General features: G+C 39.6%; 2 protein-coding genes, 1 long non-coding RNA gene and 1 pseudogene across 10 annotated transcripts; 2 read left to right on the top strand and 2 right to left on the bottom strand.

The window, feature by feature from the left end:
- Nucleotides 1-3,591: 3,591 nt before the first annotated feature.
- On the bottom strand, nucleotides 3,592-4,310 carry LOC133664716 (transcriptional activator protein Pur-alpha-like; annotated as a pseudogene).
- Nucleotides 4,311-17,978: 13,668 nt separating this feature from the next.
- Nucleotides 17,979-111,847, bottom strand: LOC133640136 (liprin-alpha-1-like). Of its 8 annotated transcripts, none has more exons than XM_062033700.1 (31): nucleotides 110,868-111,846; nucleotides 104,856-105,125; nucleotides 70,483-70,584; nucleotides 69,974-70,138; nucleotides 65,153-65,227; nucleotides 64,441-64,542; nucleotides 61,335-61,568; nucleotides 58,594-58,740; nucleotides 58,089-58,223; nucleotides 55,527-55,610; nucleotides 55,306-55,437; nucleotides 46,638-46,700; nucleotides 46,452-46,531; nucleotides 45,867-46,017; nucleotides 44,131-44,354; nucleotides 43,814-44,045; nucleotides 38,035-38,064; nucleotides 36,212-36,336; nucleotides 35,923-36,095; nucleotides 33,699-33,792; nucleotides 32,435-32,516; nucleotides 32,137-32,337; nucleotides 31,853-31,915; nucleotides 31,440-31,466; nucleotides 29,436-29,611; nucleotides 29,217-29,314; nucleotides 28,920-29,095; nucleotides 25,351-25,419; nucleotides 19,808-19,976; nucleotides 19,549-19,622; nucleotides 17,979-19,327 (listed from the first exon to the last, which is right to left on the bottom strand). In XM_062033700.1, exons 2-30 carry the CDS (start codon nucleotides 105,123-105,125, stop codon nucleotides 19,567-19,569), a joined length of 3,735 nt encoding a protein of 1,244 aa, XP_061889684.1. In that variant the 5' UTR covers nucleotides 110,868-111,846; the 3' UTR covers nucleotides 17,979-19,327; nucleotides 19,549-19,566. The 8 variants fall into 8 exon arrangements, with proteins under 8 accessions (XP_061889684.1, XP_061889685.1, XP_061889683.1 ...); XM_062033701.1 differs by having other exon boundaries at nucleotides 17,979-19,305; XM_062033699.1 differs by lacking the exon at nucleotides 19,549-19,622 and having other exon boundaries at nucleotides 17,979-19,305; nucleotides 110,868-111,847.
- LOC133664710 (uncharacterized) lies at nucleotides 50,019-51,767 on the top strand. The gene is made up of 3 exons (XR_009828610.1): nucleotides 50,019-50,303; nucleotides 51,526-51,603; nucleotides 51,693-51,767. It is a non-coding gene; the product is annotated as an uncharacterized LOC133664710 (long non-coding RNA).
- Nucleotides 51,833-54,390, top strand: LOC133664704 (uncharacterized). Its single transcript, XM_062069547.1, has 9 exons — nucleotides 51,833-51,899; nucleotides 52,010-52,200; nucleotides 52,403-52,520; nucleotides 52,674-52,765; nucleotides 52,871-52,948; nucleotides 53,038-53,112; nucleotides 53,211-53,351; nucleotides 53,555-53,625; nucleotides 54,299-54,390. Exons 2-9 carry the CDS (start codon nucleotides 52,038-52,040, stop codon nucleotides 54,305-54,307), a joined length of 747 nt encoding a protein of 248 aa, XP_061925531.1. The 5' UTR covers nucleotides 51,833-51,899; nucleotides 52,010-52,037; the 3' UTR covers nucleotides 54,308-54,390.
- Nucleotides 111,848-136,344: the final 24,497 nt, after the last annotated feature.

Below are 136,344 nucleotides of genomic sequence, written 5' to 3'. Positions count from 1 at the left end.
CCAGCAGCAAGACCGCCGGGAACGCCTCCGTAACCAGCCGGCTCACATCCGCAGCACACACCTCCAAGCTCTCCACCGGAGCACGCACATGCGCCGATAGGCTGGCCCAGAAGCGGTCCATCAATTGTCTCTGTCCAGCTGAGAAATTCTGGCACCGTCGCCGGGGAAGAGAGCTGTTAAGTCCATTTTTGACATTCATGCCGTGTGAGTGTCTGTCAAACAGCGTCTTGCCGAGCTTAAAAGTGTCGTCGTCACCACACCACGTGTCCGCAAAACAGCCAGGAAGCTTAGCAGCTAACTATACACGTGCAGCTAACTGAAAACTCACGAGTCCTGTGTAACACTTTCTTCTTTTCTTTTTTTTTTCAACACAGCAGTTAAAATCCCACCGCTGCCACCAATGTAGCCGAGTATTCTGGGTTCGCATATTATGTGTACTAATATAATATAATAATAAAATAATAAATGGGAGTCATAAGAGCAGGTCCGGTCTCCACCACTTCTTTAATGTTCACTCTCCTTTTTCTCTCTCTCCACACCTTCTTCCACAACCACCTTTATAGACCTCTTACGTCACAGCCCTACGGCAACTCTGGATGAACAAAACTCCTCCTTACCTAACATTCTCTTCTAACTTGGGACATCCTGAAAAGTTTGTTACAATACTAAAGTTATTTTCCATTTAACTTCACCAGTTTTAGATTATTTGTATTTTCACATTTGCCGTTCAAATACTGAGAAGAGACGGTGCGGTGATCAGCAGCCAGTTGAGGCACGTCACTGATTTGTGCCTCAACATGGAATGTGCTCAATGACTCGGCTAACTGCTGAGCTGCTGTGCAGTGAGACTGTATTGCTATATGAATTATATTATACATTTCCATAGTTTAGTTAGCTGAGGTATATAATGTACAGTGTATTTTGTCAACAACTGTATGTGTGTAACGTATTTTTTCAGCTGAGCATTCATAAAACTGCTGCCAAAGACGTACTGTCTGAGGCTCGCAGTAATCCGGCCTCCTGGTGGTAGAGGGCGGTAGTGATCCCAGAGATCATTCCTTAGGGCCACAGAAGAAAAAAAAAAAGTTAGCAATAATAAGTGGCAGTGCAGCGTTTTTTTTATTTCCTCTCGCCTGAACTTTTATTAAAAAGATGGAGGATTACATATGTAAAATAAAACAGTTTTCTAAACTGGACTTTCAGTCGAAGCAGGAGGTAATAATTAAAGGTAGACCAACGCCGGAGCTAAAAGGTTTGCTTTTGACTTCGGGACAGAAGACTCGTTCTTTTCAAACGGCGTGGTACACACGCAAAGGCTGGATGTCCAGAAAGAAAGGTAAGACCATAATGTTTTTTTTTTTAAATGTGCTTTTTTGTGTGCTAGTTTGTATGTGTAAAGAATGCTGGTATGAGCTTTTAAACATAACCCGTTAACTGCTGCCAATCACATGGTGAATAAGATACTATTTAGGGTTCATATGTTTGTAAATCTGACTGTGATGATGCAGTGCCTCACCAGACATTAACCTCACGCCACTGATATATATATATATATATATATATATATATATATATATATATATATATATATATATATATATATATATATATATATATATATATATATATATATATATATGCATATATATATGCATATATATATAACACATAAGATCAAGATAGGCTGCCTGAGGAAACCCGTGGTGCAACGCACAGGGCCAGTACCTTGTACGGCCCTGATGAGACGGAGGAGGACCCAGGCCCGGACATTCCCCACAGTGCCTGGAACCTCCAAGCACCACCGGCACAACCCCGGGGCAGACCGTCGGAGGGGGGACGCGTGGCGTGGAGCGCTACCTGGACACTAGTCGAGGGACTGATCACCCTCGGCTGGGTCGCCCGGGGGAGGGTGTTTGATTAAGACCCGAAACACCCTATGACCCCGGGAGAATCACTGATGATGTGTCCAGGTTGCACCGTAAGGTGTATTATGAAACCTATGCATATATATATATATATATATATATATATATATATATATATATATATATATATATATATATATATATATATATATATATATATATATATATATATATATATATATATATATATATATATATATATATATATATATATATACTGTATATATATATACACATACACACGTGTATTTGGACCACATATATACATATATACACACATATATATACACGTATATATACGCATATACATATATACACACATATATACATGTATATATACGCATATACATATATACACATATATATACATTTATATACACACATATACTGTATATATACATATATATATACCAGTGGCGTGCAGTCACTAGAGGCAGGGGAGGCACATATATACATATATACACACATATATATACACGTATATATACGCATATACATATATACACACATATATACATGTATATATACGCATATACATATATACACATATATATACATTTATATACACACATATACTGTATATATACATATATATATACCAGTGGCGTGCAGTCACTAGAGGCAGGGGAGGCGGGGCCTCACCTGCCATCATGGAAAGAAAAAAAAAAGAAAAAAAAATTAATTAAATTGTTATATGTATCCAGTGATTATACTAAAGTTATTTTACATTTAACTTCACCAGTTTTAGATTATTTTTATTTTTATTATCACATCATGTCTATAATTTTCACTGGGTCGAACTCGTTTCGCAAAATATTTAGCATATGGCTAGAACTTCCACCGGGTCAAATTCGTTACGTCACGAGTGACGCATCTGTCCTCATTTTCAAAATGGAGGAAGCTGCTTTCAGTAGTTTATAATCGCACAAAGGAAAAAAGATAAAGAGCTATTCAGTAGGATTTGAGGTCCAAGCTATTGAATACCGGTACAGTATGCTAAAGAGAACAGTAAGCAGCTATGTTTTATTAATATACCGTAGCTGCGTGTGTGAAATACTGTATAAGTCATTAAATGACTCCCGCCTCCTGGTGGTAGAGGGCGCTGCCGCGCTAGTGATCCTTCTTGCGACTTCCGGTACTGCAGAAGAAGTGAACACACGCAGCAAGATATTTTTTTTTCTTCCTTTTAACAAGGAGGATTACATACCGGTATCTAAAATAAAACAGTTTTCTAAACTGGACTTTCAATCGAAGCAGGAGGTAATAATTAAAGGAATATCTCCATCGATACAGAGACTTTTAAAACGGAAAAAAGAAAATAATGAAGACTTCAATGGGTGAGGGCGGACCTACGTCACTTCCGCCTACCAATCCCCTAGCAACCGGGAATTTGTTGAAAACAAACCAGCTCACAGCGAACACAGCATTGACAGAAAAAGCATTTAACGAGCGTTGTGGCTTGGAAGTCGGCGTTAAATCCTTCATTTACGCATTTTTACTTATTCGCATATCGTGTGAAAAAACGAAAATGTATTATTTGCGTCAGACTCGTCTCAGTGAACTTTAAAGCTTCTCAGGCTTAGCTTAGCTTGCTAGTTAGCTTAGCCTGCGCGCTACTAAGAAAGAGACGCGGAAGTTATCAACAACTTTGTGTGAACGCGCCGTACTTGTTGGAGCCCACGTCGAAGAAGAAGCGCTTGTTGTCCACAGTCATCGACGAGCCCTTCGGCAGCTCCGCGGGATCCTTGTCCACGCCGTAATCGTCAATAAGTTTAGCCAAAGCGTCGCGGAACTCGCTAAGTCCCTGCGCCGGGAGCGCGATGGTCTGACCCCAAGCCGGGCCCCCTGTTCACGGTCTGCCGGATCCTCAAGAACCGTCCCCGCTGGTTCTTTTTCAGGTCCATGTAGTACTTCCGATTCTCCCGCACTAGGAACTCGCTTTTCAGGGCCCGCCGCGGCTCATCCTGCACCATGCCCGGGTTGCTGGGACCCAACTGGGCGTAGTGTTCAATGAAGTCCCCCAAGTAGTCGCGGAACTCGACCGCCACCGACATAGACAGCGTGAGGTGGCTCTTGTTGCCACCGGCCCCGACTTCGGCTATCTTCAAGAAGCGGGCTTTGGCGTTCTGCTTGACGTCCAAGTACAAGCGTTTGTTTTGGATGTCAACTCGCTTGGACGCCAGCTCCTGCGTCTCATGCTGGAGGCCGGAAGCCGAGCCCGTCCCTCCCGCTGTAGCGTGCATGGAACCGAAGCCTGGGCCCGTGGCTGCTCCTCCCTGCTCACTTCCACTGTCTCTGTCCGCCATGATGCTGCCTGCCTGCCGACTTTGGGGGACTCCAGTGAGAACCGTCCTCGTTTTCCCGGTGTAAAGCTGCGAGCCATTTGTCTCGTCTCTGTGGGCTTTTATCACGCGTTGGCAGAACAAAATACAACCTTTGTTTTCCCTGTTTCCAGTTGTGGTTAGCACAACCAAAAACAACACAGTTTTTCGGCATTTTGGAGGCAGAATGACGGGTAGCCAGCGTAGGTCGACAGGTTAAAGAGTAATGGCAACGGTTTGTTTTCAACGCCAGTCTGGTTGCTATGGCTCGAAGAACCCGTATGTAGCTCAGTTGCCCGGATGTCGGCCCTCACCCATAAACAAGTTATCGATGCTTTTGGTCAGAAGGAGCTGCAAATGGACTCCATTTATAAGTACAGGTAAGACCATAATAACGTTTTTTTAAATTAAATGTGCTTTTCATGATGGTATGCTTACATCACACTCAAAGCGCACGCCTAAATTTGATGGATTCCTTTTGGTAAACGCCGGAGTGAGAAGAGGTTTTAAAATAATTACCGCATGCACGGCCATCCCGCCCGTTTCCGGTAAACGCAGGAGTGACAGGAGGTTTTAAATTAATTAACGCCCCTGCGGCTATTCAAGGAAATACGGTATATGAATTATATTATACATTTCCATAGTTTAGTTAGCTGAGGTATATAATGTACAGTGTATTTTGTCAACAACTGTATGTGTGTAACATATTTTTAGTGCTGAGCGATCATAAATCTGCTGCGGAGACACACTGTGTGAGGCTCGTCTCATAACCCCGCCTCCGCAGAATGCACTGCCCGACGGGAGCACCGCGGCCACACCAACCAAAGCCCACACCCAAACCCTCCACGTGCAAGACCGAATCCACCCAAAAAAAGTCACTTAACAAGAAGCCAAAAAGTCCAAAAACAACAATGCTCGCGCTGCAGGAGCCGCGAACGACCGCAGGGACACAACATTAGGTACACCTGCACTGCAGGTTCATATGTTTTTAAATTTGACTGTGATGATGCAGTCGTGCCTCACCAGACATTAACCTCACCGCACGCCACTGATACATACACATATGTACATACATAAATATGTACACATATATACATATTTATATATATTACATATAGATGTAAATATATAAAAATATGTATACACTGATACATACACATATGTACATACATAAATATGTACACATATATACATATTTATATATATTACATATAGATGTACATATATATGTAAATATACCAGTGACGTGCAGTCAGTAGAGGCTGGAAAGAAAAAAAATGTAAAAAGAAAAAAAAAATATTAAATTGTTATATGTATCCAGTGATTATACTAAAGTTATTTTCCATTTAACTTTACCAGTTTTAGATTATTTTTATTTTTATTTTCACATTTGCCGTTCAAATACTGAGAAGAGACGGTGCGGTGATCAGCAGCCAGTTGAGGCACGTCACTCAGTTGTGCCTCAACATGGATTGTGCACAATGACTCGGCTAACTGCTGGCCTGCTGTGCAGTGAGACTGTATTTCTATATGAATTATATCAGCTAACTAAACTATGGCATAGTTTAGTTAGCTGAGGTATATAATGTACAGTGTATTTTGTCAACAACTGTATGTGTGTAACATATTTTTTGTGCTGAGCATTCATAAAACTGCTGCAAAAGACGTACTGGCTGAGGCTCGCAGTAATCCGGCCTCCTGGTGGTAGAGGGCGGTAGTGATCCCAGAGATCATTCCTCGGCCGCAGAAGAAAAAAAAAAAAAAAAAAAAGTTAGCAAGTCTAGTGCAGCGATTGTTTATTTCCTCTTGCCTGAACTTTTATTAAAAACATGGAGGATTACATATGTAAAATAAAACAGTTTTCTAAACTGGACTTTCAATCGAAGCAGGAGGTAATAATTTAAGGTAGACCAACGCCGGAGCTAAAAGGTTTGCTTTTGACTTCGGGACAGAAGACCCGTTCTTTTCAAACGGCGTGGTACACACGCAAAGGCTGGCTGTCTGGATGTCCAGCAAGAAAGGTAAAACCATAATAATGTTTTTTTTATTTAAATGTGCTTTTTTTGTGTGCTACAGTTTGTATGTGTAAAGAATGCTGGTATGAGCTTTTAAACATAACCCGTTAACTGCTGCCAATCAAATGGTGAATAAGATACTCTTTAGGGTTCATATGTTTGTAAATCTGACTGTGATGAAGTCAGTGCCTCACCAGCCATGAACCTCACCACACGTCACTGGTATATACATATATCCATATATATATGTATATGTAAATATATATGCACATGTGTATATATATGTATATGTGTATATACATATATATATATTATATACATATATATATGGATATACACATACCGGTATATACAGTATGTATATACATATATATATATATATATATATACATATATGTACATATATTTATATGTACATATATATGTATATGTACATACAGTATATATGTATATGTTTGTATATATGTATATTTCAGTTACGTGCGGTGAGGTTCATGGCTGGTGAGGCACTGACTTCATCACAGTCAGATGTACAAACATATGAACCCTAAAGAGTATCTTATTCACCATTTGATTGGCAGCAGTTAACGGGTTATGTTTAAAAGCTCATACCAGCATTCTTCCCTGCTTGGCACTCAGCATCAAGGGTTGGAATTGGGGGTTAAATCACCAAAAATGATTCCCGGGCGCGGCGCCGCTACTGCCCACTGCTCCCCTCACCTCCCAGGGGGTGAGCAAGGGGATGGGTCAAATGCAGAGGACAAATTTCACCACACCTAGTGTGTGTGACAATCATTGGTATTTTAACTTAACTTTAACTTTACACATACAAACTGTAGCACACAAAAAAGCACATTAATAAAAAAAACTTTATTATGGTCTTACCTTTACTTATAAATGAAGTCCATGCGCCGCTCCTTTTGAACAAAAGCATCGATAACTTGTTTATAGAAGTCTTCCTTATCTTTCTTCAGTTTTAAAAGTCTCTGTCTCGATGGAGATCTTCCTTTAATTATTACCTCCTGCTTCGATTGAAAGTCCAGTTTAGAAAACTGTTTTATTTTAGATAGGTAATCCTCCATGTTAAAAGTTCAGGCGAGAGGAAAATAATAAACGATCGCTGCTAACTGTTGCTGCTTGTTGTCACTTCTTCTGCAGCCGAGTAGTCGCAAGAATGATCTCTGGGATCACTACCGCCCTCTACCACTAGGAGGCGGGATTACTGCGTGATTCACCCAGTGCGTCTTCGCAGCCGTTTTATGATTGCTCAGCACAAGAAATACGTTACACACAAACAGTTGTTGACAAAATACACTGTACATTATATACTTCAGCTAACTAAACTATAGAAATGTATAATATAATTCATATAGCAATACGGTCTGCACAGCAGGCCAGCAGTTAGCCGAGTCATTGCGCAATCCATGGTGAAGCTCAACTGGCTGGTGACTCACCGCAAGTCTCTACTCAGTATTTGAACGGCAAATGTGAAAATTCAGCAATTTTGAATAAAAATAATTTAAAACTGGTGAAGTTAAATGGAAAATAACTTTATAGTATAATCACTGGATATACATGACAATTTAATTTTTTTTCTCTTTAAATTTTTTTTCTTTCCATGATGGCACGTGAGGCCCCGCCTCACCTGCCTCCCCTGACTGCACGTCCATGGTATATACATATATATGTATATACATACTATATATATGTATATACATATATACATACATATATGTATATACATATATACATGTAAATGTATATATATAAATATGTATATGTATGTACATATATGTTTGTATATATATGTATTTGTATATGTATATATGTATATTCCAGTGACGTGCGGTGAGGTTCATGGCTGGTGAGGCACTGACTTCATCACAGTCATATTTACAAACATATGAACCCTAAGGAGTATCTTATTCACCATTTGATTGGCAGCAGATAACGGGTTATGTTTAAAAGCTCATACCAGCATTCTTCCCTGCTTGGCACTCAGCATCAAGGGTTGGAATTGGGGGTTAAAACACCAAAAATGATTCCCGGGCGCGGCGCCGCTGCTGCCCAATGCTCTCCTTACCTCCCAGGGGGTGAGCAAGGGGATGGGTCAAATGCAGAGGACAAATTTCACCACACCTAGTGTGTGTGACAATCATTGGTACTTCAACTTAACTTTAACTTTACACATACAAACTGTAACACACAAAAAAGCACATTCAATTAAAAAAACTTTATTATGGTCTTACCTTTTACTTATAAATGAAGTTCATGCGCCGCTCCTTTTGAACAAAAGCATCGATAACTTGTTTATAGAAGTCTTCCTTATATTTCTTCAGTTTTAAAAGTCTCTCTGTCTCGATGGAGATCTTCCTTTAATTATTACCTCCTGCTTCTATTGAAAGTCCAGTTTAGAAAACTGTTTTATTTTAGATATGTAATCCTCCATGTTAAAAGTTCAGGCGAGAGGAAAAAAATAAACGATCGCTGCTAACTGTTGCTGCTTGTTGTCACTTCTTCTGCAGCCGAGTAGTCGCAAGAATGATCTCTAGGATCACTACCGCCCTCTACCACCAGGAGGCGGGATTACTGCGAGCCTCACCCAGTGCGTCTTCGCAGCCGTTTTATGATTGCTCAGCACAAGAAATACGTTACACACATACAGTTGTTGACAAAATACACTGTACATTATATACCTCAGCTAACTAAACTATGGAAATGTATAATATAATTCATATAGCAATACGGTCTCCCTGCACAGCAGGTCAGCAGTTAGCCGAGTCATTGCGCAATCCATGGTGAGGCTCAACTGGCTGGTGACTCACCGCAAGTCTCTTCTCAGTATTTGAACGGCAAATGTGAAAATTCAGCGATTTTGAATAAAAATAATCTAAAACTGGTGAAGTTAAATGGAAAATAACTTTATAGTATAATCACTGGATATACATAACAATTTAATTAATGTGTTTTCTTTTTACATTTTTTTTCTTTCCATGATGGCACGTGAGGCCCCGCCTCCCCTGCCTCCCCTGACTGCACGTCACTGGTATATACATATATATATATATATATGTATATCTTTATATACATATATATACATGTATACATGTATATACATATATACACATATATATGTACAGTATATACATATATATATATGTATATACATATATACACATATATATGTATATACATATATATATTTATATAAATATATATGTATATAAATACACAAATATATATACATACATATATATGTACATACATACATATATATGTAGATACATATACATAAATATATACACATACCTATATATATATATATACACATACCTATATATATATATACACATACATATATATATATATATATATATATATATATATATATATATATATATATATATATATATATATACACATATACACATACCTATATATATATATATATACACATACCTATATATATATATATATATACACATACCTATATATATATATATATATATATATATATATATATATATATATATATATATATATATATATATATATACACATACCTATATATATATATATATATATATATATATATATATATATATATATATATATATATACACATACCTATATATATATATATATATATACATATATATATATATATATATACATACATATATATATATATATGTATATATATATATACACACATCCATCCATCTTCTTCCGCTTATCCGAGTTCGGGTCGCTGGGGCAGCAGCCTAAACAGGGAAGCCCAGACTTCCCTCTCCCCAGCCACTTTGTCCAGCTCCTCCCGGGGGATCCCGAGGCGTTCCCAAGCCAGCCGGGAGACATAGTCTTCCCAACGTGTCCTGGGGCTTCCCCGTGGCCTCCTACCGGTCGGACATGCCCAAAACACCTCCCTAGGGAGTCGTTTGGGTGGCATCCTGACCACATGCCCGAACCATCTCATCTGGCTCCTCTCGATGTGGAGGAGCATCGGCTTTACTTTGAGCTCCCCCCAGATGACAGAGCTTCTCACCCTCTCTCCGAGGGAGAGCCCTGCCACCCAGCGGAGGAAGCTCATTTCGGCCGCTTGTACCTGTAATCTTGTCCTTTCGGTCATAACCCAAAGCTGATGACGATAGGTGAGGATGGGAACGTAGACCGACCGGTAAATTGAGAGCTTTGTCTTCCGGCTCAGCTCCTTCTTCACCACAACGGATCGATACAGCGTCCGCATTACTGAAGACGCCGCACCGATCCGCCTGTCGATCTCACGATCCACACTTCCCTCACTCGTGAACAAGACTCCGAGGTACTCGAACTCCTCCACTTAGTGCACGATCTCCTCCCCAACCCGGAGATGGTACTCCATCCTTTTGCGGGTGAGAACCATGGACTCGGACTTGGAGGTGCTGATTCCCATCCCAGTCGCTTCACACTTGGCTGTGAACCGATCCAGTGAGAGCTGAAGATCTTGGCCAGATGAAGCCATCGGGACCACATCATCTGCAAAAAGCAGAGACCTCATCCTGCAGCCACCAAACCAGATACCCTCACGCCCTGACTGCGCCTATAATTATATCCACAAAAGTTATGAACAGAATCGGTGACAAAGGGCAGCCTTGGTGGAGTCCAACCCAGATTGGAAACGGGTCCAACTTACTGCCGGCAATGCGGACCAAGCTCTGACACTGATCATACAGCGAGCGGACCATTACCCCATGCTCTCCGAGCACTCCCCACAGGACTTCCTGTTCCATGTACATGGTCGAATGCCTTCTCCAAGTCCACAAAGCACATGTAGACCGGTTGGGCAAACTCCCATGCGCCCTCAAGGACCCTGCCGAGAGTATAGAGCTGGTCCACAGTTCCACGACCAGGACGAAAACCACACTGTTCCTCCTGAATCCGAGGTTCGACTATCCTAGCCTCCTCTCCAGTACACCTAAATATACCTTACCGGGAAGGCTGAGGAGTGTGATCCCACGATAGTTAGAACACACCCTCCGGTTCCCCTTCTTAAAGAGAGGAACCAACACCCCGGTCTGCCAATCCAGAGGCACCGCCCCCGATGTCCATGCGATGTTGCAGAGTCTTGTCAACCAAGACAGCCCCACAGCATCCAGAGCCTTAAGGAACTCCGGGCGGATCTCATCCACCCCCGGGGCCTTGCCACCGAGGAGCTTTTTAACTACCTCGGGAACCTCAGCCCCAGAAATAGGAGAGCCAACCACAGATTCCCCAGGAACTGCTTCCTCATAGGAAGACCTGTTGGTAGGATTGAGGAGGTCTTCGAAGTATTCCCTCCACCGATCCACAACATCCGCAGTCAAGGTCAGTAGAACACCATCCCCACCATACACGGTGTTGACACTGCACTGCTTCCCCTTCCTGAGGCGGTGGATGGTGGTCCAAAATCGCTTCGAAGCCGTTTGGAAGTCCTTTTCAATGGCTTCCCCAAACTCCTCCCAGGTCCCAGTTTTTGCCTTCGCGACCGCTGAAGCCGCACACCGCTTGGCCTGTCGATACCTGTCTGCTGCCTCCGGAGTCCTATGAGCCAAAAGAGCCCGATAGGACTCTTTCTTCAGCTTGACGGTATCCCTCACCGCTGCCAGCGGTGAGGGATGCTGTCAAGCGGGTTCTAGGATTACCGCCACGACAGGCACCAACCACCTTGCGGCCACAGCCTCAATCGGCCGCCCCGACAATAGGAGGTACGGAACTTCGTGCACTCGGACTCAATGTCTAGCGCCTCCCTCGTGACATGTTCAAAGTTCTTCCGGAGGCGGGAATTGAAACTCTCTCTGACAGGAGACTCTGTTAGGTGTTCCCAGCAAACCCTCACAATGCGTTTGGGCCAGCCAGGTCTGTCCGGCATCTTCCCCCACGATCACCACCTGGTGATCGGTAGAAAGCTCCGCCCCTCTCTTCACCCGAGTGTACAAAACATGAGACCGCAAATCCGATGACACAACTACAAAGTGGATCATGGAACTGTGGCCCAAGTGCACATATGGACACCCTTATGTTTGAACATGGTGTTTGTTATGGACAATCTGTGACGAGCACAAAAGTCCAATAAGAAAACACAACTCGGGTTCAGATCCGGGCGGTCATTCTTCCCAATCACGCCTCTCCAGGTTTCACTGTCGTTGCCAATATGAGCGTTGAAGTCCCCCAGTAGAATGAGGGAATCACCCGGTTGGAGCACTCTCCAATACTCCCTCGAGTGAATCCAAGAAGGGTGGGTACTCTGAGCTGCCGCTTGGCGCGTAAGCACAAACAACAGTCAGGACATGTCCCCCTACCTGAAGACGGAGGGAAACTAACCTCTCGTCCACCGGGTTGAACTCCAACGTGCAGGCTTTGAGCCGGGGGGCAACAAGAATTGCCACCCCAGCGACGGGCTGGGGTGGAGGTCCATTGCTGGGGTCCACTGCCGGCAACGCCAGAGTGGAAGAGAGTCCAGCCCCTCTCGAGAGAACTGGTTCCAGATCCCTTGCTGTGCGTCGAAGTGAGTCCGACTATATCTGGCCGGAACTTCTCCACCTTGCGCACTAGCTCAAACTCCTTCTCCCCCAGCGAGGTGACGTTCCACGTCCCAAGAGCTAGCTTATGTAGCCGAGGATCGGACCTTCAAGTGCCTTGCCTACGGCTGCCACCCAGCTGACATTGCACCCTTTATGGCCCCCGTTATGAGCCCATTGGAGGAGGGACCCATGTTGCCTCTTCAGGGGCTCGCCATCGTGCCCCACCTCTGGGCCTGGCTCCAGAGGGGGGCCACGGTGACCCGCGTCCGGGCGAGGGAAATCTGGGTCCTTCGTTTGTATTTTATTTTATATACACATATATTATATATACATATATATATATATATATATATACTGTAATGATTTGCAAATCCTTTTCAACCCATATTCAATTGAATGCACTACAAAGACAAGATATTTGATGTTCAAACTCATAAGCTTATTTTTTTTTGCAAATAATAATTAACTTAGAATTTCATGGCTGCAACACGTCCCAAAGTAGTTGGAAAAGAGCATGTTCACCACTGTGTTACATGACTTTTCCTTTTAACAACACTCAGTAAACGTTTGGGAACTGAGGAGACACATTTTTTAAGCTTCTGAAGTGGAATTATTTCCCATTCTTGCTGATGTACAGCTTAAGTTATTCAACAGTCCGGGGGTCACCGTTGTGGTATTTTAGGCTTCATAACGCGCCACACATTTTCAATGGGAGACAGGTCTGGACTACAGGCAGGCCAGTCTAGTACCCGCACTCTTTTACTATGAAGCCACGTTGATGTAACACGTGGCTTGGCATTGTCTTGCTGAAATAAGCAGGGGCGTCCATGGTAACGTTGCTTGGATGGCAACATATGTTGCTCCAAAACCTGTATGTACCTTTCAGCATTAATGGCGCCTTCACTGATGTGTAAGTTACCCATGTCTTGGGCACTAATACACCCCCATACCATCACAGATGCTGGCTTTTCAACTTTGCGCCTATTAACAATCCGGATGGTTCTTTTCATCTTTGGTCCGGAGGACACAAAGTTCACAGTTTCCAAAAACAATTGGAAATGTGGACTCGTCAGGCCACAGAACACTTTTCCACTTTGTATCAGTCCATCTTAGATGAGCTCAGGCCCAGCGAAGCTGACGGCGTTTCTGGGTGTTGTTGATAAACGGTTTTCGCCTTGCATAGGAGTTTTAACTTGCACTTACAGATGTAGCGACCAACTGTAGTTACTGACAGTCGGTTTCTGAAGTGTTCCTGAGCCCATGTGGTGATATCCTTTAAAAACTGATGTCGCTTGTTGATGCAGTACAGCCACAGAAACAAAGCCCTTTTGTGCAACACTTAAAACTGTTGTTAAAGTCCGAACTGCAAAAATTAGAATAGTTACGTAGATTAAGCCATTACCATTATGTAAACTACTCACTATATAAGCGATGGTAAAGCACATTCTCATTAAATCTCCTGATGAGTGGGTAACCACAAAACAGGCTTGAGATGAACCTGTAGTCTATTTGTCTCTTTCTTACACTCCTATAAATACAGCACGCACGCACGCACACACTTTCTTACACTTCTATAAATACAGCACGCGCATGCACGCACACACTTTCTTACACTACTATAAATCTCTTCTCTCTTTGGTTGTCCATCGATTATGATGATGACGTTGCTCCAGTAATGGGTTATTGAGGGGGGTTTCGTATATGCCATTGCATGTGGCTGTGCAGGCCAATGCGCGACCCGCATGGTTTGCCACATGTGGGGCAGATGCAGTCCATGCTTGAGAGGGGGGCCCCTGCAGCGCGATGATGTCGCTGTAAACATTGTTGTTTTCTCCTCTCAGTGGTCTGCTCCTAGAGATGAGCAATGCCGGCGTGACTGCAGTTGCGCCAGGTGTGGCGATCAGCAGCCAAGACTTCCAGTGCGGAAGGCTGGATAGCACAGCGCTTCAGGAGGTTTTTTATGTGGTCCTTGTAGCGTTTCCGCTGACCCCCAGGAGACCTACAGCCTTCCTGGAGTTGGCCGTAGAGGATCTGTCGGGGGAGCCTCTGGGCGGGCATGCGGATTACATGCCCCACCCAGCGCAGATGTCTTTGCGCAAGGAACACTTGGATGCTAGGTGTTTGGGTCTGGTCATAAATATCCACATGTGGGACTCTGTCCTCCCAGGTCAGACCCAGGATCCGTTGCAGGCAGTGGATGTGGTATCTCTCCAGGATTCTGACGTGCCTTTGGTAAGGGGTCCAGGCTTCCGAGCCGTATAGCAGTGTGGACAGACAAACTGCTTTGTAAACAGCTGCTTTGGTGGAAACTATCAGGTTTCTGTTCAGGAAGACCCTGGTTTTGAGCCTACCGAAGGCAGCAGATGCTAAACCAACACGGACCTGGATGTCATTATCGATGTTACAGGTGGGGGACAGGACACTTCCGAGGTAGGTGAAATGTGGAACGATGGTGAGCTGCTGACCATCAATGTTGAAGACAGGCACTTCTGACTGGTGGGTAGAGTGTTGCGCAAATGATCTGTGTTTTTGAAATGTTGACCTTGAGTCCTAGGGCACTGTATGTGGATGAGACCACGTTAAGTGCACGTTGTAGAGATTCTGGCGTGTGGGCAAGGAGAGCACAATCGTCAGCATACTGAAGTTCTAGGATCTGTTGTTTTGTAATTTTAGTGTAGGCCTGGAGGCGCCGGATGTTGAAGAGACTGCCGTCCAGCCGGAACTGTATGTGGATGCCATCTGTGGTTCCCAGAGCTTTGTGTGTGAGGAGGGTGACTGCTGAGAGAAAGAGGTTGAATATGACAGGGGCTAGGACACATCCCTGCCTGACCCCGACTTTCACATTAAAAGAGGGGGATTGCTGGCCTCCAATGCGGACACAGGCTCGCATTCCATCGTGTAGTTGTCTCAGGATGTTGAGGAACTTTGGCGGAATCCCCAGCCTTCCCAGTAAGTCCCAGAGGAGATTCCGGTTTACAGTGTCAAATGCCTTGGACAGGTCGATGAAGGCGATGTACAGATCCTGGTGGTGTTCCCGGCACTTTTCTTGTACCTGCCTGGCTACAAAGATCATGTCAGTAGTACTGCGATCTCTTCTGAATCCACACTGTGATTCAGGCAGGATGTTCTCAGAGATGTGAGTAACTAAACGAGAGAGCATGACCCGGGCAAGAACTTTCCCAGCAACCGAGAGCAGGGAAATTCCTCTGCTGTTTCAACAGTCGGCTTTGTCACCTTTCCTCTTAAAGATGGTTATTATAACAGCATCTTTCCATTCCTGGGGGATGGCTTCAGAGGACCAGATGGAATCAATCAATTGGTGAAGCCGGCAGGTGAGGAGATAGCCACCAAACTTCAGCACCTCAGCTGGGATACCGTCAGGGCCTGGGCTTTTGTTGTTTTTTAGGCCCTTGATGGCTTTTAGGACCTCAGCAAAGGTAGGCGGGGAGTCCAGGTGGTCGACAGGGGGAGTGGTTGGGAAATTGGTGAAAATGTCCTGGTCAGAGGGATTTTCGGAGTTAAGGAGAGTGTTGAAATGTTCAGCCCATCTATTTAGGATCTGGGGTGTGTCCTTATAGAGGGTGACTCCGTCTGCCGATCTGACTGGGGTTATGTTTTTTCTCTGCGGACCATATATGGATTTAACGGCATCATAAAATCCACGGGAATTGTTTGTGTCAGCATAAAGTTGGATCTCGCTGGCTTTCTTGATCCACCAGTCATTTTCCATGGCTCTGAGGGTACGCTGGACTTCGGCTCTTATGGAGGAGAGTCGAGTCTTTAGTGTGATGGATTGTGGGTTGGCCAGGTAAGCAGGATGGGCTTTGTGTTTTGCCTGGAGAAGTTTATGGATATCCGGTGCACTGTTGTCAAACCAGTCCTGATGTTTACGCCTGGTGTACCCAAGGGACTCCTCTGCTGCCTGATGGATGGCAGTTCTTAGGGAGTTCCAAGAGGTGTTGATGTCAGGGTCCAGGTGGGTATCAGGGATTGCAGACAAATGTTCTGCAAGCTGTGCTCTGAGCTGGTCTACAGAGTGCTTGGATTTGAGTGCTTCACAGTTGAGTCTCTTGTTTCGTAATGTTTTCTTCAGTTGGGGGCGGACTTCCATCTGAAATTTGGCTCTGATCATTCGATGGTCAGTCCAGCAGTCCGCTCCACGCATCGCTCTGGAGATTAGGACCTCCTTCCTGTCTCTACGACGGGTGATAATATAGTCGAGGAGGTGCCAATGTTTGGAGCGAGGATGTTGCCAGGAGGTCTTGAATTTATCCTTGAGCTGGAACAGGGTGTACTACTATAAATACAACACACACACACACACAATAAATAGATCCCCAGCTTCCGCCATCCTAGTTACGACCGTGGTGTCCTTGAGCAAGACACACTTCACCCTTGCTCCTGATTGGTCACGGATGTGAATGAGTGAATGTGGATATAGTCCATCCATCCATCCATTTCCTACCGCTTGTCCCGCTCGGGTCGCCTGGGGGGGCCTATAGTGTCAAAGCATTTTGAGTACCGTAATTTCCGGACTATAAGCCGCTACTTTTTCCCCTTGTTCTGGTCCCTGCGGCTTATACAAGGGTGCGGCTTATTTACGGCCTGTTCTTCTCCGACACCGACGAAGAGGATTTCGGTGGTTTTAGTACGCAGGAGGAAGACGATGACACAATGATTAAAGACTGACTTTTCATATACCGGTAGGCTGGTTATTTTGATAACGTACAGGCGAGCACTTTGTATTACTTTGCACCGTTGTATTATTTGTACTCTGCACGAATGCTGTTCGCCATGTCAAAGATGTGAAAGTTTGATTGAATGATTGAAAGATTTATTGTTAATAAATGGGACGCTTTGCGTTCCCAAACAGTCATCTCTGTCCCGACAATCCTCTCCGTGGTAGCAGGAACCCCTATATACTACGGTAATTACACATCAAAACCCTGCGGCTTATAGTCGGGTGCGGCTTATATATGGAGCAATCTGTATTTTCCCCTAAATTTAGCTGGTGCGGCTTATAGTCCGGAAATTACGGTACCTTGAAGGTAGAAAAGTGGCATACAAGTATAACCAATTTTCCATGTTTTACTGTTGGGATATAGGGACTGGCGGACGTCTGTGCTTTCTGTAAAAGCTAATACCAAGACCATACACAATTTGAAAAGACAAAGCTTTAGTCTTCATCTGTAAAAGAAATTAAGTTTCATGATTTTATTCAACATAGGCAATAAATACTGTGATAAAAATAGTTTATAAGTACTCAGACTGTACATCATTGTTACAAGATGAAATAATTCAAAGAACAGGAAACAAAATAGCAACATGACTTGCACTGTGCATAAGGACAAAATTACATACATGATGACATCATTTCTATCTAGCATTTGACTACAGACGGGTTAAAGAAAACGCTTCGGTTCCTTAATCCTTAAATTGGAACCTGTGTTGTAAGAGCAGACAAGACCGACAGGGAGAAAATATAGAGCTATTATATTAAGATATGATGGTGAGGAGACAACATAAACATGTAATAAATAAGAACACAAGAGAGTATGGGGTTAAGAAACAAAGGCGTATTATAAAGTTTAAAAAAAGTTTTTTGGGTGAACCGAACCTCTTTGAGAGTAGTTGCAGTAACTGAAGTGAAATTGGTCCATCAAAACAAATAGTGTATACCTGTGTTGTAGAGCCTTGCTCCATGCATGGTCAGCAAGGGAGAACCTGGACTTTTGCTTTCATTTGAAAGTAGTGTTTTTCTGCTACAGATATATGGCTTTAGTTCTTAAATTCTAGACTTTACATTTGGTATCACATATACACACATATATGTGGAAAATATACTGTGTTTCACAAGATATCTGTCAACATCCCCTGGCTTGCCAAAAGTTATTTTAATGGTGATGCGCACTCACAGTTTTGAGCAGGTTGTGAAACAGTCTACAGTAATTTATCTGATATTCACACATCCACTGACCTATATTTAGAGCTATATTTACATGAAGATCGCCAGTAATAAGCTACAAAAATACAAGTTAAAAACGCGTAACGATATAAAATTAAATTATATCACAAGTCACTTACTCATTAATTATATTTCAAATCAACGTAGGAAAAACACATACATCTGGTCAGTCAAGATTATAAAAAAAGATTAGAAAATGTCTGTTGGTAGAAATATACAAACTCCAGAAATATTCTGTTACATACATTTGAGAGCACAGTGGGGAAATGTAATTTTAAAAAGCGTGTTGATTAAAGGGATAGAGAAAAAAAAAAAATCACATAGTATTATGGTAATCATTTTAAAAGTCTCACTGGTATACATAGTCTACATATAAGAAATGTGGAAAAATCTACTCAGTGTCCTCTAGGGATACTGAGATTGTTGAGTATGAACATTATCTGTGATGAATTTTTTTTTAGTGTCCTTAAAAATCAGTTTAGTTCATCATCCTGGTCTTGAAAACAGGGAACTCCCCTTCATCCTCAGACCAGCGGTTACCTATAGAAATAATGAGGATAAACTGAGATGGGGAAAAAGGGAAAAGTACAGACATGAGAGGGGAAGCAGAACAGAGGCCGGGGATAGATGGGTAGAAAGGAAAAGAGAGAGAAGATGCGTGAAACGTGCGTTATTAAAGCTAAACAGTTCAAGGAAGCTGTTTTCTGCTGTGCTGCTAAAGTAGGAGTTGAGAGGTAAAAAATATATTGTAACCATCAATTGTACATCTGCATGGGATCTTACCGTTGTGTGAGGTTTATGTTAACAAGAGTAGGTCCTGACTGTTGCAGTATCCAGCCTCTGTATAGACTGACTCCCTGTGTTGGCATGTTGGCAAAAAAAATCACATGCAAATTGCATGCAGTTAATCACAGCATCATGAACCGCAAAGCCATTCAAAATGGAAAGCAAAAGCAAAACAAGAAAAAATAAATTCTCACTTCAAGTAGCAGCAATAACAGCCCATTGCAAGCACAGATATGCACGCACAAGTCTTACTTACCATCTATTGGGCTCCTCTTTGGCTGTGTGGAGGGAGATGAAGCATTGCTGCTGGTCACCCTGAAGTTGGCAGGCAGGGTATCCGACGCACCCAAAGACATCCCCCTCATGTCCTTGGGCCGGAATTTTTTTCTCCATGAGGGAGCACGTCGAAAATTCTTGTCATCATCCTGGTACAAATACAAGGGGAAGAAAAAAAAAGATGGTGCATTAATATCTATTATGCATTATCTACAAAACCCAAAACCAGTGAAGTTGGCATGTTGTGTAAATCGTAAATTAAAAAAGAATACAATGATTTTCTAAATCTTTTCAACTCAATTGAATACACTGCAAAAACAAGATATTTTTGTTCTAACTGAGAAACTTATTTTTTTGTGCAAATAATCAGTACCGTATTTTTCGGACTATAAGTCGCAGTTTTTTTCATAGTTTGGCTGGGGTGCGACTATACTCAGGAGCGACTTGTGTGTGAAATTATTAACACATTACCGTAAAATATCAAATAATATTATTTAGTTCATTCACGTAAGAGACTAGACGTATAAGATTTCATCGGATTTAGCGATTAGGAGTGACAGATTGTTTGGTAAACGTATAGCATGTTCTATATGTTATAGTTATTTGAATGATTCTTACCATGTTACGTTAAAATACCAGGCACAAATGTTCCCTCTAATTGTTCATGTGTGTGAGCAAACGCAAAAACTCCCTGAGCATTCAGTGGAGCCCATGTGAGCAACATCAGACGTGCACACTGTGGCTACACCAGCAGCACACCTGTCCCAAACCTGAGTAAATAAGTTCAATCTCCATCCATCCATCCATTTTCTACCGCTTGTCCTTTTTTCTACCGCTTGTCCTTTTCGGGGTCGCGGGGGGTGCTGGAGCCTATCTCAGCTGCATTCGGGCGGAAGGCGGGGTACACCCTAGACAAGTCCCCACCTCATCGCAGGGCCAACACAGATAAACAGACAACATTCTCTTATTATTATAATCAAATGACAGCAGTCATTTCCATGAGATGATTTTCTAATATAAGTGTTTAGGCCCACTTCCAATGACAATAACAACAAATATTGTTTTTCATGAACTGTGTACTTGTATTGTTTGTCTGGGTGGAGGTCCTGCTTTGGAAATAATTTGTACCCCTTTCAGACATTGCATTTAGTTCCCATTAAAACATTCACATGTTGCACAATGAGATGTAAGCAGGGGATCATGTGTACATTCCTGCAACTTCCTGTTTGTAAAAAATATTTTTTTATTAGTATTTATTTAATATACTAACAGCATTTCATGATTCATATTTATAAATTAAGATTCCTAATAAATGACACTAGAATAAGCACACATTTGATTGGTAAATCATAGTGTAACGACCTGGAATAACACTTTATGGGTGGTGTTGGAGTTGTCCGACTTTTTGTGTGGCTGTAAACGCATCACTGGCTAAGTGCCATGTGTGCATGTGTTGGCGCAAGTGAGAAAGAGCGAGCGGCTGCTGTTGATATAACAAAGTTGCTTTTGGTCTGGTTTGCAGAAAATTACCAGTTTTGCTAGATATATTTTTTTTACTAATGTTTTGGTGATGTGTTTATGGCCGACAATAAAAAGTTTTGCTCAGTAAAGTGATGGATGGAATTCTGTCCTCAAAGCGTCTTGACAGACGTTACAATATTTGAACAATGATGACGAAAACTGTTTTTATGCGCTTATTTTTTTATTTGATTTTGTGCGTGGCATAGATTTGCCGTGCGCAGAGGACGCTTGAGCAGTGCGCAATTGCACAGGCGCGCACCTTAGAGGGAACGTTGCCAGGCACGTTCTCAGTTGGTTATTTATGCGTCATATAACGTACACTTATTCAGCCTGTTGTTCACTATTCTTTATTTTAAATTGCCTTTCAAATGTATATTCTTGGTGTTGGATTTTATCAAATAAATTTCCCCCAAAAATGCGACTTATACTCCAGTGCGACTTATATATGTTTTTTTCCTTCTTTATCATGCATTTTCGGCCGGTGCGATTTATACTCCGGATCGACTTATAGTCCGAAAAATACGGTAACTTAGAATTTAATGGCAGCAACACATTGCAAAAAAGTTGGCACAGGGGCATTTTTTCCACTGTGTTACATGGCCTTTCCTTTTAACAACACTCTAGTAAACGTTTGGGAACTGAGGAGACCAATTTTTTAAGATTTTCAGGTGGAATTATTTCCCATTCTTGCTTGATGTACAGCTTAAGTTGTTCAACAGTAATGCGCCACACATTTTCAATGGGAAACAGGTCTGGACTACAGGCAGGCCAGTCTAGTACCCGCACTCTTTTACTATGAAGCCACGCTGTTGTAACACTTGCAGAATGTGGCTTGGCATTGTCTTGCTGAAATAAGCAGGGGTGTCCATGAAAAATATGTCGTTTGGATGGCAACATATGTTGCTCTAAAACCTGTATGTACCTTTCAGCATTAATGGTGCCTTCACAGATGTGTAAGTTACCCATGCCTTGGGCACTAATACACCCCCATACAGATGATGGTTTTTGAACTTTGTGCCTATAACAGTTCTATAACAGTGGTTCTTTTCCTCTTTGGTCCGGAGGACACAACGTCCACAGTTTCCAAAAACTATTTGAAATGTGGACTCGTCAGACCACAGAACACTTTTCCACTGTGCATCAGTCCATCTTAGATGAAGCTGGCGGCGTTTCTGGGTGTTGTTGATAAATGGGTTTCGCTTTGTATAGTAGAGTTTTGACTTGCACTTATATATGTAGCAACCAACTGTAGTTACTGACAGTGGTTTTCTGAAGTGTTCCTGAGCCCATGTGGTGACATCCTTTACACACTGATGTCGCTTTTTGATACAGTACCACCTGAGGAATCGAAAATCACGGGCATTGCCGCTTACGTGCAGTCATTTCTCCGGATTCTCTGAACCTTTTGATGATATTACGGACCGTAGATGGTGAAATCCCCAAATTACTTGCAATAGCTCGTTGAGAAAGGTTTTTCTTAAACTGTTGGACAGTTTTCTCACGCATTTGTTGACAAAATGGTGACCCTCGCCCCATCCTCGTTTGTGAATGACTGAGCATTTCATGGAAGCTGCTTTTATACCCAATCATGGCACTCACCTATTCCCAATTAACCTGTTAACATGTAGGAGGTGCAAATAAGTGTTTGATGAGCATTCCTCAAATTCCTCAGTCTTTTTTGCCACTTGTGCCAGCTTTTTCAAAACATGTTGCAGTTATCAAATTCCAAATGAGCTAATATTTGCAAAAAATAAGAAAGTTTACCAGTTTGAACGTGAAGTATCTTGTCTTTGCAGTGTTTTTAATTGAATATAGGTTGAAAAGGATTTGCAAATCAATGTATTCTGATTTTATTTACGATTTGCACAACGTGCCAATTTCACTGGTTTTGGGTTTTGTATATACCGTATTTTTCGGACTATAAGTCGCTCCGGAGTATACGTCGCACCGGCCGAAAATGCACAATAAAGAAGGAAAAAAACATATATACGTCGCACTGGAGTATAAGTCGCATTTTTGGGAGAAATTTATCTGATAAAATCCAACACCAAGAATAGACATTTGAAAGGCAATTTAAAACAAATAAAGAATAGTGAAAAACAGGCTGAATAAGTGTACGCCATATGACGCACAAATAACCAACTGAGAACGTGCCTGGTATGTTAACGCAACACATCATGGCAAGAGTCATTCAAATAACTATAACATATAGAACATGCTATACGTTTACCAAACAATCTGTCACTCCCGATCGCTAAATCCGATGAAATCTTCCTCCCCGGTGTCGCCTCTGGTATGTCCTTTCTTTCTGCTGCTCGATCGCCGTTCTCTGCTGCATATTTCACTACGTCCAGCTTGTAATCTGCAGTATATGATTTCCTTTTCGGTGCCATTTTAGTTCAGCCCTTCTCAGTTTTTATAAGTTACCGCCAATGTTGACGTGGTCGATTTTAATAGCTACGGCAGTAGCATTAAGCACATAGCAGTTAGCATCCCATGACCCACAATGCACTTCTGCCATGACCCTCCCCCGCCGAATTCTTATTGGTTGACGTGTGAGTGATGATTGCTGACGTGTGTGTGACGATTGCTGCCATTTGCTTCGTCTCTTACGAGACTGAGATAAATAATATTATTTGATATTTAACGGTAATGTGTTAATAATTTCACACATAAGTCGCTCCGGAGTATATGTCGCACCCACGGCCAAACTATGAAAAAAACTGCGATTTATAATCCGAAAAATACGGTACTGTATATTAGGTTTGTCAAGTGACTAATTTAGAAAATCAGATTATTCACACTCTTGAACTGTGATTAATCATGATTAATAACAGGGTATTATTTACTCGCATTAATAACATTTACTTAAGAAAATACCCCAATATTTAGATACAAATGCAATTTGGTAGTCAGAATGTCATACAGCAAAGTTTTTTTTTTAAGTTTTACTTAACCGCAAGTCATTGATTTGCTTAAAACCTGGTAACATTAAGTATAGTAAGAATTAAGTGCACATTTTAAAAGTCTCTGCGATAATATAGCAAACTAGGTACATATGTAAAGTATATTAATAGATAATGTAATAAAGACACCCATAAACAACTTTACATAGTGCACATCTGCATTTACTCTTCCTTAGTTTAACCAGTTGTTTTAACAAATGTAAGCCATTTTTTATTTGTTGGCGCAGTTAGACCGGATGTGACGTGTCACCCTATTATTGTGACGCCTTCAAGCATGTTTGTGTGTGTTTGTGTGTGTGTGTGAAAGAAGGTGCCTTGACGAAAAGCCAGTGTGTTGACGAGAGACGTGACATTTGTCAAGAAAGAACGTGCCTCTCGATTCCTTTGTTATGGTCTGTCTTTTCTACTGGGCTTCATCTAATTACAAAACTTCAGGTACACAAACAAGCTTATTTACTTTTTCGGATGACAGCGCTGATTTTTTTTTGTACAAACTACCGTTTGTACAACGTTAGTTGGTGACATGAACAACATCTAGCAGCACTTGGTCTTTACAGATGTTAATGTTCTGCATGCGGTGGCTGTCCATTTTGAAAATACTTTGTTTAACTTATCCATGGTAAGAGCAGATAAACTCAGCCAGCATAGTTTGCTGTCCATGTAGCATTCATGCTAGCAACGCCATTCTCACATTAATGTTTCGCTTTAAGAGGCTATTTTAAACTTGATGTGTGCCGATAAGAAAGGTTGTCGCTGCAATACCAACTAATTACCTCAGTTTTATCAAAAGTTACGTTGGAGTTTGTTTTGAAAGGCGCAGAGCACAACACCTTATGATCACAACACCTCTTATGATCACACTGGCGTGGGACGTGATCACTGCCTGTGCAATGGCTGCCTTCTGGCAGTCAGAACAAACATTGTGTTTAATCTTCATTCATTCATGAGAATAATGATTTTTTTTTTTTTTATTAATCACATGCCTTAACGAGTTAACGTTGACAGCCCTGCTGTATAAAAATATTTTGTTCATTACCTCTTCCATCCTTCTGTCTGTGCCGATGGCCAGCAGACTGTTGTATTCCCGCTCAAGGGTTGCTCTGGCCTAAAAGACAGACAAGAAGGAGACATCTATTATTGAAGTGTGTGTGTTGCAAATGGAATACTTCCATCAGTACACTGTGCACTTATTTTCTGAAAAAGCAAATTTTGACAAAGCTGTGCTGTTTCAAATAGATTACAAGGTATATCTACATATAAATATAAATATAAAATATATTCATATATATATACATTTTAAATATATATATATATATATATATATATATATATATATATATATATATATATATATATATATATATATATATATATATATATATATATATATATATATATACATACATACACACACACATACACTACCGTTCAAAAGTTTGGGGTCACCCAAACAATTTTGTGGAATAGCCTTAATTTCTAAGAACAAGAATAGACTGTCGAGTTTCAGATGAAAGTTCTCTTTTTCTGGCCATTTTGAGCGTTTAATTGACCCCACAAATGTGATGCTCCAGAAACTCAATCTGCTCAAAGGAAGGTCAGTTTTGTAGCTTCTGTAACGAGCTAAACTGTTTTCAGATGTGTGAACATGATTGCACAAGGGTTTTCTAATCATCAATTAGCCTTCTGAGCCAATGAGCAAACACATTGTACCATTAGAACACTGAACACTGGAGTGATAGTTGCTGGAAATCGGCCTCTATACACCTATGTAGATATTGCACCAAAAACCAGACATTTGCAGCTAGAATAGTCATTTACCACATTAGCAATGTATAGAGTGTATTTCTTTAAAGTTAAGACTAGTTTAAAGTTATCTTCATTGAAAAGTACAGTGCTTTTCCTTCAAAAATAAGGACATTTCAATGTGACCCCAAACTTTTGAACGGTAGTGTATATATTATATACATATACATTATGTATATATATTATATACAAATATGTATATATATATACTGTATATACAGTCGCGATCAAAAGTTTACATACACTTGTAAAGAACATAATGTCATGGCTGTCTTTGAGTTTCCAATAATTTCTACAACTCTTATTTCTTTGTGATAGAGTGATTGGAGCACATACTTGTTGGTCACAAAAAACATTCATGGAGTTTGGTTCTTTTATGAATTTATTATGAGTCTACTGAAAATGTGACCAAATCTGCTGGGTCAAAAGTATACATACAGCAATGTTAATATTTGGTAACATGTCCCTTGGCAAGTTACACTGCAATAAGGCGCTTTTGGTAGCCATCCACAAGCTTCTGTTTGAATTTTTGACCACTCCTCTTGACAAAATTGGTGCAGTTCAGCTAAATTTGTTGGTTTTCTGACATGGACTTGTTTCCCCAGCATTGTCCACATGTTTAAGTCAGGACTTTGGGAAGGCCATTCTAAAACCATAATTGTAGCCTGATTTAGCCATTCCTTTACCACTTTTTATGTGTGTTTGGGGTCATTGTCCTGTTGGAACACCCAACTGCGCCCAAGACCCAACCTCCGGGCTGATGATTTTAGGTTGTCCTGAAGAATTTGGAGGTAATCCTCCTTTTTCATTGTCCCATTTAAAGCACCAGTTCCATTGGCAGCAAAACAGGCCCAGAGCATGATACTACCACCACTATGCTTGACGGTAGGCATGGTGTTCCAGGGATTAAAGGCCTCACCTTTTCTCCTCCAAACATATTGCTGGGTATTGTGGCCAAACAGCTAAAACATTTTTTATCTGACATCACATGGACAAAGATAAGACCTTCTGGAGGAAAGTTCTGTGGTCAGATGAAACAAAAATTTAGCTGTTTGGCCACAATACCCAGCAATATGTTTGGAGGAGAAAAGCTGAGGCCTTTAATCCCAGGATTTGTTTGATTTATGCAAATTAGTCATTCATTGAACATTATTCATATATTTTTTTCTAAACATATTAACACAAAATGGACAGAAACACTCTTTAACTGACAATAAAATTATCTGCAGTGGGCTGGTGTCATACCAGATTTTGAATCCTGTGCTGCTAGAGCGCTTGCATTTAGAGGAGCGCAGCTACACCTGCGCATTTAGATGCAAGTTTAGCGTATAAATAACATGGATTGTTACGATCCAGCTTTGATTGTCAAAGAGGTTTGGTAATCTAACCTGTGATATTTCTACCAAATAAATGCTTCTAATATTCTGTACATTACGTGTTGCATCAACTTTTGGCACTCATTGTACTGCATGGAATGGTATGTCCTAAGCTTCTAACCAAACCTTCCTAAGGAATTGTATTAATACTTAGCGATCAGCTTGCTAAACACTTTGTAATTGAGGACTATCAACCAAAACATGTTACAGGGGAATATTAAATTTTTTTTCACCTGCCAGAACATGTGTTGCCCCTCTATATTTCTCAATTGATATACTATCAGTTAATCATCAATCAAAGTTGGTTTATATAGCCCTTAATCATAAGTGCCTCGAAGGGATGCACAAACCACAATGACATGCCCTGATACTAGCATTTATTTCGGTAGAAATATCACAGTTCCATCAGTTCCAAACATTTAACAATTAAAGCATGATCATAATGCAATTGTGTGTTATTGTGCTAAATTGGTATCTAAACACGCAAGTGAAGCTCCACACTTGTGAATGCAAGCGCTCCAGCAGCAGTTGATACAAATGCTATTGGGGAATAAAAAAAATGCAGCATGATGGTCAGCCTTCGTCAAGATGTAGGGGTTCTCTTTGAATCAGCGGGCAGCTGGCATTTGCTCAGGTGAAGCAACTGGAATGGAAATGGCTTTGGTCTTGTCGAGAGAGCAACATGCTGGCTTTGGAGCTGGGCTTGCCATTCAATTCTATTCTATTTCTTCTTGTCTTTGTAAATTTCTGCTCGCTATTTCTTCTCGCTTGTGGCAATACATCAACTGGAACTCAGCTGTATTTTCCCATGCTACGGGAAGGGCCGAGGGTCACACAGATTCCGCACACAATCACGCATCAAAAAAAGTAGCGGCACTAAAAAATGTTTTTACTTGGTTAACCCTAGTTTTTTAACTTTACAGCCTATTTCTTTCGCACATGTTTAATCCTTCAGCATTCATGTAACTGCAGCATCTTTAATACATCCATCCATCCATCCATTTTCTACCGCTTATTCCCTTCGGGGTCGCGGGGGGCGCTGGAGCCTATCTCAGCTACAAATAATAAATATCTCCATTGCAGTTGTTTTCTGGTGTTTGTGTGATTTATGTTTTGGATCATTTTGTGTTTGGGACGTTAGGACGTTGCTGCATGTTTTGCCCCTGCCACCCACCGTCGATAAAGCATGTGATTATGTCCACATCAAATGAGATAATCACAGCCAGTTTGTATTTATTTCCGATGTGTATGGTTGATAAATTAGCTTAAACTACAAAAAATGTTTGTGCATTGACAAAGGGAAAACCTTTTGAAACAGTTCCCAAAAAAATATTTTATTTTTCTTTGCAAACAAATGTAGGAATGTTTTTTTGTCACATATTTGCAGTAATGCTGGCATGGCTAATATTTGGTGTATTGTGTGTACCTGAGTGTTCTGTGTAGGAATTTGCAGCAGAAGTGCCAGGGAGTTGTGATCAAAGGTGTCATCTAGGGACAGCAGTGCGCCATGGACGCCACTTTCATACAGGTTTGCACTATACTCTTTCAACCCGATTGCTTGAACCCAATTTATCACGTGCTCATTGCTCCACACCAGCACATCTGAAAAGCAGAGACAGGACATTTACTATTCAATTTAATATTGCATAATAATGCATAATTTAAAAACAAAAGTAAAAATGGCCAAAATAAGGTATAGTTAGACTACAAATACTTTTGTTACCATTAAACTCTTGCTGAGAGTCTTCCCTTCTTCTTTCCAGCTCCTTTCTGTCATAGTTGAGTCTCCTTAAACACATCACTCCACACTGAAAACTGTTCCTATTAATCAGACAGAGAGAGTAGTCTATTAGTTATTTCAAGCCTGACAAATACCTTTGTATCAAATATGTCACAGATTGGAGCTTATTTAACACACATTTTTATAATGTGTGGTTTTTACCTGTGGAAGCTGTCAACCATTTTCAGCTGTCCTCGGAGGTCTTTCTTTGTAAGATGATCCAGCATGCGGGCGTCCACCAGGGACTCCATGAAATATGAGCGATACTGTGGTAAACCCAAGCTGGGCAGCCATTCATTGCCAATCCATTCATGATTCATGTCTCCGTACGCCAATGTCTTAAATAAAAACAACAAATAATTAAGACGACTTTACAACCTAGGTTAAAAACTTTAATTAAATAAAACAAACAAAAGACATAAAACGTTTGTTTTATTTAATTACGTAAATTACTAGTTTATAGGATATTGTCAACACATTTTAACTTCCTCAATATAATCAAATGCAAAGTAAGACTTGTTTCATAACTTTTGTGTCATAAGATAACCAGTGAATATTAGTAATACGATTTAGTATAATACATTATTTTTTTTTAGATGTTACTATCAAATTGAAGTTGTAGCTTTTATGCTTCTTTTGATTTTCAAGTGTGCACAATAATCTTTGCTTGTAAACATTTGCAAGGCTGCATGCAAAGGTGGCTGATTTGATGAAAAAAGCCTTTTCCCGTATTGGTTGCTTGATGCAATCGTATGTGCGCAATATGTATTATTCATTGCTAATATTTTGTTTATTCGTTGTTATTCTTTAAGCTTTATGTAAAAATTGTCCTGCTGAAGTGCCAGCTCTGTACTCTTTTAATGTCCTTTGTGTTCTTTGATGTCTCCCTAATAGCTTTCATGTGTTTTTACTTTTTTGTGGACTTGCTGTATCTGCACTGCAGCCATCCCCGTTGTGGGATGAATAAACTAGTCTATACTATCCTATCCTATTATCACTCTTAATTTAATTTACGCAAAGTAGGAATTCTTAATTCTAAATTTAAACATTTTCATAGTTCGAACACAATAAAAAACATTTTTACAACCTCCTTAATACTTAGAGCCTTTTAGAAATGAAATAACATTCCTAGAATCACCTGAACACTTGTTTTACCAAATATAGTAGACAAAAGAAAATAAGACATATACTTCTACAGTAATACGTAAGAACTTAAGACATATATAAGCCAATGTAAATAGTATGTACAACTTGTTCAATAATGATGATGATCTGCTATGCAATACAACAAAGTACCTTAAGGTTTGTTCATTGAAAATACTTAATTTAGGCTAAAAATACGCAAAGTATGCTAAAATATGCACATTATTTACCAATAGGCCACAGTCAAAACGCAAAACAGTGATGATCCGCAATATTATTTTCTATTACCGGTAAATATATTTTGAAAAAAAGCGATGAATGTGAAGCACTAAGTTGCGAGGGATGACTGTAGGACATTATGAAATAGTAAATACTAACACAATTAAGCATAAAACAGCCAAATAAATAGAGTCTATAACAGTCATTGACTACAATATTTCACTGTGTTTATTAAGCAATTATTATTACTTCCCATATTTAATAAATCATATCATATTTTGTCTGCAGTCAGAGACTCAAATGTCTTGTTTAAGTAACCAAGTGGTCTAAATATTTTCCAAGGAGGACAAAATATAGAAAAATGTAGGGGTGTGGGGGCCACTTTGATATTTGTACATTCAAGATGCTAAATACAATGTGAGAGCTAAAGCTATCTGAGCAAACAACATATTTCCTTTGTGTTATAGCTGACAAAGTAAACTGTTATCCATCCATTCATTTTCTACCGCTTGTCCTGGTATCTAATAATCATTCATTATTAATGAATAATTAATTAGTTACATATGCTGATGGCAAATAAAAAAAGGACATCATTAAAGTAACCCGTCAAAGGCTTTCTTTCTTCTAAAATCTCACAGCAGTTTCTCCTGAAAGCTTCGCATTGAACATTTATACTTTACATTCAACACTAAGCAAAGCTATGTTAGGAAACCATTGTGTTACACATTTGCACAGTAAAGGTTTGCTCAACATGATTGAACCAAAAGGGCGATAATAATAAACAGGAGTGATATGTATTCAAACCTGGGCCCAGATATTTTCGTCTTCCTCCTGGTGTTAGCATGGTTAGTGAACATGGTGACGAAAAAAGAAAGGCTGGGTTAGTGAGACTGTATTGCTGGGTTAGAACAGCAGGATGTAAAATGTTCAAGTGTAAAAATCCACAACAATTCATTGTGGGAGCAGACACACACACTACACTATCCACTCAACTCATGCCACAAATAAATTCTAGGGAAACACTACTGGAGAAAACTGAATAAGATCTCTTTCCAAGTTGCTCAAAAATATCAGCAACAGTGTGAGGTTTTCAGTTAATGTGAGTTGAAGCCTGATCATAAATAATTGTACATTTACTGTTATATAGCAGTCTTTGGGCTGACTTGGAATGAGCCGGGAGAAACACACCATTGCCAAGCCAATCAGCAAAGACTAACCGTAGAAGGTGTTGCTGCCAAACTTTCCATTTCTTCATGTGTGACCCAAACGTTTGCTGTGGTCTGATCATGTGACACCCCCCATCACAAGTGAGTGAAGTGTGCAGAGAAGGGACAGGGACGCAATACAGAAAAGAGAAGATAAGCAAGAATTTTCTGCTAGAAAAAGGTAAATGCTTAAAATGTTAATCCCTGGCAGTAGCATGCTCAGTGAGATTAAGACATTTTAGACAGGCAATATATTAGACTTCATGAAACATACTGGAGCATTATGAGACACATACCGTTCTTGAGGTGGGAGGGGCAGAGGGACTGGTGAGGGACATAATTTCCTGAATAGCAAGACGAAGTTTCAGACGATGTAACGGGTTACTGATGCCTATCTCCCTCTGTATTTCGGTGTCAGATAGCGCTGACATAATGGCTCCACTCTTCACATTAGCACGGCAGGCAGCTACATACCAAGCTGGCATGCCCACCCACAGCTGGCCAAGGGACATGAGAGAAAAAACAGAACCACAAAATTCACAACAATAAAGTCTTAAACAAAAGTTGATTGATTGAACGGTTTTAGTGCTGTACCTCAAGCCAAACGACAACAGTTGGTCCATCCCATTGGGCAAATGGCAGGCCCTGCCTGCGTGCCTCATCTAACAGTTCATGCCTGATACAAACAAATAATTATTTAAAACAATGTCTGTAACTCTAACATAACCACACAATTATATCCCCACAAACACAATATTCACATCTGAAAAAAACTAACTCCAACAGTAAAAAAGACAGAGTGCAAGTGCAAGAAAAAAGGCAGTTCAGGCGAAAACTAGAATAAATTCATTGACAAAAGACCTATGTCACAGAAGAACAGAAGTATGTCAAAACTCCTTGATGAAGGTTCAAACAGATGCGTCAGGTCGCTAAGAGCTAAATGATGGGCACTGTGTATTTTGGAGTGTTTTTCCTCTGTACCAGGTTTTTAGCTTTCAATCAAGTGTAAAATACATTCCCCATAAATAGAAGACATACCATGCAGAATTTATGACAGGGAGAACTCATTTGAAAAATCGTTTGCATTCAATCCATGCACAGTCTTCGTTAATTATGAAGCAGCAATGCCACTAATGGAGAATCCCAGTATATCGTTTTGAAAAGGTGTGCTGGGTAGGACACCCCATTCAAATTGATGTTAAACATGTACTTAGCCACCAGATGGCACATTGACAGTTAAAAATTCCCCCCAAAACAACCTGATCATAGACTTGGTGCTTGTTCATGAAGAAAAAAATGTGTATAATACTTTTCATAACAATTTTTTGTTTGTGCAAAACCATGCGGCAGGTCAGTCAAAATTAGCATGTTAGTTAGGAGCAATATGGAGAAACAATCTGACATTCAGAGGAACAACAATTTAAGCTTGTCAGAGTTGGTCAGGTCAATGAGGAGCCCAAGTGAGAAGAAAAAGCAAAAGCAATTATGAATCAACAACTTACCCTGTATTTGAGCTACGTAGGGGATGAGGAGAGGATGATAAAAAAAAGAGGGAGATTGGCAAAACAAATAAAAAGTGAATTGGTAACTATTTAAAAGTACTCTGATAAAAAAAAAATTGGACATAAAATGGTGATGGCTGAGACTGGGTGTGCAATCAAAGGAATATGAACTGATGATGGAAGTGAGCATGAGCGAGATGGGCAGGCAGTGTTTTAGTGGCAGGATTGTAATACTGCATAAACATTAAGGGACTTTTTAAGTTAACATTCCTAAAACCACACTGCACTTTAAAAGGTAGCGGGTAAGATAGAGCCTATCAGAAGAGTAACAAAGAACATATTTAAATCAGACCTACTTCTTCTGCAGTTTTCTGTTTTTTTCTGCAGGACTTCCCAGGGTCCCCATTCCTAAGCCATCTTTGGGTGAGCTCTCTGCCTCAGGAGTGCCAGCTAAGAACAAAAATAAAAGCCAAGAGACATTATTAACCTTTCCTTAAGTGCCAGTACAACGGAAAAACAAATCAAGTTTGCAAATAAACAGGTGTGATCAAAACAATATATTGTAAATCTCACGGAGATTCCAAAGTATAATGAGTATGGGCAGTCAGTGAGCCGTGACGTAGAAGTGGGGACACAGTTCACACTACAACTCAGGCATATTTGGAGAGAGCCAATAATAATTACTCTGGGACAAATGATGCTCCAGAAAATTATATTTGTTAGCTTGATTTAAGGAGGATGAGCAACAAGTTTTAGAAGCTGTGCACAAACACATGCAGCTTTAGTGAAACACTAAAGCATCATGTAGAGCAGGGATGTCAAACGTACGGCCCGAGGGCCGGATCAGGCCCGCGAACAGGTTTTATCCGGCCCGCAGGATGAGTTTGCTAAGTATAAAAATTAACCTGAAATTTTCGAATGGAAGAAACAGCTGTTCTAAATGTGTCCATTAGATGTCGCAATAGCAATTCTTTGTATCTTTGTAGATGATGCTACATATGTAAAAAGTAAACCACATGATGTGAGTACATCAGTCGAGGAAAATGATCAAACTACATAAATAACATCCTGTAATTTGATTTCGATATATTATTTTTTTTATCTTGATAGATTGAAAATTAACACCAATGAGTTGACTGATGAACTATCACATAATTTATTCAGAAAATATAAATAACAACCAAAAAAGTATATATACTATTAACCGCAACAGGTAATTGTAAAAAAAACAACAACATTATGATTTGTACAATTTCAGAATGTGCTTGTTCTATTTTTAAACAAAGAATCTGAAGTTTTTTTAATTTTTAAGTTATCATGCCTTGATTGTACCAGTCCGGCCCACTTGGGAGTAGATTTGTCTTCATGTGGCCCCCGATCTAAAATGAGTTTGACACCCCTGATGTAGAGGGTATTGCTAAGTGCTGAACAATATACAAACTAAGAACATAATAAAACCTGAAAGGCAATGTGCACGAGAAAATAGTTAGTCTGTGTTAGCGCTTTTTATAACAATATCGCAAATACTTGGTCAATTTTCAAGTCACAAGACATACATGGAGTTTTGTTGGCGGTTTTTGGTTGGTTATTTAGGGTGATTAATGGGCTCAATAGAGTATAGCCCCAGTTGACCTCATTGTTAGCTGACTTTTTCATTTCCGATTTAGAATGCATAAAAAAACCAAAAAAACATACGTGTTCTTGTTTTACATAGAGATTGTGAATGATAAACAGCATATCGCTTTCCAATTTTTGCCTATTTCTAGTCTAACTGGTCTGCTGTCTATGGGCAGAGAGCAGAGGAGCTACCACCATGACGACATCAGACCCCGAAAGTACGGAAATTGCTGAAATCTTTTGGAGCGGAATATCCAAAATGGCAGTTAGAATTTGTGGCGTTTTGTGGATGTTTAGACAATATTTTCAAATATTTTGCGGAAACAATTCAGCATATAAAGCCAAAATATTTTTTCCATTATAATGGCACTTTAAATCATGTACTCTTATGGGCTGTGGACCGGCACCAAGAAACCTTTCAGGAAGCCGGGGAAAATGAGTACAGGTATATTTCATTGTGTTTCATTATTTAAAGACATTGTTTCTTATGAATTTATATCAACTTAGAAACTAAACACAAAATTAGCTAACCTCACAATGTGTTTGTTTACAAACAAAAAACATCACCTCTGGGTCAAAGATTATCTTCTGTCAATATAGATAACACAATAAGTGTAACATAACTTTTTCTGTGCTGTGATAAAGAAACAAAACATACAAAGGTGGGTGAATACGATAGGTACATTGTATAGCCCTGGTTTTTCATCATCACCATAAAACACATTGAATACAGTTCTTGTGGTAATTTTGTTTCTTGTTTTAGTTGGCTTCATTTTTACAGGGACTACTAAATAGATTGTCATTCTAATGTATCCAAAGTGTACAACTAAAGATTGGCCAATGGGCAAAGAAAGTCAGTTCAGATGACTCTTGATTTCAGCGTAAATCTCTCAATAATAAAATAAACTTTGATATAAACCAAATAATCCATTTTGGAGAAATGTCCACACTACACCAGCTCACCTTGGCTGGGAGAGTCCTTTCCAGGAATGCTAGGCCGGCCCTTCTCCTTCTTCCCAAATAGGCGTCCAATAGAAGACTTAATGCTCTTCTTCTTGGCTGCTTTGTTGAGAGAGTCCTGACTGCTGTTGCTGCTGCTGGGGTTACTACCTTGGCCATCTTGCAAGCCAATCAAACTATGAACAAAGTAAAAAAGGAGTAATGAAAAAAAAAAACACCAAACATTCAGCAATTTAGTTCCAAATCATTCATATATCTAGCTTTTAAAACAATAATCTTCAGTAACGCCTACCCTCTGATGTCTCTTATGTCCTCATTGCTGGCAGCATGCCCTGCTTCCCTATTAAGTCGCATGGAGCGTGGAGTGGTAGGGGGTGAAGTCTCACATTGGATAGTGGCTTTGTCATCCTGGGCAGACTACATACAAGAGAATAAATTAATTAGATCCAGGAGTCATAAGTCACTGCTAAGACCACAGATGAAAGAAATACATTTGCATAGAGGTCGTTAAAAAGACTGTTTAGTAATTAACAATAACTATAACCTATATTAATCTCTCTAACCCTAGTCATTTAATTTTTCCAAGAATGTATGGGTCCTTGTATACCTAGTAAATAATATTATATAATAGTATATAAAAAAAAAGAAGTGTCAAAATGGGTGGTATTAACTTCTCTGCTATTTTCGCGCCATTCACAGCTGCAAACTCAAGGCAGATAATTACAAGAACATATAACCTTCAAGGGGACCTATTATACATTTCCTCTTTTTTGACCTATACAGTAATTCCTGTTACAAAGTCAGATACTCGTGTTAAACGATGCCAAAGCATCAAATACTAAGGTTACTCCGTTTGCAAGTGAGACTTTGCAAGCAGTTTTGGATCTCTCGCAGGCTGTCTTACAATTTTTTTTTATATGGTAGGTTGCATTGTCGTCAATGCATGACGGAGCTAATTATAAGAGCATGCCCATGTAAATGCTCCTTGCCTGCCTCTTTGACTACTCTGCTTTAGTTACATTACTCTGCGCTGCATTGTCTCTGCTCTCAGCAATAACAGTGTTAGCACCTTGAGCAATGGCTCCAGGCGACATTTAAAACAGTTGTTGTTTACAGGGCACAGCATTTTTTCAAAAGTGGAGCCCTCCATGTCACTTGCTGCACAGTACATTAGTAGTCATTTCAGCATGTGCCTGTTCTGTATTTTTTCACCTTTTGACAGGTTTTTGTCAATTTTTCTAACTCAGTGTAAATCCCAAAAAGACAACAGACCAGCGTGGAAAGGAGGAGGGATTCACTGTGAGTTAAAAAAGAAAAGAAAAAAGGAATGCAGAAATACTGGCACTCGGGAGTATTGAAGAATTGATTAAGCAAGCTTCGTACCACAGCGAGTTTTAATTGTGATGAGACCGGATTTTATGGAAAAAGATGCCAAAGCAGACTTATATCACAGCAGGGGAGAAGACTACCTCTCTTTCACAGCAGCACCTCTTCCAAGAGCACAATCCCACACTGCCCATCGCCTCCGCCTTTCTCCCCCTCTGTCTGCTCCTTCCTTGTCAGACCTCCTTTGCCCATGTTAATATAAGTACATTTTACTCTTTTTAAAGTTTATTATTGTAGCAATATCGTTGTTGAAATGATTGATCTTTGTGATCGTTTGTGAAGACACCAAAGGGACTTGACTTCTATGTGTGTTTGTGTGTTGGCAGAGCAGCGCATAAATGACAGCAGCATTATTCATATTTACATTCTTTTTTATGGAGAAATTTGTTTCAAACTTTTCGATTTACGAACTCTGTTCGTAAATTCAACATTTAAATACAAAGATCTAAAAAAAAAACGTTCTATGTGTAACTGCTCTATAAGAGTCCAAAAATCTATTAAAGGGCCAAAAATGAGTATAATAAGTTCCCTTTGATGGAAAATTTACTTCATATGACTATTATAAAATACTATATTACCATCATCAAAATGTATTTCACATCATTGAAAAATACCAGAAACTAAAGCTGAACATTGAATGGTTTGCACAGAGGGGTCAACATTTAGGGCATTAGGGGAGGGAAGGTAATGATGGCAGGGAATAACCAGTCACGCAGGTGTCTAATTTACCTTCCTGCGGTGCTTGCGCAGGTCACTAGGCTGAAGCATGGTAAAAAAAAAAAGAAAAAAAAAGAGAGAAGAAATGCAGTTAGCGAGAAGCATGACAGTGCAGCAATGCAACCCAGCGATGCACAAACAAGAGTGGAAACAGAGTATTCACGCATGTAAGTTGTTGACGACCAAACACATGCAAAATAGAGAACCACACGTACTGATATTGCTATTAGTAAAAATTCATCATTCTTGGAGACTTCACCCACAAAGAACAAGTTAATGAAGGATAGGACACCGCAAATAACCAAGCTGGAAACTCAACAAAGTCTTCCCAATGTTGAATAGGTGCAGCCAAGCAAAAACTAATCGTTAAAATATATTTGTTTCTAGTGGTCCAACTGATACATACAAAACACCTTTTGAATAAAAGTAAATTTTATGGCAGAATCAAACTCAAAATATAAATTTAAAAAATTAAGAGTATTACCATGGACGGACATCTTTTTGTGATATTGCACACAGAAAAAGGCCTAGTAACACTTTTGAGTAGTTTGTCATATTTTCCATTGTGCGGCTTGATAGGCGGATGATTCCCTCTTCTGCATTCCGCAGAGGCCTGGCATTAGCCAAGCAAATAAACGATCAGAATACCACATTTGGTAGTTTGTTTTTTGTTTTGTAATTAAATCCTAAAGCATTCATCTTTTATCTGTCACAACTGACATTGTGAGGTCAAAGCATGGAATAAAATAGTAAATTAAGAGGAATAGATAAAGAGAAAGCAGGAAAAGAAAATTGAGTTGTGAGCAATTTAGTAATCCAATCGAACAAAGTGTAATGTCTTTTTGGATAAAGGAATTTGGGGCAACTTATTTTACTAATAACTACAGCAGATCACATTTATAGGGAAAGTACAATCGTAGGTATTTTAGCACCGAAAATGTAATTTTTTCAAAAAGCTACTTAAGTACTTAACAGTACCTCGGGAAATTATTGGTAAGGATCGTAGCTTTGGGCTGTAACACCAAGAACATTTCACATCATGGTTATGGTGAATAAAAACTTCATGGCTATTATTGTCACTTACTATATAGTTGAATTAGTTCAAAAAGTACTTATATACACACTGAAATATTTTAATAAAGTTGAATGTTTTTAAATAAATAAACAGACAATCACATAATTATTTTGGCAGAAGAAACATTTGTCTGATTTCTTAAGAGCCATTCTATTATTATTTGAGAGTTTAAATAAAATTTTAATTTGTAAAAGTTTTAGAGGGTTTCTTTATAACAATGATCTCACGCGGGTTCCCTTCCTGTTGTAGACACGTCAGACGTCTGTGTATGCCTTGTCACAGCTACCACCCTGTCTGGCCTGTAGTTTCGATGTGCAGGATTGAATAGCCTACCAGTAGTTGCTCAAACAGCAATGCGTTTGGATTGTGGTATGGTGTTTGTGATGGGAAAACCAATGTGTCTTCCCTGTCTTGTATTCATGTTAGCATTTAAGATAGCTAGCAGTTAGCGCTCTAGTGTGCTTCTACAGGAAATTAAATTATTGATGTCAATCGAGGTTTCAGGATAATTCTAATTGAAACGGTTAAACTAATCGTCAGGAGTTTACCGCAATTTATCATTAACACAGGTAATTGTAACATCCCTACTTAGTAGATAGATAAGGTGGAAGATTTCTGGATTTGGACACACTGTTTACCCGACTCATCGTGTAAATAAAAACGTCTCCCTATCGGTGTATTATGGATACCCCCGAACAATGTTCCCTCTAATTTTCCATCAGATTTGCAGGTGTGTAATTTGTTGTGAGTTTATGCAGTGTGTTGGTTTTGTTCTTTGCACAAGGTGATGTTCATGCACGGTTCATTTTGTGCACCAGTAAAAAAACATAACTTTGTCTTGAATTGGAAAAAAACACATTTTATTTTTCACTAAAGAAGGGTTCGGTGAATGCGCATATGAAACGGGTGGGGTTCGGTACCTCCAACAAGGTTAAGAACCACTGGTCTATAGCCATATTAGGCGACTGTTTATTTACATGGACCAGTGCAGATTTGGGCGTATTTTGAAAGGTATAGAGGCAAACATTGATTGATTGAAATATATAAGCGATCATGGAAAAAATATTTAAAATGGGATGGGATGCAATGGATTTTTACACTCTTAAGAAAAATTTATTTTTTAAATATTTAAACCATCTATCATCACCAAGAGTATACTGCCCACTAACACCTCACTTCATTTGACACTCGCTGTATTTAGAGAAGAAAATATTGGAGGCACATCATCTCTTCACATCTGGAGGGTTCCACAAATCAAACAATAAGTGGTGAAAGAGAAAATCGGGCTTATTTGTGCATCGCTATGTAACGTATTTGATTGACTAAACGAGTGCCGTGCTGCTGTGATCGTGACGCTAATGAGAAAAAGGATATGTTTATTTGCAATTGATTTCCTGCTACAAAAATTACTGTAGTCTGTCATCTACAATTTGTGTCTGCAGTTTGTTTTTATGGTGTGAAGTTCATATATAAGTCTCATTATTTAGCTATAAATGTCCCTGTTGTTCAGTAATGTTTGCTAGCGATATCAAGGTTTAGTAAATGCTATTGAGTCTATTTGAAATTTGTAATCATCTAATTTATTAATACTATTAAAGATATTTTCTTGATGCTAACGAATAGCACCAAAGACGCTATAATGCGGTCAACCGTGTCGAATAAAGCACTTGGCTTTCCTGCACAACAACATCATAAACTTTTAGTTTCTGTTATGAAAATCCACAATGACGATACGGTGTATTGGACCAACAATAATAATAATAATATATATTACTAGGACTTAACATGACGTTAGTTTATTTGTACAACCAGGTCTTTGTCATTATATTTAGGCATAGCAACCACAAAAGAACACAAACTAATGCGATCTCTTGTCCTTTTTTTTTACATTTAGTTCTGCTCTCAAAAACTACTAATATAGTACAGAATGAACTCGATTGCATCACAGAAAGCTTCTCAAACAAATGAAATGTTCAGACTGCAGACACAAGCGGTCCGATTGTATTCCACAAGATGATGAAAGTAATATTTTTAAAAGCCATTTCTTTCGACGCACTTTCGTTTTTTTCTTGACTTTATTAACTTTAAGAACCACTTATTTTGGGACTCTATGAAAGCTCTTTCCAATGTCTCTATTTGAATGACTGGAACACCCAAGAACAGAACAGCAATACGGCATTTTTTGATCAAACTCTACACTCACTCTCACTTGTTTTAATGCTACACTCAAGCTGCTTGTACTTCGTGTGAATTAAGCCGCAAACAAGAAAAACGGATGTGACGTCATATGCAACCCAGCTATGAACCAAAAAATGCTGTCAATATATAGACAAACATCAGTGTTCTCCTATCGAGGAGGGCCACACTTGACTATGAGTCACAATATGACTATGATGTACTCTGCATATTTACTTCCAAAGGCCTCAGATTTAGAAAATAATGTGTCGTCTTGAACCGATCGCTGTCCTTATGCACTTACTGTAAATAACATTTGCAATATCTGTAATGTTCCTTTTCACTCTTATTTTTAATTGTGAATTGCAACTACTCGAGTTAGTCCGTCCCTTTGAACTACCGTAATTTCCGGACTATAAGCCGCTACTTTTTCCCCTCGTTCTGGTCCCTGCGGCTTATACAAGGGTGCGGCTTATTTACGGCCTGTTCTTCTCCGACACCGACGAAGAGGATTTCGGTGGTTTTAGTACGCAGGAGGAAGACGACGACACAATGATTAAAGACTGACTTTTCATATACCAGTAGGCTGGTTATTTTGATAACGTACACTACCGTTCAAAAGTTTGGGGTCACATTGAAATGTTCTTATTTTTGAAGGAAAAGCACTGTACTTTTCAATGAAGATAACTTTAAACTAGTCTTAACTTTAAAGAAATACACTCTATACATTGCTAATGTGGTAAATGACTATTCTAGCTGCAAATGTCTGGTTTTTGGTGCAATATCTACATAGGTGTATAGAGGCCCATTTCCAGCAACTATCACTCCAGTGTTCTAATGGTACAATGTGTTTGCTCATTGGCTCAGAAGGCTAATTGATGATTAGAAAACCCTTGTGCAATCATGTTCACACATCTGTAAACAGTTTAGCTCGTTACAGAAGCTACAAAACTGACCTTCCTTTGAGCAGATTGAGTTTCTGGAGCATCACATTTGTGGGGTCAATTAAACGCTCAAAATGGCCAGAAAAAGAGAACTTTCATCTGAAACTCGACAGCATATTCTTGTTCTTAGAAATGAAGGCTATTCCACAAAATGTTTTGGGTGACCCCAAACTTTTGAACGGTAGTGTACATGCGAGCACTTTGTGTTACTTTGCACCGTTGTATTATTTGTACTCTACACAAATGCTGTTCGCCATGTCAAAGATGTGAAAGTTTGATTGAATGATTGAAAGATTTATTGTTAATAAATGGGACGCTTTGCGTTCCCAAACAGTCATCTCTGTCCCGACGATCCCCTCCGTGGTAGCAGGAACCCCTATATACTACGCTAATTACACATCAAAACCCTGCGGCTTATAGTCGGGTGCGGCTTATATATGGAGCAATCTGTATTTTCCCCTAAATTTAGCTGGTGCGGCTTATAGTCAGGTGCGGCTTATAGTCCGGAAATTACGGTACATAGACAAGATGGTGGTAATTGAGGGTGGTAGTCCATCGCTGCATACTCACAATTTGGACTGTGTTGAGTGCACATGTGCTATTAGCGGTGCAACCACCGGACCGATATGTTAGCTTGAAACTATCCGTATTGGTCTTAAAGAAGATGCTCATTTAAAGTAGCAATGATGTTAGGCGCACATTTACAGTGCATGCGAAAAGTTCACAGCGTGTCCACTTTTTACACATTTTGTTATGTTACAGGCTTTTTCCAAGATGGAACAAATTAATTTTTGTCCTTAAAATTCAACACACAATACCCCACAATGACAATGTGTAATCGTTTTTTTTTGCAAATTTATAAAAAATAAATAACTAAGAAATCACATGTATATTAGTATTCACAGCTTCTGCTCAATACTTTGTTGATGCACATTTTGCAGAAACCGTAGAGAGTGAACTGTTAATTCCAAAGCAACGGTTTGATGCTAATAAAGATTAAGATTAAGATTAAAGTACCAATGATTGTCACACACACACTAGATGTGGTGAAATTCGTCCTCTGCATTTGTCCCATCCCTCATTAATCAACCTAAATAAAACAAAATATATCATGTACATAAGAAAATTAACATACCATGTGTGGTCAGCTAATGATAGCAATTCAGCAAAGTTCAGCTACTAATGTTAGCTATCATTAAATGTATAGCCTCCTGTAACAACAATATGACTGCAAACTGTTAGTTGCTTCTCCTGTACTGTTTGTGTGTGTGTGGACGTGCTTCCTGTGTGTACTTATGGACCAGACAGCGGTCAGTGACAAGCCTGAGCGCCAGACAAATTATTTTGACAGACAAGCAATTTTTAATTTATATAACTAGTTATTATTACAAAAATAACGACATTTAAAAAATATATATGTTCTGTCAAACCACTAATGGTAACATAAGCTGCTAACCGGTGGTGTTCTTGGTATATTTTTTGGTTTAAAGTGTTTCACTTTGCACAAGTTGCAAACAGCCCCTTTAATACATATAGCTCTTGAATGCTGATTGCCGTGTTAAATGTTGGAAAAACATCTCAGTAGATATAGTCTTACCAGGGTCATGACACCCATCCGGTCTAATTCTCTGTTGGGGCTGCAAGGAATACGCCTTGGGGTTGAGTGGCCAGAACCTGGAGGAGAGCTGCCAATTGAAGAGCCTGCACAGAGTGAAGGTGGTATGGAGCTCATGGAGCGAAAACGTCCTCCAAGGCTCTCGTTGCTGCCCACTCTACACTCGATTTCCTCAGCTCGGATAGCTGTGTTTTCCTTCTCCTCTTGAATCATTCTGACAACATACAGGAAATAATGTGTGTGTAGATTAAAATATGAAACAAGACAAATTGTTGTTTCTGCCTTCGTAACTTTGCTACCTAATTTCATTATTGATAGCATCAAGCTGCTCCTGTAGCATTAGAGCTAGAGTCTGTGCATCGGCCTGACCACCGGGGGACAGAAGGTCAACTGAGCTGAAGATAGTCTCTCTATCCTCTTCTAGGTCAGAAGCATCCATGTCACTCTCAAATGCCTGGGCCACATTAGCAAGCACATTGGCCTGCTGCACACGCTCCCACTCCTGCTCATTAAGTGTCTGCACCTGAATCAAACACAAACACATTTGTAACAAGACTAGCTGGGGAGATTCAGAAGTTGGATACTTCAGTGTTTTCCATACAAAAAAATAAATGTTTTTGAAAAGGTATAGTAACATTTCACCTTTCAGGTGGCATATGTGAAGCCATCTCCTGGAAATTATGTTCCGCATACATTGACTACGTTATTTTTAAATCAAGAGTTTGAGGTTTGACCAACAGGCTTCTGTAGCTAGTCAGCACACACTCACAGAGTGCATCAGACTGGCCAGGTAGTATAATAAAAGTTATCGGTCAATATTCATTTTCGAATATTCGACTTTCTCTTTGCTGCTTTATGTCAATTTTGTTCTGTTAAAATTGAATTTGATAAACATTAAAATAATTGCAATGCAAATTTTTGTTAGCCTGTCAATGGGCTAACAAAATTTTTAGCCCATGCTATGTGTTAGCATTACGTTAGCAGCATAGGAACCTGCATGGTGGTTGCATTACTATTTTTCAGTTTATACCAAGCTGTATCGTTGATTAGGTACCTTAATTCCTACCTGAATGAGCACTTCATGCGGATATTAATGTACTTTCTCTTGTGTTCTGAGTTTTACAATAAAATCATTGCGGAGACTATCAGAAAACAACTTGAAGTTGGAAGTTTTTAATTTTTTTTACTTTAAAAGAACTGTTTACTTAGCTGTCAATCCAAATTCCAACATTCAGAGAGGGCAGAATAATTTATGTAAATAAACCAGGGGTGTAAAAAGTGCAGCCTGTGTTACATTGTTGTAGTAATACAATATAATGTAACAGGTAAAAGTTAATAACTAATAAGATGGGTCTTTAAATATGCGGGAAACACTACCGGTACTTAGTTAAAGGGGCTGTCAAAGTTTACCTTAATAAAACACGATTAACAATTGTGTGTCCTTGTAAAACAAGATGCTATTCAGCTGGAATGTGGTGAGATGTTTAAACAGACCCATAATTGGGATTAAAAGAGTTGCATTTTATTGACAGTAGTATTAATTGATTTATCAATAAATTACAGACAAAAAAGTTAGTTATTAATAAAACACAGACAAATAGAAGTCAGTTTGTCCTTTCATTATGGTGACTTACATGGCGCTGATATCCAAGATGGAAGCAAACAGAAAAACACAAAGACAATTTTCAAAATAACTCAATTGACTAGACCACACATAGTTAAATAATACAAAAACATGACAAAAGTTCATTAATTGATCAAATCATTAATTGGTCGTTAACCATTATCTATTACCAGTAAAAATACTCCAAAAGTGATCACAAAACTCATCTTTAAAGACTTTTCAGTTGCGGATGTTAAACATGTTTGTAAAAGTTGAACTGCTTGTGTTAACAATGTTAAGCATAAGTCACAAAAGGAGACTTTTTAGTATGAAATTAGCTAAGCTAATTAGGGTAATATTATATCACTTAGTGTGTTCATCTTTTGTTTCTGCATTTAATAGTTAGTGGAAAGCCAAAATAGGACCACTCACCTTGGATGGCTCGTCCCGAAGTGCTGCCACACGTCCTTTTTGGGGCCGCCTCAAAACAAGAGCACTACCATAGTGGTCTGAGTTGCTGTCCATCATAGAGGAAGCAGACACTGGGTACCTGAAGTCTGGGGTGCTTCCCAGCTGCGATCGTCTACAAAAGCATGCCACACAAAATTGGGCAGTAAAAATAAAAAGATTATCTTATTTAAAGGGGAACTGCACTTTTTTTGGGGGAATTTTGCCTATTGTACCCCACCTTCTGCGCTAGTGCAGCTAGTATATGGCAGTAGAAAATGGATGGATGGATGGATGGGTTCACAATCATTATGAATAACATGACAACGGATGTATTTATGTCTTTCATAATGATTGTGAACGATAGGCAACATTTTAAAAAAGTGTAGTTCCCCTTTAAATGCATTATTTCTCAAAATATATTTGGACAGCAATATAAAAAATGACGTATTGGGACGTTAGGCCAGGGGGCTTCCAGTATTAGTGTCTTCGACAAAGACAGAAAATAAGAGTAAAAATTAAAGATACAAATAGTCAGCAATAGCGATTCTTCAACACAAAGCAACTTACCCGTGTAATAAAGAGTTGCTCCTGCTCCTTCCTTGCTCATTCTCTGCCCTCATTGTTTCAATCTGAATCAAGAGTTGCTCCTACAATTTAATGGGATTTTAAGAAAAATAAACTCTGCCTAATGTATTACCAGAGATTATTCCAAATGCATGGGCAACTTGTAAGTTTAACAAGACTCATTTTCACCTTTTCATGGTGAGACTCCTCGATCAGCTTCTTGGTGTGGTCCAGTTCCCTTATGAGGCCATTCTGAGGATTAACAGAAACAGTAGTAATAGAACACAGAGTCACACAATGTGCACTTACACATCTGATGTCACCAGTCTTACCACCAAGAAGTTCATTTTTACACAGCAACATGCATGTAAGTATTATCTCCATTTATTAATTTATGTTTCATTGACAGATTATGTGTGATCATATGTGTGAAATGTGTGATCAGATTAGCCTATTTTGCTGTTAGCTAACAGTATTGTATTTAGGTAGGTAACACAGTATTGTGTTGGCTAACAGTAACTACACGCACGCACACTTTGTACCTGACCTAGCTAACTCAAAAGTAGGCTAATGTTATATGAGCTAGTTTTTTATATGATTTATAGTTTTCTGTGCATTTCAAACAATGTCCTTTATAATGTTTTTATTTTTTGATTTAAAGTAACATGGCTGCTAGGAGGCCAGCTAGGATCCCTGTGGACCTTGCACGACAAATGATCCAAGACGAATGGGATGAAGAGCCCATCGGATGCATTGCCTCAGAATCTGACATCTCAGATGTAGAGGACCCAGACTATTGTGCCCCCTCCCCCCACCCCCTCATAGAAGATTCCATAGGAACGACACTTGTGGAAGAGTGGGTAGTGATACAAAAGGCCTCATATCACAAACATGTTTTATGAGGAATACCTGGAATATGAAAAAACTCTTGTTTAATATTTTGAAAAGTAACAACCCAGTGTATTGCAAAAAGGCATTGATTTGTATTGGCATGCTGTACATTCAAGGGTTGAGAATATACACTGCCGTTCAAAAGTTTGGGGTCACCCAAACAATTTTGTGGAATAGCCTTCATTTCTAAGAACAAGAATAGACTGTCGAGTTTCAGATGAAAGTTCTCTTTTTCTGGCCATTTTGAGTGTTTAATTGACCCCACAAATGTGATGCTCCAGAAACTCAATCTGCTCAAAGGAAGGTCAGTTTTGTAGCTTCTGTAACGAGCTAAACTGTTTTCAGATGTGTGAACATGATTGCACAAGGGTTTTCTAATCATCAATTAGCCTTCTGAGCCAATGAGCAAACACATTGTACCATTAGAACACTGGAGTGATAGTTGCTGGAAATGGGCCTCTATACACCTATGTAGATATTGCACCAAAAACCAGACATTTGCAGCTAGAATAGTCATTTACCACATTAGCAATGTATAGAGTGTATTTCTTTAAAGTTAAGACTAGTTTAAAGTTATCTTCATTGAAAAGTACAGTGCTTTTCCTTCAAAAATAAGGACATTTCAATGTGACCGCAAACTTTTGAACGGTAGTGTATATACATTTATTTTTTTTGCAAACCATTTTTATTCTCGCTGATGTGTTCTCAATCACTTAATTCAGGGAACCAGAAACCTTTTTGACTCGGTGGCCACATTGAGTTAAAAGAATTTGGCAGGGTGCCGGGCTATTTAGTTGTGTGCGTGTGTGTGTATAGGACGTCCCGGGGGCCTGCTTGTGGATCCGGCCCACGAACCGTAGTATGGGGACCCCTTCCTTAATTGTTCATTTGTGCATGTTTTTTTCAATTACTTTGTAGTTACAAAATAATACAAATATTTAAAGAATAACATGATTTCAGTGTGGAATAAGGGACAAGCGGTAGAAAATGGACAGATAGATAATCAGGCATTAGCCGAATTCAAAGATGAAGGTTCCATTAATTGTAGGTTCGATTTTTGCCCTTGCCCTATCTAGAAGGCTTAAAAATAAACAAAATTGTGGTTTGACTCGGTGGCCACATTGAGTTAAAAGAATTTGGCAGGGTGCCGGGCTATTTAGTTGTGTGCGTGTGTGTGTGTGTGTGTGTATAGGACGTCCCGGGGACCTGCTTGTGGATCCGGCCCACGAACCGTAGTATGGGGACCCCTTCCTTAATTGTTCATTTGTGCATGTTTTTTTCAATTACTTTGTAGTTACAAAATAATACAAATATTTAAAGAATAACATGATTTCAGTGTGGAATAAGGGACAAGCGGTAGAAAATGGACAGATAGATAATCAGGCATTAGCCGAATTCAAAGATGAAGGTTCCATTAATTGTAGGTTCGATTTTTGCCCTTGCCCTATCTAGAAGGCTTAAAAATAAACAAAATTGTGGTTGGCACTAGCCATGCAACTATAGGTGGGGAAAATAAGCGATTTTTATATGCATCGCAATTTCGGACATGAACAATTATAAAATCGATTAGTAAATGTTAATAATCAATATTCGATTCATTTATTGTAAATAAAGTAATGCAGACAGTTCTAAAATGTGGCTGACTGCAGCAAGCCACCTGACCGAGAGATCCGACTAGCTCCTTTATTTTAGGGCACTTATGGTCCATTTCCATTAATTTAGTAAATGTGTGAAATAATTGAACTGTTTCTTATTACAAATGCACTGTTTTTTTTAAGTTGCAAGTGATAAACGCTTATTTGGGGAAACGAAAAGAAATGTAAAACTGCATCAATATACCGGTATATAAATTATAGATCCATCAATAATCGATTTTTAATCGAACCGTAGCTCCTGAATCGTAATCAAATCGCAAGGTGCCCAAAGATTCCCACATGTAAGTGTGTGTATATATCAACCTACCCACACAGCAGAAGACTGCTATACGGATCCGCCTTCAAGTCGCCCAACCCGCGTTACTGTCACATTCGTTTTGGCTCCGCCTAGAGGATACAGCTCTGCCTCTGAAAATTGTACGGTCAGACAGCTGATCCTGAGCGGACTCGTGTCTGATTCGCATACGCGGACGCGACAAACTAAACCGGCGCGCGCCGCCTAGAGTTATAGGCTCCGCCTACGCGCGCTGAGCCGACCAATGTCTGCACCCGCAGACATGGACGCGCCTACTAGCGTGTACGCGCATGAGCCAAGATCTCTGGACTTTCTTTGCTAGAACACGAACGCAAGTATAGATTTATTGATGTATTGCTACATTCGCAGTAAAGATCGGCCTTTGTGTTTCCATCATCATTTATGTATGATTGTAATGACGTTGTTTGATATTAGGACTAGCAGTAAAACTTTATATTCTGTAAAAAAAAAAGGCTTTTATTTCCAGCGCCGACTCCCAGAATGCTTTGCATGGGGACGTGCGTCTGACGTCACGTATTCAGAAAATTCGAAATGGCTGCACGCGGGAGGTGAGGCCCGAGCGAAGAAAAGTGGAAAAGAGTGTTATTCGTCAAAACACCCACACAACGACGGTCATTTTTTCGCCGTGCTATTGTAAAATTGTCTTTTATCTGTGTTTTGTGAAGCCGGTGAGTAACGTTCAATACAGTTAACTTAGGCTATCTTTTGTTAGACGCTGTGAATGTGTGTAGGTTACATGCTACGATATTCCACATATTTCCAACTGGTTGAAACGAAAGCGTATTACTTTATTGTCAGTGTTGTTTAGACCCAGGTCGCTATTACTTCGTTATAACAACGTAACGTTAACAGAGTGGAAACAGCCGTTCTTTGCTATTAATATGAGTGTGTATTATTTCTTTCTTTGTTCTTTAGTGGAGCTCGAGATCCTGTTTACTGTGGACTAGCTGTGTGTGACGCCATGTTGTTTTTGTTTCCATTACAAAAAAAAAGGTATGTCTATGTGTTTTTTGGCATAGTTAATTGTAGAAAAAAATATAAAATGAGGTGATGTGAGTGGGAAAAATTGCTGCACATATTAAGGATCCTTTTTCTTGATCTATATTTTTGTTATTTGCTGATGTATATATTTTATATGCTGTTTTTTATTTAATTAATTTATTAGAGACTATTTTATGCTTTATTTACCTTTTTTTATTATTATTTTATTTACTATTATTATTTCCACATGTAAGCATAAATAATTGATCATATTAGTACATTGTTTGATTGCTTTGCTTAATGCATTCCATAGTTTAATTCCACATACTGATATACTGAAGGTCTTAAGTGTTGTACGTGCGTACAAATGTTTTAAATTACATTTCTCTCTAAGATGATTTTTCTCCTCTTTTTTTTGAGAAGAATTGCTATATATTCTTGGGTAGCAGGTTATAGTTTGCTTTGTTTATAATTTTAGCTGTTTGCAAATTCACTATGTTGTGGAATTTCAGTATCTTTGATTCAATAAATAAAGGATTTGTGTGTTCTCTATATCCAACATTATATATTATTCTAACTGATCTTTTTTGTAACACCGTTAATGAATGAAGTGTACTTTTGTAATTATTTCCCCATATTTCTACACAATAACTCAGATATGTAACACTAGTGAACAGTAGAGAATATGAAGTGATTTTTTGTCTAGAACATGTTTTGCTTTATTCATTATTGACGTGTTTCTTGCTACTTTATGTTGTATATTTTTTACTTGAGATTTCCAGTTCAATTTATCATCAATCATTATACCTAGAAATTTGGTTTCATTTACTTTCAATTTCTATTCCGTCTATTTGTATTTGTGTTTGACTTTCTCTTCTACTGTTACCAAATAGCATTATTTTAGTTTTACTGAGATTCAAAGATAGTCTGTTTTTGTCAAACCATCTTTTTAATTTGTTAATTTCTTCTGTTATTATTTGTATTATCTTCTGTGTGTTCTCTCCTGAACAAAACGCTGTTGTATCATCCGCAAATAATACTAACTTTAAATATTTTGTAACTTTACAAATGTCATTTATCTAGACATTGAATAATTTAGGTCCTATATTGATCCCTGAGGTACACCACAGGATATATTTAGCGTTGTAGACGAAACCACCACATTAATATTAAAGATATGGTTAACATTCTTAGTGCTAAAGATATTCCCCTCTCCTTGTATCCCTTCTCCCAGCTCCACCGTCTCGCCGAGTGCCAGCAAGAGTCATGAGTACTTGTCAACTCGACTCCTCAACTGGAGATAACTTTCTAGGTAAAGACTGATCTCCAAAATAATATCTCAGCATCCAGTAACCATGGTTAACAGATCACAACCATTTAATACCAATTTATCTCCCTTAGCACCTCACCATGGGGAAGGATGTATTCATATGCCTTCACCAGCACCTGCATTAAACATGCAGAGAGTTACACAAGGTAGGGACTGATCTCTGTATACACTACACCCATAATTTCAAACCCTACTTTACGAATGAGCTGAAGTTCTGACTATTATGACCTGTACTTTTACCTTTCTTATAGTTCTTACCACCTTGGGCCACCATTCAGGTAAAATCTCAGCTCATCTTATTTGTATACACTAACACCTGTGCATGCTTTTGACCACGTTGTTCCTTTGACGATGAATAAATACCCCTTTTCTTTCTTTCTACATTAAGGGTGCCTTTTCATCTGATTAAATTTATAATGAACAGGGACATTGCGGTTGTCCCAAGTGGATGGTATGATGATAGGATGATTTTCTGGCCCAGCTATAAAAACACCGACAGAATTGAAAGGGCAGCTTTAAATGAGGAGCAGCATGAGCCAAACTGGCCAAGATTTGACGTTTCTGTTGTCCGAACTTGTGGTATGCAAATTCATAATCTTCTTGTTTAAAAATAACGTCATAGTTGCTTCTCTTTATGCTTGGAATAACCTATTGTGTCTATGTTCTGACCAGGTCTCTTGTAAGAGAGAGACCTGATTTATCATCATCAATAATAATAATATTCTGTTCAGCTCTACAGCTAATTTGAAACTCATGTTCATTTTAACATATTCAATTTTAGACAACTACAAAGACGCATTAAAAATAATGCAACAATATGGAAAGGGCTGCGACACCTCAGACCTGCAATCTGAGGCAGAGAACGAGGAGCTGTCAGAAAAAAGGAACAGGAAGCCAGTGTAAGTGTGTTCCGTCTTGTTTTTGTCATGTTTCTATAGTAATAGGAAGGTTATTTCCGGTAGCATTCAAAAATAGACCAGAGATGCTTGTACTATATGTATATTTGGCAATTTTGGTATTGCAATAATCCTAATGATATGGTTACCCAACAGCCATCGTCTCGGGGACTCAGATGATAGCGAAGAAGACCCGGGAAATAGTGACCTCACATCTCAGGGGTTGGCAAGCCAATTGCACAGGCAGAGTAAGGAATAATCTCTTAACATCCAAAACAACAAAACCACCAAAAGATATGGTTAACATTCTTAGTGCTAAAGATATTCCCCTCTCCTTGTATCCCTTCTCCCAGCTCCACCGTCTCGCCGAGTGCCAGCAAGAGTCATGAGTACTTGTCAACTCGACTCCTCAACTGGAGATAACTTTATAGGTAAAGATTGATCTCTGAAATAATATCTCAGCATCCAGTAACCATGGTTAACAGATCACAACCATTTAATACCAATTTATCTCCCTTAGCACCTCACCATGGGGAAGGACGCATTCATATGCCTTCACCAGCACCTGCATTAAACATGCAGAGAGTTACACAAGGTAGGGACTGATCTCTGAAATATTAGTGTATAGATAGGTTCTTGGGTATTACCAGTCATGGTTAACTGATGGCTCTCTCACAATGCCCACCTCACTAGGAACGGCAGTCCCTCCTCGACTCCCTCCACCCCCCTCACCAGCAGCCCTCAACATGTGGCAGACAGAGGAGCCTGGATCCAGCCTGGCCTACAGGCCAACATGGCGAGGGGGAAGAATGGCCGACAACATTTCCTGCTCTGGTGAGCAATAACTGACAAATACCGGATGGTCATTCTGTGCCACAAATTTTGGAAAAAATTCAAATTCACAAGCAATCACATATTTTCTTCAAACTTTGTCAATAACTTTTGTCATTAACTAAGGTCAATAGCTAATGTCAGGATTATGAGTAATGAGGATAAACACTGAAACATGTTAATTTTATACTGCTGTTTGTCAACAGCGCCTGAGGTAATCCACATCCTTAGCCTGCTGGAAACTATTAAGCACAACCAAGACCAGCTGATTGCGAAGGTAAACTTCTTAAGCGAATAGGTCAATATTTCATAATGACATTGATTTTGATTCATTATTATTTTTTAAAGAAAGAAACAGCCTACATGGCAGCTTTGTGTGATTAGAGTAAACATTGCTACATTTTCTTGTTACATTTCACCTGTTTGCTCTTTAAATACCACTTTTAATGTTTTTTATTTATTTCGATCCTATTTTTTAAAAATGTGCCCTGGGGCCGTTAAAAAATGACCTGCAGGCCGCAAATGGCCCCCGGGCCGCACTTTGGACACCCCTGGCCTACACGAATACAAACATAGAATGATAGTACAAATATAATAAGAAAACAATGTCAACCTCCCAAAGTTGGGTTATGGATATTTATTTATGCCCCCAAACCCCAACCCCCCGCCGCCGTCATCCAACAGAGCCAAACAAGTACTCTGATCAAGGAACCAAATAACGATACTGTTTAAACATTTTGGATGTCTTGCACACCTATACCCTGATCACAAATTCATAGTTTACGCACCTTATTTTAACCACCTCCAGTAACTTTAAGTCATGTTTTTTTTTTCAAATGTAATCTCCTTAATACCTATCACATATTTTGTATTGTGTAAGCATACTTGGCTTTGGATGCTTCCTACCATAAACATAAACGTATCTGTCTTGTAATCTTGTTTGATTACAGGTGCTGTGAGTAAAAATGTGTTGACAAGGTCAGCCACGGACGCTGAGGTCACCAAACACGCCATCTGGTGGTTCAACTTGGCGGGGGATCGGGCAACGAGGAGACGAGTCCCGCTTCCACCTCCTCAGGAGGAATAAAGATGTATATGTATAAATAAACAACCTTTTATTGGACTTCTTGTCATTCACCAGTTATTCATTTTCTGATATGTTAGCTGTGCATGGAGCAGCGTTTCCTTGAAGTTGTAGCCTAATAGATTAAATACGTATATTTACTTTTTAAATATATATTATATATATTTACTTTATAGAGTGAATTGACCATTTTCTGTTTCTGCCTATTGACAATATTGTTAGTTTAAAAATACAAGGCAATGCATATGTAAGCCTATATTGCTGTAGTAGGGCTTAGTGAATTTTTTAGTTTCCTATTTTATCCTACAGCAAGAACAGAAGGGATTTTGAAAATAAGATAAAGGTGTCCAAAACAGCCAGATGAGCCAGGGTTTTTATGAGTCCGTTGCTGGTCCGCGGCGGGAGGTTAGGCTTTGATCTTGGGTGCGGAGTGGATGCAGCGCGCCGTCACGGCGCACCCGCCGCGGAAATAAGGCTTTGATCATGGGTGCGGAGCGCATTCAGCGCGCCGCCACGGCGGATCCGCTACCTGCCGCCGTGGCGGATACGTTCCTGAGTGCAAATGGACGCCGATGCTGGTCCGTTTCGCGGTTCCGTTCCGGAAAGCGCGATACCTGCGCGGGGGATCCACCGCGGAGTGTTTTTGCTGTGTGGGTATCAAGATATTTAACCTGACGATACGATTTAACAACACATCCGACCTGTAGATCTGTATTTCTTTTGCAACAATATTTGTATCATTTCGTAAGGTACCTGAGATTCTCAGCCCAAGTTGAGAAGTTTTTTAAACGAGCAACCATAATTACAAAAAATATCCCCTGAAATGTGTTGGTTTAACAAAATATTAATCTATGGAGGTTCCATTACAACTACCTTATCCTCCAGAGCAGACATCCTCTCTTTGAGATGAAGCTGGAGTCTTTCGTTAGACTCAGACAGGAGCTTGTCCACTGTTTCAGAGAGACGCTTGTTGTGCTCCTCATTCATCTTCTCCCTCTGCCTCGCCTGAAAGAAAAATAAAGACACTTAATTAAGTTGTGCAAATGTTGATTGAGTGTTAAGGATATGCCCAATTTCTTCCAACTCTTTTTCACCCTGAGAAGTTCTTGGTTTTTCTCCTCCAACTGGGCCTCTAACTGCTTCAGTCTTTCCTCCACATTGCCATGACGTTCCTCTGCCTGAGCATAAAGGAAGAAAAAAGTGAATAAATTATTTCAAAGCTGTTTTGGTCTTTCTTGTATAGACTTTCGGTATCAGAATGATGCATGGACAACGCTTCACTATTTTATAAAGGAAGGAGCCATTTATAGTACTTTAGCAGATGTGTCTACAGGACAACTTTCACAAGCAGTATAGAGCAGGGGGGTGTTGGCTGGGTGGTATTTTTATCTTTTTTTTTTCCATAAAGAAATACAATCATGTGTGCTTACAGACTGTATCCCTGCAGACTGTATTGATCTGTATTGATGTATAATGTATATATTGTGTTTTTTATGTTGATTTAATTTAAAAAATATATATATATATATATATTATTATTATTATTTTTATTTCTTGTGCGGCCCGGTACCAATCGGTCCCGGTGGTTGGGGACCACTGGTATAGAGGCACCAACTTAGGGAAACCATGTAAAGCAAAACTACAACAACTAAAGCGAAAACAAACAGTAATATGAGATGGCAATCATGAAAGTACTTCATAGTAAATCTTCTTGTCTATTTTAGGAAATACCAACCATTTTTTAAATTATAACTTAATTATTAAGTTCCCTGTATTTCAGTTGAGAGGGTGGTTTCAAGTCTTTGAGCAAAGCAGCTGGCACTTCCTGTTTGTGTTAGCAGGGTTGCTGTGTTTGAGGAAAACAAGCAGTGATACCAGCCACATAGCACATAAATACCCACAACTACAGACGAAGAGAGAGTAAGTCAAGGTTAGCGCTTAGGCTAAATAAGAATAACAATATAACATTTCATCTGGTACCTCACATAACCAAGCACTTTTCATTTAAATAAAGCAACTAAAACTTAAAAATTTAAATAAGGACATTTTAGGGGTATTTAATAAAAACAATATGCTGGCCTGGTTAAATTAAGTAACAGAAAAAAATAAGATTCCTGGACCAAGGAGGACTTGAAACACTTTCTACTTTGCGAAAAGTTGGTCTACCTTTTGAGTCTTAGTGCCTTTGGAGCCACAAGGAACACACTAAGGGTATGAGAAGGAAGTGATAAAAGGTAGCATGAAGACCACACATAAAACAGCATTACAAAGTCAAATGAGACAGGAAGAATAAAACTATTGAAAATAAAATATGTATTTGCGTTGCAACGATTAGTCGACATAATCAATAGTAGCAAAGTGTCAAAAGATATTTTTTATTGTCGACACATCACTTAATAAAATTTTGATGTGCAGTTAATTTTTGTTGTACTGCTAACCTACCGGAACTTCTGGGAAGTAAATGCCAGGCTTTACTGCAGAAATTGTGTGAGGGCAAGACAAATGATGAGTCAGGAGCGGGAAGTGGAGTTACCAAATATGAAAAATAGACCAAACACTCTATAAAGTGTAGCAACATTTAAATGAAAATAAAAAAGTAAGCAAGGTCGGTGACATGTAAATTTTGCAAAACCGAACTCATGTTTAGGGCAACAGTACGGCTACGCACAAGCAGGGATCATATTATGATTGTTTTGGTCAAAATGTTGCATAAATATTTTTTTACAGACCATCTTCAAACCGCTTTCTGACCATCCTTTCAAGATACGCCGTGTTGTGGGCAGTCTTATTTACATGCTTCCACTTTGACTGCATCTTCTCCCCGTTAGTCATGTTGTAGGTTTCTGTGCTTCCATATTGAGTCTACTGACAGGTATAAGTTCCAACTATACACTAATTTGTAATAGCAAAAGCAAAAGCGTAGGATGCATGTGCATGTACGAGCCAGTCTGCACCACAACAAGAGGATAGAGAAAAATAAAGAACTTGCTGACTATAATGTTGGACTTGCGCAAAGCACTTTGGGAAAACCTCTACCATATACGGAGATATCCGCCACTGAAGTCACATGTTCAAAAAACACAAGTTGTTACATTTCCAAACGGCTCGTTGAGGAAAAAATATGAAGTAAAGCAAGATCGTTCACAAATATCCCCGCAACGCCTCCATTGTTTGATTTTTAAATTTTCAGGATTTATGCAGATCCCAAATAGGTAAAGACCAGGTACAAATAGGTAAAAAAAGTTGGTTTTGCATGATAGGTCCACTTTAAACACAAACTCAAGTGGTGTGTCTATAAACTAAAACTATAAAGCATAAATAACAGTATTATTTTTTTGTAGCATTTACACAGCAATTTTTTTTAACTAATACTTGCGACATACTTGTGCCACAAAACAGTTACTTAACGTGTAAGATGCCAGTCGTGTATGCAAACATTTTTGTAACTATTAATGGAGGAAAAAATGCCAAGAAAAATATGTCCAATATTTAGAGTAACAAATAGTGGCTCCACCATCACGTTACAAAATATGTTCCTCGTTATACTCACTTATTCCGATGTTTGTTCCATCATAGATGTACAATAACAAAAGACAGTTGGTATAACAACTCTTAGGGAAAAAAAATTTATTTGGAAAATGACCCGGTGCTAATACCTTCGTGAGGGCAGCTACCCTTTGTGCTAGCTCAGCCTCCACCTCAGGCAGCGTCTCTGCTTTGCGGATAGTCTGCTGCAGCTTTTGCTCAGCTAGCTCTAGTTTCTCTTGCATCTGCCGGTTTCGGTCTTCAGTCTGCAGAGGAACAAAAAGGATAACGTCGAGGACACTTCAGTGCTAGATGTTATGTTGGCTACTAGCTACATATTGAATCAACCAAGTCAAAAAAGGATAAAAACATTAATCTGTCCAAATAACAAAAAAATACATAATTTGTGTTATTTCCTTTTTATAAAAACAGCAATAACTTGCACAATAGTAATGTATTTCATTAGCTCATTTGGGAGAGCAAGTGATTACAGTTTGAAAACAACTTCAACATTCATATTCGGTGTCCTCTGAGAATTTGTGAGGCCAACAAAGTAAAATTTTATATAAAAAGTAGGCCAACAAAGCCTACTCATTAAAGTGTTATATCATACATGAGTGTCCTTAGCTAACTTACTTGTCTAAAGAGGGACTCTTTGTTAGCTACTTCATTCTCCAGCTTGTCATTCAAGTCGTGAACAGAGGTAGCCTCCCGCTGAGCTGCCAGGTAGCGCTTCTCTAGAGTAGTGATCCTCTCTTCCATATCCTCCTTCTGAGCCAATGACTACACAAGCACAAAAATGTCTGGTTAAAAATGTCTGGTAAAACTATAATAATTCCTGATTAAATGTGTTTTTGTTCATTCTTGTGGGTGTCTGCAAGTAATCAATTATAAGTTGCGTTATAAGAAAATTGTATTCAGTTTTCGTACAATTAAGCCTTTACTTTAACTTTTGGAATGGATTATTGACAAAAACCGAAGTACCACTGAGTTCCACAGCCACAAGCAGAAACAGGCTTAACTGTTAATCATGGACGCCAAGATGCAACACAGAATCTTACTCCTGACTGCAAGCAGACCAGACATAAAATACAAACCCTTTTTCCATATGAGTTGGGAAATTGTGTTAGATGTAAATATAAACGGAATACAACGATTTGCAAATCATTTTCAACCCATATTCAGTTGCATTTGCTACAAAGACAACATATTTGATGTTCAAACTGATAAACTTTTTTTTTTTTTGTGCAAATAATCATTAACTTTAGAATTTGATGCCAGCAACACGTGACAAAGAAGTTGGGAAAGGTGGCAATAAATACTGATAAAGTTGAGGAATGCTCATCAAACACTTATTTGGAACATCCCACAGGTGAACAGGCAAATTGGGAACAGGTGGGTGCCATGATTGGGTATAAAAGTAGATTCCATGAAATGCTCAGTCATTCACAAACAAGGATGGGGCGAGGGTCACCACTTTGTCAACAAATGCGTGAGCAAATTGTTGAACAGTTTAAGAAAAACATTTCCCAACCAGCTATTGCAAGGAATTTAGGGATTTCACCATCTACAGTCCGTAATATCATCAAAGGGTTCAGAGAATCTGGAGAAATCACTGCACGTAAGCAGCTAAGCCCGTGACCTTCTATCCCTCAGGCTGTACTGCATCAACAAGCGACATCAGTGTGTAAAGGATATCACCACATGGGCTCAGGAACACTTCAGAAACCCACTGTCAGTAACTACAGTTGGTCGCTACATCTGTAAGTGCAAGTTAAAACTCTCCTATGCAAGGCAAAAACCGTTTATCAACAACACCCAGAAACGCCGTCGGCTTCGCTGGGCCTGAGCTCATCTAAGATGGACTGATACAAAGTGGAAAAGTGTTCTGTGGTCTGACGAGTCCACATTTCAAATTGTTTTTGGAAACTGTGGACGTCATGTCCTTCGGACCAAAGAGGAAAAGAACCATACGGATTGTTAAAGGCGCAAAGTTGAAAAGCCAGCATCTGTGATGGTATGGGGGTGTATTAGTGCCCAAGACATGGGTAACTTACACATATGTGAAGGCGCCATTAATGCTGAAAGGTACATACAGGTTTTGGAGCAACATATGTTGCCATCCAAGCAACGTTACCATGGACGCCCCTGCTTATTTCAGCAAGACAATGCCAAGCCACGTGTTACATCAACGTGGCTTCATAGTAAAAGAGTGCGGGTACTAGACTGGCCTGCCTGTAGTCCAGACCTGTCTCCCATTGAAAATATGTGGCGCATTATGAAGCCTAAAATACCACAACGGAGACCCCCGGACTGTTGAACAACTTAAGCTGTACATCAAGCAAGAATGGGAAAGAATTCCACCTGAGAAGCTTAAAAAATGTGTCTCCTCAGTTCCCAAGAGTTTACTGAGTGTTGTTAAAAGGAAAGGCCATGTAACAAAGTGGTGAACATGCCCTTTCCCAACTACTTTGGCACGTGTTGCAGCCATGAAATTCTAAGTTAATTATTTGCAAAAAAAAAATAAAGTTTATGAGTTTGAACATCAAATATCTTGTCTTTGTAGTGCATTCAATTGAATATGGGAGGAAAAGGATTTGCAAATAATTGTATTCCGTTTATATTTACATCTAACACAATTCCCCAACTCATATGGAAACGGGGTTTATAATACATTCAAATCATCGCTTCACTTGACAGCTGCAATATCAATGATGCAGAGGACTTATTTATTTATATTTACTTAATTTTAACTTGTAGAATGTTAGATTTTTTTTGTGGAAACAAAAGACATGCACTTGGGTTGATTGGCAACACTAAATTGGCCCTGGTGTGTGAATGTGAGTGTGAATGTTGTCTGTCTATCTGTGTTGGCCCTGCGATGAGGTGGCGACTTGTCCAGGGTGTACCCCGCCTTCCGCCCGAATGCAGCTGAGATAGGCTCCAGCTCCTCCCGGGACCCCAAAAGGGACAAGCGGTAGAAAATGGATGGATGGAAGTTTAAAAGTTAAAAGCTCATGCATAGGTCATGCATGCAAAGTTATAAGAGACTTGAAAGTGCACCTGTATTGTTTTGTGGTCCATGCAGCCAAATTAATAAAAATGCTTACTTGTCCAGCCAAACACTTAGTAAGATTAAGTTTCCTACAAGCAGAGGCGCTATCAGGAATTTCCCCCCCCACACAACACCGGCCAGTTATCGGGGGCCTTTGGCTTCATCCCCACTCTACCATCCCATGCGCTCTTGCTTGGAAATGAACGTTAAAATCTCGTCTACTGTGATGAGTGTGTAACGAATGTAACAATATTAATCTAAACAAACCTCCACTTCGGGAGTTAATCAAGTCCAAAATAAACACTATTCATATTATTCTTACTTCTCTTAGGTCTCTTTGTAGTCGTGTGTTCATGTCTTCAGACTTGATGAGGTCTTTTCTGGCAGTGTCCAGATCTTCCTCCAGCTCATTGATTCGGGATGCCATTGAAGCCATGCGTTCTTTCATCTGGCCCAGGTCAGCTGTCTGACGGTCCACCACCTCTTGGAGTTCCCCAACCTTGCCGAAACCAAGGCCCAATTCATCCTCCTGACTAAGAGAGCCATCTGATGATCGCTGTAGGTAAAAATATGATATACATATATACACACACACACATGTATATACACATATATATATATATATATATACATATATATATATATATCTATATAGGGCTGGGCAACGATTACAAATTTCAATCAGAATTAATCGCACTATTTCTCCGATTAATTACGATTAACTGCATTGTATACGCAAAACCCAATACTGAATCCAAAAGTAGTGTGTAGTGCACCTTTATTGGAATATTCTCCCATATGAACAAAAGCGCCAAAACATTTGTTGTGCAAACACAATTTAAATCAGTACTTGTTAAACAGTAGCAGTTAAATAGCATATTTTATGAAAATCAACTCAAAAATGTAAATACAAACATTCAAGCTTATTGACACTGCCAGGGTATCTAAGTTATCCTGTTTGTTATGGAAAATAAATATAAGCTACATACAAATCCCTGAGCCACAATCATAACATCCGAACAGGCAATTTCTGAAGTAAAAGCAGAAACATTTTCTTTTATCAGGGAGAAATTATGGTTACCGATTGATGTCCAGTAGTCCCCCACTGAGAGCAACTACAGCTGCACTTTGTAAAGTTGTCACTTTTACAGTCCTCTCCTTTTCGTACAACTGGTGTATTCTTTGTGCGATGGTGCGTCTTGATGGCGGCTCATACGTGCTGTCACTTGTTGCAATTCGCACAATGTTTCTCAGGCCGGCGTCTTCCACAACACTAATGGGCCTACAGTCTGTAACTATCCACTTCGCTATGGCATTTGTTAGCTTCTCTTGCTCTCGTTTATCTATACTTCTCCCGCACGCTGCATGTAACGTTGTCTGCCGAAGCTTGGCTACACTTTCTGCTTTGTTGAATGGTTTGCTCGCATCAACAGTGTGCTTCGCGTTAAGGTGATATTTTAGACTGGAAGTACTCCTGTGATAAGAAAATTCAGCTTGGCAGTGGCTACAAACGACTTTGCTTCTGTCAAATCCGCCACCTGGAAGTACTTTATAATGAAAATGACCCTGTAAAAGTTCTGTTGAGTTACCCTTCTACTCCATGCTTGTTTTGTTTTCTTCCGCGTTCTCCTTCCTTTTCCGCAGGAGCCAGCAATAGGCGTTAACAAAATAAAAGCAAGTAAACAACATACACAAATGCGCGATAAAATAATATTCGGCGTTAATAGATTGATAGAAATTAACGCATTAAGTTGCCCAGCCCTAATATATATACATATATATATATATATATACACACACACACACACATATATATACATACAGTAATATATATATATATATATATATATATATACAAACCCCGTTTCCATATGAGTTGGGAAATTGTGTTGGATGTAAATATAAACGGAATACAATGATTTGCAAATCCTTTAACCCATATTCAATTGAATGCACTACAAAGACAAGATATGTGATGTTCAAACTCATAAACTTTTTTTTTGTTGTTGCAAATAATAATTAACTTAGAATTCCATGGCTGCAACACGTGCCAAAGTAGTTGGGAAAGGGCATGTTCACCACTGTGTAACATGGCCTTTCCTTTTAACAACACTCAGTAAACATTTTGGAACTGAGGAGACACATTTTTTAATCTTCTCAGGTGGAATTAATTAGTAATTAATTTTTTTTTCTTTTTCCTTTTTTTTTTCTTTCCATGATGGCAGGTGAGGCCGTGCCTCTCCTGCCTCTAGTGACGGCACGCCACTGCCAGAATCCCATGCAGCCCTAACTCTTCCGGTCTACATTATACACCCCGGCTACCACCAAATCCACCCACACATCAACCCCCCCCTCTCCGTGCGTTGGTTGAGCGGAAGAGTTAGGGCTGCATGGGATTCTGGGTATTGGTACCGTCAGTGTAAGATGTGTGGCTGCTGAGGTAGTACGCCTTGCTGTCACTTACGTGAGCAAGCTGAAACTGCATTCTACATGTGGTCGAGCAGGTACACTGTTTGGGCAGGCTGTAGAGGGCGCCAAAAGCAGTGTCATCTCGCCCTGATATTCGGGAGTCTCCCGGTAAAAATGAGAGGGTTGGCAAGTATGACGCTATCAAGCGCCATTCATTCAAAACTCGCGGGCCGCACTAACATCAAATTTCCACATTAAAGTGCGTGCCGGTGCGTGTGTCGGAGACCCCTGGGTAACATAGCACAAAGCATTTAAACTTTGTATGCGGTGTTTTTCATTTTAAATAAAAAATTTTTTTTTTGTGGCTCCCATTATTTTCTTTAATTTGTGAAACTTGCCAAAATGGCTCTTTGAGTGGTAAAGGTTGCCGACTCTTGTCCTAGCTGTATCTAAACACCTGTATCACGTATGATTGTTTTCTCACATCCATCCATCCATTTTCTACCGCTTATTCCCTTCGGGGTCGCGGGGGCGCTGGAGCCTATCTCAGCTACAATCGGGCGGAAGGCGGGGTACACCCTGGACAAGTCGCCACCTCATCGCAGGGCCAACACAGATAGACAGACAACATTCACACTCACATTCACACACTAGGGCCAATTTTTTTAGTGTTGCCAATCAACCTATCCCCAGGTGCATGTTTTTGGAGGTGGGAAGAAGCCGGAGTACCCGGAGGGAACCCACGCAGTCACGGGGAGAACATGCAAACTCCACACAGAAAGATCCCGAGGCCGGGATTGAACCCACGACTACTCAGGACCTTCGTATTGTGAGGCAGACGCACTAACCCCTCTGCCACCGTGCTGCCTGTTTTCTCACATGTGCTGTGATAATTAAACACGAAACAACTTAATCAAATTAACAAAACAGATGGTCAGACATTATCTATCAAATGTGGTTTTGTCTCAATCTCGGATTTCAACCATATGCTATTTCACGTATGGTATGAGTAGCCTCACCTTTCCATTCGTGCTTGGTGCATTTTCAGAGTTGTGGTTGACCTCACTGGTTCCATCTGCCAATCCTCTCTTATGGAAGCTCTGCTCCCTGAGGTAAGCCAACTACAGAGATAGGTTTTCACACGTAAGAACCGTACAGTAAGTTATTTATTTGAAATCAATAAACACTGAATAACTTAAATCTATTTTCATAATTTGACATGTATTATTTAAAAAAAAATTCTTTTCAGCTACAGGCTCAAATGTGTACGCCCTGGGCTTAGACTTTGTTTGGGGCATACATGAACAAAAGATGACTGCAGCATTAAGTGCTTCATCATGAGGCATAGCAAAAATCTAGAACAGTTCAACATCCTCTGGGGGTTTTGTCAATTTTAATCCCATTAAAGACAGGGAAGATTCAAGACTGGTCTGTCCTTTAAAAGGATGTACACCCATATAGAAGAGCAACGATAGTAACCAAATTTGTTTCTCAGATTCAGGATAAAGCAAACAATAGTACAAAAGTACAGCAATATTTCACAATCCAGACGTAGGGTATATATTGTACATTGTCACAAATGTGTGAATGCAGAATACAGTGCACATTAAAGATGAAAAGGCAATATTTAAAAAAAAAATGGTTGATTGAGCTGATAAATGAGTGTAAACATTTTAACAAAATATCCTTCCATGTGAACATCGTATTGAAGGAAAACAAAACTTCTCTCACTTCTTTGTGCGACATTGTAAGCTGTTCCTCCAAAGCACTGCATCTTTCCAAAGCAACGCGCAGTCTCTCCCTTACCTACAAGACATATAAAATAGACATCCACCATACAGTTGAAAGTTATGAAGGAATTTTATTCTTCACAATCAGTTTGAACTTTAAGCACATTAATAATTTATAGTAAACATTAGGGGTGTGACGATACACTCAGCTCACAAGGAGACAATAATAAGGCAAAATATATGACTTTTGTTATATAACTAAGTCACACAATTACTTTGCATGAATTACCTAAGGATGATCTTGATAAACTGCTGAACTAATTTTCTTTGTTGAATCATGTTCTTCAGTGGCACAATGAGGACCTTATGGGACTTCTCTCCTTACACAACACTGTGGTGGTTGTCTTAAAGGATGCAGCTTCAGAAGGTCTTCGGCATCTCTTATATCGCAGCTGTCAACTGTATCAATGATTCAGGTGTTTTATCCCTGTGCTGGTAACATGACTAGCTTGTGTGACGGCAGCAGCTTCTGCTTGGACATTATCACCGCAGTAGCTGTTTAACTCTGATGAAAAAAAGACACACGTCTATCGGGCCTGAGCAGATGAGTGATTTTTTTTAAAGGTTATAGTGTGTGCAGTTCCTATCTTGCCTAACTAATGGCCACTTGTCATTATGTGTATTATCAGTCACAATAGCAATGCAATGGTCTTTTCAGCTACCAGTCAGTGACAACTGCTTGAAAAACACAGCTATATCAGTGTTTCCCCCAAGATTATATGGCGTCATTATCATTTTGATTGGCAATGATGAATATATTTACTTTAAAAAGACTAAACAAATGTTTTATGTATATTTAAAAACAAACTGTCTTATACTTACTAGAAATAAAAAAAACATATTATATTGTTCTTCTCTACTTTTCCAATTGTTGCTGCTTGTTATAAAAGGTAACACAGGCTATACCAGGGGTGCTCACACTTTTTCTGCAGGCGAGCTACTTTTCAATTGATCAAGTCGTGGGGATCTACCTCATTCATGTATATAACTTATATTTACTTATTTATGAAATATATGTTTTGTTAACAAGTTTAAGGTGTTTAATGATAATGCAAGCATGTTTAACACATATAGTTAATAAATTAAAGGTGTTTAATGATAATACAAGAATGTTTAATACATATAGTTAATATTGTTAACATGTTAAAAGGTGTTTAATGATAATGCAAGAATGTTTAATACATATAGTTAATATTGTTAACATGTTAAAGGTGTTTAAAGATAATACAAGCATGTTTAACACATATAGTTAATATTGTTAACAAGTTAAAGGTGTTTAAAGATAATGCAAGCATGTTTAACACATAGTTAATATTGTTAACAAGTTAAAGGTGTTTAATGATAATACATGCATGTTTAACACATAGAGATTCCTTTCTTTCATGAAGACAAGAATATAAGTTGGTGTATTACCTGATTCTGATGACTTGCTTTGATTGGAATCAGACAGTGGTGCTGATAACGTCCGCATTTTCAAATGGAGGAGAAAAAAAGTCCTCCTTTCTGTCCTATACTACATGAAAGTGGTTGGTTTTTGTCATCTTATTTGTCCAGCTTCAATACTCCTTTGTATACACTTTACAAGAAATACATTGGCGGCAAACTCCATAGCTTGCTAGCTTGTACACGCCAGCTTTCTGAGACTCTTAGCGCAGGCAGGATGAAGCAGAGCTTTTATTGTTAAGGCAGAAACTGTGCATTCGGTCTTTGGAGTTTTGACGACAGGTACGGCGCCAGAGTCTGTTGAAATAAAAAGTGTTTCTCGCCTTCCTGTCGGTGATTTTTTTCTTAATAATGAGCTGGCAGCAGCCAGCGTCATCTCAGAAGACCCTCGGGTGCCGTGAATGTCAATCAAGTGACGAAAGTGACGTCATAGTGAAGATTTATGATCGCTCATTTTTAGGACTATTTTTTTAATGCCTGGCTGGCGAACGACTGACACACCCTCCGCGATCGACCGGTAGATCGCGATCGACCGGTAGATCGCGATCGACGTAATGAGCACTCCTGGGCTATACTATAGTCTGCCCTCGCTGAAAGTTGGAATTTGGTTTGCCAAATATGTAAACAGTCTTGAATTAGAGGTGAAAAAAATAACTTGAGGTGGTTTATTGCTGTTTGTCACAAGGAAGTCACTGTAAAACTAAGCACACTAAGGAAAGTACATTATATATACACAATAAGTGCAAATACATGTAAGAATCAAGATACATTTATAATATGGTTTGGAATAAACTGAAAAAAGCAATAATATTATACAGGATGAAGGTTGGCTATAATGGTGCTAGCTTAATTCTAACGTACAATGGAGCAGCTCATTGACAGGCTAACCAAAATTAGCATGGCCAATCGCAGGGCACATACATGGGAAAACTATCATTGACACTCACATTCATACCTATGGATAATTGAGAGTCTCCAGTGAACCTAACAATGTTAAGTTACGATGGAAGTATTAATGTAGCAAAATTATTTGCAAAAGCGTATCTCAATCTGGGCGTCTGTAATCCAATTCACGTGCCTGTGAACTAATGTGTGTAGGGATGATGTTTGATAAGAAATTATCGAGTTCGAGCCTATTATCGAATCCTCTTATCGAACCGATTCCTTATCGATTCTCTTATCGAGTCCAGATAGGTTGTTGTATATGGAAAAAAACACAATATTTGGTTTAACAAAAGCTCACTTTTATTGTATAAGAAAAAAATAAAATCTAATAAATAAATAAATATTGACTGTTACCCCCCTAAAAAAATAAAATAAAATAAATAAATATTGACTGTTGTAACCCAAAGTATATTAAGTGGGATTTTTCAGAAAAACAAATATATACATTAACACAAAAACAACCTGTCTCTTTGATCACTATAGGTGTATAAATAATAATAGAGTGTTAAATAAAATCAGTCCCTTGGGCACAAAACTTAAAATAATAAAGCTCTCCAAAAAGTGCACTTCTGCTGCTATTTGACATAACTGTTTGCTATGATGCTTTGAAATTTTTGCACTTTATTTCTTTATTGAAAGAAAATTCTATGAAGAGAAAAGTTGTTTGCAAATGTGGTTACAATGCTAAAAAATGAAAAGTTCAAGCTAAAAAAAGAAATACACTTTATTGAGTTAAAATCTTTCTTTATAGGGGAAAAGATGTGATGTTATGAGCTAGGGAAAATAACAACTACACTACCCAGCATGCAACGGGAGTGACGAGCATGCGCGGTAGCCCCGAAAAGTGTTGTTGCATGTCACCACCGGCAGCTGAGAATGAGGTTATGAGCACGCTGTGAAAGTAAACGTCAAGAAATCAGCCAACATGCCTCGTCTGCATTATTTATAATTAGACAGACAACACATAAGTGTGATTTTGTTTTGTTTACAAGGAAAGAAAAACAAAAGTTAAAAAAGGGAGATGTCATATATACATGCTTTCCCGATCTGCACCTAATGACTGAGCTACGTGACGTCCCGTCACGGGACGGGATTCGTTCCGAGGGATTCGAATAAAGAACCAACTCTTTTTCTTTACTATAGTGGTCTCGATAAGGGATGCGAGTCCGAGGACTCGGTTCTTTTCTTATCGAACAACCGGGAAAACCGGTTTCGAGTATCATCCCTAAATGTGTGTGTCTGTATCTCAATGTGTGTGAGCCGCGTGTGCGTATTTTTATGTTGCCTGTCTGTATTATGTACTGTATGTATAATCTGTCTGTCCGTAATTCCTAAATTTTTACACTTGACTTTTGATATGTTTCTGCTGTTAAAAAGTTGTGTGTCCGTATTCAGAGGAATGTATGTGTAAAGCAATCTGTGTCTACGAGTTGTATGCACATAAGGGGTTCGTGCTTCACACAAATTTAAGTACAGACACGCAAATTTTTTTACACACATACAAATCTTGGACACAGACTGCTTTACACATACACATCTTTGAAAACGGACAACTCTTTAACGGCAGAAACGTAGCAAAAAGTCACGTGCAAAAAGACAGCCAATTGAGAAAATACAGATTATTTTTGTTACCCACACTTATATAACAGACAGACAACTTAAAACATGTGGGGTTCTGATTACGCACACAAAGACTAAGATAGACACACATTAATTCACAGACACATGAATTGGATTAGACGTACAGATTGAGATACGCTTTTGCAAATAATTTTGCTACAATAATTGTTCCATAGGTAACAAAGGTTGTTAGGCAACATGTTAGTAACATGCATATTTTTAAAATGTGGGAGGAAGCCAGAGTACTTGGAGATAACCCCACACACACGGGAGAACATGCACATTCTGCACACCAGATGTCCAAATGGAGGTTGTAAGACACGTAAAGTTAGATGTTATTGTTGGCAGTAATGTCAAAATGAAGGTAGAAATGCCTTGAATAACTTGAAATACCTTTCTTTTGAACTTTCTCTCCTTACTTTTGTCGAGTGTCAATTCCGTTCAGGTGCGCAACCAGCTGTAGCTCAGCTGAGAGGCAGTTCAGTTCAGTTATGATATTTTCAAACTAATCAAAGACGAAATACATTACATTCATTCATACAATATGTAAAAAAAAAAGGGTTTTAATGTAAAAAAAAAAAGGTGTGGTACGTTTTTATTTTCCGTGGCGGTGCGCCATGATCAATGGTATGTAGGGGAAACCATGTATGTTTGCCACGGTGTTCGACACGATTGCTCTTAAAATAGAAATATTGTCACTTTTTAATCTCGCGAGATCTTGTCACACCCCTCGTAAATACTGAACAATTCGTACCTTCTCATCAAGGGCTTTGTGGTGTTCAAAAAGTGACTTAAGGGCTTTGAGGACTTCCACTTCACTTGAGACCCCTGCTGGAGACTGAGCTTGTCGTTTTACTACAGTCATCCTCAGACTACGCTCATGACGAGAAACCAGGCACTCCAAGTGCTCCAAGAGGAGCTAGACAAACCACAAATAATGTAAAAAAAAATCAATTGTTATTGTTGCTACAAAATTGCCACTGAGATTAACTACAAACTATAATTAACCATTTATTTTCCATCGTTGGCAGACAATAAACTAATGCATATGGTTACATAAAGTCTTGATGAAGCTGTAGTCCTTGACACAGAGGGCAAAGACAAGAGTTCAGTTATTTCATTGACAACTACACATCAAGACATTACCCAAATAGAGATTGACCAGCCAAACAAACTTAACTGCGGCAGACAATAAAATACTATCTCTTATTTGTTGTAATTTCAATAACACGTGTTCTTAAACATCACTGAATTGCAACTAACCCGTGTGTTGTTTCTCTCCGCTTTAAGTTCTGCAATCTCCTCCTCCTTTTCCAGAAGTTGTTCGCGGCACATGTTCACCTCCTTTGTCAGCGCTGCAAACTCCTAGGACAAAAAAATGCAGCAATGTCAAAACTTCTTAACATAAACTTTATTTTTAAGCCAATCATGAATTAGGTGCAAGCTTTTAAAATTGTGCTCACTGTCCCACACTACCAAATGTACAATCACATTTAAGATATGGACAAAAAAGATAAATATGTGCAGTCAGCAAAAAAAGGTAGTGTAATTTAGTTCTTAAACTTGATGCTTTTACAAATACCAAGTTTGATACTTACAAACAGTAAAACATTTTTTTTTTTTTAAATCAGTGGCATGGGGAAGTTTACTTACCTAAGGGTCTTAAACAACATTCTTACAGAAGAAAACACTTTTTTATGACTACAGGGTTTTTCCTGCATTCAAAATTGCGTAGCGGGCGCCTCTAGCTCATTTTGTGTCGGCCCCAGCCAGAGAGATTGATATCGCTCAACACGGCGTAAAGCTCCGGCTGTGTTGATTGAGCGATTGATGTCCCTCTGCGGCAGCTATGTATTTTAACTGCAGTTGCAGCGTTGCGCCACTTTTGAGGTGCTATATCAACAGCAATGCACAGGAAAGATCTGAAGCAACTACCGAAGAAGAAACAGATCCAATCATGTTTTTTCCCGAAACTTGGTGCATAGCGTTGACTGCCGTAACAAGTGGATTTCTGCCATACAGAGCATGATACGGAGGGATCACTGGACTCCTCCAGAACACGCCAGACTGTGCTGTGAACATTCTCTCTCTGGTAAGTGAACAGAGCTAGTAGTGTTAGCTTGGTTTCCAACCTTTTCTGACTAATTATAATAGATCGATTGATTGAAGAATTTATTACAAGTTTGCATAGGATCAGGTAGTTTTATGACGGTACAGATTGACTGGTACAAGGTCAACTAAAAGGAGTTACCCCAAGAAAACATTACAAGCATGTCGTGTTTATTCACAAAAAAGTTTCCTTCGTGTCAGAGTAACGTTTATGTTTTTAGCATTACAGATATGGCAGGCAAAATCAGCCACTACTTTAAAACGTGATCTCGCGAGGAGGAAAGTCAAGAGTCCAGGTGAAACAGAGCAGATAAATTAACTTAACAGGCAGTTAAAATGTAATGATTCATGGTGGTGACAACATGTGGACATTTTTGTCCACAGAGCGCTTTAAGGCTGCTTCAAAATCATCTATGAGTGTCTCAAGCTAAAGAAAGAGAAACTGGAAATTGTGATGTATCATGTTGTAAGCTTGCATGTTCGAAATAAACTCAACTTGAAAAGAGAAACTGGAAATTGTGATGTATCATGTTGTAAGCTTGCATGTTCGAAATAAACTCAAACTCAAAAGTGGCCCACCCACACAAGCTATGAGCCCATCATTCTCTTATGCAAGCGCTTAGGCCACAGGTTTCAAACTCAAGGCCCGGGGCCAGTTCTTGCCTGCGACATCATTTTATCTGGCCCGCAAACACCAGGAAATATGTGTCAATAATGTACTTAATATTTTCTCACTCGATGTAATGGATTTTTTTCATTTTGACAGAAAAAAATATATAAACTCCTTGAAATTGCATGCCTTTTAAACTTTAATTGTATCCATTATTGCAACAAATATTACAGTATATGATCATATTTTTAAAATTGTTTTTGTCTAGATAAAAATAAATACTTACATATCTGCTTGACTTATGATTTTACAGCAAACTACTCATCAAATTAATAAAAAATGACTCAGATCTGAATACATGTGCCATGCCCCTGCAACTTTCAAATTGTATGTGAATTACCATGAATTGATTAACGTGGACCCCGACTTAAACAAGTTGAAAAGCTTATTCGGGTGTTACCATTTAGTGGTCAATTGTACGGAATATGTACTGTACTGTGCAATATACTAATAAAAGTTTCAATCAATCAATAAAAAAGGTGGTGACCCATAACATCACTGAAATTTACATATTGAATGTATAGATAAAGACTTTTTGAGTTGAAGTGTGAATGCTCCAAAGGCAGACAAGACAGACCAGCAATAAAACAACATGAATATATATATATATTTTTAAGTATAAGAGTAAAGACTGTTTAGTTACAATTTGTCTACCTTGCTGCATGCATGTTCAGGGTGTACACTGCCTTCCGCCTGAGTGCAGCCCGACCCCGAAATGGACAAGCGGTAGAAAATAAATGGTTGGATGAACATATTTAAACCAGCAGACAGCCTATTTGTTTGAAATACAGTATGTGAGTTCTGCCACACACTGCACCACAATTGGGGTCTAATCAGGACCGGACTGTTTTCACGTTTTTTGCTGGAAATCTTTTGATCAAAAGATAAAACATCTTAAAGTGAACGTTAACGAATCAATAAAAAATGTGCATTATGTACCATTTTTTCTTATTTACTATTGTCCAGAACAGAGTGCTGAAATACAAGTATGAACAAAGTCGTACAGGCACATTTTTCCCCATCTGTCTCACACACACTCCCTCACAAACTCATACTTGCATATACACACACACCACAGGATTAAATGCATTGTTGGTTTGAGAGAATGTGCCATCCTGATTTTTGGCCTTGTACCACATATGCAGACATGAGTTGATGTACTTGCTTTTTGTTAGATTTCTTAGTGTGGTGGATATATATGCAAGATACTTTTTTTTTAATCAGCATAAGTAGTCTTTTTGCCTTCACTCTTACCACTGTGCCTCACTAGGATCTGGCCCAAATTCTCATTCACTCGGAGTGTGCAACTACTATTGGCTATGATCACGGACTACCCTGTACTGACCAATAACATGCCAAAGAAGGCAGGCCTTTGAGTAATTACAGAGTAGCTTACTTCCTACATTCCAGAACAGAAGCTGGGTAGTACAGCTCCCTTCTGAACTATCTATGCTTGCCTCTTATTTTCAACCAGTTAACAGTCTACCATCAACCTTATCCTTTCAAGGTAACTCATATGTACATGTAACCAAAAAGTATGGAACAATTAAGAACATTCCATCTTGGCTAATGAGGGGAAAAAAGCAAAACATTCAAAAAGAAATAAAAGATTTGTGACCAGAACCAGTCATACAACAAAACTCATATTCCAAATAAAACTATTGCCAAATGTAGGTAGAATGTGTAAAAAATTGTACCAGAAACATTAACAACTGTATCGAATAATAGTCAAGACAGACAGGGCTCTGACCCTGAAGAAAGAAAAAATAATCCCTGAAAGATTATAAAATAATACAGAAATGTCACAAGGAAAACGTGAAGACTTGACTTCGATTACTTTGGTAGTCATTTTTAGCTTAATATATGTGACTGAGATTTAAATTATTTTATACTTTGTAGTTGATCATTTTGTAAACTGTTTAGATGTGAGAAATTAACAATGACAACAATCATGTGTGAATGCATAATGGAAAGAACAAATCACTGTTTAGATAATAACAAAAGTTGTATGTAATGTTAAAGGCCTACTGAAACCCACTACTACCGACACACGTAGTCTGATAGTTTATACATCAATGATGAAATCTTAACATTGAAACACATGCCAATACGGCCGGGTTAACTTATAAAGTGCAATTTTAAAATTCCCGCCACACTTCCGGTTGAAAAACTCCTTTGGATATGATTTGTGCGTGTGACGTCACAAAATCCACGGAAGTGGTTGTACCCCATTTGACCCGATATAAAAACCTCTTGTTTTCTTCGACAAAATTCCACAGTATTCTGGACATCTGTGTTGGTGAATCTTTTGCACTTTGTTTAATGAACAATGGAGGCTGCAAAGAAGAACGTTGTAGGTGGGATCGATCGGTGTATTAGCGGCTAAGTACAATACTTACAGCAACACAACAAGGACTACTTACTATGCCTAGCCGATGCTTGCCGCCAAACCCACGGATGAAGTCCTTCGTCGCGCCGTCGATTGCTGGAACGCAGGTGAGCACGGCTGTTGATGGGAAGATGAGGGCTGGCTGGCGTAGGTGGAGCGCTAATGTTTTTATCATAGTTCTGTGAGGTCCGGTTGCTAAGTTGCTAACTTAGCCTTAGCGTCGTTAGCAACAGCATTGTTAAGCCTTACCAGGCTGAGAATTTTTAACCGTGTAGTTACATGTACATGGTTTAATAGTATTGTTGATCTTCTGTCTATCCTTCCAGTCAGGGGTTTATTTTTTTTGTTTCTATCTTCATTTGAGAACGATGCTATCACGTTAGCTCAGTAGCTAAGTGTGTCACCGATGTATTGTCGTGGAGATAAAAGTCACTTTAAATGTCCATTTCGCGTGCTCGACTCTCATTTTCAAGAGGATATAGTATCCGAGGTGGTTTAAAATACAAATCCGTGATCCACAATAGAAAAAGGAGAGTGTGGAATCCAATGAGCCAGCTTGTACCTAAGTTACGGTCAGAGCGAAAAAAGATACGTCCATCACTGCCTCTCTAGTGCTTCGCTGTGACGTTCCTCATCTACGAATCTTTCATCCTCGCTCAAATTAATGGGGTAATGGTCGCTTTGTCGCTCCGAATCTCTCGCTCCATTGTAAACAACGGGGAATTGTGAGGAATACTAGCTCCTGTGACGTCACGCTACTTCCGGTACAGGCAAGGCTTTTTTTTTATCAGCGAGCAAAAGTTGCGAAATTTATCGTCGATTTTCTCTACTAAATCCTTTCAGCAAAAATATGGCAATATCGCGAAATGATCAAGTATGACACATAGAATGGATCTGCTATTCCCGTTTAAATAAAAAAAAATCATTTCAGTAGGCCTTTAAAAGTGCAGCATATATTGTATAATATACATATATAATATATCAGTGTTTCTTAACCATAAAGCTGTGAAAGCAATATAGAGGGGCTGTCAAAAAATATGTTTTTCAGCTGTGTTTTTAAGGGCCGCAGCGGTTACTCAGTTGCAAAATACATTACCCGCACTTGTGGTAGTGATGATAATGTCAAACAAACAGAAGAAGTCTGGAGCTTTAAGGGAAACAGCACTTGTTTAAAATTGTTGCCTAATGTTCACAATCTTTATGAGAGACAATAACAAACGTCTTTTTTTGTTTTTAAGATTTTAAAGATGATAAAAAAACATTTGGAAGATGGGGCTAATAAGAGTCACCATTGTAGCATTCTCTAAAATGGGCGTATATATATATATATATATATATATATATATATATATATATATATATATATATATATATATATATATTACCGTTCAAAAGTTTGGGGTCACATTAAAATGTCCTTATTTTTGAAGGAAAAGCACTGTACTTTTCAATGAAGATAACTTTAAACTAGTCTTAACTTTAAAGAAATACACTATACATTGCTAATGTGGTAAATGACTATTCTAGCTGCAAATGTCTGGTTTTTGGTGCAATATCTACATAGGTGTATAGAGGCCCATTTCCAGCAACTATCACTCCAGTTTTCTAATGGTACAATGTGTTTGCTCATTGGCTCAGAAGGCTAATTGATGATTAGAAAACCCTTGTGCAATCATGTTCACACATCTGAAAACAGTTTAGCTCGTTACAGAAGCTACAAAACTGACCTCCCTTTGAGCAGATTGAGTTTCTGGAGCATCACATTTGTGGGGTCAATTAAACGCTCAAAATGGCCAGAAAAAGAGAACTTTCCTCTGAAACTCGACAGTCTATTCTTGTTCTTAGAAATTAAGGCTATTCCACAAAATTGTTTGGGTACAGGGCAAAAGTTTGGACACACCTTCTCATTTCAATGTGTTTTGTTTATTTTCATGACTATTTGAAGATTGAAGATTGTCACTGAAGGGACCAAAACTATGACACCTGTGAAGTGAAAGCCCTTTCAGGTGACTACCTTTTGAAGCTCATCGAGAGAATGCCAAAAATGTGCAAAACAGTAATAAGAGCAACGGTGGCTGTTTTGAAGAAACTAGAACATAAAACATGTTTCCAGTTATTTCAGCTTGTTTTGTTAAGTACATAACTCCACATGTGTTCATTCATAGTTTTGATGCCTTCAGTGACAATAGTCATGAAAATAAAGAAATCCCATTGAATGAGAAGATGTGTCCAAACTTTTGGCCTGTACTGTGTGTGTACATATATATATAATATATATATATATATATATATATATATATATATATACACCGTATTTTCCGCACTATAAGGCGCACCTAAAAACCTCCAATTTTGTCAAATGCTGACAGTGCGCCTTATAATCCGGTGAGCCTTATATATGGACCAATATTGAGCCACAACAAACCTAAACTTCATTTTCATAAAGTTTAGGTCTCGCAACTACGGTAAGCAGCCGCCAACTTATTTTTCCCCCGTAGAAGAAGAAGCGCTTCTTCTTCTATGGTAAGCAGCCGCCAACTTCATTTTCCCTCGTAGAAGAAGTTCTTCTTCTACAGTAAGCAGCCGCCCCCGTAGAAGAAGAAGAAGCGCGCGGTGCATGCTGAGATATTTGACTGCGCGAGGCGTGCCGTTTTGATTTCCATTTGTTTTTTTATGTACAGACCCCAAAATGGCTCCTATTAAGAGACACGCTTACGACGTAGTTTAAACTTAAGATGATCAGTCACGCAGTAGAACACGGAATAGAGCAGCAGCGACACCGACTCGATTAATGACGACTTCGACGAGACGGAGCCGGGCATGTTGGATGCCGTATCCGCCCAACTGTTTAATTCGGACACTGAAGAAGAAGAATTCGAGGTATTCGTGGATGAGGATTAACTTCATAAAGTGAGCTTACATGTTTATTTTGTGTGTTGTGTGACATTAACGTTTGAGCAACGTTGAGTTATTGATATATTGTTATTGCTCTGCACTATTTTGAGTGTTACTATATTGTGATTGCACTAACGTTTAATTTACCGTGACAGTATCACTGTTTTTTACGTGTTTATTGAATCAGGGAAAAGTTCCCCTCCACTATGTAATATAAATGTTGCACTACTGTTATACCTTGCTGTTGTTAAAAGATAAACAAAACACCAAGTCACTGACTTTACCTCGGGGAAAATAATAAAACAGCTGTTTATTCATTTTGGGAGTGAACAGAGTTAAAGTTTGACTGACCTATCTGACTGTTTTGATGACATTCCCTTTAGCGCAGCTCCTTCTAATGGATGCATAGGTGCGCCTTACATATGAACAAAGTTTTGAAATATGCCATTCATTGAAGGTGCGCCGTATAATCCGTTGCGCTTTATAGTGCGGAAAATACGGTATATATATATATATATATATATATATATATATATATATATATATATATATATATATATATATATATATACAAACCCCGTTTCCATATGAGTTGGGAAATTGTGTTAGATGTAAATATAAACGGAATACAAGGATTTGCAAATAATTTTCAGCCCATATTCTGTTGATTATGCTACAAAGACAACATATTTGATGTTCAAACTGATAAACATTTTTTTTTTGTTGCAAATAATCATTGAAGGCCTACTGAAACCCACTACTACCGACCACGCAGTCTGATAGTTTATATATCAATGATGAAATCTTAACATTGCAACACATGCCAATACGGCCGGGTTAACTTATAAAGTGCAATTTTAAATTTCCCGGGGAACTTCCGGTTCAAAACGCCTTTGGAGGATGACGTATGCGCGTGACGTAGCCAGTTTAACAGAGGTATGGCTTCCCTATTGAAGCCAATACGAAATAGTTCTGTTTTCATCTCATTATTCCACAGTATTCTGGACATCTGTGTTGGTGAATCTGTTGCAATTTGTTCATTGCATTTTGGAGAAAGAAGCTGAGCAAGCAAAGAAGAAAGTCGGTGCGAAGCGGAGTATTTTGCGAGGGAAGTCAGCAACACAACACAGTCGGTGTTTCATTGTTTACATTCCCGAAAGATGCAGTCAAGATCGAAGAACTCGGACAACAGAGACTCTTACCAGGAGGACTTTGACTTCGTTAACAGACGCAGACGCGATACCGTGAGTACGCTTCCAAACATTTGATCGCTTGCTATAACTAGCTCGAGATAGTAGCTAGGAGCTAGCATAACAAACACCTAGGTGTTTTTATGCGGGATTAATTTGTGGCATATTAAATATAAGCCTGGTTGTGTTGTGGCTAATAGAGTATATATATGTCTTGTGTTTATTTACTGTTTTAGTCATTCTCAGCTGAATATCAGGTAACCCCCAGCTCTCACACCATCTTCCCTATCTGAATCGCTTCCACTCCCCACTAGTCCTTCACTTGCACTTTCCTCATCTACAAATCTTTCATCCTCGCTCAAATTAATGGGGAAATCGTCGCTTTCTCGGTCCGAATCTCTCTCACTTCTGGCGGCCATCATTGTAAACAATAGGGAACTTAGCGTATATGTTCAATTGACTACGTCACGCTACTTCCGGTAGGGGCAAGCCTTTTTTTTTTTTTATCAGATACCAAAAGTTGCGATCTTTATCGTCGTTCTATACTAAATCCTTTCAGCAAAAATATGGCAATATCGCGAAATGATCAAGTATGACACATAGAATAGATCTGCTATCCCCGTTTAAATAAATAAAAATTCATTTCAGTAGGCCTTTAACTTTAGAATTTGATGCCAGCAACATGTGACAAAGAAGTTGGGAAAGGTGGCAATAAATACTGATAAAGTTGAGGAATGCTCATCAAACACTTATTTGGAACATCCCACAGGTGAACAGGCAAATTGGGAACAGGTGGGTGCCATGATTGGGTATAAAAGTAGATTCCATGAAATGCTCAGTCATTCACAAACAAGGATGGGGCGAGGGTCACCACTTTGTCAACAAATGCGTGAGCAAATTGTTGAACAGTTTAAGAAAAACCTTTCTCAACCAGCTATTGCAAGGAATTTAGGGATTTCACCATCTACGCTCCGTATCATCAAAGGGTTCAGAGAATCTGGAGAAATCACTGCACATAAGCAGCTAAGCCCGTGACCTTCTATCCCTCAGGCTGTACTGCATCAACAAACGACATCAGTGTGTAAAGGATATCACCACATGGGCTCAGGAACACTTCAGAAACCCACTGTCAGTAACTACAGTTGGTCGCTACATCTGTAAGTGCAAGTTAAAACTCTCCTATGCAAGGCGAAAACCGTTTATCAACAACACCCAGAAACGCCGTCGGCTTCGCTGGGCCTGAGCTCATCTAAGATGGACTGATACAAAGTGGAAAAGTGTTCTGCGGTCTGACGAGTCAACATTTTAAATTGTTTTTGTAAACTGTGGTTGTGTGTCCTCCGGACCAAAGAGGAAAAGAACCATCCGGATTGTTATAGGCGCAAAGTTGAAAAGCCAGCATCTGTGATGGTATGGGGTGTATTAGTGCCCAAGACATGGGTAACTTACACATCTGTGAAGGCGCCATTAATGCTGAAAGGTACATACAGGTTTTGAAGCAACATATGTTGCCATTCAAGCAACGTTACCATGGACGCCCCTGCTTATTTCAGCAAGACAATGCCAAGCCACGTGTTACATCAACGTGGCTTCATAGTAAAAGAGTGCGGGTACTAGACTGGCCTGCCTGTAGTTCAGACCTGTCTCCCATTGAAAATGTGTGGCGCAATATGAAGCCTAAAATACCAAAACGGAGACCCCCGGACTGTTGAACAACTTAAGCTGTACATCAAGCAAGAATGGGAAAGAATTCCACCTGAGAAGCTTAAAAAATGTGTCTCCTCAGTTCCCAAACGTTTACTGAGTGTTGTTAGAAGGAAAGGCCATGTAACACAGTGGTGAACATGCCCTTTCCCAACTACTTTGGCACGCGTTGCAGCCATGAAATTCTAAGTTAATGATTATTTGCAAAAAAAAAAAATGTTATGAGTTTGAACATCAAATATCTTGTCTTTGTAGTGCATTCAATTGAATATGGGTTGAAAAGGATTTGCAAATCATTGTATTCAGTTTATATTTACATCTAACACAATTTCCCAACTCATATGGAAACGGGGTTTGTGTATATATATATATATATATATATATATATATATATATATATATATATATATATATATATATATACACTACCGTTCAAAAGTTTGGGGTCACATTGAAATGTCCTTATTTTTGAAGGAAAAGCACTGTACTTTTCAATGAAGATAACTTTAAACTAGTCTTAACTTTAAAGAAATACACTCTGTACATTGCTAATGTGGTAAATGACTATTCTAGCTGCAAATGTCTGGTTTTTGGTGCTTTGGATCTACAATCGGTGTATAGAGGCCCATTTCCAGCAACTATCACTCCAGTGTTCTAATGGTACAATGTGTTTGCTCATTGGCTCAGAAGGCTAATTGATGATTAGAAAACCCTTGTGCAATCATGTTCACACATCTGAAAACAGTTTAGCTCGTTACAGAAGCTACAAAACTGACCTTCCTTTGAGCAGATTGAGTTTCTGGAGCATCACATTTGTGGGGTCAATTAAACGCTCAAAATGGCCAGAAAAAGAGAACTTTCATCTGAAACTCGACAGTCTATTCTTGTTCTTAGAAATGAAGGCTATTCCACAAAATTGTTTGGGTGACCCCAAACTTTTGAACAGTAGTGTATATATATATATATATATATATATATATATTAGGGATGTCCGATAATGGCTTTTTGCAGATATCCGATATTGTCCAACTCTTAATTACCGATATCAACCGATACCGATATATACAGTCGTGGAATTAACACATTATTATGCCTAATTTGGACAACCAGGTATGGTGAGGATAAGGTCCTTTTTAAAAATTTTTATAAAATAAGAAATTAATTTAAAAAAAATTATTGAATAAAAAAGAAAGTAAAACAATATAAAAACAGTTACATAGAAACTAGTAATTAATGAAAATGAGTAAAATTAACTGTTAAAGGTTAGTACTATTAGTGGACCAGCAGCACGTGTGCTTACGAACTGTATCCCTTGCAGACTGTATTGATATATATAGATATATAATGTAGGAACCAGAATATTAATAACAAAAAGAAACAACCCTTTTGTGTGAATGAGTGTGAATGGGGGAGGGAGGTTTTTTGGATTCGTGCACTAATTGTAAGTGTATCTTGTGTTTTTTATGTTAATTGAATTGAAAACAAACAAACAAACAAAAAAACGATACCGATAATAAAAAAAACGATACCGATCATTTCCGATATTACATTTTAAAGCATTTATCGGCCATATATATATATATATATATATATATATATATATATATATATATATATATATATACACACACACACAGTCGTGTTCATAAGTTTACATACCCTTGGAAAATGTATGATTTCTTGGCCATTCTTCAGAGAATATGAATGATAACACAAAAACCTTTCTTCCACTCATGCTTAATGGTTGTGTGAGGCTATTTGTTGGCAAACAACTGTGTTTACTCTTTTTAAATCAAAATGACAAAAGAAAGTACCCAAAGTACCCTGATCAAAAGTTTACATACCCCAGTGACTTTGATCTGATAACATGCACAAAAGTTGACACAAACAGGTTTGAATGGCTAATCAAGGTTCCAATCCGCACCTGTGACATGTTTGTTTGTAATTAATGTGTGTGTATAAAAGGTCAGTGAGTTTCTGGGCTTCTGACAGACCATTGCATCTTTCATCCAGTGCTGCACAGAGGTTTCTGGATTCTGAGTCATGGGGAAGGCAAAATAATTGTCAAAAGATCTGCGAGAAAAGGTATTTGAACTGCATAAAATAGGAAAGGGGTATAAAAAGGTATCCAAGGAATTGAGAATGCCAATCAGCAGTGTTCAAACGTTGATTAAGAAGTGGAAAATGAGGGATTCAGGTAGACCAGCAAAGATTTCAGCCACAACTGCCAGGAAAATTGTTCGAGATGCAAAGAAAAATCCACAAGTAACTTCAGCTGAAATACAGGACTATCTGAAAAATTGTGGTGTAGCTGTTTCAAGATGAACAATAAAGAGGCATTAGAAAAGAAATGGGCTGCATGGTCGAGTCACCAGAAGAATGCCATCACTCCAAATTACTTTGTTCCAGAAGTTTTGTGGCTTGTCTCTGTGCTGTTTGGCGTAATGTAAGCGGGATACTTTGTGACATTTGCACAGAAATAGCTTTCTCCTGGCCACTCGACCATGCAGCCCATTTCTCTTCAAGTGCCTCCTTATTGTGCATCTTGAAACAGCTACACCACAATTTTTCAGAGAGTCCTGTATTTCAGCTGAAGGTATTTGTGGATTTTTCTTTGCATCTCGAACAATTTTCCTGGCAGTTGTGGCTGAAATATTTGCTGTTCTACCTGAATCCTTCATTTTCCACTTCTTAATCAGCGTTTGAACACTGCTGATTGGCATTCTCAATTCCTTGGACATCTTTTTATACCCCTTTCCTGTTTTATGCAGTTCAATTACCTTTTCTCGCAGATCTTTTGACAATTCTTTTGCCTTCCCCATGACTCAGAATCCAGAAACATCTGTGCAGCACTGGATGAAAGATGCAATGGTCTGTCAGAAGCCCAGAAACTCATTGACCTTTTATACACACACATTAATTACAAACAAACAGGTCACAGGTGATGATTGAAACCTTGATTAACCATTCAAACCTGTTTGTGTCAACTTTTGTGCATGTTATCAGATCAAAGTCACTGGGGTATGTAAACTTTTGATGAGGGTCATTTGGGTACTTTCTTTTGTCATTTTGATTTAAAAAGAGTAAACAGTTGTTTGCCAATAAATAGCTTCACACAAACATTAAGCATGCGTGGACGAAAGGTTTTTGTGTTATCATTCATATTCTCTAAAGAATGGCCAAGAAATCATACATTCTCCCAGGGTATGTAAACTTATGAGCACGACTGTATATAGATACAGTTGTGGTCAAAAGTTTACATACACTTGTAAAGAACATAATGTCATGGCTGTATTGAGTTTCCAATCATTTCTACAACTCTTATTTTTTTGTCATAGAGTGATTGGAGCACTTACTTGTTTGTCACAAAAAACATTCATGAAGTTTGTTTCTTTTATAAATTTATTATGGATCTACTGAAAATGTGACCAAATCTGCTGGGTCAAAAGTATACACTCCTCTTGACAAAATTGGTGCAATTCAGCTAAATTTGTTGGTTTTCAGACATGGACTTGTTTCTTTAGCATTGTCCACATGTTCTCAATGGGGTTTAAGTCAGGACTTTGGGAAGGCCATTTTAAAACCTTAATTCTATGCCTGATTTAGCCAATCCTTTACCACTTTTGACGTGTGTTTGGGGTCATTGTCCGGTTGAAACACCCAACTGCGCCCAAGACCCAACATTCGGGCTGATGATTTTAGGTTGTTCTGAAGAATTTGGAGGTAATCCTCCTTTTTCATTGTCCCATTTACTCTCTGTAAAGCACCAGTTCCATTGGCAGCAAAACAGGCCCAGAGCATAATAGAGCCACCACCAGGCTTGACGGTAGGCATAGTGTTCCAGGGATTAAAGGCCTCACCTTTTCTCCTCCAAACATATTGCTGGGTATTGTGGCCAAACAGCTCAGTTTTTGTTTCATCTGACCACAGAACTTTCCTCCAGAAGGTCTTATCTTTGTCCATGTGATCAGCAGCAAACTTTAGACGAGCATTAATGTGTCGCTTCTGGAGCAAGGGCTTCTTTCTTGCATGGTAGCCTCTCCTCTCAGTCCATGGCGATGCAAAACACGCTTGACTGTGGACACTGACACCTGTGTTCCAGCAGCTTCCAATTCATTGCAGACCATCTTTTTGGTGGTTCTCGGCTGACTCTTGATCATCCTGACCAATTTTCTCTCAGCAGCAGGTGGTAGCTTGCATTTTCTTCCTGATCGTGGCAGTGACAAAACTGTGCCATGCACTTTATACTTACGAACAATTGTCTGTACAGTTGCTCTTGGGACCTTAAGCTGCTTTGAAATGGCTCCAAGTGACTTTCCTGACTTGTTCAAGTCAATAATTAGTTTTTTCAGATTTGTGCTGATTTCCTTTGACTTTCCCGTTGTCGCGTTTGTAACCGAGTCTAATGTCTGCATCACATGAGCCCTATTTAAATGGGCACAGCGAAGTCAACAGGTGCCGTCAATCATAATCACTCACATGAAGTTAAGAGGCCATACCATGACGCTAATTTGATTCGATTGTAACTTTTCTACATCACCAGAATTGATAATGTATGTTGCTGTATGTATACTTTTGACCCAGCAGATTTGGGCACATTTTCAGTAGACCCATAATAAATTCATAAAAGAACCAAACTTCATGAATGTTTTTTGTGACAAACAAGTATGTGCTCCAATCACTCTATCACAAAAAAATAAGAGTTGTAGAAATTATCTGAAACTCAAGACAGCCATGACATTATTCCTTCACAAGTGTATGTAAACGTTTGACCACGATATATACAGTATGTATCTATATATATATATATACACACACACACACACATATATATATATGCATACATATACACACACACACACACATATTTATAAATATATATATATACATATACTGTATTTATATATAATTTCTATTCATTTTTTATGGAACAGACGTTTTTTGTTACCATGTTAAAGGTGTTTAATAAAAATGAAAGCATGTTTAACACATTCAGATTCCTCTCTTTCAAGAAAACAAAAATATATGTTGGTGTATTACCTGATTCTGATGACTTGCATTGATTGAAATCAGACAGGTTTCACAGTAGTGTTAATATGTTCCACATTTTCAAATTTACATTGTGGAGGAGAAAACAAGTACCCCATTCGGTCCAATGCCACATGAAAGTGGTTGGTTTTTGGCGTCTTATTCGTCCAAATTCCATCCTCGTTTTATACCCTTTACAAGAAATACATTGACGGCAAACTGTAGCTTGCTAGCTTGTGTGCGTTAGGTTTCTGACACTCTTATTTTGTTAGCGCAGGCAGGATGGAGCAGTACTTTTATTGTAAAACCAGGAACTGGGCGGTCGGTATTTAAGCTTTTGACAGCAGGTATGTTGCGAGAGTCGGTTGAAATAAAAAGTGATTCTCGCCTTCCTGACGGTCAGTTTTTTGTCTTAATACCGAGTTTGCAGCTACCAGCGTCATTTCACAAGATCCTCGGATGCCATCAATGTCAATCAAGTGACGTCATAGTGAAGATTGATGATTGCTAAAATTTAGGTCTATTTTTTTAATGCCTGGCTGACACACCCTCCGCAATCGACTGGTAGCTCGCGATCGACCTAATGGGCACTCCTGCTCTAAAACAACTTCAAAACACTCCATCAATGTTGTATATACCAACTGCAAGTGTATACATAATGTAGTAACAGACAAGTTCATATCAATAAGTAATATGTATTATAATTACTGTATTTTCGGTCATTTTAAGCATTGAGGGACTAATTCCTTGGCGCATTTATTTCCGTTTCCAAAGCACTTCCAACTTCAAATGAATGTTTACGGACACATTGATCCAGACAAGCAGCAACAATGGTAGAAATCCCAACGTGTAAGCTTCATCACGAAACTTGGTCAAACAACTGTAAGTAGATATAATTTGTGCATGAAGATATTTAGTATGTTTTGTATTGAAATTGCTAACTTTGTGATGTCTTTTGTGTTCGTGGTCGTGTTGTTTTTTTGTCTGAGAGTAACTATCAAACCTAGTTTAATACATGCTGTGCTAAATTTTACCAGTAGAGGGCGACAACACTATTAGTCATGTCACAATGTTTGGTGCGTGAATGTTGTGTAATTTCTATAAGAGTAAACATTTGTTGTTTACTGTGTGGATATATTAACATTAAACCTCCATCCATCCATCTTCTTCTTCTTTAGCTTATCCGAGGTCGGGTCGCAGGGAAACCACTCTCTCCCCAGCCACTTTGTCCAGCTCTTCCCGGGGGATCCTGAGGCATTCCCAGGCCAGCCGGGAGACATCTTCTTCCCAACGTGTCCTGGGTCTTCCCCGTGGCCTCCTACCGGTTGGACGTGCCCTAAACAGCTCCCTAGGGAGGCGTTTGGGTGGCATCCTGACCAGATGCCCGAACCAGGCTCCTCTCGATGTGGAGGAGCAGCGGCTTTACTTTGACCTCCTACCGAATGACAGAGATTCTCACCCTATCTCTAATGGAGAGCCCCGCCACCCGGCGGAGGAAACTCATTTTGGCCGCTTGTACCCGTGATCTTGTCCTTTCGGTCATAACCCAAATCTTATGACCATAGATGAGGAAGGGAACGTAGATCGATTGGTAAATTGAGAGCTTTGCCTTCCGGCTCAGCTCCTTCTTCGCCACAACGGATCGATACAGCGTCCGCATTACTGAAGACGCCGCACCGATCCGCCTGTCGATCTCAAGATCCACTCTTCCCTCACTCGTGAACAAGACTCCGAGGTACTTGAACTCCGCCACTTTGGGCAAGATCTCCTCCCCAACCCAGAGATGGCACTCCACCCTTTTCCGGGCGAGAACCATGGACTCGGACTTGGAGGTGCTGATTACCATCCCAGTTGCTTCACACTCAGCTGCCAACCGATACAGTGTAGGGCTGGGCGATATATCGCGGGTTTGTCTCTGTGCGATATAGAAAATTACTATATTGTGATATTCGAGTATACGTTCTCACGCAGTTGCTTTTAGCTGCGGGCATTACACTACAGCAGGGGTCACCAACCTTTTTGAAACCAAGAGCTACTTCTTGGGTACTGATTAATGCAAAGGGCTACCAGTTTGATACACACTTAAATAAATTGCCAGAAATAGCCAATTTGCTCAATTTACCTTTAACTCTATGTTATTATTAATAATTAATTATATTTATCTTTGTGGAAACACTGATCATCTTAATGATTTCTCACAATAAATATATATAGAAACAGATAAATATCAATATGCAACACTTGATTTTTATATTTTCTGTAAGTGCACATTTTTCAAATTGAACATTTTCAAATGATCACTTCTAAGTCAGTCTTGTGAAATCACAATATCCAATTTTAACTAGATAGCCACTAACATTTTTTTTTTAACAAATCATGAATTACTTTGCACCATGTTTGTACAAATAACTCATGTAAAATACAAAAGTAAACTCTCAAATTTTTTAAACAAATCATGTCACACTTTGAACTGGACACCAAATCCGTTATCTGTTTCTTTGTCAGTTAGTGGGAAGCCTGGCATTGCGTGCTGTTAACTAGTGTGTTGTACTCTGGTGTGTAACTTGACACTGCAACTCTGAGTGAGTCTTGCAGATGTGCATCAGTGAGGCGTGTTCTGTGTTTGTTCTTGATGAAGTTCATGTCAGAAAAGGCTGATTCACAAAGATAAGATTTTTCCTCATTGTTTGCGGAACCTTCTTAATCTTTTGGACATATTTTCACAGCAATCTGGCCTTAAGCTTAATTATGATAAATGTAAAATGTTAAGGATCGGAAATCTCAAGGGAACGTCCTTTTGAATGGAATGCAAAGTGCCTGTGTTGTGGACAGATGGACCAGTTAACATACTTGGTGTTGTTGTCCCAGAGAATCTGGAAGATCTAGGCTCAGTAAATTATGATAATCGACTAAGAAAGCTGGACAAAATTATGCAATTATGGAAAGGGAAATCCTTAACCTTGTATGGTAAAATATCTATTGTCAACTCGTTAATTATTCCTCAATTTATTTATTTGTTTTTGTCATTACCAGCTCCATCACAAAACTTTTTTAAGATTTATGAGCGGAGGGTCTTCGATTTTGTCTGGGACGGCACACCAGAAAAGATTAAAAGAAAGGTTGTGTACAATGAGTATGAAAATGGGGGCCTGAAACTTCTCAACCTTGAAGCTATGTGTCTGTCTTTAAAAGCATCAATTGTTCAAAAGATGTATTTAAACACTGAGTGGTACACAAGTGTCCTGTTGGACAAAAAACATGTACTGTATCAAAAGAAATTGTATCCTTTTTTACAAGTGATCCCCTCCCATCTTTCTTATGTAGAGAGTCTGCTGGGAAACATGGCGGGGTTCATAAAGGAAACAATCCACTCATGGTGGTGTTTTCAATTTTATGTGCCAGAAAAAAGAGACGATATTTTGCAGCAGATAATATGGATGAACTCTAATATTGTAATAGATGGAAAGCCTTTCTTTTGGAAAAATATGTTTGAAAGAGGAATCAGTTTTGTCAATGATATTATCAATGAGTAAAATTATGAAGTATGATGAATTTAGAACCATGTATGGTGATGCTTGCTCAAGCTTTTCATTTAATCAACTAACTGGAGTAATTGGGAAAAGATGGAAACAAATAATTAATTATGGAACTACTAAATTATTAGTTTGTAAACCTCTAATAAGAAATTGTAGTTGGCAAAAAGGAACTAAAATAAATAGAAAAATATATAATTTTTATTTAATAAAGAAATCTTTGAAGGCTGCCCCATATAACACATATGGAAAATGGGTGGACTTTTTTGACTGCCCGTTGCCGTGGGATGCCATATTCAAACTAATCTAAAAAACTACTATCGATGTGCAAAATCGTTATTTTCCAATTAAAATTATTTATAACTTCTAACCCACGGGGAAAATGTTAAAATTATGGAATATGACAGAGTCAGATGATTGCCGATTTTGTTGTCAGGAGTCTAAATCCACCCTGCATTTGTTTTGGTATTGTCATATTGTGTCTTCGTTTTGGGTGGAAGTTGAAAAAATGTGTTTAAGGATTGGTTTGTTTATGAAGCTTGATGTGGTTTCTGTTATTTTAGGAGTTCATTGACAATCATGATATAGTCAATTTAATTATAGTACTCTGTAAAAGGTTTATTTTTAAGGCCAAAAACAGATATTCACTAAATATTACTTTCTTTAAAACATTTATTCAGTATTTTTAAACTTCAGAAAGTTACATGGTTGAAAACGATAATGATGCCAAAAAACAAAAAAAGATGGGAAGTCCTCAAAGGCTTATTTTGAAAGTATAATTATGTTTATAGATTATATGCTATCTGTTGTTTTGTTCCCTAATTTGAGTGACCTGGACATAATCTGGACTGTACATAAATGCTTATTTTGAAAATGTAATTTTGTTTATAATTTATATGCAATCTGTTGTGTTCCCTAATTTTTTTCTGTGTACATGAATGAAGGTGTGTGTTGCTGAGTCCGACTTGGACATTATCTGGACTGGACCTGGTTTTAAAAACCCTTTAAACAAATCTAATTTCATTGAAAACCTGGTCTGGTGAAGATAAGGTCATTTAAAAAAATAAATAAATAAATAAATAAAAAACATTTTCTTGGATAAAAAATAAAGTAAAACAATATAAAAATATGTACATAAAAAATAGTAATTAATGAAAATGTTAGTGGACCAGCAGCACATACAATCATGTGTGCTTCAGGGACTGTATCCCTTGTAGAAGTGTTGTCCATGTTGTGGGAACCAGAATATTGGTAGCAGAAAGAAATAACCCCTTTTGTGTGAGTGGGTGCGGATGAGTGTGAATGGGGGGGAGGTTTTTTGGGTTGATGCACTGATTGAAAGTGTATCTTGTGTTTTTTCTATGTTGATTTAAAAAAAAAATTAAAACAAATAAATAAAAATAAAAATAAAAATAAAAATAAAATAAAAGATACGATTTTTATAACAGGCCAGCGGGCGACTCATCTGGTCCTTACGGGCGACCTGGTGCCCGTGGGCACCGCGTTGGTGACCCCTGCACTACAGGCTCTCCTCACTCTTTCCCGTGTCTCCTTCTCACAGACAGACAAGCGCACCTTCTTACACACGTCACATACAGTCACGACATACGTCACATACGTATACGGCCTCGCGCAGCAAAGAGGTAGCAGAATGGGTAACGTTAGCTGTGATGCTAGCGCAGCCATGCGAGTGGTAATACGAGAGAGAGAAGGTGCGACTCTGGTAACAAATGAAGGAATAATTCACTCCCCCAAAAACAGCAGGGGCCCATCGTCTGGCGGTGGTTTGGCTTCAAGTGGGAATATGTCGAACAGACAACCGTAATTTGTCAAGTGTGGGGCAAAAGCGTTGCTATAAAAAGTAGCATTACTGCTAATATGTAGCATTATTTGAAAAGTCACCTGCTAGAGAATGAAGAGTGCTTACTCAACATGTCAACATCTCCGTTTGGTGCCACACGCCCACACCATCAAAATGCAGAGGCAAACATTTCCAGATCAACACCGTATGAAAAAAAGTGATTTTTTTAGTTGTGATTTCCTTCTCTGCATGCAAGTTTTAAAGTAGCATATATTAATGCAGTATGAAGAAGAATGTTTTAATGTAGACACATAGAATCATCATACTGCTGTGATTATATACATCAAGTGTTCAAGGCTAAGGCAAAATATCGAGATACTGTATATATCGTGTATCGCAATATGGCCTTAAAATATCGCGATATTAAAAAAAGGCCTCATCGCCCAGTCCTAATACAGTGAGAGCTTAAGATCCTGGCCATCTGCAAAAAGCAGAGACCTAATCTTGCAGCCACCAAACCAGATCCCTTCCACGCCCTGACTGCGCCTAGAAATTCTGTCCATAAAAGTTATGAACATAATCTGTGACAAAGGGCAGCCTTGGCGGAGTCCAACCCTCACTGGAAACGGGTCCGACTTACTGCCGGCAATGCGGACCAAGCTCTGACAATGATCATACAGGGAGCGGACCGCCACAATCAGACCGATACCCCATACTCTCTGAGCACTCTCCACAGGACTTCCCGGGGGACATGGTCGAATGCCTTCTCCAAGTCCACAAAGCACATGTAGACTGGCTGGGCAAACTCCCATGCATCCTCAAAGACCCTGCCGAGAGTATAGATCTGGTCCACAGTTCCACGACCAGGACGAAAACCACACTGTTCCTCCTGTATCCGAGGTTCGACTATCCGGCGTAGCCTCCTCTCCAGTACACCTGAATAGACCTTACCGGGAAGACTGAGAAGTGTGATCCCACGATAGTTGGAGCACACCCTCTGGTTCCCCTTCTTAAAAGAGAGGACCCACCACCCCGGTGGTTAAACTGAAAAGTTAAAAAAAAACATGAGCAGCTGAATATAAGACGACCACCGCACCACCAAAGTCTGACTTTCTAGAAGCATCAGTGCACAGAAGTTCAGTCGTCATATTCCGTGTACTTCTTGGCCGAGCCGTGCACTTTGCTGGCGGGGTATTTGATCCTGTTGAGGGCCATCTTGCGCAGCACCGCCTGGCAATCCAGAGGTACCGCCCCCGATGTCCACGCGATGTTGCAGAGTCTTGTCAACCAAGACAGCCCCACAGCATCCAGAGCCTTAAGGAACTCATCCACCCCTGGGGCCTTGCCACCGAGGAGCTTTTTAACTACCTCAGCAACCTCAGCCCCGGAAACAGCCCACCACAGAATTCCCAGGCACTGCTTCCTCATAGGAAGACGTGTTGGTAGAATTGAGGAGGTCTTCGAAGTATTGCCTCCAGCGATCCACAACATCCGCAGTTGAGGTCAGCAGAACACCATCCTCACCATACACGGTGTTGACAGTGCACTGCTTCCCCTTCCTAACACTAAACCTTCTATTTTATATGTAAAATATACAATGGACATTATGTATGTAAAATACACAACAGATGTTGTTATACTTTTGTTATGTGTATTTTATGTTTATATTTTCAGTCTTACAAACCTAAATGAAGTGCACAGCAATAAAACTAAGAAAGGAAAATGATTCAAAAGAAGGAACATCGATCCTCAACAGAAACTGGAGCTTATTTTTCTTCATACTGTTAACTAGCTGCATACACTGGAATTAAATAGCAGGGGCAGAATAATGAATTTATTGACAGTGCAGTGTGAAAGCTGATGTGTTTACTTTGCAATTAAGTAAACGCAGTCTCAAAGAAATAAATATAACCTGCGGAGGCATTTTCTGATGAAACATCTACATTTTGATGTCTGGCCCCCAAGCCATTGGGCTCTTAAAACTGCGGCCCTCTTCATTATGTAGTTAAATAGCCCTGCTTTAAACCAAACCCAGTGTTTTCCATTCATTATTTTACTTGTAGTGGACCGCCACACAATTGGGCGGATAGTTTTAGTTTTTTTTTAGTTTAAGATTCGGCATTATAATGTGACTGTCTGTGTAACGTGTCATTCCTACTCTGTACAGTAGATTGCATTATAGAACTGATTTTTAAAGCACCTACACCAAAGCCGACCTGCCGTGGAGCCCTCTACAGCACATAACACAAAAGACTTGGTCGGGCATCATAACGTATCTGTTCATCAATACAGTTATATATCATTATGAATGTTCTTTCAAGACCCGCAATTCAACAACTTTGTAATGTTGTTAAATAGGGATTTAAAGCACAAGATAATGTCACACATTTTTTATGACACAAACCAAAAATCTCTGTTTTACCTGCCCACACATTGACACTGCATCATGGGCAATTACACAAATTGGCCAAGTGATGAACCCCATCCCCATAAACCTCCCACATCCTGCAACCCAACGCCACAGATACATTTCGGTCTTGTGGAAAACACTGAGACCATACTGCTTGGTGGAATCAAGGCTCAAGTTATGATTGATAGCCAGTGACCTTACTGAAACTACACAACAAGCTTAAAATATAATAGTTGCAAAATATAATAGTTGCAAAATGGTTGCTTAATGAGTGTAAAGGGCACTGCATACATACACAATGTGCAGTGCACAATATGTAAATTCAACCAAAATGTTCATCTTGCTAAATAGTCTTAAACATTAATATTTTTTCTGAAATTACAGTCGGACTGTGCTATTAGATCAGAGTCCATTACTAACTCCTTGATAATGACTTTAGCGGTCTTAAAACCTTAAAATGTACTTACACAAGACATTCTGCAAAGAGCGTCTGCTATCCTAGCAAAAAAATAAATAAACACAATGGCTCTAATTCCAAGCAGCCTCAACAGTTTTTCAAATATAAGACAAAGAAAAACTAAATTGAAAATGCAAGGTTATAGACAGCCACATCGTCTTGACTCCTCAAATCAAAATGTTTCATGTTAAGAAAGTACATTTTAATATACCCACAAAATGTATATATTACAAGTTGACAAAATTACCCGCGATAGCAGAGAAATCAGATGAAAAGGGGACACGCTGCAACACTTGTATGATGTCATCTTCCCTCTTTTCTGTCCATCACCTGTGTCAGGCTCCACGCGCGCACACAGACATATGCACCCCTCCCCTCAGCAAACCAGTGTCGACAAATTAAAAACGAGACGAAAACTTGTCAGAACCAAAATCCAATCATATTTAATATTGTCTTGTAAATGGGTGGAACAGTTTCGGGATATATACAATCACAATTCGTTCAGACCTTTAGTATATCAGTATGTGGCCTTAAATTATGGAATGGATTAAGCAAGGAAATAAAACAAAGCACTAATATGATTCAGTTTAAGAGACTGTTCAAACTACAAGTGTTCACAAAGTACAAAGAAGAAAAATTATGATAAACATCTTGAACCTTTCAAAAAAATAAGAATCTCATTCATCTTAACTATTTATTTATGAAAACTGTGTATATGTTTAATATTTATTAATGTATTTAATATCTGTTTAATTACTTATTGTTTATTAATTTATTACTATTTTATTAAGTTAAGTTAAAAGTTAAAGTACCAATGATTGTCACACACACACGAGGTGTGGCGAAATGATTCTCTACATTTGACCCATCACCCTTGATCACCCCCTGGGAGGTGAGGGGAGCAGCGGGCAGCAGCGGTGGCCACGCCCGGGAATCATTTTTGGAGATTCAACCCCCAATTCCAACCCTTGATTCTGAGTGCCAAGCAGGGAGGTAATGGGTCCCATTTTTATTGTCTTTGGTATGACTCGGCGAACCTACCGATTTATTCACCGTTCTGTTACAGAGAACAGAGAAATGGGATAAAACTGCTATGATATGAACAGGGGTAGGATTAAATGAGCTGTGCTTCTTCCTACTACTTTTTGGACATGCTGTAATGAAACAGCTGGAAATACGTGATGCATTACATTGTAAATGTATAGTATGCATATTTGAAATAATCTTCATGCTAACTGACTGATAGCGTACAATATGACAGAAGGTGGGGGTTAGCGGCGAAGGTGGGCCAATCACATGCTAGATGAGGTAGATGAAATTCTCACCGTCGGCCCTAAAACAAAACGATGATTTGACACATTCTACATTGTAATATACTGTATGAACACCTGGGAGAAAGTGAAGAGGACACATTTTATTTTTAACGCTATAAGATGCCATTAGCAGGCGAGTCATCGATCGGGACATCTACAGACTGTAACTTAAAGCTGTGTGTGTTTGCTGCTGGTGTTCTGTCAAAAAGAGCTGTAAGTTGCCATTCTTGTTTAAACCAGGATGAACACGAATATGTAGACTACCAGTATTTGCGTCAATGTGCTGCAAGAGTCTAAATGCTTTGCTTGCTGTCCATTAATATACAATGGGAACTTCCTCACACTGCAAGTGTTAACATGCTTTGCTTGCTGTCCGTTAATATACAATGGGAACTTCCTCACACTGCAAGTGTTTACATGATTACTGGTCAGAGAACACATTAAACAAATATAATTAAAGGAACAGGGTGAACCGATGACTCATTGGTACAATAAAATACAACTTGGAAAAAAAGGGCTGTTATTTTTCTCAGTCTAAATGAGTGGAGAATACCGAAACTTTTGAGGCATAATTCGGCTGACCTGACGATAGACTAGTTTAAGAATGTTTTTGTATTATTCATATGACTACTGTACTTTTCAGTTTTGTAAATATTGACTACTGTGTGTGAAGTCTTACTTAAGGTTAAATTTAGTTTAAGAATCAGGCCTTCAAGTTAAGATAAATATTGTGATAGCTAATAAAATGTGGATGAAGGATACTTTATTTACTTATATTTTTTAGTTTACCCCCTTGAAAGATTGCCACCTTGTCGTGGTTAAGAGCGACTAGCAGGAGCTTAGTCTTCAGGTGGAACACTCAAGTTGTACAGGTGTAAAGGTAGAGGCCAGACAAATGCAATCCTCTTCTCCAGTTTGGAGTTGGACAAATACTGTAGGTCCTGATTTACTATAGGTGTGTGTGTACTAAAACATGTGGTTAAATACAAAGCTCCACAAACTCAGACCTTGATCCTTATTGGTAGAAATGATGATGTTGACACCCTGAAGTGCCCAATGGGTGTTGAAATCTATTCGTAGTGGGCGGGGCCTGGCGGAAAAAACTGCCCCATGCCATCACCAATCTGTCATTTCTGCACATTGGGTGATTTAAGACCGATACTAAACTGATGGGTGATTGTAAATTGTTGCAGTTTACTTTTGCTCATGACAAAATGTGGGTGTGGCATGGCGCCAAACTTTGATCAGATGGCTCGCCATAAAACACGAAACATTAATAACTTGGCTCCACAAGATTAGATCTTCGTCATAACTGGTAGAAAAGATGTTGATGGTACCCAGAAGTGCCCGATGGGTCAGTGCTTGTTCATAGCTATTCAAAATGGGCAGAGCCGGAGTGCGAAACCTACCCCACACCATTACCAATCAAAGTGTCATTACTTCACTTTAGATGGTCAGATCTCCCTCCGAACTGACATGAGGCTTTAAGGTCTGGGTCCAGCCATTCCTAGATTTTAATATCGACCCTACCATCGCCCCCTTTTGGTGAAAAACTATAACTTAACATAACTTCCTTCCATATGCTCCAATCTTCCCGAAATTTTTGATGGTGGATTACGGTAATGGTGGGTTGCAATTGCACTACTAAAGTGGTGCCAATATCGCCCCCTTGTGATGGAAAATTATAACAGCCATAACTTCTTCCAACATGATCCGATTTTCCTGAAATTTTTGATGGTGGGTTGTGGGTTAGGGTACAACTTTACTGCATGACAAATGTGGAGCAGTTATCGCTTCTTTCTGGTGAAATACCATAACAGTCTTAACTGCGCCGATCTTCCTGGAATTTTTTATGGTGGATCACGGTAATGGGTGGGTTGCAACTGTATTATTGCAGTGGTGCCAATATCCCCCCTTGTGGTGGAAAATTATGAAAGCCATAACTTCCTTCAACATCATCTGATTTTCCTGAACTTTCTGATGGTGGGTTGTGGTGTAGGGCAGTGGTCCCCAACCTTTTTGTAACTGCTGACCGCTTGAAAATTTGTCCCACGGACGGGAGGGGGGTATTTTTTTATTTTTTTTTTGTCATAAAAAAATACAATCATGTGTGCTTACGGACTGTATCCCTGCAGACTGTATTGATCTATATTGATATATAATGTAGGAACCATAAATATTAATAACGGAAAGAAACAACTCTTTTGTGCGAATGAGTAAATGGGGGAGGGAGTTTTTTTTGGGTTGGTGCACTAATTGTAAGTGTATCTTGTGTTTATGTTGATTTAATTTCTTGTGCGGCGATCCACGGACCGGTACCGGGCCGCGGCCCGCTGGTTGGGGACCACTGGTGTAGGGTAACTTAACTGCATGACAACTGTGGTGCTATTAACGCCCCCTGGTGGTGAAGTACTATAAAAGGCTTAAGTTCCGTCCACATGCTCCAATCTTCCTGGAAATTGTTATGGTGGGTCGGGGTGTTGGGTCGGACCTCATGGCATGAATACTGCAGCACCTTTATTGCCCCCTTGAGGTGAAAAAGTATAACTGTCACAACTTCCTTCCACATGCTCCAATCTTCCTGAATTTGTTTAAGTGGGTTGGCGTGTTGGGTGGGAAGAAACTGCCTAATTACTGAAGCGCGTTCATCGCCTCTTAGTGGTAAAAAATTGTAACTCTCATAACTTCCGTCCACATGCTCCATTTTTCCAGAACTTGTTAATGGTGGGTGAGCGTGTTAGGTGGAAGTAACCGCATAACCACTACGCCACTTTTAACGCCCCCTAGTGATGAAACATCAAAACTCTCATAACTTCCGTGAACATGCTCCAATCTTCACGAAATGTTTTATGGTTGGTCAGGGTGTTGGGTGAGACCTAACGTTATGTATACTGCAGCGCATATTTTGCGCCCTAGTGGTCAAAAATAACTGCCATTACCTCCTTACACATTAGACTTAGACTTCCTTTATTGTCATTCAAATTTGAATTTAACAGTACAGATAAGAATAAATGATAACGACATTTTGTTGCATTAGCACATTTTAGTGCAGGATAAAAGAGCAATAAGGTGCAGAGTGTTTGCATTTACAAAAGAAGGTGCAGATATACAAACCCTGTTTCCATATGAGTTGGGAAATTGTGTTAGATGTAAATATAAACGGAATACAATGATTTGCAAATAATTTTCAACCCATATTCAGTTGAATATGCTACAAAGACAATATATTTGATGTTCAAACTGATAAACATTTTTTTTTTGCAATAATCATTAACTTTAGAATTTGATGCCAGCAACACGTGACAAAGAAGTTGGGAAAGGTGGCAATAAATACTGATAAAGTTGAGGAATGCTCATCAAACACTTATTTGGAACATCCCACAGGTGAACAGGCAAATTGGGAACAGGTGGGTGCCATGATTGGGTATAAAAGTAGATTCCATGAAATGCTCAGTCCAGTCAAACAAGGATGGGGCGAGGGTCACCACTTTGTCAACAAATGCGTGAGCAAATTGTTGAACATTTTAAGAAAAACCTTTCTCAACCAGCTATTGCAAGGAATTTAGGGATTTCACCATCTACGCTCCGTAATATCATCAAAGGGTTCAGAGAATCTGGAGAAATTACCGCACGTAAGCAGCTAAGCCCGTGACCTTCGATCCCTCAGGCTGTACGGCATTAACAAGTGACATCAGTGTGTAAAGGATATCACCACATGGGCTCAGGAACACTTCAGAAACCCACTGTCAGTAACTACAGTTGGTCACTACATCTGTAAGTGCAAGTTAAAACTCTCCTATGCAAGGCGAAAACCGTTTATCAACAACACCCAGAAACGCCGTCGGCTTTGCTGGGCCGGAGCTCATCTAAGATGGACTGATACAAAGTTAAAAAGTGTTCTGTGGTCTGACGAGTCCACATTTCCAATTGTTTTTGAAAACAGTGGACGTCGTGTCCTCTGGACTAAAGAGGAAAAAAGACATACGGATTGTTATAGGCGCAAAGTTGAAAAGCCAGCATCTGTGATGGTATGGGGGTGTATTAGTGCCCAAGACATGGGTAACTTACACATCTGTGAAGGCGCCATTAATGCTAAAAGGTACATACAGGTTTTGGAGCAACATATGTTGCCATTCAAGCAACGTTACCATGGACGCCCCTGCTTATTTCAGCAAGACAATGCCAAGCCACGTGTTACATCAACGTGGCTTCATAGTAAAAGAGTGCGGGTACTAGACTGGCCTGCCTGTAGTCCAGACCCGTCTCCCATTGAAAATGTGTGGCGCATTATGAAGCCTAAAATACCATAACGGAGACCCCCGGACTGTGGACTGTTGAACAACTTAAGCTGTACATCAAGCAAGAATGGGAAAGAATTCCACCTGAGAAGCTTAAAGGCCTACTGAAATGTTTTTTTTTTATTTAAAACGGGAATAGCAGATCCATTCTATGTGTCATACTTGATCATTTCGCGATATTGCCATATTTTTGCTGAAAGGATTTAGTAGAGAAAATCGACGATAAAGTTCGCAACTTTTGCTCGCTGATAAAAAAAAGCCTTGCCTGTACCGGAAGTAGCGTGACGTCACAGGAGCTAGGATTCCTCACAATTCCCCGTTGTTTACAATGGAGCGAGAGAGATTCGGACCGAGAAAGCGACGATTACCCCATTAATTTGAGTGAGGATGAAAGATTCGTGGATGAGGAACGTTAGAGTGAATGACTTGAGAGGCAGCGATGGACGTATCTTTTTTCGCTCTGACCGTAACTTAGGTACAAGCTGGCTCATTGGATTCCACACTCTCCTTTTTCTATTGTAGATCACAGATTTGTATTTTAAACCACCTCGGATACTATATCCTCTTGAAAATGAGTCGAGAACGCGAAATGGACATTCAGTGCCTTTTATCTCCACGACAATACATCGGCGAAATGCTTTAGCTACGAGCTAACGTGATAGCATCTTGCTTTAACTGCATATAGAAACAAAAGAAATAAACCCCTGACGGGAAGTATAGATAGAAAATCAACAATACTATTAAACCGTGGACATGTAAATACACGGTTAATGCTTTCCAGGCTGGCGAAGGTTAACAATGCTGTGCTAACGACGCCATTGAAGCTAACTTAGCAACCAGACTGCACAGAGCTATGCTAAAAACATTAGCTCTCCACCTACGCCAGCCAGCCCTCATTTGCTCATCAACACCCGTGCTCACCTGCGTTCCAGCGATCGGCAGAAGGACGAAGGACTTCACCCGATGCGTTTGGCGGCCCGGAGACGTAGGAAGTCAAGGTGAAGTCGGCGGCTAGCGCGGCTAGCGCGGCTAGCGCGGCTAGCGCTCCAACAAAGTCCTCCTGGTTGTGTTGCTGTAGTCCGCTGCTAATACACTGATCCCACCTACAACTGTCTTCTTTGCAGCCTTCATTGTTCATTAAAAAAATTGCAAAAGATGTCCAGAATACTGTGGAATTATGAAATGAAAACAGAGCTTTTTGTATAGGATTCTACGGGGTACCATAACTTCCGTTACTCGGACTTCGTCACGCGCATACGTCATCATACCGCGATGTTTCAGCCGGATATTTCCCGGGAACTTTAAAATGTCACTTTATAAGTTAACCCGGCCGTATTGGCATGTGTTGCAATGTTAAGATTTCATCATTGATATATAAACTATCAGACTGCGTGGTCGGTAGTAGTGGCTTTCAGTAGGCCTTTAAAAAATGTGTCTCCTCAGTTCCCAAACGTTTACTGAGTGTTGTTAAAAGGAAAGGCCATGTAACACAGTGGTGAACATGCCCTTTCCCAACTACTTTGGCACATGTTGCAGCCATGAAATTCTAAGTTAATCATTATTTGCAAAGAAAATAAAGTTTATGAGTTTGAACATCAAATATCTTGTCTTTGTAGGGCATTCAATTGAATATGGGTTAAAAAGGATTTGAAAATCATTGTATTATGTTTATATTTACATGCAACACAATTTCCCAACTTATATGGAAACTGGGTTTGTAAATAGATTTACTGTACAGATAAATATATTGCACTTTTGCATATGCATTTACGTTTACGAATGTATGTTATATTGTCTTTATTGTCCAGCGAGTTAATCTGTTTTTGTGGGGAATTGAGGGGATTATTATGATGCGTTCAAGAGTCTTATGGCCTGAGAGAAGAAACTGTTACAGAACATGGAGGTTCTGCTACAGAGGCTGCGGAACCTCATTCCAGAGTCCAGCAGTGAATAGTCCTTGCATGAAAACATAATCAGATCTTCCTGAAAGTATTGTTGGCGGGTCGGGGCGTCGGGTGGCACGCAAGCATCGTGCGTGCCGGCCGACTCGTGTGAACACTACGGTTCACAGGGGGCGAGGGCCCGTTTAACGCTGCTCGCAGCTTTAATTGTTATTATTGTTCTCTTACTTTGGGCGCATTTCTGAGGCCCTCAGCATACATGAAAACTCCCCAAATTTTACACAGATGAGACCGGTAGGGGTCTAATCGGATATTTTAGAGGTCTTGAAACTGAACTGCAAAATTCGGCCCAATAGCACCTCCTTTTAAGTTGGAAAAATTTAGCAGCTCGTCCTAGAATAAAGTATAATCACAAAAATTGCTGAAGACGTCCTTCATGACAGGACGCACGTAAAAGTCTCAAGAACCCATGTCTGAAAACAAACAGGAAGTCGGCCATCATGATTTCCGTCCGCCATTTTTCGGCAACACAAAGGGGTCATATTTTAACAAACTCCTTCTAAGGACTTTGATCAAATAAGTCGCGGTTAGAATTAAAGACAATACACATAGCTATGATGATAAATTGCGAACAGATTTTGCCTACGCCATAAAATGTGGCCGTAGCCTGGCGCCAAACTTTGCTGCAATGGCTTCTGGCTATTTTAGACAAAATGTTAAAAACTCAGCTTCACAAACTCAGATCTTGATCCTAACTGGTAGAAATGATGATGCCGACACCCTGAAGTCCCCGATGAGTAAGTACCTTTACATATCTATTCATAGTGGGCTGGTCCTGGCGGCAGAATCTGCCCCACGCCACCACCAATGGTCATTTCTGCACTTTAGGTCATCAAAGACAGATACTTAAACTGATGGACTTGATGATAAATTGCGAACTAATTTGTTTTATGCCATAAGATGTGGGTGTGGCATGGCACCGAACTAAGCAACTTTATCTTTTGGCCTGTTTTCGATGAAAAAAAGGGGTCGTACTTGAACAAACTCCTCCTTGGGACTTGGGCCAAATGAGTCGTCGTTAAAATGACAGATACCAAACAAAGAGAGGATGACAAGTTGCAAAACACATTTTGCCTACGGCGCCTATACCAAAAGATGTGGGCGTGGCATGGCACCAAACATTGCGCTGATGGCTTTTGGCCACCTTACACGAAATGTTAAAAACTCAGCTCCACAAACTCAGACCTTGATCCTAACTGGTAGTGAAGTGCACTATTCGTAGTGGGCAGAGCCTAGCGATGAAAACTGTTCCACCCCATCGGCCATCAAACTGTCAATACTTTACTTCAGGTGATCAGCTATCTTTCTTTACTTACTTAAAAATGTTGATGTTTGATCATGGCTACATGTTGATATCACATCCAATGGCGCCATGTGGGTGGAGCATTTAAGACTTGCCCAACAACACAAAACTTGATTAACTCAGCTCCACAACGTCTGACATTGATTATATTTGTTGTGTATGATGAAAGTTTTCATCGGGCATCGGGAAGGATGTGACCACATGCGTCATGCGTGCCTGCAGACTTGCGCCAAGCCCGCGGTGCAAGGGGACGAGGGCCCTTTCAACACTGCTCGCAGCTTTAACTATTATTGCTATGATTATAAATATTACTTAACTTGTGGTTTATTTGTTACTAAATTATATCCAGGTTTTTTTTAATTACAATTAAAGTTGAAATTTCCTAGTATAATAAATACTCCATCCATCCATTTTCTACCGCTTGTCCCGTTCGGGTTCGCAGAGGTGCTGTAGCCTATCTAATACTCTTGTTTTCAAAGTAATGAATATTGTGTAATTAATTGTGATTACAATATCAATCAAAATAATCATGGATATTATTTTTGACATAATCGTCCAGCCCTATCATAAATTATCTCTCTCAACTGGACAGAAGAAGATTGAGGGTGTATTCTGACGAGTCGGTACACTTTGACATCCAATTTAGACTCAGGAATGGCGAGAACGACACGAAAAGATGCTTGGTCACCTCCCTCACCTCCCCCCGTTTCCTTGCGATGATTATGAGTCATTCCTTATCTAAATGGGACTATATGACAATCATAGCAGTTGGCATCTTAATGACAACAGACAATATTGACTACAGTAAATTAGGTTTTGTTATGTTTGTTGACTCTCATAAAGTCTGCAGTGAGTAATAATCAGTGATGAAGAAAAAAATGCGAATGTCGTGATTTATCCATCCATTTTCTACTGCATGTCCCTTTCGGGGTCGCGGGGCGGAAGGCGGGGTACACCCTGGACAAGTCGCCACCTCATCGCAGGGCCAACACAGATAGTCAACATTCACACACTAGGGCCAATTTAGTGTTGCCAATCAACCTATAAATGTGCCCTTTAAGACATTACTTGTGTACAGTGACGTGCAGTCAGGGGAGACAGGTGAGGCGGGGCCTCACGTGCCATCATGGAAAGAAAAAAAATGTAAAAAGAAAAAAAATTAATTAAATTGTTGTATGTATCCAGTGATTATACTATAAAGTTATTTTCCATTTAACTTCACCAGTTTTTGATTATTTTTATTCAAAATCGCTGAATTTTCACATTTTCCGTTCAAATACTGAGAAGAGACTTGCGGTGAGTCACCAGCCAGTTGAGCCTCACCATGGATTGCGCAATGACTCGGCTAACTGCTGGCCTGCTGTGCATTGAGACCGTATTGCTATATGAATTATATTATACATTTCCATAGTTTAGTTAGCTGAGGTATATAATGTACAGTGTATTTTGTCAACAACTGTATGTGTGTAACGTATTTCTTGTGCTGAGCAATCATAAAACGGCTGCAAAGACGCACTGGGTGAGGCTCGCAGTAATCCCGCCTCCTGGTGGTAGAGGGCGGTAGTGATCCCAGAGATCATTCTTGCGACTACTCGGCTGCAGAAGAAGTGACAACAAGCAGCAACAGTTAGCAGCGGTCGTTTATTTTTTTCCTCTCGTCTGAACTTTTAACATTGAGGATTACATATCTAAAATAAAACAATTTTCTAAACGGGACTTTCAATCGAAGCAGGAGGTAATAATTAAAGGAAGATCTCCATCGAGACAGAGAGACTTTTAAAACTGAAGAAAGATAAGGAAGACTTCTATAAACAAGTTATCGATGCTTTTGTTCAAAAGGAGCGGCGCATGGACTTCATTTATAAGTAAAGGTAAGACAATAATGTTTTTTTTATTAAATGTGCTTTTTTGTGTGCTACAGTTTGTATGTGTAAAGTTAAAGTTAAGTTAAAGTACCAATGATTGTCACACACACTAGGTGTGGTGAAATTTGTCCTCTGCCTTTGACCCATCCCCTTGCTCACCCCCTGGGAGGTGAGGGGAGCAGTGGGGAGCAGTGGGCAGCAGCGGCGCCGCGCCCGGGAATCCTTTTTGGTGATTTAACCCCCAATTCCAACCTTTGATGTTGAGTGCCAAGCAGGGAAGAATGCTGGTATGAGCTTTTAAACATAACCCGTTAACTGCTGCCAATCAAATGGTGAATAAGATACTCTTTAGGGTTCACATGTTTGTAAATCTGACTGTGATGAAGTCAGTGCCTCACCAGCCATGAACCTCACCGCACGTCACTGCACGTGTATATTAAAACCTTAATAGAAGTGTTTGGATGTTTTTAAGGGCTTATAGGCAGAATAGAGCGGCTCCAATAGGCTCCATTGTAAGCGAACTTTTGATCGCATTTATCTAATAGTTAGAACGCAAAAAAATACATCCATCGTCATGTCCTTTATAATGATTGTGAACGATAGGAAAAATTCCATATAAAGTGCAGTCCCCTTTTAAAGTAGCCTACTCGTAAGTTGAATTATCATCACTGTGTTTGTGTGTAAACATACACAGTTACACTTTCACTTACTTGAGGTAAAGCAGAGTTGAGTTGTCTCTGAAGAGAGTCCCTTTCATGACTGACTTCATGCAGTTTACCCTGAGCCAAGCCCAGAGTTTCTTGAGTTTCTCTCAGAGTCTCCAGAAGACGATCCCTCTCCTCCAACATGGACACCATCAGAGACTCAAAATGACCTTCAGAGTCTGACTGTAGTGGGGAGCCGGAGGCTTGACGGCCAGCGCCACCTCCCCCACTCGGCCCTTCTGTCTCACTGATCGTGGGCATCACTTCACACATCATCTAGAATCATTGATTGGATGAACAAACATTTTAATATAAATGCAAAACAATAAAATAAGCTTTATTATTTCCCTTTCAAATGTTAATGGCAACATACTAAATATGTGAAATGCCCAGTGTAAGCAAATGCTTTTTAAAATGCAAGGGGAATATAACAGGCTGGTTACTAGAAAGCCTCATTGTAAAATCATAGACACATATTGCAGTGCACATGTGATGAGGCAATACAATATACTCCTACAGCCGTTTCCTGCCATCCCACAAATATTATGCTGTGAACCTGTACTTGGCACAATGACAATTAAGTTGACTCTCGCCTCTAGTTTTTTTCTGCAGCCACAGAAAAAGTTAATAGGAAAGAGGATCAGATAATTTATAAAAAGATTCCCACTCCTAAGAAAAAGTATGGCAGAAAATCAATAATGCAAGTAGAAGCATAAAAGCAAAGTATATTTTGCATCAGTGAGCATTTTAACTAGAGACAAATTATTTTATTATAAGGCTAACTAGACAATTAATCCTGACAATTGTTCATGTTCTAAAATCACTGGACAGATGTGACAGTAGAAGTTTAAAAGGTTAAAAATGCATTTGCTAGGTGATCTAATCAACACAGCCTAAGGTCAACAAAACAATAAGTATTGCAACAGCCTATTGACAAAACACAGCCATATCAGCTGAAACTACTCACTGGTGAATGCTACAGAAAAAAACATTGCCCAGCTAAAACAGGTCTGCTTTAGTTATGTACAAAAAATAATGTATCTCTCAGTTACACGATGTAAAACCCTGCTACATTAGTAGATTTATTCAAAAAAGTAGCCCATCAACAGAGGAAGGACATTCAAAAGAGTTGCTAGGACTCTGTATCTACAACTTGGTCCTTCAAACGGAATGCTCAACAAAAGTCTGTAATCATGTGAATTGGATTTTGCATAACTGCTAGGATAACTTAAACCAGGAACAAGTAGGTGGCAACAGGAAAACTGTCAGTTCTATATTGCCAGACATATTAACAGAATGCTTTAGTTAGTTGTTTGAACAGACCCTGAAAGGGGAACTGCACCTTTCTTTAAGAAATATTGCCTAAATTTCACAATCCTTATGAGAGACAAGAACAAATGTATTTTGTGACAGATGTTAATGCATTTTAACTTGTAAATTTTGTAAATAAAAGTCCACTTACAATGGAGCCAACAGGAGCCATTATATCATTGTGTCTATTCAGACCATAAACCCTATTGGGTTTTATGGTCTGAATAGACACATAAAAGCACCAACAATACTCCATTTACATTTTGTGACCTGAATATTAACCAAGTATTTGTGATAGTGTTATTATAAGCGCTAATATTTAGCAACGCATTGATTGGAGAGAGGTAACTTCCTTATGCTGTTGTATTGACATCTTAAGCTGGTGAGTTGCTTCCTTGCCTTTGAGCTTGTGAAAGTTAATTCTCAATGATAAATAATGCCTCTCACCTTGATAGTAAAATGATGTGGACATAAACTGGAGTTGGACATCCAACTTAAACCCCAAAATGGCAAAAAAGCCCCGAAGACGCTTCTCCTACCCGCCCCCTTTTTTTTGTCTTGGCAAAGATTATAAATTAATTCTTCAGCTAAACGGTAAGATATCAACAACCTAACAGTTGGGGTATCCCAGTGAGAGCAGACATTGTACAGTAAGTGATGTTTGATTATATTTGTTGGTTCTCAGTATGTCTGCAATGAGTTGTAGTCAGTGTTGTAGTTGAAGAAAAAAGTGAGCGTTACATTTGTGAAATTAACACACCGCCGTATGTTAAAGGGGCTGGTTACAACATTTACACAGATACCAGGAGGGCGCTAACTTTCCAGTGTATTTTAAGCGGTATATCCCGACCTCTTTTGGCTTCTCTTCCGGAAAAAGTACGTACGTAACACATGCATGCGCATTAGCTTTGGGTGTTGTAAGCTAATGATAGCGATTTTGATAGCTAGGGTTAAAATGTATACTCTATCATAACAGCAACTTCTCTTAGACTTTTTTTGTATGTGTGCACACGCTCTATGCGCAAAAATGCTGACCAAACAGGGTGACTGCCGTAAACACAAATCATTTTACTTGGCCGGTAAAAAATTTTTTTTTTACACAAACTTAGTAATTGTGAAAAATAGACAGTTTTAACACATATGTTTTGCTAAACCACTATTGATAACATAAATGGTGTTCTTGTAACATTATTTGCTTTGAAAAATTTAATTGTGAGCAAGTTGCAAACAGCTCCTTTAAAATTAGTAAAATACTGTAAACATTAAATCTTATAAATGTGCCGGTTACTACATTACCAGTGGTGGGCAGTAGCCAAGCTATGAAGCTTAACTGCATTCCCCAGTAGCTTGGCTATTTTCCTGAGGGAACTCTCCTGAAGAAATCAATAAAGTACTAACTATCTATTTACTTTTTGAACGAGTACCGATTCCTGTAGCTTAGCTATTTTTAGACCCATGTAGCGAGGTAGCTTACATCAAAGCTACAAGCTACTACAAAGCGAGAAATGTACCGCTAATCTGGGGGGGGGGGGGGGGGGGGAGTGATAAAAAATATGGAGAAAATATTGGTTGAGGTTCGGGCAAAACATTACGGACAGGCCAATTCATAGGCAAGATGGGGCAGGTCATTGAACCAGGAAGGAAAATCACAACACACGAACCGTGTTCAAGCGGACAATTGAAAATGATGTTTCTTTCAATGATGAAGACAACATTCAGGAAACTCACAATGCATCTCCCTTTGGATAAAGCAAGGCCCAAAACATTAATTTTAGTTGTGTTTATTTGTAAGCCCAAATCAAAAATGCTCTCGACATCGAATACTAATTTAAGAACCCACGTTAAAGGTGAGATGAGTTCATGAAAAGTTTTACTGCACATTAACTTATCAACTGTTCCCAAACAACACACAATTCATTGTTTTTTATGTCAAGATCTAGATAGATGTTTTTATTTACAGTAGGCAGAGAATACCATTATAGGGGTGGGCCAAAGAAAAGGAAAAATAAAATAAATACATATGGTGGGTTGTGGGGACCCCCAGAGAGAGTTGAAGAGTGTCCCCAGTTAAATGGCATATTTTTAATAGTAATTGACTCTTATTGGGGCCATTTAGTTCAATATTTTTTTTCAAGACGGCGCCGCTGTAGTTGTCAGGAGCTCTGTGCTCTTGTGTCATCTTTTTGTGTTTCCCTCTTGTTTTCATGTGTTATTATATATATATATATATATATATATATATATTATATATATATATATATACACACACACAGGTATATATAGTTTTGCCTTTTGGTTCGGGACACTTTGGGACTGTGTGACAAGGGGTGGCACTTTTGTGACTTCTGCTGTGCTTTTTTGTGGACTTCTGGATCTGCCTCCCGGGAGCCTTTTGGCCATGGAGACCAGCTGCTGGGTCTCTGCCACACCAGAGTCCGTTTGGAGAGACTGGAGAAGATGCAGATGAAGCACTGAGCGCCGGGATGGACAGGCTTCACAGTGTCTTGGCTGAATGAGCAGGTATCGGACACCTCAGTCTCCTTAGACGCATCCTTGCCATCCATGCGGACTGGACACTGAATGTCCTTTGAGTTCTTTGATGTTTCCCACATGTAAGAGGGATGTGTGCTATGGCTATAAGTTGTTTTTTCCCTTGGCCTTTAGTCTGGACCCCCTCTCCAGGGGCCCAGGTTTAGACCGATTTTTTACCTGTATCTCACCTTTTTTGTAAGGGCCGCCGGAAGTTGGCAGACCTGTCAGCGATCCTTTTCTGTCTCCCTGTAATGTTTGTCTGATCTTGAATGGGATCGTGCTGAAAATTGTAATTTCCCCTCGGGGATTAATAAAGTATTTCTGATTCTGATTATTTCTGATTCTGAATATGTACACTCTCAGTTACATTCACATTATTACCTTTAATAATAATTTGAAATGTAGGAGTTGGGGAGGAATTTCATTTTGTTAAGACTCTGTCCCACAGTCAGGAAAATATGTTTACTTTATGTTTAGTTTTATTGATTTTTGTTTATGTAAAGATGTAGTTTGTAATTTATCTTTTGTGAGAGAAATGTTTTGCACTTTTCCTTTGGCCAGGTTGTTGTCATCTTGCCAATGCAGTTTCTGTTGAAACAGTAATTTATCCTGTGTTGAAAAGTATTCATTTGAATATATTTTAAGATGTTTTTTTTATCATTATTATTGTTTCACTGCCTTTTATTTGTTTCCTGCGTTTTCCCGCTCATTTTGAACATGGTACTCTACTTAAAAGAAATGTTAAAATGTTAAAAAGACAGACAGAGGGTATGTTTCTTGTTTTTGTTTATTATAATAAACAATAAACTGAGCATTTTTTCTCTTGTTTGGTGGAAAGTTGTACATTAAAGGTGCTGTTTGCAACTTCCTTGCAGTAACATTTTCTAAGGCAAAAAATACAATATACATATAAGAAATATAAGAACACCACCTGCTAGCTTACACCATGAGTGGTTTAATGGAACAAGTGTATGACAATTGTCTATATTTTTCACAATTACAAAGTTCATGTATAAAATGTTTACCGGCCCGAATAAAATGATTGGTGTTTACGGCGGTCACTCACCTAGTCTTGTCAACACGTATGCGCAGTGAGCGTGTACACACATACAAAAACAGTCCAAGAGAAGCAACTAACAATTTTTCAGTCATGCTGTTATGATAGAATATACATTAAATGACAGCTAACATTAGCTATCAAATTGCTATTATTAGCGAACAACACCTTAAGCTAATGCGTGTGCATGTCTTACGCACATACGTAATAACGTCATTATGTACGAGAAGGCGTAAGAGGGCGGGATATTACATTGGAGAGTTAACACCCTCAAAACATCTGTGTAAATGTTGCAAACAGACCCTTTAAGTTATCCATCCATCTTCTGTTGCTTGTCCTTCTCTGGGTCGCGGGGAAATTATATATATATATATATATATATATATATATATATACATATATATCTGTAGCAAGCTACTTTTGCCATGTAGCTTGCTCCAATTCTCTGGGGACAGCTTCCCATGGAGTTTAACTACATTTAATTAAGGGTAACTAGTAGCTTAGGTTACTACATTTCTGAGTAGCTCAAGCTATACATATATACCTACAGCATGTATATAAAACGTTGATGGAAGTGTTTGGATGTATTTGAAGCGCATTATAGGCAGAAAGGAGCGACTCCCATAGGCTCCATTGTAAGCTGTATTTTTCTTGAGTTTATAATAGTTAGAGAGCATAAAAAACATGTGTGTGCTTGTATTACTTAAGTATCGTGAATGGTAGGCAACATTTTAAAAAAATAGTGTAGATCCCCTTTAACTATATATTCTGGTAATTTTGGATGACAAGTAAATAAACATAACAAAACAGATTTTTACTACAATTAACATGTATCAAAACACAACAGGCAGACAAGCAAACTAAACTTGATTTACTGGAAACAATATAACACCAGTGCTTAACTTTTATACACCGAGCAGACTAAAATGCAAAAAGCAACAATTTATATTTTAAAATCTGCATCATTTAGCGACATAGATGTTGGATTTTTTACCCATGTAGTAACAAGCCAACCACACTTATCATACATTGTTAGTGGCACATTATTGAAGCCAACTACTGTTTTAGTGGCAATTATGTACAGGAGTATATGTAAATAATGAAGTAATTCCAAATACCTTGACAAATCTTCTATCTCTCCACAGGCTGGTCAACGAAGTCCAGGTTCTCCAATAAGAGCACCGACAGATTATCACATATACGGAGACATTCAACTCTACAGTTCCCTAAGACAGTGTAATATATTAAGGCTTTTGATGTATATTCAACTGCAGACAAGGCCTTAAAGTAAACCGATTCCAGCTTCGGCCGGCTAACTCAGCGATAGCTAGCTAGCATTAGGCAAGTGAACTTGTGATTCGATGGTTGCATATCTGGACTTCAAAGTGTTTTCTTTACTTCATAGAAAATCAGCTACTTTTAGAATACATATATTTCTAAAGGCTAAATTGCTTAAAATAAGTAGTTAGCTATGATACGGCGACGTGGAAACAGCGATAAGACTGCTAGCCTTTGGCTAATTTAAAGCAAAAGTCTTTTGCTTTAAATCGGTTTGGAGTCAACAGTTAGCCGGCGTTAGCTACTAGCCAGCAGCTAGGTGGCTAACGCTTGCTAATTTGCTAACGACACCGAGTTGACTTAGCTCGAACTGCACTTTGTATAAAAGTGGACAAAATGTCAAAATGCCTTAAGTCCATCTGCCAGACATTTTCCAAAGTGAAAACAAATAAAAAAAGACACAAGTTAAAAGTAAGACTTTGAAGCTTGACCAAAACGATGAGTCTGTCAAGTAACGTTAGCGCATTAGCTAACATTAGCTTGCGGTCGATTCGGAGGAGTCGCGTCACCACATCCTAGCTCAACTCTTTTACTCCCCGACAGCGTTGCCCGTTAGTTAGGTTTTCGTCGAGTTGGACAATCCAGTTGTGGAATATACCACATTTGTCGAATTTCCTGTCTTTTAGCTTTTGATCTTTCGGTATTTCCACATTTAAGGTCCGCTAGTCCGGTCTTTCCCTGACGCCACAGCCTGCCAGCTTGGGCAGTCGGGAGAGCCAATGGTTTGCTCCGGTCGCTAGCTCGTTTCATTAGCCTGGTACTCTGCTGAAGGACAGTCCTCTGCGGGAAAGCTTGACAAGAGGAGTTAGAAATAATCTGACTGCTCTATGGTACTTCCATAACTAAAATGTCAGCATTTTTAAATGTGACACAAGTACATGTTTGCACAATGCAGCGGCTACCCAAGTTTAAAAAAATGTATTATTATTTAATTGTGCCAGATTTAAGTCGACAATATGCCAGTAACCGATCTTAAAACATTACATCATGCAATGTCAACAAATGTACTGATTTTGATTTTGACATTATTACCCGACGTGATGTACAGTACATCAATTCGTAAATTGACACTGAAAAAACTTTTATTGGTATTAACTAAATTGGCCCTAGTGCAGGGTCACCAACGCGGTGCCCGCGGGCACCAGGTAGCCCGTAAGGACCAGATGAGTAGCCCGCTGGCCTGTTCTAAAAATAGCTCAAATAGCAGCACTTACCAGTGAGCTGCCTCTATTTTTTAAATTGTATTTATTTACTAGCAAGCTGGTCTCGCTTTGCTCGACATTTTTAATTCTAAGAGAGACAAAACTCAAATAGAATTTGAAAATCCAAGAAAATATTTTAAAGACTTGGTCTTCACTTGTTTAAATAAATTCATTTATTTTTTTACTTTGCTTTTAGAAAGACAATTTTAGAGAAAAAATACAACCTTAAAAATGATTTTAGGATTTTTAAACACATATACCTTTTTACCTTTTAAATTCCTTCCTCTTCTTTCTTGACAATTTAAATCAATGTTCAAGTATTATTTTTTTTTATTGTAAAGAATAATAAATGTATTATAATTTAATTCTTCATTTTAGCTTCTGTTTTTTCGATAAAGAATATTTCTGAAATATTTCTTCAAACTTATTATGATTAAAATTCAAAAACATTATTCTGGCAAATCTAGAAAATCTGTACAATCAAATTTAAATCTTATTTCAAAGTCTTTTTTTTGTTCTGGAAAATCTAGAAGAAATAATGATTTGTCTTTGTTAGAAATATAGCTTGATCCAATTTGTTATATATTCTAAAAAAGTGCAGATTGGATTTTAACCTATTTAAAACATGTCATCAAAATTCTAAAATTCATCTTAATCAGGAAAAATTACTAATGATGTTCCATAAATTATTTTTGGAATTTTTTCAAAAGATTCGAATTAGCTAGTTTTTCTCTTCTTTTTTTCGGTTGAATTTTGAATTTTAAAGAGTCGAAATTGAAGATAAACTATGTTTCAAAATGTAATTGTCATTTTTTTTCGTGTTTTCTCCTCTTTTAAACCGTTCAATTAAGTGTAAATATCATTAATTATTAATAATAACATAGAGTTAAAGGTGAATTGAGCAAATTGGCTTATTTCTGGCAATTTATTTAAGTGTGTATCAAACTGGTAGCCCTTCGCATTAATCAGTACCCAAGAAGTAGCTCTTGGTTTCAAAAAGGTTGGTGACCCCTGCCCTAGTGTGTGAATGTGAGTGTGAATGTTGTCTGTCTATCTGTGTTGGCCCTGCGATGAGGTGGCGACTTGTCCAGGGTGTACCCTGCCTTCCGCCCGAATGCAGCTGAGATAGGCTCCAGCACCCCCCGACCCCAAAAGGGAAAGCGGTAGTAAATGGATGGATGGTTGGAACACTGATTTAAATAAAAAATAGAAAATATATTTGTATGTGTGGCCTAGTCGGTGTTTCATTGACTGATAAAACAACAGCGCCATCTTGTGTGATCTTAATGTAATTGTAACTACGATTCAACAGTTCAAGATTGCATTGAAACTGCATGGTTTGTGCACAAATTCAACACGATACAAATATAAATATTACCACTATAAAATAGACTATTACAATTTGAAATAATGCAGAAAAGTGTCTTTTAAAATATTTACATGCACTTTGCTCTGTTTTATACGGTCGCCCGGTAGTACAAAACACTATAATTTAATGAAACATTTTACAATTACAGAAAATACAACAAAAGCCGAAATAACTTACAATTTCAGAAAACACATTAATTAAAGACAAAACAGTTTACAATTTCAGAAAACACATTAATTAAAGACAAAATAGTTTACAATTTCAGAAAACACAATAACAAAAAACGAAACAACTTTTATTTTTTAAACAAATTAACAAATGACGAAACATTACACTTTCATAAACCGGAAATGGAAGGTCCCATAAGCCCACATTGACAGAGTCAGCCAATCATTTTGTTCATGCCCGCATGGCCCGAATAAAGACGTAAAGACTCAGCGGCTCTGTGATGTGGGGCGTTCCTTTAAAATAAATAACTACTTTTTTGAAGATCATAATCGCTTGCTTGGAAATACCTCAGTCTGTTCAATGTTAAATTGTGTTGTAGTTTGCTATTTCGTTCCACACGTAAAGCAGACCGACGAGGCCTCACAATATAGTTGGAAATAACTATTTTCAAAATGCACATTTCTCCCATTATAGCACTCACACTCAAGGCCCGGGCCCAGATATGGCCTGCCACATAATTTCATATGGCCCGTGACAGCCTGGAAATAATGTGCATCAGTAAAGCATCTTTCTTGCTAAAAGTATTTGTTCTTTTTTAAAATTTTTATTTATTTTAATCAACATAAAAAACACAATATACACTTACCATTAGTGCATCAACCCAAAACAGCTCCCTCCCCCCATCCACACTCATCTACACTCATTTACACAAAAAGGGTTGTCTCTTTCCGTTATTAAAAACTTCTGGTTCCTACAATATAGAATAATATAGTCTGCAAGGGTTACAGTCCTTAAAGTACACCTGATTGTGTGTGCTGCTGGTCCACTAACATTTCATTAATTAATATTTTTTATGTAATTGTTTTTATATTGTTTTACTTTCTTTTTTATTCAAGAAAAAGTATTTTTTTTAAATGTATTTATCTTATTCTATTCTATCTAAAATTTAAAAAATTAAAAAATAAAAATAAATAAAAATAAATAAAATAAAGGACCGTATCAGGTTGTCCATGAAATCAGATTGTTCAAAAGGGTTCTTAAGACTAGGTCCAGTTGAGATTATGTCCAAATCGGGCTCAGCAACACACACCTTCACCCATGTACACTGAAAACCAGGGAACACAACAGGTTGCATACAATCCACAAACAAAAATACATTTTCAAATTAAGCACCCATGTACAGTCCAGATCACATCCAAGTCGGACTCAGCAACTCACACCTTCATTTTTGTACACTTAAAATAGGGAATACAAGAACAGATTGCATATCATATATAAACAAAATTAAATTTTCAAAATAAGCCTTTTAGGATTTCCCATCTTTGTTTATGTTTTTTGGCATCATTGTCGTTTTCAACCATGTAACTTTCTAAAGTTAAAAAATACTGAATAAATGTTTTAAAGAAAGAAATACTAAGTGAATATCTGTTTTTGGCCTTAAAAATAAACCTTTTACCGAGTACTATAATTAAATTAACTAAATCATGACTGTCAATGAACTCTCCTAAAATAACAGAAACCACATCAAGCTTCATAAACAAACCAATCTTTAAACACATTTCTTCAACTTCCACCCAAAACGAAGACACAATATGACAATACCAAAACAAATGTAGGGTGGATTCAGGCTCCTGACAACAAAATCGGCAATCATCTGACTCTGTCATATTCCATAGTTTTAAAATGTTTCCCGTGGGTAGGAAGTTATAAATAATTTTAATTTGAAAATAACGATTTTGCACATCGATAGTAGTTTTGTAGATTAATTTGAATATGGCATCCCACGGCAACGGGCAGTCAAAAAAGTCCTCCCATTTTCCATATGTGTTGTATGGGGCAGCCTTCAAAGATTTCTTTATTAGATAAAAATTATATATTTTTCTATTTATTTTAGTTCCTTTTTGCCAACCAGAATTTCTTATCAGGGGTTTACAAACCAATAATTTAGTAGTTCCATAATTTATTATTTGTTTCCATCTTTCCCCAATGACTCCAGTTAGTTGATTAAAGGCCTACTGAAACCCACTACTACCGACCACACAGTCTGATAGTTTATATATTAATGATTAAATCTTAACATTGCAACACATGCCAATACGGCCAGGTTAACTTATAAAGTGCAATTTTAAACTTCCCAGGAAACTTCCGCTTGAAAACGTCGCGGTATGATGACGTATGCGCGTGACGTCACGAGGTCAAGGGAAGTGTTTGGACCCAATTCAAATACCTCTGTTTTCTTCGACAAAATTCCACAGTATTCTGGACATCTGTGTTGGTGAATCTTTTGCAATTTGTTTAATGAACAACGGAGACTGCAAATAAGAAAGTTGTAGGTGCGATCGGTGGAGCGGCGGACTGCAGCAACACCAAAACCAGGAGGTTGTGTTGTGTTTTCAGCAGGATAGCAGACGCACTACAGTGAGTAAGCCCGCCGCCGCATCTAAGTTAGCTTCTGTTTTTTTTAGCTTCGCCAAGCTGAATATTATTAATCGTGTATTTACATGTTCATGGTTTAATAGTATTTTTGATCTTCTGTCTATCCATCCAGTCAGGGTTTTTTTTTAATTTAGTTTCTATCTGCATTTGAGACTGATGCTATCACGTTGGCTACGTGGCTAGGTTAGCTTCTATTTTTTTAGCTTCGAAAAGCTGAATATTATTAATCGTGTATTTACATGTTCATGGTTTAATAGTATTTTTGATCTTCTGTCTATCCATCCAGTCAGGGTTTTTTTAATTTAGTTTCTATCTGCATTGAGACTGCTATGCTATCACGTTGGCTACGTAGCTAGGTTAGCTTCTATTTTTTTAGCTTCGAAAAGCTGAATATTATTAATCATGTATTTACATGTTCATGGTTTAATAGTATTTTGATCTTCTGTCTATCCATCCAGTCAGGGTTTTTTTTTAAATTTAGTTTCTATCTGCATTTGAGACTGATGCTATCACGTTGGCTACGTTGCTAGGTTAGCTTCTATTTTTTTTAGCTTCGCAAAGCTGAATATTATTAATCGTGTATTTACATGTTCAGTCACTGTGAATGTCCATTTCGCGTTCTCGACTCTCATTTTCAAGAGGATATAGTATCTAAGGTGGTTTAAAATACAAATCTGTGATCTACAATAGAAAAAGGAGAGAGTGTGGAATCCAATGAGCCAGCTTGTACCTAAGTTACGGTCAGAGCGAAAAAAGATGCGTCCATCACTGCCTCTCAAGTCCTTCACTGTAACGTTCCTCATCTACGAATCTTTCCTCCTCGCTCAAATTAATGGGGTGATCGTCACTTTCTCGATCCGAATCTCTCTCACTCCATTGTAAACAATGGGGAATTGTGAGGAATACTAGCTCCTGTGACGTCACGCTACTTCCGGTACAGGCAAGGCTTTTTTATCAGCGAGCAAAAGTTGCAAACTTTATCATCGATTTTCTCTACTAAATCCTTTCAGCAAAAATATGGCAATATCGCGAAATGATCAAGTATGACACATAGAATGGATCTGCTATTCCCGTTTAAATAAAACAATTTAATTTCAGTAGGCCTTTAAATGAAAAGCTTGAACAAGCATCACCATACATAGTTCTAAATTCATCATATTTCATAATTTTACCATTCTCATTGATAATATCATTGACAAAAATGATTCCTCTTTCAAACATAACACAATTGAGGAATAATTAATGAGTTGACAATAGATATTTTACCATACAAGGTTAAGGATTTCTCTTTCCATAATTGCATAATTTTATCCAGCTTTCTTAGTCGATTATCATAATTTATTGAGCCTAGATCTTCCAGATTCTCTGGGACAACAACACTAAGTATGTTAACTGGTCCATCTGTCCACAAAACAGGCACTTTGCATTCCATTCGAAAGGACGTTCCCTTTAGATTTCCTATCCTTAATATTTTACATTTATCATAATTAAGTTTAAGCCCAGATTGCTGTGAAAATATGTCCAAAAGAACAAGAAGGTTTCGCAAACAATGAGGATTGGGGCTTATAAAGAAGCTTGTATCGTCTGCATACATTGTTATTTTACTTTCAATATACTGAGCCCTTCAATATTTTTATTCAATCTAACTTTAATCGCCAATATTTCCATAGCAATAATAAATAAGTATGGAGACAAAGGGCACCCCTTGTTGTAGACCTTTTAATAGCGGTATTGTCCCAGAGATGTATCCATTATTGATAATTCTACAGTTAGTTAGCGTCTTGATCAGTGTAATAAGGATTTGCCAAAATTGAAAAAAACTAAGCTTTTACAAATAAAATCCAAGCTAATTTTGTCAAATGCCTTCTTCAGGTCGGCTACAAAAATTAATCCTCTTTTATTTTCCATATTATAATTTTCTATAATTTCTAATAACTGTCTAATATTGTTTCCTATGTTTCTTCCTTGTAGGAAGCCTGATTGATCTTGGTGAATAATATTTGACAAAACAGACTTAAGTCGTGTAGCCAAACATTTTGCCAGGATCTTAGCATTGTAACACTGAAGTGTTATTGGTCTACAATTTTTTAGATAAACTGGGTCTTTATACTGACCATTTATTTCCTGTTTCAGTAATAAAGAAATAAGACCTTCTGTTTGAGTGTTAGACAAAAAACCTGTTTTATACGAGTAATTAAAACTAGAAAGCAATGGTTTCTTAACCTCTTCATAAAATACTTGATAAACCTCAATAGGTATTCCATCTAATCCTGGGGTTTTCCCTGGATGAAAAGGCTTAACAGCTTCCACAAGTTCTTCCTCTCTAATGAGGCCTTCACATGAATGGCTTTCTTCCGAATTAAATTTTCTTTCATAATTTTCTGGAAAAAAAAATTGTAGTTCAGGAGGGATTACTGGATTAGAAAAAATATTTTTAAAGTAATTTTCCATTTCTTTCAACAATGTGGTGTGTGTATCCAATACCTTTCCATTTGTTTTAATAAGCTTGGAAATGTTCTTTATAGAACGATTTTTTGTTTGGATATTTAAAAATAATTTTGAACACTTCTCACCTTTTTTCATCCAGATTGCTCTGTTGCAGTCATAACTTTTCAATAATTGTTTTTCAACTAAATCTGCTAACTCCTAAATAATTCAGTTGCTCACTAGTTAGATTATCATTACTGTCAATGTTTTTTTGTAAATCCTCAATTTCCTTCTTTAATTCCTGTTCTGCCATTTTAAGTTATTTTTTTTTCTATGAAGAGTACGCAATGGCATATCCCCTAAAACAACATGTGAAGGCTTCCCAGACTATTTGGGGATTTGATGATCCTACATTATTTTAAAAAAAAGTCAGTAATAAATTGCTTTGTTTTTTCAATAAATTCATCATCCTGTAGAAGCATTTGATTAAACTTCCAATATCCGGGCCCACGTTTATTATCTTCAATTGCAATATTTATTCCTATACAATTATGATCAGAACGCAATTTATCATCAATTGATATTGCAGTCACTTTGTTTAGCAATGAAAATGATATCAAAAAATAGTCAATACGACTTGCCTGGTTTTGTCTTCTCCATGTATACCGTACTAACCTAGGATTTTTGAATCTCCAGATATCAATTAAATCAAATGCATCCATAACATTTTGAATCTTTTGTAAAGATTGAGGATGATAATCCATTGAAAAATTCCCTTTTCGGTCCAAAACTTTATCTAAGCCTTAGATAAAGTTTTGGACCGAAAAGGGAATTTTTCAATGGATTATCATTGAAAAATGATCGCGGGTCTCAAACATGCGGCCCGCGGGCCAATTGCGGCCCGCGAGACGTTATTGTGCGGCCCCCACCTTAATATGAACGTTTAATGTTAGTGCGGCCCGCAAGTTTTATATGAATGGCGCTTGACAGCGCTGTGTGCGCGGAGCTGAAGCATTCTTGCCAACCCTCCCGATTTTCACCCGTCAACAATACTGAGGACATCAATATTGAAGACACAAGGTTTAGCGTCCACTTTTTCTCCATTCAAACAATGTGCCTGCACAGACGCATGTAATATGCGGCCTCAACAGACACACGTAAGTGACTGCAATGCATACTTAGTCAACAGTCATACATGTCACATTGAGGGTGGCCGTATAAAAAAAACTTTATCAATGTTACAAATATGCGCCACAATGTGAACCAATACCAAACAAGAATGACAAACACATTTTGGGAGAACATCCACACGTAACACAACATAAACACAACAGAACAAATACCCAGAATTCCTTGTAGCACTAACTCTTCCGGGCTACAAGGAATCTACCAATCATGGTGGCTCCCGAGGACCGAACATTACGTCACTTGCGTGATGCAAGCAGAGAAACGTTTTGCTGCTTTTCCACGAGACCCGCACGCGCTCTTCCTCCCTCCCTCCCTACCTCCCTCCGTCCCTCCCTCGCTCGCTCTCTTGCGTGCTCTCTCTCTCTTGCTCTCTCTCTCTCTCTCGCTCTCTGTCACTGCGTGTGTCTTCGTCGCTCCCGTCGTCAGTCCGTCAGTAATAAAGTCCCTGATAACCTGGACCAATTCAAACCGTTATTTGTTTTTTTATTGTTTAATTTGCATTGCCTCACACGATGAACACTACATTTATTTTTATATGACGCCATATAACACTCCGGGAGCCGTCACTTTTTCCCAGGGTTTTCCGCCGACCGCCGTGTTGCTGTCGGGAGGAAAAGCGGAACGACACACATTGCGGAAATAACATTATTCTCCGTGCGTCGGTTAAATACAAATATATATTCCAACCCCAAACATGTCTTTTTCAAAGCGTGCAGTGAAGAGAAAGGTTAGTGATGAGCAAAGACAATTCCAGGAAAAGTGGGAGATGCAATATTTCTTTGTTGAGCACAGGGGCACCCCGACGTGTCTTATTTGCACAGAGAAAGTTGCCGTGCACAAAAAATACAATTTAAAACGTCATTATACAACTAAAAATGCTGACAAGTATGCAAAATACCAGGGAGATGAGAGAGTGAACCGGGTTGCACATTATGTGTATGTGTATACATTGTTGTTGACTGGAGAAATCAGATTATTATTGTTAGAATAGAATAGAATAGAATAGAATAGAATAGAATAGAATAGAATAGAATAGAAAGTACTTTATTGATCCCTGGGGGAAATTCAGCACCACAGTTCGCTCACAATAGACAAGAATAACAATAAATAATATAATATATATAATATATTATATATGTGTAGTTTATAAATAATATACATATATTCTACATATACTCTACATTTAAGTGCAGTCAAGGAACATATGCATTATACAGTCTGATGGCTGTCGGTATGAAGGACCTCCTGTGTCGTTCCGTGTTGCATTTTGGGAGTCTGAGCCTTCCACCGAACGTGCTCATTCTCCCCGTAAGGTCCGAGTGTAGTGGGTGGGAGGTGTTGTCCACAATGGCTAGGAGTTTTGTTAGACTTCTCCTCTCTTGTTATTACTTATGACTGATTTATTTACTTAATTCTCATTTTGTTCATTTATATTTTGATTTTATTTTGTGTTGAAAATAAAAATAAAGACATTTAAAAATATTTTTTTTAAGAAATCTTTTCTTGCGGCCCAGCCTCACCCAGACTCTGCATTCAGTGGCCCCCAGGCAAATTGAGTTTGAGACCCCTGATCTAAGGCAACATTAGAGTCCCCCACAGTAATAATTTCCCCTTGTTGTTCTTGCAACATGTCACTTATTTCTTCAAAAAAGAAAGGTTCATCAACATTTGGCCCATACAGATTCAAAACACACATCTTTTGACCTTGAATAATCATATTTAATATTAACCAGCATCCATGTAAGTCTTTTTCTATAGAGTTAAATTGAAAATTAAAAGTTTTTTTTATCAAAACCATAACACCTTTTGAATTTCTGTGACCATGTGAAAAGAAAATGGGACCATCCCATTCTTTTCTCCATTTTTCTTAATCTAAATGTGTTGAATGCGTTTCTTGAAGACAGAAAATATCTTGTTTTTTTTCCATTCAGCCACATAAATTTAAGTTTTCTTTTTCTGTTGTCTGCAAGACCATTGCAATTATAACTAATTATTCCAACTTCATTATCGTTCCTATAAACCATATAATCTGAGTAAATTCATTGTATATTTTATTGATTCTCTTAATACCATAAGTTTCATAGACATGAAAATCTTATAACTAAAAACTGCAGCATCACCTGCTATTTCCGAGGAAACCAATATCCCCTCTAATAAACCCACAGACACACCATTCACACCACAGCACACGAGACAAACAAACACATACCCCCTAAAATATATTATTCGCTGACCGTTTCCCAACATCTAACTACATTGTCCAGTCCCAGAATAAACCAAAAAGCTCCAAAAACGAAATGTCAATTCATATCCGTCAAGTTTTTTTTTTTTTTGTTTTTTTTAAAGTTTTATTTATACATTTCAACAATCAAATAAGTACAAAAGTAGTACAAAACAGTACAAAAAGAATACAAAGCAGCGCCAGGGGGTTATAAATTCAAAGTAACTAAAATAGAATGCAAAAAAAACATATATATAATATAAACAAAGTGCAAAGCCATAGGCTCACTCAATTTCAGTAAACAACTGAAATTTGGAACACAGCATAATCGTCTTCACAGCTTTCTGGTTGCTAGAGGTAGAGAGTGTCTTAATGTACAGTTCTAACTCTTTTTTAAAGGCACAAAAGACAGGTCGGGTATTGAGAAACTTACATTTATGAATATAAAACTTAGCCAATAGTATAATGAGGTTGCAAAGGTAAAATTCCTTTTCAAATTTTTGTTCATATAGTGTAAAACCAAATATCACATCTTTAAAACAAAGCACAAATGTGTCGTGAATATTGTCCAGGATGAAGCGACAGATGCCCTGCCATAGTGATCGAGTGCTTTCACAAGTCCAAAACAGGTGGTAAACAGTCTCTGGATGCATGTTACATAAGGTGCAGGTAACATCAATGTCCTTCTTGTATCTAACCATCACAGTCTTTACAGGGTAATAACGATGAATGATTTTAAAAGATATCTCTTTGACTTTGTTGGTAAGTAAATACCTGTTAGGAAGGGACCATGTTTTGACCCAGCAGATGTCATTCACAATATTATTCCAGAGCGCAATTACATAGGAGACAGACACACAATCATTTTGGAATAAGCTGCAGATTTTTCTGTTATTTTTCTGATCAAAGCAAAGTTTCCCCACAGGAGTGTCAAGTGGATCATTCACAATTTTTACAGCAGAAAGAGGAGATGAGTAAGCCCTGTACAACATAACAACACCCTTTGGAATGGCATCAAATACAATGGCAAATTGTTTGGGAGTTACAGGGACCTTAAAGTGGTTGAGAAATTCTTGGTAATTAAAAAGTTGACCTTCCTTATTGAAAAGCTGACTCACTAAAATAATATCATTGTTGAACCAATTGTTGAGGAAAAGAGATTTCCTGTTAGGATCCGCTGCTCGGATCACAATTTGTTTACACTTTTGCGTCACGTGTTTGTTTCTGTTGCCATGACTGCAGATTTTACTCACCTGCCTCTGATCAGCGTTCGGGACGCGCACCTGTTGCCCGAGCACTGATCAGAGGGCTATTTAGTCTTTGCCCGGGCCTCACTCGGTCTGGCTTCCTAATTTGCTTTCACGCAACAGCTAACGACCACCTTGTTTCCTGCTAGCTCTCATGCTATATTATTTTGCTTACTAGCTCCCACGCTAGTCGTTTTTGTTTTTTTCTGTCTGATTTATTTGTGGAAATAAATCATTTTCCTACCTGCAAGCTGTGTCCGAGCCGTCTGCATCCTTGGGAGAACACCTCGCACCACGATGCGACCCGGTCGTTACAGTAGGAAGCCAGCAGCAAGAAGTTCTCCCGCAACGAGCACGTCGGAGGAGATGGACGAAGGTGCGTGGATGGTGTTGCGAGCAATGGAGGCGGAGACTCTCCGCTATTCCCCCTCGGAGCGCCAGGACCTGATCTGGGGTCCTAACGGAAAGTTGGTCCCAATCCACTCCGTTTGGCCCGAGGACATCGCCACACCTCCGCACCACCGGACGCGTCAGCGAAGACGGAAGACACCAAAGAGGTCTTCACTTCGCTGCAAAGACGCGCCACTCCCACAGACTCCTCCACCACCGGTACACAGTAAGCAACATTCAGCCCAAGATTCCCCTCCTCACATGTTTGGCAACCCTATCGACCACTTTGCCAAACATTTCACCGATTGGGCTGTCAGTCAGCTGGAGACCCACACAGATGACGTCATCCCGCCCACTGTGGATGACGTCAGAGACGAAGAATTTTTTTTAAATTCTTCTGCTCCTTTTTATCAGCCACCTCCTAAGGACTTGAATTCTAAGATAAGACATTATCAGGACATTTTTGTGAAATGTAAATCTAGTCAGTCCCGGTCACCTGATTTTCTAGCTCCACCCCCAGTGACTATTGCTCCACCCACTGCACATATATTTTCCCCCTGTGCTCCCACCCAGTCTCAAGTGGGGAGTAAGAAGAGACATTTTGGACAATTTAGAGGAGAGGATTCTTCCCTCCCCCTGACCACCCTCCACCCACCCTTGAAGACGGTTCCAGTCCGCAAGGAGCGCGTCTGGGATCCGCTTTTTGAGGGGGGGGCTAGTACTGGGAGCTGTGCGAGTGGGGTGGCACAACGGCGTGCTAAGCCACAACCTCCTGCCCGGCCGCCACCACCGGTTTTTCGGCCTGCTAAGTCGCAACCGCCAGCCAGGCCACCTGCACCTAAGCTAGCGCCAAGGCTAAGGCTAGCACCAGCTCCACCACAGGTTCCAATACCTGCACCTCGGCTGGTTCCCACACCAGTACCTGCACCTCGACTGGTTCTCACACCAGTACCTGCACCTCGGCTGGTTCTCGCACCAGTACCTGCACCACGGCTGGTTCTCGCACCAGTACCTGCACCACGGCTGGTTCTCGCACCAGTACCTGCACCACGACTGGTTCTCGCACCAGTACCTGCACCACGACTGGTTCTCGCACCAGTACCTGCACCACGACTGGTTCTCGCACCAGTACCTGCACCACGGCTGGTTCTCGCACCAGCACCTGCACCACGACTGGTTCTCGCACCAGCGACTCCGGCTGCCACGACAGCGACTCCGGCTGCCACGACAGCGACTCCTGCTGCCACGACAGCGACTCCTGCTGCCACGACAGCGACTCCTGCTGCCACGACAGCGACTCCTGCTGCCACGACAGCGACTCCTGCTGCCACGACAGCGACTCCTGCTGCCACGACAGCGACTCCTGCTGCCACGACAGCGACTCCGGCTGCCACGACAGCGACTCCGGCTGCCACGACAGCGACTCCGGCTGCCACGACAGCGACTCCGGCTGCCACGACAGCGACTCCGGCTGCCACGACAGCGACTCCGGCTGCCACGACAGCGACTCCGGCTGCCACGACAGCGACTCCGGCTGCCACGACAGCGACTCCGGCTGCCACGACAGCGACTCCTGCTGCCACGACAGCGACTCCGGCTGCCACGACAGCGACTCCGGCTGCCACGACAGCGACTCCGGCTGCCACGACAGCGACTCCGGCTGCCACGACAGCGACTCCGGCTGCCACGACAGCGACATCTCAGCGACCTCGAGTGGTCCGGCGGCGCAAGCGGAAAGCAGGTCCCCGCATGCAGCCCTCGAGGACTCAGAGGCTGCTGAAATTCTGGCGCCACTCACGCCCACCTTCTCGGCGGCCACGAATGTGGCCTTACCGTGGTCGCCCGCCTCGCCCGCCTCGCCAGCGGCGGCGGCGTTCCATTCGCCGCCGCCACCTGACCCTTCCCCGGTGGATTCGGGGACACGTGGCCTGGCGACCCACCACCAAGTCACCCCCCCCGCCCGCCCTTGACTCATGAACTATTGCTTGTTTTTTTTGGGTTCCAGTTGTTTTTTTGTTTTCAAGGGACATCTGGAATCTGTCCTTTTAGGGGGGGGTACTGTTAGGATCCGCTGCTCGGATCACAATTTGTTTACACTTTTGCGTCACGTGTTTGTTTCTGTTGCCATGACTGCAGATTTTACTCACCTGCCTCTGATCAGCGTTCGGGACGCGCACCTGTTGCCCGAGCACTGATCAGAGGGCTATTTAGTCTTTGCCCGGGCCTCACTCGGTCTGGCTTCCTAATTTGCTTTCACGCAACAGCTAACGACCACCTTGTTTCCTGCTAGCTCTCATGCTATATTATTTTGCTTACTAGCTCCCACGCTAGTCGTTTTTGTTTTTTTCTGTCTGATTTATTTGTGGAAATAAATCATTTTCCTACCTGCAAGCTGTGTCCGAGCCGTCTGCATCCTTGGGAGAACACCTCGCACCACGATGCGACCCGGTCGTTACATTTCCTTTTGTAACATATATCTTTATTGTTCCAAATGAAGTATTTGGTAGGTGAGAAATTGTGCTTGTATATAAGAGACCATGCCAGAAGGGCTTGTTTGTGGAAGTTTGAAAGAGCAACAGGAATCCTATCAATGCTGTAGTTACACAATAGCAAAAATTTTAGGCCTCCAAGGTTAGAAAATACATGATGAGAAATGAAGTTCCAAATTGAGGTAGGGTCTTTCAAATAGTGTCGTATCCAATTAATCTTGAAGGTGTCGTTTAGTGTAGTGAAATCCAGAAAGTTTAGACCACCCTGATTATAATTGTTCATTATAACAGATTTCTTAATATAATGAATTTTGTTTTTCCAAACAAAGTCAACAAGTATTTTGTCAATAGTTTTACATATTTTTTGGTTAACATCTAAAGAAATAGCCGCATACGTAAGCCTGGAGATACCTTCTGCTTTGGAAAGCAAGGTTCTGCCTTTTAAGGATAAATCTCTCTGTAGCCATTGGTTAAATCTTTTCTTAGTTTTTTCTACTATTGGATTAAAGTTCAAGACCGATCTAGAACTCTGATTTTTAGTGATAAGTATTCCTAGGTAATTAATACTATCCTTAACTGGAATTTGACATATAGACATCATTTCACATCTCTTCACAGCCATTAGTTCACACTTATTCACATTCAGACGGAGACCAGAACAAGGAAAAAACATGAATTACATCCAAGGCAAGAGGAATTTGAGAAGAGTCCTTCAAAAAGAGTGTTGTGTCATCAGCCAGTTGGCTGATAGTTATTTCTCTGTCTAATATAGAGATCCCCTTTAAACAGCTAGATTTTATATGAACCGATAGCAATTGGGTGGCTAACAAAAATAAATATGGAGAAATAGGACAACCTTGCCGTATCCCACGTTTTAATTCGAATCTTGGGGATGTACCAGATTTTAGCTTTGTTGAACTATTGCCATTGCAGTACAAAGTCTTGATTGTTTTGCGGAAAAAATTGCCGAAGCCAAATTTGTCAAGTGTCCGGAAGATAAATTCATGTTCGATCGAGTCAAAAGCTTTGTAGAAGTCCAGGAAAAGCAGGAAGCCTTCATCATTAATGACCTCTGGGTAATCCAGTATGTCAAGTACAAGCCTGATATTATTCGAAATGTGTCTCCCTCTCATAAATCCTGACTGTGTCTCATCAATTATGTCATCCAGAACCAATTTTAAACGTTTAGCAAAAATAATAGCTACAATCTTATAGTCATTGTTTAGGAGGCTAATTGGACGCCAATTATCAATAATCAGTAAATCTTTGTTTGGTTTGGGTATAAGGGTAATGAGGCCTTGTGTTAAAGTTGGAGGAAGGGCACCTGTATCAATACTTTCACAAAACACTTCTAGTAAGAAAGGAGCTAGCTCTTTTGAAAATATTTTATAGTAATTTGTTGAAAGGACTAGTTGGTACAATCCCTGGGGACTCTGCATGGCAGGGGCGTCCTCCTCCCTGAGCCAGGCTTGCACCTGACCGCATACCTAAGTGAGGCTAGGTGACACTGCTGGGAGGCTTTTCCACCATTGGGACACATCTTCAGTTGTGTGCCCCAGCGTCACGGGGTGTTTCGGCCCGGCTTACCACAAGACACCCTCTGCTGAGGAAGGGCCCACCCCAGGGTGATCAAATCCCTGGGTGTGTGTGTCCCATTAGGTGTTAGCCTTAGCAGCCCAGCTGGTGTCACTCCTCCTCAACCACAACCAATGGCTCGTCCTCTCTGCTGTGTTGGCCAGCTCTTTAATGGCCTGTCTGTGAGCCTGCCCCCTGACTCCAACCTCCCTAAGGAGCTTTGCTGTTGTGCTAGCTACAAAGCCCCTACAGCCCACCTCCACTGGGCGCACCCTTACCCTCCAGCCTCTGTCCTGTGCCTCAGCTGCAAGGTTGGAGTACCGCAGCTTCTTGCGTTCATATGCTTCTTCGATGGCATCCTCCCACGGAACTGTCAGTTCAATGATATAGACAATATGGGAGGTTTCAGACCATAGGACGAGGTCTGGACGCAGGGTGGTCGTTGCGATCGCCGGGGGGAAAATTAGCCTCTGATCTAAGTCGACTCGCATCTGCCAGTCCCTGGCTGCATTCAACGGGCTTAGATCAGGATTTGAAGGTCTTGTCTTCAGCTTTTCCCCCTCCCGAACAAACGCTGGTAGGTGTCGGCACACATCCTGGTTGTTGATGGGTTGGGCGTTGATGGATATCCTCCTGCACTCAAGTTTGTCAGCTAGACATCTGAGGACCTGGTTATGTCTCCACGTATATCTGCCTTGAGTGAGGCTGGTTCTACAGCCAACCATTATGTGCTTGAGTGTTGCTGGGGTTGTACACAGGGGACAGGATGGGTCCTTTCCAAACCATTGTTGCAGGTTTATGGGAGATGGTAGCGCATCATATGTTGCTCGAACAATGAAACTCAGCCTGTTGGATTCCATGCCCCAAAGTTCGCTCCATGTGAGTTTTTTCCTTTCAACACCCTCCCACCTTGTCCAGCGGCCCTGTTTGGCTTGTGTTGCAGCTTTGGGACGTCTGGCTGTTTCCTCCTGACGACGCACTTCCTCTACAACCATAGTTCGACGTTCGGTTGCAGATGCCTTTTGCCAGAGAGGAGTTACGGTTCCAAGGCCAAAGCCTCCTCTGCCTTGTTGGACGTGGCCCACTACGTCACGATGGAGCAAAGCTGATTTGGCCTGTAGCACAGCTGTGACTGGGGTCCACTTCCGCCCTGTAACGAGGCAAGGAGCGGCGGCTCTCACTACAGGGTCCCGGGAGTCAGTGAGGGACATCTCCAGCCTCACCTTGGCACATTTGAACTCTTCGACCAGGCTAGAAATTGGCAGCGACAGGGCTCCGTCGCTGTAGGCAAGGCAAGGCAAGGCAACTTTATTTGTATAGCGCTTTTCATACACAAGGCAGACTCAAAGTGCTTCACAGACAACAAAGTGAAATGAAAGAAAATAAAAGCAAAATTAAAATGCAGACAATAAAAATAAAAACAGTGCAGACGTTAAAAGTTAAAAGATTAAAAGATTTAGCTGAAAGCTAAGGTGAACATAAAAGTCTTCAGTCTAGTTTTAAAAGTAGTGAGAGTTGGGGAGAGTCTGACATCTTCAGGAAGTTTATTCCAGCTATGTGTTGCATAGTGACTGAATGATGATCTCCCTTGATTTGAGTTTACTCTTGGAACCGCTAACAGATTGGTCTCAGAAGATATTAGTGATCTAGAGGGCGTATATAGTGGGAGCATATCAGTGATATACTTGGGCCCTAGACCATGTAGTGATTTATATGTGAGCAGGAGGATTTTGAAATCTATTCTCTGATGTACAGGGAGCCAATGTAAGGATTTAAGAATTGGTGTAATGTGCTCACATTTTTTGGTCTTTGTTAGAACTCTAGCAGCAGCGTTCTGAACAAGCTGTAGCTGCCTGACAGTTTTTTTGGGAAGACCTGCAAGGAGACCATTACAATAGTCTAGCCTACTGGTAATAAAGGCATGTACAAGTTTTTCTAAGTCTTGAGCTGACATGAGCCCTCTAAGTCTTTTTACATTTTTGAGGTGATAGTAGGCCGATTTTGTTACTGATTTGATGTGACTGTCGAAATGTAAATCAGAATCTAAAATAACCCCAAGATTTCTGGCTTTATTTGAGGTTTTCAGGGACAGTGATTGAAGGTGTTGGATGACTTTAAACCTTTCTTTTTTAGCACCAAAAACAATTATCTCAGTTTTATCTTCATTTAGTTGTAGGAAATTTTGGCACATCCAGTGTTTGACTTGCTCAATGCACTGGCACAGAAGATCTATGGGGCGATAGTCATTTGGTGATAGCGCTACATAGATTTGGGTGTCATCGGCATAGCAATGATGGTCAATGTTATTATTTTGCATGATTTGTCCTAGTGGGAGCATATAGATGTTAAATAAAGTCGGCCCCAAGATTGAACCTTGGGGGACTCCACACGTTACGTAGAGTCCAACGCTGCTGAAGCACTTTGGAAGTCCGAGCCACTTCCTTACATGCGAGTTCACTAGCCTTTCCAAGCGAGTAGCATGGCTTATTGAGACCTCGTACATAGTTAACGGCCACCGGAGTCTGGGTAGCAACCCAAACTGGAGGCACCAGAGCTTCAGTTTCCCTGGTAGTGCAGTGCTATTAATCTGCCTGAGGCCGTTAGCCGTGTCCTGCCGCAGTTGTTCAAGTTGCTGGGTGTCTCTGAGATCTGCATTATACCATCTTCCGAGGCTCTTGATGGGCTTCTCTAGGAGTGTTGGAATTGGTTCCTCGCTGATGTGGAACCGCTCACCTGTTAGTTGGCCTTTTATGATGGAGATGCTGCGTGACTTGCTTGGCTTGAAGTCCATCCGTGCCCATTGAATGTTTTCCTGAAGTTTCTGCAGCAAGCGTCTGGTGCATGGTTTTGTTGTTGTAATGACGGTCATGTCATCCATAAAGGCTCTAATTGGCGGAAGACGTAGGCCACTCTTGGTCCTCTCACCTCCCACTACCCACTGGGATGCCCGTATGACCAACTCCATTGCCATGACGAAAGCCAGAGGGGAAACTGTGCAGCCCGCCATAATGCCAATTTCCAGATGCTGCCAGGAGGTGGTGTTTCCCTCAACTGTTACGCAGAACTGGAGATCCTGAAAGTAACTCTTGACCAGTTCAGTGACTTGGTTAGGTACACCAAAGAAATTGAAGGCCGTCCACAAGATCTTATGAGGGACTGACCCAAAGGCGTTGGCAAGGTCTAAGAATACCACATGTAGGTCTCTGTTCTTTTTTTGCAGTTTGTATCTGGTGCCAGATCATATTGGCATGTTCCAAGCATCCTGAGAAACCCTGGATCCCAGCTTTCTGCACCGATGTATCAATAAAGCTGTTTCTTTGCAGGAACGTAGAGAGTCTCTGGGCAAGGACACTGAAGAAAATCTTCCCCTCTACATTCAGCAAGCTGATCTGGCGAAACTGGCCAATGGATGACGAGTCCTTCTCTTTGGGGATCAGGATGCCTCCTGCTCTTCGCCAAGCTTTCGGTATCACTCCCTTCTGCCATGCTACCTTCATCAGCTTCCAAAGGTATCTTAAGACTCTGGGGGTGTTCTTATAAAGCCTATACGGGATACCATTGGGCCCGGGTGATGATGCTGATCTTGCCTGCTTCACGGTCTTCTCCACCTCGCTCCATGTGGGAGATCGTATGTCCATTTGGTGTTCAGGTGCATGAATTGGTGGCATGTCGGGCGGGACAGTTACTGGCTCATGCCTCTGGCCGTCGGTGTAGGTCTTCCTCAGGTGCTCCTCCAGGTCTTTTATGGGCACTTTGAGGCTCCCACTCTTCTCTTGCTCAAAAAGACCTTTGACAAAACTGTAGGGATTGCTATAGAAGAGGGTTCTTGTCCGTTCTTTCCTCTTGCGTTGTCGTCTGAGGTGCTCTGCTCTTCGCAGCTTTGTCAGTCGTTGCTTTATTTCAGCCTGCAGAACTTCAATCCCCCCTCTTTCTATTTCGGTTGCCTTTCTCCATTGCTTCCTCAATTGTCTTCTTTCTTTCACCAAGCTGTCAATTTCACGCTGCCTTCTGGACTTTGGTTGGTTCGAGGAGGGAGGGCCTTTTTGCTGCCTTTGAGCCTTGCTCTTTACCCCAAATCTTTCGGCACCATAGCTGTAGATGGTGGCTCCCATGTTGTCCAGTTTTCTTTCAACAGGACCCTTCTGTTGTTCTAGAAGGAGGACCAAGTCTGAGTCAACGGTCTCCCACTCTCTCTTCTGGTTGGACTTGGGCCACAGGATCTGGGCTTTCCTTCCTTCCATCTTCCTTTCTGTTGCAGGCAGAGGTTGGCTGGGCTCAATGTTGGAGACTGCAGCTGGCTGCTGCAGGACTGGTGCTGGCTGGTTGGGCTCCGATCTGGAGGCTGCTGCTGGCTGTGGCTGGTTAGGCTCCAGGCTGGAAAATGCTAGAGGGTCTATGCGACGTGGAGCTTCTTTCGAGGTACTGATACCCTGAGGACTGTGGGGGTTCTCCTGCCTCCGGGCTTCACTCGACTGATTTGGCCCACTTCTTAAGAAGTACTGGTCAATGCGAGACACTTCGTTGAGCTTGCTGAGGCATTTCCTCTTGCCTTGATGGATTTTAAGGCCCTTCGCTGTTGTTATTTTTGACCAGCCACAAATGCAGCTCTGCAGCGTTTGTCCTGTTGGCGGACCATTAGTTGCGCTGGTCGTTCTGTTCGTTGTCTGTTCCGTTCCGTGGTCTGTCACTGTGAGATCCGTCCGTAATGGGTCATCTTCCGCCCCCGCTCTCGCAGACCCAAGGGGTATTTTCTTCTTTGGCTTTTCCGTAGCAATGATGGGTGGAACCAGGAACGCTATGCAGCGCTGGGTCCTGCCGGTAGAGTTGCTAACCCACACCAGCCCCGTTGGGGTCTATTCCCTCCAGTCAGCAGTCTTTCCAGGCCGTCATCTGGTCTTTCCCTGATTGTCAGTTGCTCTTTCGCAGCGGTCACTGGATCTTCTCCAGACTTCATAATTTGTTGAAAGGACTAGTTGGTACAATCCCTGGGGACTCTGCATGGCAGGGGCGTCCTCCTCCCTGAGCCAGGCTTGCACCTGACCGCATACCTAAGTGAGGCTAGGTGACACTGCTGGGAGGCAGATGTAATACCATCCACCCCAGGAGATTTGTTATTTTTTAAACTATTAATTGATTCCACTACTTCCTTGAGACAGATTGGACGGTCACAGAATCCCTGGTCAGCTGTGCTGATTGACTTAGTTTCAGTTAAGGCATCCATAAACGAAATAGCATCACTTTCACAGTATTGACTATTGTATAATTTTTTGTAAAATTGAGAACAATAATTTGCAATCTGTTTTGCATCATTGCAAATCAAATCGTTTATTTTCAGTTGATCAATGGTGTTGTTTTGAGCCTGCGATTTTTCTAAACGAAAGAAATACGCAGAATTTTGTTCACCTTCCTCCAGCCATTGTTTTCTAGATCTTACAAAGGCTCCTTCTGCTTTCGATTGATACATTTTGTCTAATTTATTTTGGTTTTCTAAGAGACTTTCTTTTTCTTCTGCTGACATATTATCTGGACATAAAGAAGATAATGCAGTAATGATGGAAATCACATTTTCTTCCTCAGAACGCTTATTCTTAGCTAGATTACTGCAATATTTTCTAATAAATTTACCTACCTCATATTTAAAGAGTTCCCAATTACTACCATAATTGTTTTGGGTTTTGGCTTTATTAAAAAACAATTCTATTAGATCTTTAATCTTTATTTTAACTGCTTCATGACATAAAACCGAACTATTGAGTTTCCAGTATGAGCTTTTTAAACAATTGTGAGAGGGATGTAGAGAGATGTGAATCTGTATAGCTCTATGATCAGTCAAAGGAGTGGAGAGAATTTGAACAGTAACATTGTTTTGCAGTGATTTAGAAATTAACCACATGTCGATTCTAGATTTTCTTGAGCCTGACTTGTTAGACCAGGTAAAGGATGTCTTATCAGGATTTTTATATCTCCAGGCATCAATTAGATCAAGCCTTTGCATTAGTAACTTTAGATTTGAGCTGACACTATTTTGAGAGCCTGGTGGCCATCTATCAAGTGAATTGTCAATGACAGTATTTAAGTCACCTCCTACAAGTATATAAGCATTTGGAAATTTGGCAAGCCAGTGTAGGATTCTATTTTCCACCTCATTATATAAAATAGTATTGTCGGGCACCGAGCTATATCCATAAATGTTAGCAACTATAAAGTTAATTTTCTGAATCTCAAAAACCTGACAAATATAATGGCCATTTTTATCATAGTCACTATGATGCAATAGGACTCCTGTAATATTGTTTCTGAAAGTGCCAACTCCACCAGAGCGCTGTGATGCATGAGAGCAATATATCTCATTACCCCATTGAGATCTCCAGAACTTTACATCATCATTCATACTGTGTGTCTCCTGTAAAAAACATAAATCTGTTTTACATTGTTTAAGAAATAAGAATAAAGCTTTGCGCTTCAAGTTCTGCCTTAACCCCCTGGCGTTGAGAGAAACTACAGATAAAGACAAGCTTAAACAAAAATGATTTAGAATTAGAAATTGCTTTGAGTTAGAAACAAAGCAACTAGACGCTGCGGGAACAACATCATATTAATATTCAGAAAAGTGCAAAAAACTGGCTCGTGCATAAGTTGTAACTCTTCATCTATCCATTCTCTTTTAACAAAGTAAAGTCCAGAGTAAGTTAATGTCTGAAAGGTGTATCTTCAAACTGGAAGAGGGATTTCTTTTTTCTCAATAAATGCCCGACCACCTACAAAGTAGGCAATTTTTCCTGCCTTGCGAGCTTCATCCACCAGTGGCCATAACTTCATTCTTGCTTCTCTGTCGACTTTACAGAGATCCTCGGCGAAGCGCAGCCCGTTGCCTCGCAGGTAAGAGGAATTCTTTGCAGCGGCCCAGATTGCAGCTCTGTGCACCCGGGAGGAAAACTGCAGTAACACACACCTGTTACCTTTTGGCTTCTTCACTCCAACGCGGTGCACGGTGTCGATAACATTCGGGAGCCGTTCAGCATCAGACGGCAGCAGAGCCTGGCAGACTCGGATCACCTCTTCACGTACATCTCGGTCCTCCACACGCTCGGCCACACCATGCAGTCTCAGGTTCCATCGTCTTGAATATCTCTCCATTTCTGTGATGCGTTCTTGAAGTACGTTGATTAGCTTCTTGTCCCCCTCCACAGCCAGTTCCAGCCCAGAAACTCTCCCCATAATCTCGCTTACTTGTTTGCAAACTTGTTCCACTTTAGCATTTCCACTAGCAATTTGAATGGCATTGGCCTGGATCAATTCCTTCAGCTCATCTGAGCGGGCCTCCGAGCGGGCGCTCAGCTCGTCCGAGCGGGCGTTAATTAACACGGATAGCGTAGCAACAATGTCACTATTGCCCATTTCATCTTTACCTTTCTTGGTGGGAGGCTTCTCCGGTGTTACTGGCAGGGAAGGAAAAACTTCTTCATTCACGACATGCATTCTCATGCCGTCCCCATTGATGATATAGTCATGGCAGTTCCCAAATAGCGGGTTAGAAGTTGTAGCATTTTCCACCATTTTCTTCGCCACACCTTTCCTTTTCGTGCCAGAAGACGTCGACATAGTTCAAAGGAGCAGTCGTTAAGTCCAGCCAAATGAAACACAAAATTAACTAAATATTAAAGGGAAACTATGAAGTCTCTTTTAAATCATATACGAGCCGTTTTCACAGGATTATGTTCTTTTTTTAGATGCTGCTCCCGCATGTAAGACCGTTCACGGCGCCATCTTGGACCCTCCTCCATATCCGTCAAGTCGTCACCATGGCGATGTCGCGATGACGCAATCACTGCGCGACATTGTTATTGTTCCTCACATGCTTCTGTACAGCTCACCGTTAACGTACAGTTTATTCACAACAAGACGAGCTTCTTGTCCTTTCTGCCTAAAGGACTTCATAATTGGAATCAACTTACGTCGTTTCTCCACCACCTCGATTGGATATTGGCTGGTCATGAAGAATTTAGTACCTTTTAGTCTTCTGGAGAGAGCAAGCACTCCATCTTTGCATTTGGAGTTAGTAAAGTTTACAAGCATAGGTCTCGGTTTAGCATCCTCCTTGCGTCTGCCAATCCTGTGTGCTCGTTCCATCTGGATCCTCTTAACTTCTTCCTCTGGGATGCCGAGTTGCTCCTGCAGAAAGGCTCTGACAAGGTTCTCTGCAATGCTGTAAGTTTCTCCTCCATCTTCGCTAATTCCCATGATTAGCAGGTTGTCCGGCATGCTCCTACAGCGGAGTTCCAACAAGTCCGCCTGTAATTTTTCGTTCTCCGTTGTCAGTCTTGTAGTTTCGAGTTTCAGGCTTGTTAACTCAACTTTTAGCGTTGTCTGTTTAAGCACTTCTGAGTTTGGTTACCATAGTTACTGATTACTTTCACCTGCCGCGGGTGTTCCCGACGCGCACCTGTTTTTCATTACTGTCATCAGTATATAAGCCTGCCTTTCCATTCAGTCTGTCTTGCATCGTAATTTGTTTTCATACAACAGTTGACGACTTTTGTTTCCT

The sequence above is a fragment of the Entelurus aequoreus genome, linkage group LG02 (assembly GCF_033978785.1).
Source record: "Entelurus aequoreus isolate RoL-2023_Sb linkage group LG02, RoL_Eaeq_v1.1, whole genome shotgun sequence".
Lineage (NCBI taxonomy): Eukaryota > Metazoa > Chordata > Actinopteri > Syngnathiformes > Syngnathidae > Entelurus > Entelurus aequoreus.
This window is presented reverse-complemented; position numbering and strand designations above follow the sequence as displayed.

What these genes read in the sequence shown, in the direction of transcription:
- LOC133640136 (XM_062033699.1), bottom strand. Translation starts at nt 105,125, where the DNA reads ATGATGTGTGAAGTGATGCCCACGATCAGTGAGACAGAAGGGCCGAGT. An exon ending in TTACAATGTCGCACAAAGAA is followed by an intron (nt 64,543 to 65,152) that starts GTGAGAGAAGTT and finishes CTATCTCTGTAG; the next exon opens with TTGGCTTACCTCAGGGAGCA. An exon ending in TGCGCAAGCACCGCAGGAAG is followed by an intron (nt 36,337 to 38,034) that starts GTAAATTAGACA and finishes TCTTGTATGTAG; the next exon opens with TCTGCCCAGGATGACAAAGC.
- LOC133664704 (XM_062069547.1), top strand. Translation starts at nt 52,038, where the DNA reads ATGAACAGGGACATTGCGGTTGTCCCAAGTGGATGGTATGATGATAGG. An exon ending in TTCTGTTGTCCGAACTTGTG is followed by an intron (nt 52,201 to 52,402) that starts GTATGCAAATTC and finishes ATTCAATTTTAG; the next exon opens with ACAACTACAAAGACGCATTA. An exon ending in CGACAACATTTCCTGCTCTG is followed by an intron (nt 53,352 to 53,554) that starts GTGAGCAATAAC and finishes GTTTGTCAACAG; the next exon opens with CGCCTGAGGTAATCCACATC.